This window comes from Cervus canadensis, chromosome 10 (assembly GCF_019320065.1).
Source record: "Cervus canadensis isolate Bull #8, Minnesota chromosome 10, ASM1932006v1, whole genome shotgun sequence".
Lineage (NCBI taxonomy): Eukaryota > Metazoa > Chordata > Mammalia > Artiodactyla > Cervidae > Cervus > Cervus canadensis.
The window spans coordinates 73031729-73165536 of record NC_057395.1 but is presented as its reverse complement, the minus strand read 5'-3'; the positions used below and the strand labels follow the sequence as shown (position 1 = coordinate 73165536).

Here is a 133808-nt window from a genome sequence, read left to right as displayed (position 1 = left end):
CCGCCGGGAGTAAGGGGCGGGGGTTCCCCTACGATTTGGGTGGGCGGTGCAGCTGCAAGGTCTAACAGAGTATGCGCACCAGGGGGCGCGGGCCGTGTTTGAAACTTGCGGGCACTCGGCTCAGACGCCCACCAGGGGGCGGAGTCCTGGAGACGTAAGTTCTGGACGCACGGAGGACCTGGGTCCTAGCTCCGGGGCGGCTCTGCCACATTTCGGCAGTCGCTTGTTCTCTCTGGACATGAGTCCAGGATGTTTTCCAACCACTTCTCGTATGCAGGCTGCATGCACATCGAACTTTCTCCCCAAATGAGCCTGCACAAGTTCTAAGAACTTAGTAGAAGAAATTCAGAATATCCCTGAGAGACTTAGAATAAAGATGGCTTTTGCCAAAGTTGGAAAATTGTCAACTAAATCCATCAGAGGACTTTCCACTTGATATCAAGTGGTTGCTAGCTGCAGTGCAAAACCTCACAGAGAACTCAATCCTGCCACGAAAGTTAGACCAGCAGGAGGCTGGCAATCCCTAGGTGCCCAAGGCTGGCTGCCTGCAGGCTTCTTTGGTAGGGGCGGGCAGCAGACACTAGCTCCACCTCCCTCTGGCCTCCTCTAGAAGCTGATCTTCCAGTCATAGTTGAGGAAGATGGGCTTACCACCTACTGCGACTTGCAAGTCCCACGTGGAGCCTCAGCCTGAGCCGTGTCGGTGGTGCCTGGTCCCAGCAGCTTGGTGGGGTTGGGGCATGCCAAGTCGCTTCAGTCGCGTATGACTGCGACCGCATGGACTGTAGCCCGCCAGGGTCCCTCTGTCCCTGGGATTCTCTAGGCAAGAATACTGGAGTGGTTTCTGTCCCCTTTTCCAGGGGATCTTCCCAACCGAGGGGTCGAACGCCCATGTTTTACGTCTTCTGCACTGTCGGGCGGGTTGGTTGGTTTGTTTTTTCGTTTGACCACTAGCGTCACCTGGGAGTGCCCAGAAACCAGAGGCAGTACTGAAACGAGTAATTAAGAACTAGGCTTCCCATCAGTGTGGGTCCAAACTCCTCATCCGTTCTAGATGTATGGCCCTGAAGGAGTAGCGTAACCTCTCTAAGCTTTAGTTTTCTCTAATGACAGTAAGGCTGTCTACATCATCAAGATTTGGTGAAAATTAACTGGGATGGTGCCTGTGGAAGTACTCAGTACAGCATATGGCACAAACTCTGCTGTGCTTAGTCGCTCAGTCGTGTCCAACTCTTTGTGATCCCATGGACAGTATCCCATCACGCTCCTCTGTCCTTGGGGATTCTACAGGCAAGAATACTGGAGTGGGTTGCCATTCTCTCTTCCAGGGGCTTTTCCCAACCCAGGGATCTAACCCAGGCCTCCCGCATTGCAGGCGGATTCTTTACCAGCTGAGCTACAGGGAGGCACTAACAGATGTTAGCTATTATCACCTCAAGGGGTTTGAGGTTTCTCTAAGTAGATCTGCTGCTGCTAAGCCGTTTCAGTCGTGTCCGACTCCGTTCGACCCCATAGATGGCAGCCCACCAGGCTCCGCCTTCCCTGAGATTCTCCAGGCAAGAACATTGGAATGCGTTGCCATTTCCTTCTCCAATGCATGAAAGTGAAAAGCGAAAGTGAAGTTCAGTCGTGTCCGACTCTTTGCGACCCCATGGACTGCAGCCTACCAGGCTCCTCCGTCTATGGGATTTTCCAGGCAAGAGTACTGGAGTGAGTTGCCATTGCCTTCTCCGAAGTAGATCTGAGCCCTCTGGAAATAAACCGGCTCCTTGTAGACACAGTAGGTGCAGTGATCCTGCCCTCACAGTGCCTGCTGTTCACTTGGGAGGCTTGACAGGCAAGGGCCTCATGTCAGACAGACACAAGGGAACCACGTACCCTGCTTTGTCTGGGACAGTTGATTTATATCTGTTGTCCTGGTATAGTTATTAATATGGCTTTCCATCCTGAGAGTGGAAATGATTATATCAAATCTACACCTGAGGAAACTGAAGCTGGGGGTAGGGGTGGGGGCAGGGGGTGAAGTGATTGTCTAGGTTCAAAGCCATGAAGTGAGAGAACTGGGATTTTAAGCTCAGGGTTCTCAACACTAAAACTTTTTAAGGCTGATTCCTTAAAATCATACTGCTTCTCTCTCATAGAGAAGGAAATTTGGTCTTGGGACAAGTGGGTTATCTGAGCTCACACAGTGATCCTGGACATTCCCACTTCAATATCTTGGAGGGTTCTCTAACTCAAGAGTGTTAAACACTGCTTTTCCCCTCCCCAAACTTGTTCCTCATCCCTTCTCTCCATCCTTATTTCTACTACCTAAAGCAGTTTAAAACCTTTTTTCTAGTGTATTTGGCGTTTTCTAGGGGCTGCAACAAGCACTTTACATACATTCATGTTATTCGCAACTTGGACCTTCAAACCGGAACCCTCGTCTCTTTGGTCTCCTGCGTTGACAGGCACATTCTTTACCACTGCACCACCACCTGGGAAAATCTTGCAGAGGACTACATGGTAAAACAGAAAGAGAAATGATTTGTCACTGAGTGAACCTGGTAAATATCACTCAGGTCAAGATATTGTAAAGCACAGGATAATCACTGTTGCCACTACTTTTGCGATACGTTGTTGCTTTTATAGTTTTACCACCTAAGCACACATCCCTAAAGAGTATCCTTTATTTCACCTGTTCTTTGAACTTTGTATAAATGGAATTATATATGTGTTTCCTTGTTTTGTTCAGCATTGCACTTGTAAGACCCATCTAAATTGTTGTGTGTAGCTATGGTTAATTTTCATTGCTGTATCCTGTCTTCCACTGTATATTTTTCTCTTCCACTTGGGGTATGTTTGAAGCTCCCCCACCCTGTACCTCTTTTCTCAATTACTGTTGGTTTGGAGATCAGTTCCCAAACTAGTCTGATCATCCATCTGTCCTTCTGGTGGTACATAATCCACCAGACAGTCACAGGAATCTAAGCTTGGTCATATGGCAAATCTGACCAAGTCACCCTTGCCTTAAAACCCTGGAATGTCTCCCCATTGACTGCACAATTAATTCTCAAACTCCTACCCTGGCTTCCAAGATGATGAGCTACTATGGCAGGGCATTTGCTAGGGGCTGAGCCAAGCACTTCACATGTATTTGTGTTATTCACAGCCTGGACCTTCAAACCAGCTGTCCTGCATTTGGTCCCGGGGATCTCCGTGATTCACCTAATTGTGCCAAATTCTCTCTTGACCCTGGTCCTTTGCATACACTGTTTGCTCTCACTTTTCCTCCCTTCTTTGCCTAGTTTGGCCTTCATGTTAACTGAGATGTCACCCCCACCAGGCAGTCTCCCCTGAATTTGCTTGCACCTAGACTAGGCTAGGTGCCTAGGTCATAGGCACCTAGCATACAGAAGGTCACCTCTTCTGTATTCCCCTAATAGCCTGTGCTCAGGGTTTGTTCATTTTCTCCGACCACGAGGCTGTGGACTGCTGAAGGGCAGGGCAAGGGCTCATCACTCCTGCAGTTCCCCAGGCCCAGCACTGTGCCCAAGCCTGTGAATATTTGCTGACCGCAAACAGACCACACCGAGTTAAAGTCTTGGTGACTTTTTCAGGTGTCCCCATCTCTATTCCAGGCTCTGGTTTCTGTGGTGGGAACACCAAGGCAGCGCCCTCTGGGACACCAAGAAAAACATGAGCTGCCCGATGTGGCAGAGTCCCTGCCAGCAGCCTGGAATCCTTTACTCCCAAGATGGGGAGGGGCAGGGTGAGTAAAGATCCTAGGACTTTCAAGCACTCCAACAACTTCTCTGTAGAAGCCTCAGTAGACAGCAGGCCTGGGGTATGAGAGATGGTTGGGGTAAGCAGAGCTCCTCCAGATAATAGCCAGTCCTGGCTGGGAAACCAAGCAGAACCCTGGGTGTGGAAGCCCTTTTGAGCAGTTTCTAATCAGGGAAGGCAGGCAATGCAGGGACAAGGGAGGAGCAGTCAAGAAAAAATATTGCAGGGACTTCCCTGGTGGTCCAGTGGTTAAGAGTTCATCTTGCAATGAAGGCGACGTGGATTTGATCCCTGGTTGGGGCTTTGAGTGTGCTGATATAGAGACTTGAGGGCAGCTAAAATCAGTGAAGTCAGATTATTTTGCTGGCAAAGGTCTGTCTAGTCAAGGCTATGTTCTTCCCAGTAGTCATGTATGGATGTGAGAGTTGGACCGGAAAGAAGGTGAGCGCTGAAAAATTGATGCTTTTGAACTGTGGTGTTGGAGAAGACTCTTGAGAGTCCCTTGGATTGCAAGGAGATCCAGCCAGTCCATCCTAAAGGAGATCAGGCCTGGGTGTTCATTGGAAGGACTGATGCTGAAGCTGAAACTCCAATACTTTGGCCACCTGAAACAAAGAACTGACTCCTTAGAAAAGACTCTGATGCTGGGAAAGATTGAAGACAGGAGGAGAAGGGGATGACAGAAGATGAGATGGTTGGATGCCATCAACAATTTGATGGACATGAGTTTAAGCAAGCTCTGAGAGTTGGTGATGGGCAGGGAAGCCTGGTATGTTGCAACCCATGGGGTCGAAGAGAGCTGGACACGACTGAGAGACTGAACTGAACTGAATTTCATAGGCTAATGAGTGGGACGAGTAGTCCAGCTATTTTGGGGAAGGGGATGAGGATTTCCAGGAATTGGGCCACCACCCCTTGTTGACCTTTTATGGTCTGCCTTGAAACTGTCCTGGTGCCTGTGGGTGTGTCATTTAGTATGCAGATGTGTGACAATGAACAGATACTCAAAAGTCAGTGAGGCTCAAGGTCTAGTGGAAGTCTGGTCCGCCATCTTGGACTTGGTTGTAACCAGTTCACGTCACCCATTCTATGGCTACGTCATTTTTCTAAAGGCTGTACTTTCCCGCCTTCCCTCCTGTTCAGTTGGGGAAGGGAGGTTCCAACCCTATTCCAGGTTGCTTTTCTCCCCACCAAGGCCAAGCCACAGCGACCCCAAGACCTTATTCTGCAGTTGAAGTAACAATAAGGCAGTTTTGGACTTCCCTGGTAGTCCAGTAGCTAAGACTCCGAGCTCCCAATGCAGGGGGCCTGGTTTCGATCGCTGGCCAGGGCACTGGATCTCACATGCCACAGTGAAGATCAAAGATATCACATGCTGCCACTCAGACTCAGCACAGTGAAATTAATTAATTAATTAAAAAATAAAACCCCCCAAACACTAAGGCAGTTTCCAAGGCGAGTGGGCCTGGCAGTAAGAAAGCTGCAGAAGAGGCTGCCACCCTGAGCTGTGGTTTTCCAGGGAGTGGCTCTCCGGCCATTCTGGGCTAGATGAGAGAAGCCATTTAGGCCAAGAATAGATGAGGGCAGTGGGGCGTCTCCTCTGGTCTCCATGGCCCAGCGAGTGTCTGATGTGGTGTGAGGCGCCCTTCCATTTCTCCACTACCTGATACATGTTGAGGCCTGCCCCAGAAACTTGAGCACCAGTGATAAGTAAGACAGGCTCTTTGTCTTCAGGAGCCCATGGAGCAGTGGGGGAGGCAGACATATGAATAAACCCTCTACTGCAGGAAGATAAGGGTTCTGTTGGGATGATCAGGGGAATGGGCTGCAAAGGAGAAGCCTTCAGAAGAGAGAACAATGAGATGGGTTTGGTAGGAAGAACAGAATTTTTCAGGTAGGGGAGGGTACGGCCAGGCCTGGAAGTATAAAAAGATGTGTTATGTTTGGAGAATTAGTCCAGCTTGAGTGCTGCTGGGGAATGGGTACCAGGGCCTTGGAACCCAAATCCAATCCCAGTTCTGGTTTAGGGCCCAGCACCCCCAGGTGGTGTTAGAGTCATCTCGGGAGAGGGTGGGGGGCACCTGCGGTGGTCTCCTGCACCATCCAACCTATCCCCTCCGATGCCCATTTTTCTCCTTCAGGCAGCATAGCCAGGAGCCAGATGTTTACACCCTTGTGAGCTGAGTCTGCAGAATTAAACCCCAGACTTCTCCAAAAAAGAAGCCAGAGCGTCAGCTGGCAGTTTCCTGAAAGTCTGAGATCAGAGAAAACACTGACCTAGACAGAGGAGGGGAAGGACTCCGAGGGATCCTTGGCCTCAGCTGAGGGGTTTCTAGAACACTTGCCTTCTCATCCAGAGATCACAACCCTTTACTTGGGTATAATTTACATAACACGAGATTTACTGGTTTCAAATAGCAATTCGGTGATTTTTGGTAAATTTACACAATTGTGCAACCGTCACAGCTCAGTCTTTAGAACATTTCTCCCCCAAAAGATCTCTTGTTCCTATTTGCAGTCAACCCCTCTTCAAATGCCCCAGTTCCAGGTTACTGCTCATCTGTTTTCTGTCACTATGGTCTTGTCTTCTCTGGCCCTTTCATATGAAATCATACAGGGGCTTCCCTGATGGTCCAGTGGTTGGGACTCCGAGCCTTCACTGCCGGGGAGACGGGTTCCATCCCTGGTCTGGGAACTAAGATCTCCACGTGGCTGTGTGGCATGGCAGAAAAAAAAAAATTCATACAAAATGTAGTCTTTAAAAAGAAAAAAAAATTGTAGTCTTTATATCTTGGTTCTTTTGCTTTGCAGAATTTTTTTTTTTTTTGGGCTGCACTGGGTCTTTGGGCTTCCCAGGTGGCACTGGTGGTAAAGAACCTACCTGCTAATGCAGGTTAGGCGTAAGAGATGCTGGTTTGATCCCTGGGTCAGGAAGATCCCCTGGAGAAGGGAATGGCAATCCACTCCAGTATTCTTTCCCGGAGAATCCCATGGACAGGGGAGCCTGGTGAGCTACAGTTCATAGGGTTGCACAGAGCTGGAAACGACTGAAGTGACTTAACACATAACAACATGACTGGGTCTTTGTTGCTCCCTGTGGACTTTCTGAGGCTGAGGCAAGCCAGAGCTACTCTTTGTTGGGGTACATTGTGGTCCCTTCTCTTGTTGCAGAGCACAGGCTCTAGGCACGGAGGCTTCAGTAGTTGTGGTGCACAGGTTTAGTTGCTTCTCAGCATGGGGAATCTTCCCAGTCCAGGGATCGAACTCATGCCCCTTGCAGTGGCAGGTTGATTCTTAACCACTGGACCACCAGGGATGTCTTGCAGAATATTTCTGAGGTTCATCCAGGTTTTAGCATTGATCAGTAACTCATTCTTGTTTATCCCTGAGCAGTATTCTCTTCTATAGATAAACCACATTTTGTTTATCTGTTCACAGCTGATGGACGTTTGGATTGTTTCCACTTTTTGGCTATTACAAATTGGCGTCTTTGAACATTCATGTACAATGTTGTGTGAACATATGTTTTCTTCCTTGTTAAGTGGACAGCTAGAAGGGGGATTGTTGTATATAGAGTACATTTGTGTTTAACTGTCTAAGAAACTGCCAAAATGTTTTCCCAAGCAGCTGCACCATTTTACATTCGTAGCAGCAAAGTATGAGGGTTCTGGTTTCTCTGTGTCCTTGTGATTACTTATTATTGTCCGTCTTTTATGTTATATCCTGCTGAGGAACTTTTTAAAAACACCTAAAGTTGCCCGGGCTCCATCTCAAACCAGTTAAATCAGACTCTTGGGAGTGGGGGCCCAAGCATAGGTATTCAAAACATAACAAAGCAAAGCAGAAACCTCCCTGCTTAAAAAGCCATTATTAACATGCAGATGGGTTGAGAACCAGTGATCTAACTTTCAGCTTGAAGTGCTGTCCAACTTCACCAAGGGGGAGCTTAAGTTGGCCGGCAGCCTCTCCCAGAAGACACATGGGCTTGGGGACAAGAAACGAGAAACTTCCCAAAAAGGTGCATGCAGTCTCACAGCAGATGGGCTTGTTGGAAGGTGAGGTGAAGGGACCAGGGAGTGGGTTGGGTTCAGGGGTCCTGATTTCTGCACAACCTGTTGAGATCTCAAGGCAGGGGGCACCTCCCACAACTTTAGGGATTGTTCAGGCCTCTCAAAAGATTAGGAAAGTATGACATTCCTGGCTGCAGACCAGCTCCAGATAACTCTGGGGAAATGAAGGAGCTAGGTGGTGCCAGCAGGAAGAGTAAGGGAGCTTAGAGGCTTGGGAAGGAATTAGGCCAGGGCCACACAGTCCGTGATAAGATCTCCTCCTCTTGGAGGGTCTGCAGATGATAACCACCGCCCACTTTCCATGTCCCAGACCCTGGGCATGGCAGTTACAGCCATGACTAAGTGTCAGACTCTTTACTCCCATGGAGCTGACAGTTTACTGGAAGAAACAGACAATAAAGAATTAAACAGAATTACAGGTAATGATGGGGAGGGGGCCTCTCAGTGGGGGAGGCATGTGAGTAGAGATCTGAGTCAGTGAAGGAAGTCGATTATGCAAAGATCTGTGTGTAAAGATGTTTCAGGTAGAGAGAAGAGTTTGCGGAAAGCTTGAGACTGAGTGGGTTTGGTGTGTTCCTGAGAGTGGTGAATGGTGGAGATGGAGAGGAAGGTAGACAAGGGCTAGATCACCTAGCGTCTCCCAGGAGTCATGACCAGAGTCTAGGTTTTATGTTGGGAGCAATGGGGAGCAGTTGAAGGGATGGGGGCAGTGTAGTAGCATGATAGGATTTCTCCTTTTTAAAGATCATTTTGGTTGGTACAGGGAAACTAGACTGAAAGGGCCGAGAGTGATGAAGGGAGATAAATCAAGTTGTCCAGATAGACGAGGAAAATGGCTTGGACCGGTGTTGGTGCAAATGGAGAGATGTGTGTAGATATGGGTCGTATTCTGGAGTGAGAGACACCAGGATTTGCTGACATGGAGTAGGAGGGGAGAAGAGGGGGGCAAGGATGATGCCTTTTTTTTTTTTTTTTTTTATGCACTGCGCAGCTTGCAGGATCTTAGTTCCCAGTGTGTGTGCGTGCTAAGTTGTGTCTGACTCTTTGCCACACTATAGACTGGCTCGCCAGGCTCCTCTGTCCATGGGATTCTCCAGGAAAGAACAGTGGAGTGGGTTGCCATGCTTTCCTCCAGGGGATCTTCCCAACCCAGGGACTGAACCCGAGTCTCCTGAAGCTCCTTCATGGCAAGTGGATTCCTTTCCACTGAGCCACCAGGGGAAGCCCTCTTAAGTTCCCTGACCAGAGATTGAACCCTGGCTCCTGGCAGTGGAAGTACAGCATCCTCATCACTGTGCTGGCCGGGAAACCCTGAGGCCTGTGTTTCTCACTTGAGCATCTGGGTGCAGGATGGTGCTGTGAAATGAGATGGAGAACACTGGGAGAGAGCAGAATTGGAACCAGAGGTGGGGATACTAAAAGAGATCTAGCTCAGTGGAAGAGAGGAGGGAGGCCAGGGACTGTGATGTCCTTGTGATTCCCAGCTAAGGGGCTGGCTGTCCTCGTCAGATCGAAGCCTGTGTATGTTGGGTCCTTGTGGTGGTTTATTCACTAAGTCATGTCTGACTCTTTTGTGACCCCAGGGACTCTAACCCATCAGGCTCCTCTGTCCACTGGATTTCGCAGGCAAGAATACTGGAGTGGGTTGCCATTCCATTCTCCAGGGGATCTTCCTGACCCAGGGATTGAACCTGGGTCTCCTGTACCACAGGTGGATTCTTTACCACCTGAGCCGCCAGGAGTGGGCCCCTGAGACCGGAGTATTAGAGCATCTCGGAAAATTTTAAGATTCTGGAATATTCAGGATGTTTCTTGCAACCTTTAGGAGGTCCCTGAAGTATTAGAGACAAGTTTAGCCGAAGAGGTGGCCCATCTTTATTATCAAAATGAAAAGTCACTATCTTTTTTTGTCCCCTCTCTTCAGGTACGTCTACTTCTGTTTATTGACTACACCAAAGCCTTTGATTGTGTGGATCACAAGAGACTGTTGTGGAAAATTCTCAAAGAGATGGGAATACCAGACCACCTGACCTGCCTCTTGAGAAACCTGTATGCAGGTCAGGAAGCAACAGTTGGAACTGGACATGGAACAACAGACTGGTTCCAAATTGGGAAAGGAGTATGTCAAGGCTGTATATTGTCGCCCTGCTTATTTAACTTATATGCAGAGTACATCATGCAAAATGCTGGGCTGGAAGAAGCACAGCTGGAATCAAGATTGCTGGGAGAAATATCAATAACCTCAGATATGCAGATGACACCACCCTTATGGCAGAAAGTGAAGAAGAACTAAAGAGCCTCTTGATGAAAGTGAAAGAGGAGAGTGAAAAAGTAGGCTTACAACTCAACAATTCAGAAAACTAAGATCATGGCATCTGGTCCCATCACCTCATGGCAAATAGATGGGGAAACAGTGGAAACAGTGACAGACTTTATTTTTCGGGGGCTCCAAAATCACTGCAGATGGTGACTACAGCCATGAAATTAAAAGATGCTTGCTCCTTGGAAGGAAAGTTATGACCAACCTAGACAGCATATTGAAAAGCAGAGACATTACTTTGCCAACAAAGGTACATCTAGTCAAAGCTATGGTTTTTCCAGTAGTCATGTATGTATGTGAGAGTTGGACTATAAAGAAAGCTGAGCACTGAAGAATTGATGCTTTTGAACTGTGGTGTTGGAGAAGACTCTGAGAGTTCCTTGGACTGCAAGGAGATCAAACTAGTAAATCCTAGAGGAAATCAACAGTGAATATTCATTGGAAGGACTGATGCTGAAGCTGAAACTCCAGTACTTTGGCCACCTGATGTGAAGAGCTGACTCATTGGAAAAGACCCTGATGCTGGGAAAGATTGAAGGCAGGAGGAGAAGGGGATGACAGATGAGATGGTTGGATGCCATCAACAACTCGATGGACATGAGTTTGAGCAAGCTCCTGGAGTTGGTGATGGACAGGGAAGCCTGGCGTGCTGCAGTCCATGGGTTGCAAAGAGTCGGACACGACTAAGTGACTGAACTGAACTGAATTTCAGGTACTTTGAAATTTTATTACTGGCTTACAAACTCCAAGCATCTAAGTAGCACTGCTGCAAACCCTCCACCCTGTCCTCAAATCACCTAGAAGCTGGAAAGCCCATGCTAGATGACTAGCACAAGCAAGGGCAGGAGGCTTAGAGGACTGTCAGAGAGAGGCCCTGTGAGTCAGTCAGTTCACAGGCTGCAAGAGGCATAGAACCTGGAAAGGAGGGTAGAGCATGAAGAAAACAAAGAAGAAATCAGAGGGAATGAGTGAACTGCCCGAGGTCAACGTTGGAGTTGAGTTGGAGAGGTATCAGGAGAAACGTGAGGGCATGGATGATGCTTATATGTATTTTGGCTGCACCGCACAGCTTGCAGGATCTTAGTTCCCTGACCGAGATCAAACCCCGGTCCTCCTGCAGAGGACCCAGGAGCCAGGCTGCAGCACCCTGCGAGAAGCCTTAGAATCCTTGAGTTTCAAACCTGAAAGGGCCTTCGAGGACCACGTAGCCGGCTCCCTAACCCGAAAAAGGAGGAAATGGGACAGAAAAGGAGAAATCGAAAGACCAGGTCTTCCAACTTTAGAAGCCACAGAAGCAGTCAACAGCTCCACCCTGGCTGAACCCTGAAAGCCCGGGTCCATCCTGTCTCTCTCTCCATTTGGTAAATGTCTGGCCCCCATGGGGGCAGTTCCGTCCAGCTACATTCTGGAAACAGGTGGTTTGGAGAGATGTAATCAGGGTTTCCTGATTTGACATCTGTGACCCCCCCACCGCCCAGCACGCACCCCTCCCCTCATTCCAACTGGCCCCCATCACACGGTCCCAGGCACAGCCTCGTGGAGCAGCGGGGGCACAGAGCCTGCAGGGTTCATGAGAGAGAGGCGGATGATTGCCTGGGGGGTCACTTGGGTGAGCTTTGGGGAGTAGGGGAAAGGTCAGAAAGGGAGATGGGCTGACTGCAGCTTCTCCAAGCCACACAAGGATCCAAAGAAAACACAGCTGGAGACAGGGAGAGGGAGGGGGGAGCCCGGCTACCCTCCTGTTGACTTCTTGGGCAGAAATCCAACTTGGTATCCTGTGGTCAGTGGAGCCTGTGTTTATTGACTAAAACCAGTTACTTCCTCCTGCTGTACCTCAGTATCTCAGTCTGCTAAACAGGGACAGTGGCTAACTCGAGGGGTGGCTGTGAGGATTAAAGGGGATCATTCAAAAAGAAAGAGGACAGGGGCTTCCCTGGTGGTCCAGGAGCTAGGACGCTACTCTCCCAATGCCAGGGGCCCGGGGTCTGATCCCTGGTCAGGAAGTTAGACCCCACATGCCACAACTAGGAGTTTGCGTGCTGAAATTAAAGAGCCTGAGTGCCGCAACTAAGACCCAGAGCAGCCAAATAAATAAATATTTAAAAAAATAAAGAAAGATGACAGACTGAAGGGGTGAAGAGCGTGGGCTCTGGAGCCAAACTGACTTGAGCTAATTATTTCACCTCTCTAGACCTCCGTTTCCACTTCTTTTAAGGGGGTATGATGATAGCTCTTCTGTAGGATGTTTTAAGGTTCAACTGAGTTCCTATTTGCAAGGCACTTTTTGTTTGTTAAACAACTGCTTAATACTAATAACCAGAGACATTTATTCAGCCCTTTGGTAGGTCAAGTACTAGATTTAGCACTTGATATACTTTATGATATTAAAATTTCACTGCCACCTGGCAGGGTGGGGAGGCAGGTACTAAATCATCCCCATTTTACAGATGTGGAAACTGAGGCACGAGAAAAGCTTAATTTTTTTCTTTGAAGATTTTTTAAAATATGAACCATTTCTTAAAAGTCTATTAAATTTGTTGCAATATGGCTTCTGTTTCATGTTTTGGGTTTTTATGGCCATGAGGCATGTGAGATCTTAGTTCCCCAACCCGGGATCAAACCCATAACCCCAGTATTGGAAAACAAAGTCTCAACCACTGGATCACCAGGAAAGTCCCAAGAGATTTACTTTTAATTTTTACTCTAGAACAGGAGTAGGCAAACTACAGCCTGTGGGCCCAGTCCAACAAGCAGCCTCTTCCTTAAAGGACTGTGTAGGCTCCTCTCATGCTACAGTAGCAGAGTGGAGCTATGACAGAGATTAAAGGGCCTACAAAGTCTGAAATATGTACTGTCTGGCCCTTTACAGGAAAGGCTTGCTGACCTCTGCTTTAGAAAGTGGCAGAAGCAGGATTTGAACCAGATTGGCCTGGATCCAAAGCACTGGTTTTTTGCCCTATCAGTGTGCTGTTTGTAAAATAAAGTCTAGAAAAGCATTTCTTTCCTATCACTTTGAATGCTGGGAAGGCTTTTCTTATCATCTCAAAGACAGAAGTGAAAGAAGAAAGGGATTGGGCATTCTGATCGCTCCATCTCTCAAGCCAAGTGGTGAGGACTTGGGGAGGCTGCCAAAACTCTGCGTGGGGGACTTCCCTGGTGATCTAGTGGCTAAGACTCTGTGCTGGCAGGGCAGGGGGCCCCGGGTTTGATCCCTGGTCAGGGAACTAGATCCTGCATGCCACAACTAAGATACAGTGTAGCCAAATAAATTAATTAAGAAAACAAAAACAGAAACGTAAAAAGAACTCCATTTTGGCTGGATGTTTGTCAACTTCATTCTCCAGTGAGAAGGTTGGGGGCACAAATTGTGGGAGAAAGGGGGAACCCACGTGATGGAGAGGGTCAGGCTGAGTAGGCAAGTCCCTGGAATCAAGGTCAGAGGTGACCTTCATGTCCCCCAGCCCAGGTCAAGGCTGTGTTTAGAGTCAGTTAGACTGACAGCACAGGTATCGCCTGCTCCCCAGGGATACTCAAGCGCTCCCAAACCAGCCCAGTTACTCAGCAAGTACCCACGCAGTGCCTAACCTGTGGGCTTCCCAGGTGGCTCAGGTGCCTGCCAATTGGCAATGGTGCCTGCCAATGCCAGAGATGCAGACTGACTCATTGGGAAAGACCCTGATGCTGGGAAAGATTGAAGGCGGGAGGAGAAGGGGAAGACAGAGAATGAGATGGCTGGATGGCATCACCGACTCGATGGACTTGAGTTTGAATAAACTCCGGGAGTTGGTGATGGACAGGGAGGCCTGGCTGCTGCGATTCATGGGGTCGCAAAGAGTCGGACACGACCGAGCGACTGAACTGAACTGAACTGAATGACACTAATAATTGTAGCTAGTTTTTGAGCCCTTACTAAATGCCAGGTGCTTATTAAGTCCTTTTTATTCATTAACTCATTTAATCCTCACAAGCAACCCTAAGAAGGAGGTGCTTTGTCCTCATTTTATAGATGAGGAAACAAAGGCACAGAGAGATTAAACCACTGGCCCAGGGTCACACTGCTACATTTAAAGTTCACTGGGGCCCCAGCCAGGGACTTCCCTGGTGGTCCAGTGGTTAATAATCCACCTGCCAACACAGGGGACACGGATTTGATCCCTGATCTGGGAAGATTCCACACGCTGCAGGGCCACAATTACTGAACCCACAATCTGCAACTATTGAAACCCACGTACTCTAGAGCCCATACTCTACAAGAGAAGCCACCGCAATGAGACACTCGTGTGCAGCAATGAAGACCCACACAGCCCTAAATAATACATAAATAACTAATTTTAAAAATGTAAAGTTCACTGGGGTTCTCTGGGGACAGTGAATTATAGTGGCAAGACCCTGTAAGGGGCTTCCCAGGTGGTGCTAGTGGTAAAGAACCCACCTGCCAATGTAGGAGACATAAGAGACATGGGTTCAATCCCTGGGTTAGGAAGAACCCCTTGAGGACGGCATGGCAAACCCACTCCCATGTTCTTGCCTGGAGAATCCCCATGGACAGAGGAGCCTGGCAGGCTACAATCCCTGGGGTCGCAGAGGGTCAGACTTGACTGAAGTGACTTAGCAGGCATGCTCAACCCTGTAAAAGATAACAATGATACAAAAGACATTTGCATTCCAGTTAAGAAAGTGTGAGGAAAGAAAAATTAACATCCGTCAGGTTTTTCTCTCCAGCCAGACTCCGGGAAGAGCCAGGGTTACTAGAGTTTAAAGGCGTTCAGGCACTTCCTCCTCTGGATATCCTTAGCACTTTCTCTGTTCCCCTCCTACAGCCCTTCTGTCTTGTTTGTAATCTGTGACCCTAATCACAATAGTTAGCATTTATTTGGCATTAATGGTGTGTCATGTATCATGCCCAGCACATGCACTATGCCTATTTAATTTATTCTTGCAATAATCTAATTGTCTCCATTTTAGAAACTGAGGCTGAGAGTTGCTAAAGTAAGGGGTCCAAGGTCATACACCTAAGAATTGATAGCCTAGGAATTTTTTTAAATCTTTTATTTTGTTGGGGTATAGCTAATTAACAATGTGATGATAGTTTCAGGTGAACACAGAAGGGACTCAGCCATACATATTCATGTATCCTGTCTCCCCCAAACTCCCCTCCCATCCAGGCTGCCACATAACATTGAGCAGAGTCCCACTTGCTATGCAGTAGATCCTTGTTGTTTAATCCATTGAAATATAACAGTGTGTACATGTCCATCCCAAACTCCCTAATTCTCCCTTCCCCCGATCTTTCTTCCCCTGGCAACCATAATCTCATTTTTGAAGTCTGAGTCTGTTTCTATTTTGTATGTAAGTTTATTTGTATCATTTCTTTTTATTTTTAAAAATATGTATTTATCTGGCTGCATTGGCTCTTAGTTTTGGCATGTGGGTTCTTAGGTCTTGGCATGCAAACTCTTCTTTTTTTCCAAACTCTTAATTGCGGCATATGGGATCTAGTTCCCTGACCAGGGATCGAACCCAGAGGCCCTGCATTGGGATCGCAGAGTCGTACCACTGGACCACCAGGGAAGTCCCTGCGTATCATTTCTTTTTAGATTCCTCATATAAGGGCTGTCATACGATATTTCTCCTTCTCTGTCTGACTCACTTCACTCAGTATGACACTCTCTAGATTCATCCATGTTGCTGCAAGTCTAGAATTTTAACCCTGATCTGTTAGACACAGGATCTGGACACAATTACTGGGCTGTAGGCACCTACCTCCGACCTCCCACCTTGCCATGAACAGTTTATGGGCTCCCAGAGCAGCCAAGAATTGTCTTTACCTCTAGTTTCCTGCTAAAGAGGGTTCATAATAATGCCAACCTCACAGGTTGTCAGAAGATTAAACAAGTTAATCTAGATCCAGGGTGAAAGACCATTCTGGTTTCCCTGGGACTGTGGGGTGGGGGTGGGGGTGGGGTCCCAGGCAGGGAGACTTGGAGTTTCAAAATCTGGGAAAGTTCTGGGGAAATTAGGAGGAGTTGGTCATCATGTCTGGACTAGTGTTTTGTGCTTAAATATATGTTCAATGGACATGAACCATCATTATTTCTCTTTCCCACTTTCACACATTTGACAACAAAAAGGTTGCATGCCCTGAGCCTGTCCTGGGAGCTGGGGACATCTGTAGGCAGTACACGTGCAGAGCTTCAGAGGCTCACCAGAAACCCACAGCCCTTGGGGAAATGCCAGCCTCCCTGAGGGTGATTCCAGCAGCTTGTGTGTGTCCTCCTGGACTGGCAGTGTTTGCTTGAACCCCAGTCGGAGAGGTCTCTGGGCCCTGAAGATCCACAGGTTGGTGACACAGAGACAGTTGGGGTGGGGTGGCGGCGGGGGCTCCCCACAGTGAAGCCTGGCAAGGAGAGGTCTTGAGATGATGCTCGGTGGAAGGAAAGGGAAGTACGCGCCTTGGGCATTGACTTTGAGGCTTACCGGGGCCCAAGAGGTGGTTCCTATTATCACACACATTTTACTGGATGAGGACATTGAGGCTCAGGCAGCCAAGGGAAGGGACTTGCCTAGGATAGCACAAGAAGAGATGGGCAGGGGGACTGAACCAAGGTCCCAGCAAAGCAGGGGCTGCTGGCGCTGGGCGGACTGACTTCTGCACTTCCCTCCCTCTTGCCCCGTTTGGGTCCCCCACTTGTCTCGACAGGGCCAGGCTTGTCACGGGGCTCCGTACAGCCCTCTCCACCCTCCCGGTTGCCAGCGTCCCGCCCCATCCCCTCCCAATCCCCGAGGGAGGAGGGGAGAGTGGGAGAGAGGAGGGGGGCTCGGGAAGGCTCGTCTTTATAAAGGCGGCTGGACCAGCGCTGCCCGCCAGACCCCGCCGCCCGGATCCCCTGCGCTGCCCGCCGCCCCACGTGACCGCGCCGACCACCAGCTCCACCGCGAGTGAGTTGGGGGCGCGCCCCCATCCGCCCTCAGACCCACGCCTAGCCCCCTGATCTACTGAACCCGGGCTGGGGAAGAGGTCCTCCGAAGGAGAGCGCTGAGATTGGGGTGGGGGGCATTTGGCAGAAGCCGGACGACAGGGATTTAGGACCTGGAGGAGCCGGGAGCCCCGGGAGCCGGAGGTCGGGTCGGCCGCTTGCTCCCTCGGCTCCTCCGACTCGCGGCCTAGGAGACCGCAAGCCACCCCGCAGGAATGCGCGTGCAGCCGTTCCCACGGTAACGTGCAAGCCGCACTCCCCCTCCGCCGAGGAAAAGGGGAGGCTGCTGTGGGGGCTGGGGGCTTGATCCCCGGGAGATCCAGACCCGTCACGCGGCGGTTGCACGAGGGAACCGAGAAGGTGCCCTTGCTCTCACCCGCTGCCCCAAATCCTCCGAGCGTCGGAGAGCACGTCGCCTAAGCCTCAGTTTCCGCATCTGTCAAATGGAGGCAGTGTTACTGGTTGCAAGTTCCCCGAAGAGCAATCTCAAGCTTAACGGGCCGGGCCATCCCCCTCCTCTGGTTGGCCATCCGAGGAGTGGGTTTTAGCGGCCTGGATGACTCCTGCGATCCCCACCCCATCCCCAGGCCCGCTCGCCATGGCCCTCTTCGGGGCTCTGATCCTTGCGCTGCTGGCCGGCGCTCACGCCGAGCTCCCCGGCTGCAAGATCCGCATCACCTCCAAGGCGCTGGAGCTGGGTAAGGCGCGGGGGTGCGGGGTGGGGGGAGGAGGAGAGGGGTGTGTGTGTGTGCGCGTGTGCGTGTGCGTGTGCAGGAGCTAAGGACCTCACTGCGGCTTCAGTGAAGCAGGAGGGGCTGCGCTTTCTGGAACAAGAGCTGGAGACCGTGACCATCCCGGACCTGCGGGGCCGAGAGGGCCACTTCTTCTACAACATCTCTGAGTAAGTGGGGGTCAAGGGGGCGGGGCCTGGGCAGGGGCGGAGGCTTAGGAAATACCTACGGAGTCTCTGGAGACTCGAGGGCTGAGTTGATTGGGGGGGGGGGGTTGGGGGCGTGGCCCGATCTCCGAGGCAGGACTTAAGAAACAGGATGAGGCCGGAAAAGATAAAGGCCTAGCCCGCCTACGGAGGCGGGACCAAGCCGATGGGCGTGGCCTATAAGTAGGCGGGACCAAGAAAAGCGAAGCCAAACCTGTGGAATTGAGGCTGGCCCTAGAGGCGGAGTCAAGAAACTTGGCCTTGGATGTGAGTAGGGTATAGGGTACCCGGGTGGAGCTAATAGGAGAGGTCAGAAGAACAGGAGATAAAGGCCCATGGTCTGGGATAGTGGGGACAGGGTCTAGCGATCCCAGGGTGGGGGAGGGAAGTGCACCAGGACTTCTCTTAGATAGGGCGAAGTGCACTTATTGGGAGTAGCTAGTCTCTGAACCACTCAAGTCCAAGTTTTAGCCACCCAGGTCCAGGTTGGGCACGTGACGGGCAATGGGAGAACTCATTCCACTCACCCCAGCTTCCCCCGACCTGGAACAGAAGAGGAGCAAATGAATTCACTACGGTTGGATGGGATGCCCTTTTCTTGGTCCCGAATCTGACCCTGAGGCCTCCCACACAGGGTGAAGGTCACAGAGCTGCAGCTGACATTCTCTGAGCTCAATTTCCAGCCAGACCAGGAGCTGGCGCTACAAATCAACAATGCCTCCTGGGGGCTGCGCTTCCGGAGACAGCTCCTCTACTGGTTCTTGTGAGGACCTGGCGCCCCTGGGGGAGTGGAGAGTGGACTGGGAAGCCTGGGGGAACTGTGGAGCTGTGGGCACTCCCTTAGCCTTTCTGAGCCTCAGTTTCTCCATCTGTACAAAAGCGGCAATCATACCCATTTTACAGTCAGATGAACTGTGCAGAATAAGCCTTATTAAGAGCGGTCATGGTGGTGGTGGGGGTTGAGGAGGAGGGCAGTAAAGACTTGGTTAAGCTCCAAGCTGGAGTGACCATTAACGCTCCCACCCCCGCCACAGCTATGATGGGGGCTATATCAATGCCTCCGCCGAGGGCGTATCCATCCACACCGCTCTGCAACTCTCCCGGGATCCCACTGGCCGGATCAAAGTGTCCAATGTCTCCTGCCAGGCCTCTGTCTCCAGAATGCATGCAGCCTTTGGGGGAACCTTCAAGTAAGCCCTGTCCCCAATCCTAGTGCCCCCTGTTTCAGCCCCACAGCCCATTTGCCTAGTGCAATGCACTGGCTTGGGAATCAGATCAACTGGGTCCAGATCTCAGCCCCACCACTTCCTGGCTATGAACTTGAGCAAGTTGCTGAAGCTTTCTAAGATGGGGATGGTAATAGGACCTATTCTATGAGATGTGAGGACTATTCCATCTTAATCTACGTAAAAATATTTATAACAGTACCTCACGTATAATATGGGCTCACCACTTAGGTAAGAACCACTGTGAGGACCTAGTGTATACAGTGGGCATGTACTGGGTTCTCAACAATCAGTAGCTCTTACTACTAATAACAAAAATAATAACATAGTTCCACGGTTGGGGTTGAGAAGGGGAATTTGTGCTGGTTCTGAAAGAAGGTGGGGGAGAGAAAATGGTGGATTTATTATCTGGTGTTGGTACACAATTTTTTTATTCATTCAACAAATGAAGTGTAGGCCAGGCCCTGAGGATTCAGAAAGGACACAGAGCCTGGCTGGAGGGATGAAACATATGTCATCGGGGCCTTGAGAGAGGGACCAAGAAAGTATTCTGGGAGGAGGATTTCAGAGAAGAACAATCTAGGAGGACTGCCTGGAAGAGGAAGCATCTGTGCCCAGACGGGAAAATACAGGGTGGGAGCATTGAGGGTGTAAGGGAAGACAGGAGTAAGGATATGGAGCTGAGGATGCTCAGAGGTTTGAAGAACTCTGGGTCCATTCATTTGATTGGTGGGGGGATGGGGTGAGAGAAGAGGTCTTGAGAACAAGTCTGGAGAAGGAATTTGAGCCCATATCTTTAATGAAAACTCCACTAAAGAGGTGGTAAATTAAGTTGAAGTAGAGGTATTCTGCCCACCCCCCCCCCACACACACACACATTCTGTGATCACTGTGATTTCTCCCAGAACTGGGTTGGGGTGAGGGCAGAGTCTGGACTCACTTGGCCTCTCCTCTCCTCACAGGAAGGTGTATGAATTCCTCTCCACGTTCATCACCTCAGGGATGCGCTTCCTCCTCAACCAGCAGGTGTGGGCAGTGGCAGATGGAGGGGGCGTGTTGGGGGGACAACGGCGGGGTGGGGTGGGCGTGCCCTCTCTTGCCAAGATCTTGACTCTGGCCACCACCTCCCAGATCTGCCCCGTGCTCTACCACGCAGGGACTGTGCTTCTCAACTCGCTGCTGGACACCGTGCCTGGTGAGCTGGTGCAGATGGGTGGGGAGCTCTGGGCCCCGCCCTGGCGCTGGGGTGGGGAGCAGGCTGGGTGGGCAGCTGTCTGGTAGCACGCGAGGAGGCCCCTTCCCCACCCTGTGACAGAACAGCCCTGGGTTCAAAGGTGGCTTCTGCCACTGACTTCCTGTGGTCAGTACTCACTTCTCTCCCTCCTCGGTTCCCTTGCTTGGCTGACGACACTTCCTCAGGGCTTGCTGGGAGGGTTGACTGAGGGCATGGTTGTCATGATCTTTAATACGTGTCTCCTGTGGGGGCCTCATTTGTATTCAACACTGGCACTTAATAGGAGCTCAATTAACATAACTTCCCTTTCCCTAAGCAATGAGATCATCATGTCACATGCATGGGGCACAGGATGGGAAGGAGAGGGTAGGGGAACCAAACCAATGAGAGAAGGGAATCCTTTGCCATCTTAGAGTATTTCTTAAATTTCTTTTTATTTATTTATGTGGCTGTGCTGGGTCTTAATTGTGGGATGCGGGATCTTTAGTTGCAGCATGCAAACTCTTAATTGCGGCATGTGGGATCTTAGTTCCCTGACCAGGGATCGAACCCGGGCCCCTGCATTGGGAGCACAGAGTCTTAGCCACTGGACCACCAGGGAAGTCTCTCCCTTGCCATATTATTTAGTGACTTGATGAAACCTATGTAGTAGTAGCAACAAACAACAACGACAATAACAATAATCGGGGGAGGGGGGCAGGTCTCTGGTGGTCCAGTGGTTAGAACCCAGCGCTTTCACTGCCATGGCCCCAGGTTCAATTCCTGGTTGGGGAACTAAAATGCAGCAAGCTGAGCAGTGCGGCCAAAAACAAACCAATAGAACAACAAAGACCACAATAATAATAGCTAACACTGTTGACCACTGCACGCCAGGCACTAAATACTTCCCACTTATAGTCAAACTGATTTGAGCTTCATAAGCACCCTATGAGGGAAGTATTCTAATCCCCCTTCTATGAGGAAGCAGCTGAGGCCCAGGGAGCCTAAGCACCCAGCCCAGCACCACACAGCTTTGCATGACTCCAGCCCCTCCCCACAGTGCGCAGTGCTGTGGACGAGCTGGTTGGCATCGACTACTCCCTCCTGAAGGATCCCATGGCCTCCACCAGCAACCTGGACATGGAATTCCGGGTGAGTTGCCCAGCTGGTGTGTGTAACTGGACCCCCTCCTTCTCCCCTAAAGCACAGCTCTGATGTGGCCACTCCGCTGGTGGAGATGCTATGGCCTCAGGCTCAACTCCTGGGTCTGACACTGAGCCTTGTCAATCTTGTCTGGTCCCACCTTTCCAACGTCAACCTTTGCAGCTGTGCCTGTGCTAAGTCGCTTCAGTCATGTCTGACTCTTTGCGACCCTGTGGACTGTAGCCCTCCAGGCTTCTCTGTCCATGGGATTCTCCAGGCAAGAATAATGGAGTGGGTTGCCATGCCCTCCTCCAGGGGATCTTCCTGACCCAGGGATTGAACCCATGTCTCTTACATCTCTTGCATTGCAGGCGAGTTCTTTACCACAAGCGCCACCTGGGAAACTGCTACTCTTTCCCAAGGATGCCCTTCGCTTCCTATCTCAGGGCCTTTGCTCATGTACTGTCTTCCCCCATTTCTCCCAGAAGAAACTGAACATTCAGCTTTAACATTCACAATCTCATTCCCTCCTCTCACAACCCTGTAAATCAGGTCCTGATGTTTTATTCATTTTGGGGATGTGGAGACTTGCTCAGGGAGGCCATGTCCCTTGTCCAAGGCTACCCAACTAGGCTGTGGCCATGGCCATTGCTTTTCCTAATGGAGTGTTGCAGAGTTTCAGAGCAGAGAGTCCAGTTAGAATGCCTGAAGGTCGGCTCTCGGCTCTGCCACTTACTAGCTGTGTGATCTTAAGCCAGTGGCTTAACGTTTCTGTGCCCGTTTCCTCAAATGGAAATGGAAATAATACAGTAAGAAAAGATAATCTCATGGGATGTCACGTGGATTAAAGGAGTTGGTCCAGGTAAGCGGCACAGAAGTACTCCATACATGTAGGCAGTAGTTGCCATCATTATTACCGCCTAGTTTTCAAGGCCCACTCAGGGGCCACCTCCCCCTTGAACCCTTTCTTGGGTCCCTCCTTCAGTCAGATGGGACTGCGCCCTTGGAGCACTCCAGCTCTCCTCCCTTCCATGCTTTTTAAGAAAAGTACCTGTTGAGTCCCCTCAAGGTCAACAACAAGGTCCAATCCTCCACCATGCCCTCAGGGCTGGAGACATCTGGGTGCTGGACCAGCCTGCCTGGCCCTGACCCTGATCCTCCAACCCCAGGGGGCCTTCTATCCCCTGACTGAGGCCAACTGGAGTCTGCCCAACCGGGCGGTGGAGCCCCAGCTGGAGGAGGAAGAGCGGATGGTGTACGTGGCCTTCTCCGAGTTCTTCTTCGACTCTGCCTTGGAGAGCTACTTCCGGGCAGGAGCTCTGAAGCTCTCGCTGGTGGGGGACAAGGTAAGCCGGGATCTGTTTGTGGGGTGGGGGCCTGTGATGGGGCTTCTGCCTTACCCCGATTCCCCTGTGCAGGTGCCTCATGACCTGGATATGGTGTTGAGGGCTTCCTACTTCGGGAGCATCGTCCTGATGGTGAGTGTGGGTGGGAGGTGGGAGCCTGGCCAGGTAGGTGGGCACACCAAGTGTACACCCACGAGGCAACTGGCGAGGCGAGCAGGGCCCCCAGCGGCGGCCACCGAGTAGACAGAAGGCCCGGCCTCCTGCCGGTGGCCACAGCCACGTGGCCAGAGTCTATGAAGGGTCCCAGGTCTGCAAGGAAGGTCTACTCTTGCTTTGTCTCTTTCATGAAACCAGGATGAAGGTGGGCTGAGAACCCAAGGCAGGTCAGTGTAGGGGCTTTAACAGCAACTGAAATACTAATCTGGGCCTCCTTGCTGGCTCAGATGGTAATCTGCCTGCAATGTGGGAGACCCGGGTATTATCCTTTTCGCTTCTTTTCCCTTGTTTAATGGAGAGTTAAAATTTTTAAAGAAATGCTTCAGTTCAGTTCAGTCGCTCAGTCATGTCCCACTCTTTGCGACCCCATGGACTGCAGCATACCAGGCCTCCCTGTCCATCACTAACTCCCGGAGTCCACCCAAACCCATGTCCATTACTTCAGTGATCATTAAAGGACTTGTCCTTGGTTCTAGCTTATAAAATGACGGAGCTGGGATTTGAACCTGGGTATGAATCTCGGTGATTCAAGTTTACCCTACTTCTCTATACTACGCCACCTCCCAGAATTGTCATGAGGATTGAATGTGTTAATACTTAAAATTACAACACCAGCTGCTATGAATGCTATCCTTGTCGTCATCACTGGCATCATCACCGTGGCCAAGCACTGTTAAGAGCATGGACTCTGTTGCCATGATTGCCTGGGCCTCAGTCCCAATTCTTCAACTGAGTAACACAACCTGGACAGGCTACTTAATCTCCCTGTGCTTCAATTTTCCCATCTCAAAAGTGGGTATAAGTTAATACCTGCTTCACAGTTACTGTGAGGTTTAAATGAGTGAATACATGTGAAGTGTTTGGTGAAAAGTAAGCAGTTGGTCGCTACACTGCCTGCAGAAGAAATAGCTCCATAAGTTTCAAGAAAAGAGTTACGGCAGGGGGCTGAGTTTTGTTTATTTATTAATTTTGTCAAGTCATGTGGCTTGTGGGATCTTAGTTCCCTGAGCAGGGATTGTACCCAGGCCCACGGCAGTGAAAGCACGGAGTCCTAACCACTGCTGGTGGTGGTGGTTTAGTCGCTAAGTTGTGTCTGACTCTTTGCGACCCCATGGACTGCAGCCCGCCAGGCTCCTCTGTCCATGGGATTCTCCAGGCAAGAATACTGGAGTGGGCTGCTATTTCCTTACCCAGGGGATCTTCCCGACCCAGGGATCGAACCTGCGCCTCCTACTTGGAGGCAGATCCTAACCACTGGACCACTAGGGAATTCCCTGGGGTATTTAATGCAAAGAGACTGTTCTGGAGGAGTCTGGATCGGGTCCTGAATATTAAGAACATGGGAAAACAGAAGAGAAGGAAGGAGGCATTCCTGGAACGAGACATTCCCTTGTCTGAGCAGAGGCTGGACACAGTCCTGGAGGGTTCCGGAAGCCATCGCTGTCTTCCCATTTGTATCTGTGTGCTCCCAGAGGGTAGAAACTACCCACTCCTGCCCAGGGACTCATCAGGGAGGACTTCACCGGCCCTCCCTGCTGTGTCCCCAGAGCCCGGCGGTGATCGACTCTCCGCTGAAGCTGGAGCTGCGGGTCACGGAGCCCCCTCGCTGCACCATCAAGCCCTCGGGCACTACCGTCTCTGTCACCGCCAGTGTCACCATCGCCCTGGTGCCACCCAACCAGCCCGAGGTCCAGCTGTCCAGCATGATCATGGTGTGGACACCAGGGCAGGGGATGCAGAGGGCCAGGGAGGGGGGCCGCTGCCCCCTTTCGGGCAGTAACACCACCTTCCCCGCTTTCCCGCCCAGGATGCCCGACTCAGTGCCAAGATGGCCCTCTGGGGGAAGGCGCTACGCACCCAGCTGGACCTGCGCAGGTGGGCAGGTGTCTGAGGGTCTTGGGTGAGCCCGTAACCTCTCTGAGCATCAGTGCCTTCAGGATAGGCATACCTGCCCAGTGATGCTGGGGAGCTAAAGTTCAGTCGTAGCTATCAGCCACCTGAGAGCCAGGGTCTTGTTAACGCATCAAGTGTTTCATTTCAGTGTAATTTCTCTGCATCCTCAACCACCCAGAAGCAGGCAGAGCAGGTATGATGAGAGATGATCCAGCTGGCCCAGCCAGGTTAAATGACACACCCACTGTCACACAGCAAAGCGCGTAAGAACATAGACTCTGGCACAACTTAGCTTTGTGGTCTTGAAACAAGTCCTTTTATCTTTCTGAGCTTCATTTTCTTCATGTATTAAATCTAGAAAACAGTAGCATCTACTGTCTAAGGCTGTGCTGTTCAGTGTAGCAGGCGCTAGCCACTGGTGGCTGTATACATTTAATTATAATGAAATAGTTCCTCACTTGCTCATTTCTATAACCACGGTAGCTAGTAGCTACTGTGTGGCTGGTGTAGAACACTTTACAGAAAGTTCTATTGGACCAGCGTTGTTCTAGGGGCTCCAGTGAGATACCGCAGGGTAGTGCTTAAGAGCCTAGATTCTAGAGGCAGGTTCTGGAATTTGCCAGGTGTGTGACCTTATGCAAATCACTCAGTCTCTCTGGGCCTCATGTGCTGCCTCTATAAATGCAAAGTTTAGTAGTGCCTATTCCTTAGGGTTATTATGAGGATTAAGTCATGTGGCATTTAAAAATAGTTCAGTATTTAGCTTTTTAACATGCCTGGTATCTGGCAGGAAGCAAGCACTGACAGTTTTGCTAAATAAAAGTAAACAACACACGGAAGTGAAAGTGAAGTTGCTCAGTCGTGTCCGACTTTTCGAGACCCCATGGCTGTAGCCTACCAGGCTCCTCGGTCCATGGGATTTTCCAGGCATGAATACTGGAGTGGGTTGCCACTTCCTTCTCTAGGGGATCTTCCCAACCCAGGGATCGAACCTGGGTCTCCCGCATTGTAGGCAGACACTTTACCGTCTGAGCTACCAGGGAAACCCCAACACATGGAAAGCCATCAGCGAAAGTCTGGCTATAGGAGGTGCTCTACAAATAAAAAGTAGCAGACTTGAGATTCAAAACAAAACAAAAAGGTAGCAGACTTGGAGAAAGGAGACCCGAAGAGGGAGCAACGACTCACCCAAGGATGCACACCTGGAAAGTTCTAGAAGCCCCTGGAAAGGTGTGTGGGTGGAACATCCAAGACGGAAGCTCAAGGGCTTTGGGTAGGTAGGCCTGGATGGCCTGGGGAAGGGCCCCTGCCCACGGGACCCTTCTTTCTCTCCCATAGGTTCCGAATCTACTCAAACCAATCTGCACTGGAGTCACTGGCAGTGAGTTGGGAAGGGGGGGCGTGGGCACAAGGCTGGGGTCTGGGGAGAGCGGTGAAGGCCAGCCCATCCCTCCTCACTGCCCTGACTTCCTGTCTCCCCACTCCCAGCTGATACCACTGCAGACCCCTCTGAAGACCCTGCTGCAGATTGCAGTGATGCCAATGCTCAATGGTAGGGTCGGGGGGCTGTGAGGAGGGTGGGGGAGAGGTTAGGGGAGGAGCTGGGTGGGTTTGGACTGAGCTGACTGTTCCGGCCGCAGAGCGGACCTGGCGTGGAGTGCAGATCCCACTCCCCGAGGGAATTGACTTTGTGCGTGAGGTGGTGACAAACCATGCGGTGAGTAGGGGCACCGTGGGGAAGGAGGGCAGAGCCTTCCCCTCCCTCCACAGCTCTCCTCTGCCCTCCATGACCTCATCCCAGTTTCTCCCTTATCAACGGCATCTTTTTAAAAATCAATTATTTTTTTTCAATGGTCTCTTCTCATCTCAACCTTACATCAGATTCCTCCAGCCCTTTGCACAGGCTGCATCCTCACCTTGGAACACTGTTCCCTGATTCCATCCCCAATGCCTACTAATCTTTCAGGTCTTAACTAAGAGCTTGCCTCCTCCAGGAAGTCCTCCTGGACCTCCACAGGCTGTGCACCTGCAGCCTCTATTTCAGCACCCATCACAGAGAGTTGTAAGAACCACTTTGGTGCTCTGCCTCTCCCACTAGATTGAGGCCAGGGATTCTTGTCTGTGTCTCTAAACTCTATTCTCAGGAATGGAATAGAGACCCCTTTCTCTGCCCGCCCCCCACACAGGGCTTCCTCACCATCGGGGCTGACCTGCACTTTGCCAAAGGGCTGCGAGAGGTGATTGAGAAGAACCGGCCTGCTGACACCAGGGACCCCCGAACATCCAGTGCCCCGCCACCCTCCACGGCAGCTGTCTGAGCCCTCAGCCCCTACCCTGGCGGCTGCATTCAGGACTCCACCACCTCTCATCCCCTCCCTCACCCCATCACAGCCTCTAGTGTCCTCTATAACCCCCAGTGCCACAGAGAAGACGGGGTTTTAAGCTGTACCAAATTTAATTCCATAATCACAGTCAATCCATCAATTATAGTCCGTCCACTCTCCCCGTGGGGCTGTTCTGAGCTTTGATTGTGGGATGCGATCAGTGCAATGAGGGCAATTCTTTCAGCAGGGAGGGGGTTAGACCCCACCCCGGTGAGTTATAAAGTGCAAGCTCCTTCCAGACTGTCTAAGTGAGACGCTGGGGCCAGGTCTGGGATGCACAGGGCAATGGAGGGGGGTGAGAGCCATTCTGGAAGCAGGGATCTGCCCCACAGGGGCATTCTGCATAAAAAGGGCCCTCTCTTCTGGCAGGAGAGGCTGGGAAGGGCTAGATCAGGCAGCGGGGGCGGGTCCCCGTGGTTCTCAGTATGGCTGCTTATTCAGGAAGCGGGAGAACATGGTCAGGGCAGCCTGGGGCTTGTCGGTGGGGACCATGTGTCCGGCGCCCTGCAGGGCAAAGCTTTGTGAGATTTCCCTCCCTGGACGACCCCTGCCCCTGGGTGCTTCCTTCATCCTACGGGATCCCTCTAGCCCGTGACCTTCCTCCTCTGATCCCTCCCTTTATCCCATCCCTGCCCAGAACTTGCCCTTCCAGGGGCCACGTGGTAACCCAGCATAAAAGGTCGGGAGAAAAGGACAAGCACGTCCTGCTGCACCCTTTCCTCCCCCCTGGTCCTCATCAAGTTCCTACCTTGATGGTAAGGAAGGCGATGTGGGAGAACTCCTTCACGAAGCCAGCAATCTGCTCCCCGCTCTCCCCGTAGTCCACCAACCAGGGCCGGCGCTGGACTTCCATCTGCCCCGCCAGGAAAGACTTAGCGGCCTGCAGCTGCCCCCTTGCCTCTGCTCGAAGCCACTGGCCAGGCCTCAGGGGCCGGGAACGCCTCCAGGTTTGCTGTCTCTGTCTGTCCCAGCCAGTCTGCCCTCCCCCGCACCCACTCGACCCTGGGGCTGGGACCCCTGCCTCACCTTCTGGTTGAGGGAATCCACAAACCACTCATCTCCCATGAAATTGCAGGCCATGTCCACATCGCCGTTGTACAGCAGAATCCGGTATTTCTGAAGCAGCACAAGGGGGAAAATGAGGGGTTTGGAATAAGCCCAGACCCCAGCCCTCCCCTGGTTCAAGCCCTACCCACTGGGAAATTCAAAGAATCCAGCTAAATTGCATAAACCAGGAAACCCTTGTGTTTTCTGACCACTTCCTACATGGCAAGAGCCCTACTGAATGCTTTACCTATGAAGCATTTTACCACGATACCATTAGTAACCCCATTTTACAGATGGGAAAATCAAGCCTCAGATATGTGAGAAACTTGCCCAGGGTCACCTGGCTAGTGCTCCCAGAGCCCACACTCTACCCACTGTGCTCTGCAGAACTTGGTCCTGTCCTGGCTCAGCCAGTATCTCCTAGGTAACCTACTGTATCTTCTAGGTGACCTTGGACAAGTTCCTCTCCCAGATCAGACCTCTGTTTGCCCTTCTGTAACAAGATCTGACTAGCTCTTCTCACCTTAAAGGCTCCTTGACTGATGGAGACCCCTCAGACTCGTCCCACAGAGCAGCATCAGGTGGGGACAGAGCCAGGTTCAAATCCTGACCCTGCTGACCACAGGCTCTTGGGCAAGTGACATTACTTTTTTGGGGAGTTTCAGCTTCCCCTGCCCCGAGCGGCGCCCTAAGGAAGCCCCTGCCTTGCCACGCTGCTCCAGGGTCCTGAGGCTGCTGATGGACCCCGCTGTGGCTGCCGCCCACTCACCTGTGCAGTGAGCAGCTTCAGGTACTGGGAACACATGCTTTGGTAGAGACGTTGGTACTGGATATTCACCAGGAAGCTGCAGGGCCACATGGGCAAGAAGGCCAGGTCCAGGGTGGGGAAGAAAAAGAGACCACAGATCAGACCTCATCCCCTACCCGCTCCTGTTCCCAAGCTCCAGCCCAAGAGAGACAGACGGCTGAGATCCAGCCCCTCCTTGGGCATGTAACCTCTCTGGGACTCACCTAGATGAGGGGAGGTGGGGCTGGAATCCAGAGGACCCCAACTCACCCCCATTTAGAAACATACAGGGACACTTTGTTACTGTGGCTGGGGTGCCTCTGGCATTAAGGCGTAAGGGCTCGTGCCCACCAATCAGAACAGACCTGACTGGCCCCTGCTGTGGTCACCTTCTTACTTGTAGGTGTCACAGGAGACAGCTGCGGGCAGCTGGGGTGGTACTGAAGTCAGGGAGGGGCAGGAGGTGGGAGTGTCTACTGAAGATCAGTGTAAGCAACTGACATTTTAACAACCAGTGTGGCTGTTTAAGAGTTAAGTGGCTGAATATCAGTCAATCCGGGGGTCAGGGACCTTGAACCTCCCTCTTGGAACAATTCACGGTCACAACCCGAACACCCATGGTGTCCTCAATGAGAAACCCTAGGCACAGGATGCCTGGGGACCTCGCTGATGCCCACAAGCCCGCCACCTCTCGGGCCACGAGCGCCCACAGAAACCCACTTGCACAAGTCCCAGCGGGGCAGCTGCTCGGGGATGTGGAGCGCCTTCCGCACTTGAGGGTCGTTGAGGTAGTTGGAGGGGGCTGTGGCATTGGTGCAGGGGGGGTCCAGGCGCACCTTCTCCCCAGAACGCAGCAGCATCTGGGAGGGGGGCACAGAAGGTCAGGATCTTGGCTTCCCTGCCCTGCCGTCCCTCCCCGTCCCTGCTGGGAGGAAGCCCGGCCCTTGCACACCTGATGCCACACCCGCTTGAGTGGCAGGCGGGTGAAGATGTTGCCCAGATCCTGGACCATGACAGTGTCCTGCTCATACCTGCAAGTGCAGTGGGGGGAATGGGTGCCTGGGCCCCCAGATGGGGCTAGGGTTGGCACGCGGGACACCTGGCAGGGCCTACCTTACTTGGCTGGGCACCCCCCCAGCACATGGAGCGTAGAGGTTGTAGATGTTGAGGCCAGAGCTGGACACGATGTGGGATACTTCCTGAAGCTGCAATGACACCCCCAAGCCGCCATGCTTTACAGAATCCTGGCCTCCCACCACTTCCCCAACAGCGCCCCAAGACTTTTTTCTCTCTTTGGCCCTATCATGTGACACATGAGATCTTAAATTCCCTGGTGGACCAGGGATCAAACCTGCATGCCCTGTCTTGGGAGTAAGGAGTCTTAACCATTGGACCACCAGGGAAGTACCACATCCCAGGATTTACTGCTCTTCTACTTGGCCTGGTCATTATCCCTCCCCCATGCCAGGGAAACTGAGCCTCAGGGGAAGGAATCTGCTAGTCCTGGGTCCAAATCCTTGTGCCTCTACTTCCTAGCACTGTGACTTCCACATGCTTGGCCTCAGTTTCCTTATCTGGAAAATGTGGATAATACGATCTCCCTCGAGAGGGACTCTTGGAGGAGGAACAATCTGCGTCGCCATTGCTGAGCACAGCCATGGCACATCAGACGCTGATGAGGGAGACGCCCTTTCCCCTCATAGGGAGGTCACAGGCAGTGGTGTGGGACCGCACCCACACTCCAAAGCATCCGCCTGCCAATGCAGGAGAAACGGGTTAATCCCTTAGTTGGGAAGATCTCCTGGAGAAGGAAATGGCACCCCACCCCAGTATTCTTGCCTGGAGAATCCCATGGACAGAGGAGCCTGGTGGGCTACAGTCCATGGGGTCACAAAGAGTCGGACACAACTGACTAAACACCACCAAGCAGGATATAAAACAAAGGGGGCTGGGGGACGGGGGCTGTTGGGGGTGACGCAGGGCGGGGGCAGAACCGCACATTGGTCACGCATTCTGGCTGTTTGTTGTCATGGAAGTTACACTTGTTTTCAGAGCAGCAGTGCTTCTGCAGGGAAGACCAGAGCCTGTAAGAGATGAATGATAATTGCTTAGGCCCATGGTGGGCCAAAGAAGGCAAGTACCCTACCTTCTCAACCTCCCGTCAGGGCCTGGACCCAAGGGACCTGTTTCCTGGGGACAAAGACATTAGAAGACATGGTATGTAGCTCCCAAACCTGGCTGCCCTGGAGCCATCCTGCCAGCCCTCCTTCATTCCTTTACATTCTGATCTTTACATGAAAGATCCTTTCGTCTTTCCACACCAAAACCCTTCTAGCAACCCCAGCCCCATCCACCCCCACGCCCCCCAACTTCTGCTCATAAACCAGGGCAGGACCTGAGATAGCATGTGCCTGGAGGACAGACCTGAGACCCTGTGACCCGCCATGCCCCAGGGATTGCCCAGGGGTCCTCGCCCATACCTGTTCCCCAGAAGGCCATGGTAGTAGGCGAAATAGACCAGGGAGTTGTCATTCTGCTCATAGGAAGAGAGTCCATTGCCCACCGCCAGCCCCTGTGAAACACCCAGGGTGTTCAGCTCATCTGGACGTGAGGCAGAAGAGCCTCCTTTGACCTCCACCCAAAACTTCAGCAGTCTGGAAGCTGAAATCCAGGGTGGTTTGTGGGAGTGGTTGGGCGGGGGAGGCCACTCAGTGTAAAGAATGGAGCTGGTAGCTTGATGAGTGAGCTTCCGGTCAGGGGAGGCACACAGCCCAGAGGGGCCAGAGAGTGGCAAGGGGTTTCATGAAGAAAGAGTTGGATGGAGGAGTTGACCCTCTGCTCGTAGAGCAGGGGAGTTAGGACCTGGGATATCACATGCCTGGAGGACAGACCTGAGGTCCCAAGACCTGCCACAGGGGATTGCCCAAGAGGTGGATGGAGGAGTGGACCTGTTTGACCTTGCTAACCACAAGGCTAGGCCTCCCTCCCCTCCTGCAGCCTCCTTGCACCTGAAGGTTCATGCTGGGGTCCTGCATGACCAGCACTGCCAGGGTTGGGATGTAGATGCCGGCATAGCTCTCGCCAGTCAGGAAAAGCTCATTGCCCTTGTATTCCGGGAACAGGCAGAAGAAATCTTTAAGGGCTTCAAAATTGCTCTGGGCGACCTGGAGATGGCAGGATAGAATCAGAAAGTGGTGGTGCTTGAGCTACAAACAATCTCAGAGATAATAACACCCACCCACCCTGTTTGTGCAAGAGCCTGTGACTTGTCACAGACCACACCACAAAGCTGGCGACAGAGCCACAAATGGACTCCAAGACCATGCTCTTTTTCTCCTTGCATCATGCCAACCAGGGAGACTGGGACACGTGAGCAGACACTGGACTCACCTCCGTGTCATTGGTGGCATAAGACTTGTCATCGGAGTAGGAGAAGCCTACTCCAGCTGGGGACTCGAGGTATAACATGTTGGCAATCTAGAGGAGAAGTGGAAATGGGCTGAGGGAGGCTGTTCCCTTCCCCATCCAACTGCCCAGACACCCACCCAGGACCCAAAAGGGCGGCAATACCAGGTTCCAGGAGTAGGGGTTGTACTCCAGGGTGACACCATCTGGCTGGATCTGTGGAGGAGAGAGACGGCTACATTCCAAGAGTCAGCTGGGTGGGCGGGGGGGTGGGGGAAGGTCACCCTGCTGGGTATTGCACAACCAGGCAAAACCCCCAAGAGATATGAAACTGTCAAGTCAGAGGTATGGATGAAGACACCGAGGCTCAGGAAAGGGACACGTTTTTTGGAAAACCACAAAGTCCTTTTCTCCCTCTTCCTGGGCCTTTTCCTTTGGGAACTGTCCCCTCCCTGCCCCTGACCAGGGGGTGACCCCACTGCTCTCCACTCACCAGGAAAGGGCCATGCTCTGTCAGGAGGCCGTCAAGGGAGCTACAGCCTGGCCCTCCATTGAGCCACAGAACCACAGGTCTGCTCTTGGGATCCTTCTGGGACTCCACAAACCTGGGGGCGAGTCAGGCTAGGGTGGGTGCTGGTGCGGGGGACTGCGTGCGGCTCAGTCTGCCAGCCTTCCCTACTCCTGGATTTCCTCAGGGATCTTTTTTTTTTTTTTCCTTCTTCTTAATCTCAGTTTGACAGCAGAGCATGCGAGCTCTTAGTCCCCCAACCAGGGATGGAAACCTGGTCCCCTGCAGCTGGAAGCACTAAAGCCTTAACCACCAGACCCCCAGGGAAGTCCGATCCCTGAGGGGTCTTAAGGATACTCCCCCATCATCTCCCCCCACGGTGGGCATTGCAGTGCCCCCCTCCCAACCCCGTCCTGGGAGACAGGGCTGCAGACCAGTAGTGGAGGCGCTTGGAGCCGGAGCCTTTGAGGTAGCCGGAATACTGGCGGAAAGAAGGCTGCTTGGCCAGCCCGGGCAGGAAGCGGATCTCGTCCTGGGCGGGGGCCGCCTCGCCCCCGGGCGCGCAGGCGAGCAGCAGCAGCTGCAGCAGGAGGAGGACCGGCGGCCACAGCGCGGCTCGGAACATCTGCGGCAGGAAGCGGGTGCCGGCTGTTGCCTCGCCCGCTCGCTGCTCGGCCGCCCCTGGCGGGGAGCTGGCGGCGCACCCTCCAGGGAAGCCCCTGCCCTGCCCCAGCTCCCACCCGCCGTGCCTCCTCCGTCGCGTCCCGCCCGGGGCGCTCCCGGATCGCTTCCAGCTTCCGGGATCCCCTCCAGCTCCGGGATCCCTCTCACCTCCGCTCCCTCGCGTCCTTGCTCTTCTGGAGGTGCCGGCCCGGCGACGGGAAGTCATGTGTACTGCGAGTCACGTGTGCTCCGGCGTCATGTGACGGGCCGCCTCCTGCCCACTTCTGGCCTCTAGGGACCTGGGGAGGGTGGGCAGGACGAGGGCGGCGGAGGTTCTACCCGGGCGAAGGTCAGCGGGTTCGGCAGGTCGCATCCCGGGCGCCGGCGGTCAGATGACCCAAGCGTGGACGGCCGGGACCCCCGAGCATCCCGGGACCCGCTTCGAGGCGGGATGGCCGAGCCAGCGGCGCTAGGACCCCTGGGCAGAGCCTCGGGGAAGGGAGTCGGTGGGCGGGGGGCAATACCTTACATGGTGCACCCGCCCCCCTCCCGTGGTCACCATCTGAGTCCGCTGCCGAAAATAGCCCCCGGCGCCCGCAGGTCTGCTCCATGGCCCGGAGATGGCTGCTGTCTCCGACCCCGTGGGGCTGGGTGCGCCGTGGGGACCGGCGCTCCCCGAGCCCCCTCCCACCCGCTTCCACCCAGTGCACGGTGCCAACATCCGCGTGGACCTCTCCGGGACGCGGGCCACACGCGTGGAGAGCTTCGCCCACGGCGTGTGTTTCAGTCGCGAGCCGCTGGCCCCCGGCCAGGTGTTCCTGGTTGAGATCGAGGAGAAAGAGCTGGGCTGGTGCGGGCACCTGCGCCTCGGCCTGACCGCGCTGGACCCCGCCAGTCTGGCCGCCGTGCCCGAATTTTCGCTACCCGACCTGGTCAGCCTCGGGCACACCTGGGTCTTCGCCATCACGCGCCATCACAACCGCGTGCCCCGGGAGGGCCGCCCGGAGGCAGAGGCCCTGGCCCCCAGTCGTCCCCCAGCCCTCCTGGTGGAACCGTATCTCTGCATCGAGCAGTTTCGCATTCCCCGCGACCGCCTGGTCGGCCGCAGCCGGCCGGGTTTGTACAGCCACCTCTTGGATCAGCTCTATGAGCTGAATGTGCTGCCTCCGACCGCGCGCCGCAGCCGCCTGGGCGTTCTCTTCTGCCCGCGCCCGGACGGCACGGCTGACATGCACATCGTCATCAACGGCGAGGACATGGGCCCCAGCGCCCGGGGGCTGCCAGCCGCCCAGCCCCTCTACGCGGTGGTGGACGTCTTCGCCTCCACCAAGAGCGTGCGCTTGGTCCAGCTGGAGTATGGCTGTAGGTACCCCACCCCCTGGGCAGCGACCCCTCCTGGCCCCCAGGGGGGCAGGAACCTGCTAGGACTTCTGAACCAGCTGGCAAGGCCTTGGCCTGCCCAGCGTTGTTTTAGAAGTTGGGGAACCTGGGACTCCCTGGTGGACCGGTGGCTAGGACTCTGCGCCCAATGCAGGGACCTGGCGTTCCATCCCTGGTCAGGGAACTGGATCCCACATGCCACAGCTAGGAGTTTGCATGCTGCAACTAAGAGCTAGCACAGCCAAATAAATACATAGATATTTAAAAAAAAAAAAAAGGTGGAGGGGGGAATCTGACTTCAGATTCTGCCTCTGCCTGGGGCCTTGGACAAGTCAGTTCCCCTGGCATTGGGCCTCGATTTAGCCACCTTGGCTGTGATCGATTAGGATGTCCTCTAAATCCCCTTTCTGGCTTTGCCAATATTTTCTGTATTAACCTAGGGCATGAATTCGAAACCAATTTTAGATTTTGGTCCTCTGAGAATTATGTCTGTTAGACAAATACTCATCGATTTGAGTGTACAGAGTTTAAAGGCATCACCTCTAAACCCCAGGTGAGAGCTTCTGAATCCTGAGGTCTGGTTCATGATAGCACCATTAAGCCCTTTATTTATACATCTGAGCGTGCGTGTGGGCTCAGTCACTCACTCGCCTCTGACTCTTTGCGACCCTATGGACGACAGCCCACCAGGCTTCTCTGTCCATGGGATTTTCCAGGCAAGAATACTGGAGTGGGTTGCCATGACCTCCTCTAGGGGATCTTCCTGACCCAGAGATCGAACCCACAGATGCTGCAGCTCCTGCGTTGGCAAGTGGATTCTTTACCACTGAACCGCCTGGGAAGCCATATATCTGAATTCACATTTTATGAATTCAGTAGACGAGAACCCTCTCTGTGCCAGGTCTGTGCTGGAGGCTGGGTTGCACAGGTTTATCAGATACTACCCCTGCCCTCAGAAGCTGCTAAGGGAGGGGAAGGGAGCAGGGTGATGCTATCAAGGAGACAGAGCCGTTGGGAAAGTGCTGCGCAAGAGGTGCTTATCTCAATCATGTAAACGGCCCCAGCCAGCCTCGGCCTGAGAGAGAAGGGACCAAGACCTAGATCTGGGTCTCGGCACCCCCACCCCCCATCGTTGCTTTTGCCTTAGATAGCCTTCTCTCCACAGTGCCGTCCCTGCAGACCCTGTGCCGCCTGGTGATCCAGAGGAGCGTGGTGCACCGGTTGGCCATTGATGGGCTCCATCTGCCCAAAGGACTTAAGGATTTCTGCAAGTATGAGTGAAGGCCTGCACCGCCCTGGAGCAGGGCCACGCGAGTGCATCCTGGCCCCAGAGGCGTGCCTGCCCTGAAGCTGGCCATGCTGCCGCCAGCCAGGATGGAAATAAACACAGCTGATGTTGCCACCGATCCTTGGAGGGTCTCCTTGCCCCTGAAGTCTGTGAGGGGCATTTCTTTTAGAATCACTGGGGGTCAGCAGGGCAGGTGAGAGAAAGGGAGCATTTCGACATCACCCAGACCAGTGACTCCTAGCCTGACTACTCGTGATCTAAGACAGACTGCCAGCGCTCTGGGCCCTGATACCAGAGATTCTCATTTGATTTGTCAAAGGACATTGTTTTTGCAAAAGTTCCCCTCGAGATACTAAGGAATAGCCAGGGTTGAGAAGCATTTCCCTCAAGCAGAGGTCTCAACTTTGGCACATGGTGTAACCACTTGAGAAACTTTGAAAAATACTGCTAACTGGGTCTCACCCTGGTATTCTGATTTAGTTAACCCTGGGATAAGGCTGAGCATCAGGATTTCTAAAAGCTTCCAAGAGAATCTACCGTGCAGCCTGGGGTGAGAACCAATGCCCTAGACCAACTACATCATTTCACAGATGGGAAGTGGAAGCCCAGAGATGGGAATGTATTTGTCCAAGGACACACAGCAAATGAATGAATACAGGGTGTTTCCTCCGCACACACTGCAGGGCACAAAGCACCCGATTCCTTTATTTGTATCTCTGATCATTTCTTTCATACAAATGATCTCATTTGATCCTTCATAACTTCTGGTGAAGTAGTGGGCAGTCATTTCCCCATCTTACAGATAAAGATATCGAGGAATGGACTGTCCAGGTGACTTGTCCAAGGTAAAGGCAAGAACCTAGAATGCCCCATTCCTGGTCCAGCACTCTTTTAGCGCCATCCATTGTCATATGCAGGTTCTAGAATGAACAGGTCAATCCTGTGAGGTGGGTTCCAGGTGTAAAAGGGAAGGACTATGAGGTGACATTCTAGAAGGGTGGAGAAGGTAGGACAGGAGGCAGATGACTGTTTCCTCACAAATAGGGGCTTTGGGGCAGCCATGTCCTATTTCATGTCTCCACAGACTCAGCCAGGTCTTCCGTCTTCTGGCCAAGGTGAGGGGGCCCACAGAACTGGAGGGTGTACAACTTCCTGAGAACCTGAGTCCTGGCTCTGGGGAGGTGGCGGTTCTGCTGGGCATTGTTGGGCTTGCCCTGGAGTCAGTTCTCTTTGAAGAAAGCCATTCCCAAAGTCCTTGCCAAGAGCCACCCACTTGTTCATTCATTCATTCAACAAACATGGCTCCGTCACCTACCTGCATTAGGGATTGATTTGGGGTGTGGATATGAGCAAAACCCAGTTCCCAACCACCAGACCGCCCTCTTGGGCTGCTCTTAATTGCTCCCGATCCCAGGGCTCTGCTCCTGTGCCCTGCCCCTCAGGGCCTCCTCCTCCGAGACCAAGAATAACACTCCATCCCATTCCTGTCTCTGCAGGTGGGGCCGCTTCTCCGGGCTCATCTCTTGGCCTCTATAGTCCTATAGAGCCAGGGGTGGTGGCCTCTGGCGGACAAGGCCCACTGAGCCAGAAAGCTGAGCAGGTGACACCTGTTGCCCAGGCCTGGGGCCCGGCCCCTGGGGGCGCTGGCTGGGAGCCACCGAGGCAGGAGTACAACTGGTACTGCCACAAATTCCCTGCCGCGAGGCAGCCGGAGAGCCTGGGCCGGGAGGATGGCTACTCCAGAAGCAGAGCCCCCCAGCTGGGCGGCCCCAGCAGGCCCGCGCCCCTGCTGCTGTGTGGGCCGTCACCTGGGGCTCCGCCGATGCCCGTCGAAGCAGGGGGGAAGGAGGCCAGCTCCCAGCCCAACATCTGCATCCTGACCTTGGCCATGATGATCGCTGGCATCCCCACCGTGCCCGTCCCAGGCCTGCGGGAGGAGGACCTGATTCGGGCGGCTCAAGCTTTCATGATGGCCCATCCGGAGCCGGAGGGGGCTGTGGAGAGGGCCCAGTGGGCGCAGGCGCAGGCCCACAAAGCCTCTGGGCCAATGGCCTTAGCAAGATCCCGGAGGGGCCAGCCTCCTGGCTCCTACTTGTAGCTGGATGAAATAGCACCAGACTCATAGGGTGGCTTCTCCGTATGGTTTTTGGGCAGGCAGGGTTGGTGGTGCCTATGGCAGGGACTGGAATAAGGTAGTGGTCTGAGCCACTCTGACAAACACCGGCCCATTCAGGGCCCAGACCCCAGGAAGTTCCCAGAAACCATTAAGCTGGGAGATGGGTCTTTGGTCAGAGTAGTGACAATGAGAATTACCGAGGTAGGCGGCCCTGCCTGGAGAGTGGAGGCTTCTTTCGTGCCGTCCTGGCACTCCCATCAGAATTCTTGCACAAAGCCCTAGGCAACGTGCACTTTTCTCCTGCCTTTTGTCTCTCTCTGCTGAGGGCAGGTGATGAGACCACAGACAAGGAAGGAACACTAACGCTTATTAACACTAACTCTGAGCACCCACTGGGCGTTAGCCCATCACATGCCCAGTCTCCTCTCATCCTATCAGTGCTCCGGGAAAGCTCCATTTTTATAGGTGAATGAATTGAGGCTTGCCTCAAGTCCCAGAGCAAGTAAAAGGCAGCACCCGGCCTCAGAAAGCAGACAGGGAAGAAACCAGGGTTTGCAATGTAATGTCAGACTCTATAAAGTCTAGTCGTTCTATAGTATTGGGGTGGCCAAAAAGGTCGTTCGGGTTTTTCCTAACATCTTACAGAAAAACCCAAACATTTTGGCCAACCCAGTATTTCCTAAACTTCCTTCTATGAGACAAGAAACTAGACAAGTGCTAAAATAGACAACATTCACTTTAATAACCTCAGGATCGGGGAGCGTGGCGGGTGGTGAGGCTGACAGCCTGGCTCTCAGCCTCTGGGGGTGCCTTTTCCTCTGTGGGTAGGGTGTCATCTCATGACTGTGGAAGCTCTTACCAAGTCCCAGTCTCGATCTTCACTGTCTTATCTCTTATCCTAGAGCAGGTATTACCTGTTAAGGCCCTTAGCTAAGAATGGGTTTTACTTTTTGTAAAGGTTGTTGGGGGAAAAAAACAACAAAAACAACCCACACAACAAAGACAAGCAACCAGGAATATACAACAGGCTGTAAGTGCCCAGCAAAGTCCTGGATACTGACTATCGGGCCCTTTAAGGGACAGCTTCGCTGCCTCCTGTTTTAGGAATCCAGACACATTGTGGGTAGCAGGCTGCAGAAGAGGAGACCCTCGTGCTTCTTCCCTGGAAGGAGGGTCCGAGGCAGGACAGCAGTGTGAGTGTTGGGGGGAGGGTGTGGGAGGGGGATGTGAGTGATACAGAGGATGAGCACCACAGGTAATCAGAGTTGGACCTGCTCATAAGGGCCGATCCAGCTGTCGGCCAGCTCCCGCAGGGTGCTGTACCGCCGTTCAAACTCCTCCTGGCTGCAACGCTGCAGGAGCTGACTCACCTCCTCCGTGAGGAGAGCTATGGCCAAGCGCTTCTCCAGGGTCTCGCTCCACGTGCTGCCCAGGATGTCACCGAGACTGGGGGCACAGCCCGCCGTCCACTCAGCAGGCAGCATGTCGGGCTGGAGCTCCTGGCGGTGGGCGCTGAGCATGGCCAGGATGTGGCGGCAGGGCAGGCGGAAGGCCTGGTTGAAGTAGCAGCTGCAGCTGGCCGGGGGCTGGGGCTGCACCCTGTGGGTGTCCTCCAGGATCTGTATGTTCACCTTTTCGGAACCCGAGCCAATGAGGTGCATGGATTTCTGGACCACAGCAAGCTCGCCCAGGCAGAGCTGGGCGGCCGGCCCCGTGCAGATGGCATTAAGTGAGTGCTGGATGCGGGCTTCCACCAACTGCTCCACTTTGGGGCTTTCGGGACTGCCCTCCAAGGGGGTGTAATGGTTCGGGGGACTCGGGCCCAGGTTGAAACTCACCTTGTCTCCCGAGTTCTGCCGAAGGTACCGGAGCAGGGCGCTCATGCCTTTTTCCACCACTGGGGTGCTTCCAAAGAGCTGGCTGAGGAGGCGAGTGGTGACCTCCAGGCCCTGAAAATAGCGGCTGCTCTCGGCTCGGCTCCTCCAGCGGTGGGCCAACCAGATGCGGTCATTGAGCAGCCAGTGTGAGTGGAGCGCGGGCCGCTGGGCCGGTGGGATGCAGGTGTTCAGCAGCGTGTACAGCTTCTGCAGGTTCCCGGCCGTGGCCGAGCACATGGCGCTCCGCAGGGCGGTCAGGAGCAGCCTCTCCACTGGCTGCTCGAGGGCCAGTCGACAGAACTTGCCCTGGAGGAACTTACAGATGTGGAAGGCCGAGAGCAGGACCTCAGCTGCGGGGAACTCCATAGCAAGGGTGGGCAGCAGGAGGAAGTAGGGATCCACCAGAATGGTACAGACTCTCTCCCATGCTGGGTTAAACTTCTTGAACACCTGGCACATCTGGGCCAAGGCTTCAGCATCCTCCTTGGCAAGAATGGCGAAGTAGACTGCCCGGGAAAGATGACCCTCCAGCGGCACCCGGGGTCCATCCACCAGGAAGGTGTATAACACCTCGCCCCTCGGGTTATAGGTCCGGTGGATAAATAAGATCTCGGGAAAATGGGTAAAGACCCTCTGCATAAAGCAGCTCTGATAGTTGAGGGTCTCTAACTGGGCAGTCTTGTTAAGCTGGTAGAACAGCAGAGGTGGGCTTGGGTCCTCAATCAGGAGCTCATTCAGCACTGTCAGCGCCATGGGGGAGATGGGAAATGTCTCGATGCCAAGGTCAAAATATTTGCTCTGTGTGGCTGCCAAACAGAAGGCTCCCACTCTCTAAAGCTCCAACTAAGTCAAGGCTTGAGGCTGGGCTGCAGACCCCAGATCTTAATCCAAAGATGGGCCTATGGAGAAGAAAAGAGATATAAGAAGCCAGTAGGGCTTGGCTCTTCAATTATTCATCCAGACAATATTTTATTCCTTAACTATGTATCAGCACTGTTCTGAGGGATATGCAATAAACATGTAAACAAACAAGGATGTATCAGATAATGAAATTTACAATAACCCTAAAACGGGGTAAGGGTAGGCTGGAGGAGGGAGGAATGCCTTAGCCAAGGCAGCCAAGGAAGCTGTCTCTGGGTGGTGGGAGGATGACTTGGAACTGAGACATAACTGATAAGAAGTCAGCATGGAAAGATTTGGTTCCAGAGATTTAAGTGAGTGTGAAGGGCGGAGCTGCCTTTTTTTTCCTTAAATATTTAAAATATTTGTACAGCACGTTGTATTTACTTCTTGGCCTCCATTCTTTCATTGGTCCTGGTATATACAAGAGAACTGCAATTGCCCCAGACTTACTGTGTGATCTTGGGCAAGCCAGTGATTCCCTCTTAGCCTCAATCCCTTCAACCGAAAACGGGGTTAACAAGTGTTCATAAGTCTTTCCTCCCTCTACGTAAATCCCTCTATTAACTGTAATACTTTGTTCAAATGTTTCCTTTATTTAGCCCCTCAAACCGGGTTACTGTCCCCATTTTACAGATGAGAAACTGAGGTTCAAAGAAGTTAAGTGACTTGCCTACCATCACTCAGTAAGTAGCTGGAAGCTGAGTCTTTGGCTCGGGATTCTGACTGCTTGCCACAGTAAAAAACCAGAGACAGAGAGGGGATGCGGCCTCTGACCTCTCACCTCTAACCCAGGTGGCAGGATGTGGATGTCTGATGTTCGCATTCGGAGTCTGGCCAGAGCCAGAAGAGACGTCAACCTCCCACCCTTTTGGGGGCTGTGTCATGGTGACTGCGGTCACCAGCTGCCTCACACCTCCACCCCTTAAAGAATTACTCACCCACAGCTTGGCTCGGTCGCCATTTCTCCCTATTTGACCCTGCCTCTGACTCTGACTGACCTCTAGGCTCACCAACCGCGGCGCCAGCTTCCCGTGACTCGGGCCAATGGCCTGAGAAATTCGCTTTCGGACTTTGTGGCAACGACCAATCATAGTCCGGCGATTTGTGGGCGGGCGCTGTTACCAGGGTTACGAGGGGCTCGGCTGGCGGCAACCAATGAAAGCCTGAAGACACCAGCATCCTTTGGAGTCTGAGCCCTGGAGCTGAAACTGCAGAAGCACACGTCTGGGAAGAGGGCTGGAGGGGCGGGTTGCTATGGAAACTCCCTCAGAGGCCAAAAAGCAAAAAGAAAATAAATAGCAGTGTTTCAAGATTTTTTTTTTTTTCTTTTCTGGTCAAATTCCAAAGCCCCAGGAGGGTAGGAAGTGGTGCCTGTGTGATTGTACTGTCTTCTGTCTTATGGGGAAGCTGAGGCCCGGGTCTCAAATTTTGCTTCTCCAACAAGGGTCGAGGGGCCCAACTCTCGGAGTTGAGGAGATCGAGATCTTCTTGAGAGAGCTGAACTTGGGTGTTGCTCAGCCCAACCCCTCCAGTATTTTACAGGCAAGATCCAGAATAGTGTTGTGACTGTTAAGGTCATGGTGAACTACTGCAAGAAGCAGGACTGACTACCATCTTTTGACCTCGGTTCAGTTGAAGACGGTTCTTGGAAAGCTGGGAAGCTACCAGGCTTTAGGTGACTAAGATTACAAACTAGCAACAACAAAAGTCTGTGTTGGTGCTTAAACCTCCCTTGAATCTAGAAGGGAAACTGGAATTAAAACAGGCCAACGGATTAGTTTTTGCAGATGCGGAAACTGGGGTCAAAGAGATTAAGGACTTGCCCACAGTCCCCCAGCAAGTTGAGGGCAGTCAAGTCTTGGACCCAGGTTTCTTCCCTCCCAATCTATTTGGCTTCTTTGGGCTAGAATATGAAGCAGCCTGAAGTTCATGTTGAAGACTTGGTTGCAGGAAGAGTATGAAGCAAGGGGTGGATCGCTCATTGAATTTGAGGCATCGAACTCTATTTGGCTGCACAACCCCCATCAGATTCCTTCCCTGTTCAGGCAGAACCCATTTCTCTTGCTTATTTGCTTTTATTTAAAGAACAGAAACAAAACAAAACTTTAATATGAATAAAAATAAGTACAAATAAATTCTTTGTAAAGAGCAGCAACAGCCAAGTAGCACCCTCCTTCCCTTTAGTCCCTGAAACCTGGTCGTTTTATCTCCCCCTATCCTGGGGCTGGGTTTCATCTCTGTAAAGTGAATAAGATCTGATCTCAGGGGTTCAGGGAGAAAGAGGAATGACCTTTCTGCATGGAGATAACTTTGGCCTTGAACAATGAATGAGGCTCCCTAGGAAAACCAAAGCCAGGGCAGAAATGGGGCAGATTCAAAGGACTGTCACCCAGTAGGGTTCCTCTTCTTTCTCTTGGAACCATTTTCCTAACCCTACCTAGAAAGACGCTGGTTAAAACGCTGATCCCGAGCATGTCCTGCCTGCTTTGAGCTCTCAGACTGCTAGGGAGAGGGGCTGGCGGCCTAGTGTGCCAGTGCAAGTGCTTCAACCGTGGATGGTGGTGCCGGCGGGATCCAGTCCCTCCTCTTCCTCCAGCTTTCCCCAGAGGAAAGGGAGGTGGCCCACATCCCTGAAGTCCCCCGGCTGGTGACTGGGCTCAGGAGGCTGGCGGGGGGCCGCCCAGATGTCCACGATCTTGCGCAGCGTGGAGCAGCGCTCCTCCAGCTCTGGTCCCTCACTCTGCATCAGCAGGTTTGCAAGTTCCCTGCTTAGGTCCTGAATCATGTCGTTCCGTCCCGGCTCCCCTGGCTGGCCTGCATCCGCCGGGACCAGAATGGGGTCCCGGAGCTCCCCGCTGGGCCCGAGGAGGTGCTGGTACCTCTTCTGCCACCGGCGGCACACCATGGCTTCACTCACCGGCCTCTGGCTGGTGTGTAGCAGCGCCAGGATGTGCCGGCACGGCAGGTGGTACCGCTGCTGGAAGGAGCAGCTGCAGCTGCGGCCGTCTTTGCTCACCTGGTGGGAGTCCTCGAGCAGCTGCACGTCCACGGCGTAGCCGGCCACGTCCACCAGGTGCGTGGAGCTCTGCACCACCGCCCACTCATTGTGGCACAGCTTGTAGGCCAGGTCAGAGCTGCTCTGGCGTAAGGAAGCCAGCATGCCGCCCTGCGAGGGCTGCCCCGGGGGAGGCTGCCGCGGTGGCCCCTGCACCTGCTCTGGCTTGGCCTCCTGCACGGGGGGCCTGCTGAGGCTCCCTCTGCAGAGGCCGGAAGGCTTCTTGGACTTGGGGGCCGTGCTTGCTGACCGGGCTCTCTTTAACTTGGGGTGAGCGGTGGGCAAGTTCTTCACGCCTTTGGTGTTAAAGAAGTCTATGTAATCCACGAAGCGGAGGATGCAGTCCAGCAGGGACTGCTGCTCCCGGAAGAGGCTCGACACCTTGCTGGTGACGATGTCCAGGCTGTCCATGTAGGTGCTGCAGGCATGCAGGCCCTTCCTGACGTGCATGTACCACAGCAGTTCACAGGAGAACCAGTGGGCCTGCAGGAAGCTGAAGAGCTGCTCATCGAGCAGGGCCCGAGACATCTGGCAGAGATTTTGCAGGCTGGTCTCGGAGGTGACAAACACGGCCTCCCGCAGGGCTTCCTTCATGAGCCGTTTAAAGGATGGATCTGCGGAACTACGATGCAGCTTCTTCTCCAAGAGCCGGGTCGTGTGATAGATGGAGAGGAGGGTGCGGGCACCAGGGAAGACCTCCTGTAGGACGGCTCGGTGAGGGAAGGACGGGTCCACGAAGACCACCTTGACCTTGGGCCAATCTGAGTTGAACTCTGTAAAGATGCTCAGCATCTTGGCCACGGAAGTGGCTGTCTCAGCCTTGAGCACCGCGAAGTGCACCACCCGTCCCTCTCGTTCCTTGCTCTCCACCAGGAAAGCGTAGAGGATGTGGCCCTGGACGTTCTCCACCCGGTGCAGCAAGAGATTCTCTGGGAAGCGGACAAACAGATCACTCATCTTGCTGCTCTGGAAGCTGAGCCGGTCCAGGTCTTGGCTGCTGCCCACGCTGAAGGAGGCCATGGAACCCACGTCCACCTTAAGAAAGTTCTTCATCACTTTGGCTATCTTGGCCAGGTCAGAAGGAGTGATGCCCTCCTGCTCTGGCTTGGTGGGTATTTGGACCTTGTCTGAGCAAAACAATGGTTCACTCGGGGACTTCGCAGCTGTGCCGAGGTCTTTGTTGATCGCGGGCTGTGCAGACTGGAGTTTCTTCTGAGATTTGCCAGTGGCGTCTCCTCTAGGACCCATGGCTTTGGAGTCAATGTGTATGTGCTGTGTGTTGAGTTCACTGACGAATAGTCTATCCAGTTTCTCATTATACCGCAGGAGCAAGTATGCCGGGCACATGTCTGCCTCTGTTGCTCTCTTCCTGTTTGACTGGGTCCGAATACAGACAAATTTCACCTGCACATATCTAGGGAAGGCAGAAGCAACAATGAAACAGGTGCTGACCACCCATTTTTCTCTTACAAGTCAAGGCCCTGTAGGGACTCACAGTGCCTGATACATTTCCTGGAGACCACAGTGTGGTATAGGATATGGGAGAGAAAGATTTACGTTTCACTCTCCAGTCCCAAAGTATTCAAGTCTTTCTTCAAGACCCCATCCAATTAAAACACCCTTCATTTGCATCTACAGAAGTTCTAAGCTCCAACTCCTTTTATTTACTCTCTTTTTCCCATCTGTAGTTGTCAATCTGAGGCAACCATACAAGGGGAAATAGATAAGCCGCAACAGCAGAACTGGTTACCTGCTGTCTAAAGTGTCCTTTCATTCCTGCCTTCAGGGAGCCATTGCTTTCTCTGCCTTCTCCTCCAGGCAGCAAAAATAAAAGAGGTCTCCGGTTAGGGTGAATCTGGGCTTCCTCTCTAAGAGGAAAGATCTGGGTTCGTCTTTGACTTAAAGAAAAACGTCTACATCCTGAGAGTGAGAACCCTGAGGCTAGATGATCCCTGGGATTCTGGAGCTTTGCCGTTCTAGGCTGAACGTGCCTACTCAAAGGAGAACAGTAGTTAAACTGAATATCTGTTCTCTCCCCCCTTTCTATCTTCGAGGCCCAAATCAGGTCCTACCTTCTCCAGGAAACCTTTATGGATGCCCTCAAGCCACAGTAATTGCTCCTTACTTAAGATTCATAGCATTTATTTGAAACAAAAGGCTTAGTAGATTTTCTGGGTAGCAGTAGTGGTTACACAGTGGGGAGGCTGGAGGCTGACTCTCTGGATTTGAATACAGGCTCTACCACTCAGAAGCTGTTTGACCTTGGGCAAGTTACTTCACCTCTCTGTATGCAGTTTCCTTAACAACATAAAATAAAACTAAATAGGGTTGTTACGAGATTTAAATAAGCCACAGATATAATATTTAGCCCAGGGCCTGGTTCAGCCTTTTATTTATTCTAAATAGGAGTCATCTACTGTTATTACAGCTCCTAAGCCTTGTGACCTATTCTTGGGCGTTTACGCAGTACTTTTCCAATTGGATGGGGCTGTTTTCAAGTGGCAAGAGTAAATCAGTCCTCAGCATATTCTAAGCACCTAGCACAAATGCTATTCTTTCAGCAGATGCTTGTCAAAGATGGGCTGGCTGAGTGACTCAGGAATCACAGGTGGGTGGGACAGGTCACACCCCTGCCTCTTCAGAGAGGTCCCAACCCAAAGATTAGTGGAGGGGAAAAAAAATCTCAGCCCCTGGCATGACATGACACAACCTTGGTATCTCAACAACCCTTCTCAAACACTCTAATCCAGCTGGACCTGTTTGCTCACCCTGTGGGGACAAGCTTAAAGAAATAGGATGTCTGGCCTGAAATAACAGGGCGGAGGGGCCTGAGGCTGAAAATGCCTGCACCTGCTGTGTGCACCGCAGGGGGCAGCCACGTCATCCCTGGCTCTGGGAGCGGCCCGGTGGTACGGCAAGGCCAGCAAGGTGTGACCACGGGACAGCCTCCTTCTGACTCTCCCACCTGTTTTCCACTGCCCCCACCATCTTGTTTTATTGTACCCTAGAAAGACAACTGCTCCCCGGGTTCCCTACACTGTGTCCCATCTCTGTGCCTTTGCTCATGTTGTCTCTCTGTCTGGAACGCCCTACCCACCTGTCCTCATCTCAGAGCTTACTCATCCTCAGGACTATGTGCAACTACCTTCTTTCCTAGGAGGCCTCCCCCAAGCCCTCAGGATGGGCCCTACCCTTCCGCTGGCTCAACATCTTGGCATAGATCTTAGCTCATCACACTGTATTGACTTTATGTGCTCATAATCCATGCTTGTTAACCTAGTCAAAAAAAAAAAAGAAAAAAAAAAAAGACACTGGTGAGTGCCAACCATAAAGATCATCCCCCTTTTCCTGGTTCATTAATGACTGCACCTCTCAGGGTGGAGACATCAGCATTCTTTTAATTCCTACTTCTCCATCCAATATGTTAAGTCTTTTAAATTCATTTCTCCCACTTTTGCATATATTAAGGATTACTATATACCAGGCTCCATGTAAACCCCTTACATGCATCATTTCATACTAATAAAAGGATTCTACCAACCACATTTTACAGACGGGACAACAGCCTTAAAAAGGTTCTCGGGGAAAAAAAAAAAAAGAGGTTCTTGAGCATGAGAATCTGGGATTTAATCCCCTGGCTAAAACTGGAGGATCTGGGATTTGAACTGAGCCTGCTTGGCTACCGTCTATGTAGTTAACCATTATGTTACCTGTCTTCTTCCAAAATATTTCTCCTTCTGAATTCTCATTTTTATCTTCCTCAACTTGACCCTCAATACTTTGTTCAGGTTCAATAGTGTCCTTAAAGATCTCCAAACATACTGTGTTTGTTGGCATCAAGCACTTCAAACTTCAGGGGCACTAGGTTAAAGCCTCTGTCATTTTCTCCTGCTTCCCTTAATCTTTGGTACTGAGCTGTAACTTACACACAGTGAAATACACAAGTCTTTTGGAAGAATTCTTGGAGCACCGTAGTCATTTTAATCTATATTTATTTCTATCTCCCAAGTGAAGGCACAGACTCTCTTCAAGACAGGGATAGGGTTTTATACTTCTGAATCCCCCTTAGTGCTTGTAGCCCAGCATGCTCAGCCAGGACCTGAAGGAAGGAAGTCAGCCAATCTACTCTGTAGGTCGTTAGATCTACTCTAACTGGAATGTGCCCCCAGTGTACTCCCAGTGCCCAGTACTGCCCCTGGCACAGAGTAGGTGCTCAGAATACACACGTTAAATGAGTGATTGCATGACAGAAAATTCATCTTATAGTATGATGATCCTTATAGCACGTTAGGAAGATCACCAGGAGAGTTCTGCCAGGGGACTTGGCTTCTATCCCAGCACTATTATTAACTGTAACTTTGGACAAGTCCTTTTTTTATTTTCAAACATTTACTAAGTCTATTATGTACCAAACACTATACTAGTTGCTCAGAAGGTAATGGAGACAAATTAGGCTTTACTGTCAAAGTCTGCTGAGCAGGGAGATTAGTACACAGATGATCAGTAAAGTCAGAACTAAGTGAAAGGTTAAACAGAGATACAAGCAATACACTTATAACTGAATAAAGAGTAATTCCCCTTGACTATGGGGATTGGAACAGATCTAAAGCTTTTGATTAATTTCACATGAAATTTGTGTCCTTGCTGCACGTAAACTGCACCTCAAGCAATGAACAGAATTTTTACAGGTGAAGTCAAGCCATTTTAGACAATATAATCTGAGTTAGGAACAAGACTCAAGATCTGAGTTTAATTTCCAGCTTTACCACTTAGCTGTGTGAAAGTGAACAAGTCACTTCATTTCCTCTCAGCCTCCAAATCTTACCTATAAATACAGAAATAACAGAGCACTGGTTTCTGAATAATCAGTACCTGATCCAAGAGTAGTCGCCACGACTAAAAGTGAATTCAGGCTTCCAAGTGGCGCTAGTGGTAAAGAACCCACCTGCCAATGCAGGAGATGTCAGAGACTCAAGTTTGATCCCTGGGTTGGGAAGATCCCCTGGAGGAGGGCATGGCAACCCACTCCAGTATTCTTGCCTGGAGAATCCCATGGACAGAGGAGCCTGGTGGGCTACATAATCCATAGGGTCACACAGAGTCGGACATGACTGAAGTGACTTAGCACGCAAAAAAGTGAATTTGTTTAAAAGGCTGTGGCAGAGAAAGATGATTTACAATATGATATCACCTATATGTGGGATCTAAAAAATATAACAAACTAGAGAATATAACAAAAAAGAAGTGGACTCACAGATACAGGGAACAAGCTAATGGTTAACAGTGGGAAGAGGCAAAGGGGGAGGGGACTAAGAGGTACAAACTATTAGGTATAAAATAAGCTATAAGGATATGCTGTACAACATGGGAAATATAGCCAATATTTTATAATAAAAATGGGGTGAAATCTTTGAAAATTGTGAATCACTATACTGTACGCCTGTAACTTAGATAATATTGTACAATGACTATTTTTTTCTTTCTTTCTTTTTTTTTTTTTTTTTTGGCCACGTCTCGAGGCTCGTGGGATCTTAGTTCTCTGACTAGGGATCAATCCCGGGTCCATGGTGATAAAAGCCCATGTCCTAACCATCTTAGCAACTGGACCACCAGGGAGTTCCTCAACTATTCTTCAATTTAAAAAAAAAAGGCAGGATCGGTTGGTAATTAATCCAACATTCCCCCATCCCCCTCCTTCCCTCCTTCAGGCCAGTTTCATTCAGGTTGTCATTCCTTCCCACACAGCTAAGTGCTTCAGGGATGGTCTAAGCCAGTTAAGGTAATCTCATTAAGAATGGCCATGGATACTGGCCCAATTCTGCAAAGAAACGTGATAGGAAGTCTGTAGGAAACCAAGGCAGGCTTTTTCTTCTGAATGTGACTCCTACATATGTGCCATGTGGCGAGACAACCTGAGGACAAAGCTGAGACCTGAAGATGGCAGAGTGGAAAGAAAGGAAAAGCCTGAGCCGCTGAAACAATCACCTTCTTTGGGCTAAGAAATAAGGCATTTTGAGTCAGGATTTTCAGTTAATTGCAGCCCAAAAGGCATTTTCAGAATCCATGTTTTATAGAAAATAGTAGAAAAAAAGATTTGAGCAGATCTTTAAAAAAATGAGATGAAAATTATGAAAATATTATATGTAATGAAATATAAGTCATGTAGAGATGTGAGAGCCGGACTATAAAGAAGGCTGAGCACTGAAGAACTGATGCATTCGAATTGTGGTGATGGAGAAGACTCTTGAGAGTCCCTTGGACTGCAAGGAGATCCAACCAGTCAATCCTAAAGGAAATCAACCCTGAATACTCACTGGAAGGACTGATGCTGAAGTTGAAGCTCTAATACTTTGGCCACCTGATGCGAAGAGCTGACTTATTGGAAAAGACCTGATGCTGGGAAATATTGAAGGCAAAAGGAGAAGAGGGTGGCAGAAGATGAGATGGTTTGATAGCATCACCAACTCAATGGACATGAATTTGAGCAAACTCTGGGAGATAGTGAAGGACAGGTAAGCCTGATGTGCTATAGTCCATAGGGTTGCAAAGAGTTGGACACAACGTGGCAACTGAACAACAAGCTATAATGGTGGCTGTCTGCCAATTCTTAAAATAATCAAAGAACCACTTGAAGAGTCAACTTTTTTTTTTCCTGACGTATTTCCCCCAAACATTCTTATACTTTATTTCCTGGCTCACTTTTGCAATATGTAAAGGTCAGTTTTACCAAAATATTCCTGTGTTTTATCATGTTTCCTAAGGGCCTAATTTAGTTTTTTTCTCTGCAAATCCTTTGCTTTTCAAGTCTGTATCACATCACTGTCCTTGATTTCCCTTCTCCATCTGTCAGCTGGCGTAAGGCTGTGGGGAATGTAAGGATATCTCTATCATGACTCTCAGGGACTTCACCAAGTACCACAGCTCTTGGAAGATGTGCTATTTCAGTCTGCAATCAATTTTATTTGCACTGTATTATCCTGAGGTTTACCCCGTCTACTCATTAGCCAGAAACTGACTACCAAAGATGTTGATGGAATTGGTGGAAACAAGCAAGAAGGAATGACTAAGTAGTAACTAATTTCAAAAGTGGCTAGTTTGTTAGTATCATTTTTGCTTTCCTACACAGCCTAGTGACTAGAAAAGAAAGAAAGTGAAGTCGCTCATTCGTGTCTGACTCTTTGCGATCCCATGGACTATAGCCTACCAGGCTCCTCTGCCCATGGAATTTTCCAGGCAACAGTACTGGAGTGGGTTGCCATTTCCTTCTCCAGGGGAACTTCCTGACCCAGGGATGGAACCTGGGTCTCCCGCATTATAGGCAGATGTTTTACTGTCTGAGCCATCAGGGATATGTGGAAAATGAAAACTCAGATAACAAAGGCTTAGTTCAAAGGGTGTGATGAGGATTAAATAAAAGATGTCTGTAAAATCCTTAGCAGAGGAGGGAGGTTCAAAACGGAGGGGATATATGTATATGTATACCTATGACAGATTCATGTTGAGGTCGACAGTCTTCAGTCTAATAGCTACCTTTTTTGAACACTTTTTTTGGGAACGTGTTCCAGACTGAACAGTAATGGAGAGAGACAACAGAATACTTCACGGACTGTTTGAAGACTATCAAATCCCCCAAAGACATAACAAAAAGAAAAACACACGTAACAGCCATACATAAAAATATGGGAAGGGAAACTGAGCATAAAAATCACAGAATCTCCCAGTTGATTGGGATTTTGGGTCATTTAGTAGTAACTCCCACGACACAATTCTCTGACTCTTTTAAAAATACTTACCATTTTCTGTCATGTACTACAGCTACGACTTTGGCAAATATTACTGTGCTTAAACCACTACATGTATTTTATGTAATCTTCACCACATCCTCCTCATTTTGCAGAGGATGAAACGGTGTCATGGAAATTAAGTCTTGCTCCTGGTCAGAGTTAAAGCCTGTCTTTCTGACTTCAGAGCTCTCACTTTTAACAGATATGCCAGTTTCTCCTGAACTTCAAGGAAGCACCAACCCTCTTTCCATCTGCCATAGCCATTCCTATAACCTTTGTATTAGTATTTTCAAATGGTTTTTCTTTGAGTCAGCTCACTTTATTTAATAAGGATCTTTATGTTTAGATATTAACATAAACACTGAAAATCATCTCGCCTGACCACCAGTAGTATGTCTGTCTGGTTGCAGGAAACACTGCTCTGCTAAATTACTCCCTGAAAACATTTCCCCCACCTGCCCTCCAGTCGCACAAGAGAAGTGCTCATCCCACACATCCATACATCACTCAAAAGCCCAACACAGTGCACTCTGGCACAGATCCAGTATCCAACACAAGCTCCAAGAACACCCTTTACAATACCCCAACAAGCAGACACTCCCTCTCTGCTGAAAGCCTGAGCTGCTCAGAATTCACTTCCTCCCAAACTAGCTCTGGCATATGATTATCCTCAAGGGTAGAGGCCACAATTCACTCAATCTTTTTAACCCTAGCTCAAGCCTGGAGGGGTAAACCTTTTTACCTCTCACTAGAAATTTGTTGAATGAATCAACACCAGGATGCTGTTACAACCCAGTGGTTGAGGAGGGACTGTCAAGCTGTGGCAATCAACAGGATGGGTCTGATCTTCAGCTAACATCTTGATGCTTTCTTACAGCTTCTGGAAATCTTGTGACTTCTCTGGCAATCCAGTAGTTAAGACTCTGCGCTTCGAATGCAGGGGAACTAAGATCCCACATGCTGTGTGGTGTGGCCAAAAAAGAAAAAAGAAAGAAATCTTACCCCACTCCCTGCTCCGACTTGCTCACTCCTTTCTGCACATTCTTATTTTCCTTGACTGTAACTGTACCCCAAATTCAGACTTCCCTGGCTCCCACCAGGTGATTTTGGGGCTGAGGATGGTTTTTGTTACAGGTTCTCTTATTTGCCTCTTCCAAGTCTTGACTACCTGGGCCTCTGCTCCTTGCCTGCCTTGATTCTCTCTACCTTCTCTCCTCCCTTTTGCCTAAGAACACAGGAGCTAGGGGGTAACCGCTTTCAAAGAGTTACATAATGAAACTAGGAGCCTTAATGTAAAGCAGAGAGGTAGAACTTTCAGTCCTCTTAACACTCAACTTCTCCTGGCCGTTTCCCCCACCTGCACAATAACATTATTATAAAGGCAATAATATTTATGGAATATTTTCTGTGTAGTGGGCCTTGTGGTAAACACTTTACATGTATTAACTCATTTAATGGGAGTGAAACCTACTTCTGACAAGGAGATTCAGAGGGCCAAGTCAGGTAAGGAGGTGAATGTGCTTTGTAAACTTATCTCCACAAAATATCAGGGATGGCTGTTTTTTCCTCCCCAAGAGCCTGCACTGGTATATCAAGTGTCAGCTAACACCCACACTATGTACAAGATTAAAGTTCCTTGTCATTCCCCACCTGGCACCTTAGACTTTCCTTTGGTTCTTACTACCTGTCTTTCCTAGACTCTTACTACTATTTTACTGATTGATTGACTGACTGGCTTTGAGGCTGATCAGAGATGGAACCTGGGCCCTTGGCAGTGAAATTGCAGAGTCCTAACCACTGGACTGCCAGGGAATTCCCTCTTATTACTATTTTAAGGAAATCATTATTTCTGCAATTAGAGTTTAATATTTGTCTCCCTGACTGAGGGCAAGCTCTATGAAGGCAGGGACTCAACTTATGTTTTTCAACACTGTTTCCAGACACTAGCATGGAGTAAGTTTTCAGTTAACAGTCTCCAAAATCAATGAATTAAATGGTTCATACAATGGAGTGATGTGGCGTAATCTCCAAAAATACATTGATAAGTGAGAAAAGCAAGGTGCAGAATGATATGTAATAGTAGTATGCAAGGGACTTCCCCAATGGTCCAGCGGTTAAGACTCCAATGCAGGGGGCCTGAGTTCGATCCCTGGTTAGGGAACTAAGATCCCACATGTGGTGCATTGCTGCCAAAAAAAAAAAAAGAGTCAGTCACCTGTGGTTTTTTTTTTAAAGGTGCATATGTACACACAAGATATATTTTTTCAAGCTCAGAGTATGTCAGGAAGATAAGAATGGTTGTCTCTAGATAACATACTGGAAGGGACACTGCCTTTTGCAAACTTTGATGTAATTCGAAATTTTTAAAAAATTAAATGACTATATTGACCACTCGAAAACAAATTCATTTTAAAAACTGTTCAACCTGCAAAAATAAATAAAACCAATCTGCACCTCTGTTAGCTAAGTCCCTGCCATTCTTTTTGGTACTGCTCCAGCATAAATCTTCCTTCTAGTCAAGTATGTCTCCTCACTGCCTTCCAAGGACAACATGTTAACATATGCACTAGCTCACACACCACTTCTCCCTCCAGGATGTTAACCCTCTTGTGATAGGCAGATGGGCCCCTGAAGATGCCAACTGCCTCATCTCTAAAATTTGTCAGTATGTTGGGTTACATGGCAAAGGGGAATTAAGATTGCAGATGGAATCACGGTTACTAATTACCTGATTTTTTTTTAAAGGAAAATTATCCTAGATTATCTGAGCAGGCCTAATATAATCACAGGATCCTAAAAAATGGAAGAGGGAGGCAGAAAGGGCGTCAGAGAAGGAGATGGAACAAAGCAGGGTTAGAGTGATATGATGCAAGGACTACATCAGCCATTACTGGTTTGAAGATGGAGGAAGGGGACCATGAGTCAAGGAATGTGGATAACTTCTAGAAGCTGGAAGAGTTGAAAATGGACTCTCTTACAGGGACTCCAGGGGCTCCCCCAGTGGCTCAGAGGTAAAGAAGCTAACTGCAGCACGGGAGCCTCAGGAGACTTGGGTTAGATCCCCGGGTCAGGAAGATCCCCTGTAGGACATGACAACCCACTCCAGTATTCTTGCCTGGAGGGCTACAGTCCATTGAGTTGTGAAGAGTCAGACACAACTGAAGTGACTTAGCACGCATGCACAGGGACTCCAGAAAGAAATACAACTCTGCTGATGCCTTGGTTTTAGCCCAGTCAGATCTGTGCCTGACTTCTAACCTACAGAATGGAAAGCTTCTAAATTTATGTTGCTTTCATCACTGTTTGTGGTAATTCGTTACAGCAGCAGACAGAAAATACACCTCCTGACACCTCCCTGTCTCTGAGGGCCCAGCTCAAGCCTCCTTCTCTCTTACTTCCCTAGCCCACTGTGACTTTTCTCTGAGCCCCTGCAGCACCAGTTTCGACGAGTTATACATTTAACACTCGATGACTCATTCATTTAATGGTTACTTAAGGCCTGCTGTGAGACAATCCCGGTGCTAGACCCTGGAGGTGATCCACCTGAAGGGTGTCTAGGTGCATTTATGAGGTGTTTGGACTTGATTCTAAGCAAGCAGCATGGTGTTAATCAGTGAGAATGCAAAAAATAGTAAACCAGAGTCCCTCCCTCAAAGAGCTCAGCAAACCAGGGAAACTTCTGTAAACTATAATCCAAAAGGATGTGCAAAGAGCTATAACAAGTGCTGTCAGAACACAGAGTAGGAGCACTGAACCTAACTTCAGGGAGTTAAGAAAGGGTTTTTGGAAATTATGCTAGTATCTGAAGGAAAAGTAACAACTAGCTAAGACAGAGTTTTCCACAAGTGGTCCAAAATGACTTCAGATAACACAAGAATGTTTAGTAGCTACTTATAAAAGATACACTATTTTTTGGCCACCATACTGTTACTTCTTATATACTATTACATTGGTTCTAAAGTTTCTTTGAATATTAGAACAATTTAAAGAAAAATGTTAGGTATCTTAGTTCAGGATATACAGTACAGAGAGGATAGTATACAACACAATTGACGTTTAAGGAAGAGAGCGCTAAGATAAGTGATGGACAAGGTTATTCTAACCAGTAGAAGTGGTTAAGTGCAAGGACTAGGAAGCTATGGGCTTGGGACAGGGGCTAATCATGGATGGAGTAAGAGTCGGTGAGGATGGAGCACGCAGTGCAAGATGGGGAGGTCAAAAGGGTTAGATGGTCTGGTGAGCCAGGTTAATAACAGTCCTGGACTTAATCAAGAGAGCAACGGGAAGGCTACTGCACTTTATCTGGCCTATACTGTTAAGCAGTTTGAAGCAGGGCCTTTTTTTTTTTTTTTTTTGCATTCTTTCACTGCTTAGAAAGATGCTACAGGCATAGATCAAAGTCCAAACACCTCACAGTCATACTTTATGGGATTCTCCATAAAGTACTGGATTGGGTAGCCATGGCCTTCTCCAGGGCATCTTCCCGATTCAGGGATCGAACCCCACTCTCCTGCACTGCAGGCAGATTCTTTACCATCTGAGCCACCAGGGAAGCTCGAAGACCTTTTATTGATGAAAGTCTCTCGGTTGTGTCCAACTCTTTGCAACCACAAGGACTATACAGTCCATGGAATTCTCCAGGCCAGAATACTGGAGTGGGTAGCCTTTCCCTTCTCCAGGGGATCTACCCAACCCAGGGATCGAACCCAGGTCTCCCACGTTGCAGGCGGATTCTTTACAGTGAAGCCACCAGGGAAGCTTTGATTGATGGGTGAATTGCAACTGACATGACCGCCTGCCAGGTACGGTATCCTATACTGTTTCTCAAACACGCCACATTCTTTCATATATTTGTGTCTTCACTCCACGGCTCCTTTTGGTCAAACCCCTCCGTGACACTTGATGTTAACCACTGTACTTCTGCACTAGCCTTCTGCTTTCATTCACAGCCCAGCAGAAACCATTACTTCCAGTGTGAAGCCCTTCCTGTCTTCCCAGACACTTGTCACTTCTGCCTCTGCACATATCTAATAAAGCATTTACCACACACTAGTCCGTGTACTATGCCATCTCAAGCTCTTTGAGGGCAAGTTTAGTTACTTATTCATATTTATCTGTACCCAGCACAGCACTGGACTTCAGAGCAGGGAAAAAAACACCGCCTGCCTGGCCAGAGTGAGCTTTGGCCAAATGTCTCAATCTGGAGGTCTCAAACTCAGATACAGTTTGACTCTCAGAGTTGGCCCATAGAGTGCATGTTCACATGTGAATTGATTTCCAATTTTTAATAAGTGGACACATTCACATAAAGCCTGGACTGCTAACTCCATTTGCCCCATATCTGGGAACACTGGATCTTCACTTTCACATGGAGGCCATCAGCTGGAGTTAATTGGCCTGCTCTCCATTTTTCCCAGTTCACACGACTATTCTCCACATCTATTCTCCCTAGCACAAAGACCTGGTGTTGATTATTTCATCATTCCTTTTCATATAGTTAAATTAAAAGTTCAGTTTTCTTACACGGGGCTGTTTCACCTGAGTCCGGAAGGCAGTTGAGTTTTTCAACCCTTAACTTAGCCTCCAAGCCTCTTTTCTCATCTGCCAAATGGGAAAAATAACATTTGCCTGTGGTTTTCAATAAACCCCTGTGGGTGAAAGCGTACCTAGAACAGAGGACGCTCCTGGGGCATGGGAAGTGTTTGAAAACCGGTTTGTTAATCTCCGGAGCTCGAGAACCATTTACAGAACTAAGGAAAGAACGAAAGAATGAATGACCAATCTACCAACCAATAACTGACCAGTGTTACTGCTTTGTAAAGAGAAGACATGATTAGAATTCTCGCCAAGGCATTTTTATCCATTGTGAAGGCCATACTTTGTGTCTGGGATATGGCAGGTGCTCAAAAAATGGGATAAACTGCAGTCGTCATGAATTCCAGAAAAGCTGGGAATGAAGGAGTGAATGAGTGGAGGTGACGTGGGTGGTCAAAAGGCGATGCCTGTGGAAGTTTTGCGCTTTTCCCAGGCACCTAGCAGGTGCTTAATGTGGACTTGTTCAGAGACGGGGCGGGGTGGGGGGGCGCCCAGGTGCACTCCCTCCTCCAGGCCGCCCTCCTTTCTGGGACTGTCCGGCCTCCTCCCCACCGTCCTGACCCGCCCCCGCCACGCCCTTACAGGATGTCCTCGCGGATACAGGTGCCATGGTTGAGGTTGTGGTACCGGACGGAGACGCAGTCCCTGAGAATGAAGGAACACTTATTCTCCTTTTTGTAGGCGCTGAAGCACTCCTTGAAGTCCTCGTAGGTCTTGAAGCAGCTCCCTAGCTCCATGGCCGCCCCCTCGGCCCACCCAGGGGCTGCACTAAGATCAACACCGGGGATCAGAGGTCACCTAGGAAGGTCTACAGGCTGGCGGTCTCCAGGATGCCTTAAGAGCGGGCCTCTATTGGGTGCCCTGTTACGGAGCTCAGGAGAATCCCTCGGCCTGAGGGGGTCACCATGGGTTAGGTGGGTTTGCTCTCTGACAAGAGGGGAAATGACGCTAAACCCTAATTATCGTCTCTAGGCTCCGCCCCCTCACCGTCATATCCAATCACGCATGGGTTCACCGGACTGGCACTCATTTCCCCCAATTGCTAGAGAGCAGATGGGGTCTCCATCCGAAGAATGACCGAAGCACCGACCAATCATAAACAGGATTCAGGCTTTCCTTCTTTCTTAGGGCCTGAGGGAGACTTCCGGTCACTTAAGAGTCCTCTCGAGGCTGCGCGTTCTGTTCAGGTGTCCGCGTGTGCCCCGCCAGCGCAAAGACCCGGGCCGGCAGCTGGTGAACTACATGTCGCCCCCTCGGGACCTGGAAGACGAACAGGGCGGCGGCGATCCACCCGGGGACCTCCGCAGCGTCCTGGTCACCAGCGTGCTCAACCTCGAGCCGCTGGATGAGGATCTCTACAGGTAGCCGGCCGCATCTGGCCCGCACCCCCGCATCGGGTCAGAGTCTCCTGATCTTGATTGCTGCAACCCCACTACCCCTGCTCGTACCCCTCGGGAGGAGGGAGGGCTCTGTGCGCGATGCGTCTGCCGTAATTGGGAGTGAACTTGTGCCTGAAGAAGCTGCCCCGGCTTCCTCCTCGGCGCGGGGCTCTGTGCAGCCTCATCCCCGGGAGGTCCTGGCAATCTGGTCAGATAAAGTGGTGATCCGAGGTATACTTCTCAGCAGCCTCCCCAGGAAGGGTCAGGTCCCTGGGAGAGCCAGCTCAGAAAGGGCAGTGATTTGTCCGAGGGGACAAACTTATCCGCAGCTCATTGCATAGTCACTATCTTTTCCTTTTACATACTCCATCCCCACCACCACTAGGTGGGGTCTAGTAGCTCCTTATTCCTTCTGAGTCCTGAGCCAGTTTCCTTCCTGATGTCACTTAAATTTCTTGACTGTAACTGGGGATGTAACAGTTCAAGCTTCCAAGGCTCCTCCTGGCTTATTGGAAGCTGTTTTAGGCACTAACTTAATCCCGCCCGCCCCCCCCCACCCCCGCCCCGCCCCGCACCCCCGTTTAACCAACTGCAAATAACTGCCTGGAATTTTGCAGTGCCTTATATGAGGAGAGTGAAAAAGTTGGCTTAAAGCTTAACATTCAGAAAACTAAGATCATGGCATCTGGTCCCATTACCTCATGGGAAATAGATGGGGAGACAGTGGAAACAGTGTCAGACTTTATTTTTTGGGCTCCAAAATCACTGCAGATGGTGACTGCAGCCATAAAATTAAAAGACGCTTACTCCTTGGAAGGAAAGTTATGACCAACCTAGACAGCATATTAAAAAGCAGAGACATTACTTTGCCAACAAAGGTCCGTCTAGTCAAGGCTATGGTTTTTCCTGTGATCATGTATGGATGTGAGAGTTGGACTATGAAGAAAGCTGAGTGCCAAAAAATTGATGCTTTTGAACTATGGTGTTGGAGAAGACTCTTGAGAGTCCCTTGGACTGCAAGGAGATTCAACCAGTCCATCCTAAAGGAGATCAGTCCTGGGTGTTCATTGGAAGGACTGATGGTGAAGCTGAAACTCCAATACTTTGGCCACCTCATGTGAAGAGTTGACTCGCTGGAAAAGACCCTGAGGGATTGGGGGCAGGAGGAGAATGGGACAACAGAGGATGAGGTGGCTGGATGGCATCACCAACTCGATGGGCATAAGTTTGAGTAAACTCCAGGAGTATGTGATGGACAGGGAGGCCTGGCGTGCTGCGATTCTTGGGGTCGCAAAGAGTCAGACACGACTGAGTGACTGAACTGAACTGAACTGAACTGATATGAAAAATGCTGGGCCGGGCAGTGGGAATCTTGAGACTTAATCTTAATTCTTAATCTTTCACTGGGGAGACTTTTCACCTCTAGGGGCTGCGTTTCCTCATCTGTGCACTGAATGGGTTAGACGTGAGGTCTGAGGGCCTCCAAGCTCTAAATTTATTTCTTTTAAGAACTGGTCTAGCAAAGTTGAGGAGTGTAAGTGGCAGACCTAATGCAGTCCACCTGCAGATTGTGGGGTTCATCTTGGTCTACTCAAGGCCTTGAGACAAGCTTATGTCTTACCCACGTATGGGCAATGGAAGACATATTGGACTTGGGATCAAAAGACCCAGATACTGCTCAGGATGGCAATTTTTGAACTTTGTGACCTTGCTCAAGTCAGTGTCCCTCTCTGATCCCTGTTCTCCTAGTGTAAAATATGAGGATTGGTTCATGACCCTTAACTGAAGTCCACAGATAAGGCCTTGGAGTTGTAGGTAGAGTGATGTTAGGATATTTGTCTAGGGAAAAGCTTTCGCCGGATTCTCAAAGCATCACAAACCCCAATCAGGTTAAGAAATCCTGCACTGGAGGCTCATTGAAGGTCGTAGGATTTGGCTCAGCCCCCAAGTCTTTCCTCTTGTCCCCCTCTCCCCACAGAGGAAGGCATTACTGGGTACCCTCAACCCAGCGTCTGTTTGGGGGTCAGATCGTGGGCCAGGCCCTGGTGGCTGCAGCCAAGTCTGTGAGTGAAGATGTCCATGTGCATTCCCTGCATTGCTACTTTGTACGGAAAGGTAAACCAACTCCTCCCTACCCCACCCCAGCCCAGGTGGCCCAGCAGAAGAATTCTGGCCTTGAGGGATGGGGGTGGTGACTGAGGAGAAAGGGGGAGAGAAGGGGAGGGGAGAGGAATGGTGAGGTTAGTTGATCACCCTCAGGGGAGCCTAGAGGAAGAAGGGCAGGGACGGGGAAGAACCTTAGACCCAGTAGCTGTTGACATACTAGGTACTTGTTGGTGCTTAATGGTTCCCAGTGGGTCTTTTGCCCTTTATCCTTTACACACCGTCTGGTGCCAGTCCTGGTGCTTTCCTCAGAGAAGTCCTGGAATCTCTGCTGGGAGTTTGGAAAAGAGACCAGCCTGGGAATCAAGAGACCTCTAGTCTAGGTGGAGCTTTGTCACTGATTTGCTGGGTGCCCTTGAGTGCTGGGTGCTGGGTGAGCACTCTTCCTCACCCCCTCCTTCTTCCCAGCTGAAAAATGCAGGAGGGCCTGGGCCAAGCAAGATTGTTCTAGCTAACAACTCTGGGATCAAATCAAAGAAAGAGCATAATCTTTTAAAACCCATGCTCTTTTGAGAAACATAAAAATCTCACTCCTAAGCAGATGCTCCCAATTTTAAGAGTCTCTGCCTACTGCGTGGTCCCATCAACTGAGAAGAATTTATGTAACTTTATGAAATGTGACCTGTTTTAAAAAAGACAGTGGGTTTCCCCCCTTCATTTTACAAACATAGAATTGTTGTTCACTCAGTAAGTCGTGTCCGCAAGGACTGCAGCCTGCCAGGCTTCCCTGTCCTTCACTATCTTCCAGAGTTTGCTCAAATTCATGTCCATTGAGTCAGTGATGCTATCTAACCATCTCATCCTCTGTCACCCACTTCTCCTTTTGCCTTCAGTCTTTCCCAGCATATATACAAATATAGAATAGTTTGATAGTAAATATACCTTTTCATACTATATTCCCCTGTCCGTCACTCCCCACCCCTTTATTTCCTGGCCTTTCCTGACAGTCATTGCTATAAAGTATTTGAATGCTTATTTTGGGATGAGCCCTGCCCTTAACCTTTATGCCAGTTGGAAGCAGACATGCCCGTGTGCCCTTCGTTCCCTCAGCTTGCTTGTAAACTCCAGAAATACTGGCCTTTTGATACTGTAATCCTCCTCGCTCAGTGAGACAGTTTTGTTTCACTTTGTGGAAGTGGGGGCATTACCTGATCCCTTTGAACCAGTTTCATTATCCAGTTTCTGAAAACAATTCTTAATCTTTGTAGGTGAAGTATATAGTGCAGGGCCTGGCAAATTGTGAGTCTTCCATAAATAGTACTTACCACTATTTTTTGATGATGAATTTATGGGAGTGGTTACAATTTGCATGTTACAGTGCACAACTATTTACATTATCTTGTTTGATCCTCTTCAGTAAAGCCGAGGGGTGTTTATTCTACGTGTAAGGAACCTTGGACCCAAAGAGGTTATGTAAGCAGCTTCCATAATGCTCAGAGAGGCAAGGCCAGGATTTGAACCTGAGGCTGGGTGACTCCAGGCTCTGTGCTTTGTTCTCCTTCCGTGCTCTTTCACTCTTGGGAAATAATTCCAGAACCATGGTAGAGCCCATCTCAGGTTCTGCGGGAGGCATCCACTTCCTTGGAAATTCTCCATCCAGAAGCAGCATGAAATGAATGGTGCCAACACCGCTATATCCTAATAATCACCAGTTATTTGTATCCCCTTTCTACTTCTTGAAAGAAGACAGCTGAAAATAATTGGCTGTTAAAAGTCAGAATTCCCTAATGGCCCAGTGGTTAAGACTCCATGGTTTCACTGTGGAGGGCCTAGGTTTGATCCCTGGTCAGGAAACTAAGATCCTGCAAACCGTGTGATGTGGCCAAAAATAAATTCTTTAATTTAAAAAATAAAATAAAAGTTGAGGCAGATTAGGAGTATGGGGTTAACAGATACAAACTATAATACGTAAAATAGATCTGCAACAAGGATTTACTGTGAGGCATAGAGAATTCAGTATCTTTTAATAACCTGTAATGGAATATAATCTGCAAGAAAATAAAGTGTGGGGAAAAAAATAAAACATTTGGGGCAAAAGTTTTAAAAGTAATAAAGGGCCAGGAGACTGGGATTTGGGGGGGAATGATTGTGTCAGAATACTAGGCTAAGGCATATCATCACAGTTTTATACAAAAGTTAGCTCCAAGCTTCCTGGCAGCAAGGCAGAAAGGGAAGCTGTTAGTTTCTGATGTGACCCACTACCAGGGTGTTGTTTAGTGACTAAGTCGTGTCCAACTCTTTAGAGCTTGAAGATTCTACAGCAGGAGTCAAAAAACATTCTATAAAGTCAGATCATAAATATTTTCGATTTTATGGGCAGAACAATAGTCGAAATACATAAACAAATGGTCTTGGCTGTATTCTCCAAAACTGTTATTTTTGGCATCAATTTCCCCATCTATACAATCGGGGTAAAACCTACTTGGCATGGTTAATGTGAAACCAACATGAGAAGATACCCTAGTTTAACTGTAAAAAATTAAACGGAAACCTCCATTCAGGAGAGTTGGAAGAGAAGAGGGTGCTCTCGTGCCCTGTGACAACGGAGCCAAAGAGGAAGAAAGACTCCTTTCTGGCAAGGCATCAGCCAATGGAAAACCACAGGCTCCTTGTTTACTAGGACCCTCCTAATTACACTGTACTGTAGCCCCTCCTATCCCCCTCTATAAAAGCGGTCTCCTTCCCTTGCTGAGCGGGAAACTTGTACCTGGCTCACCATGGTTGCAGACCTCGAATTGCAATTCTCTGCTGATTCTGAAGAAACATATCTTCTCTGGCGAAATATCTGGCTATCTGTTTCAGGTTAATGTAACAAATGCACTCAACTCCATAACTCATTATCTCTCTTCCTTCAATATACAGCAGAGCCTACCTGCTCTGTTCCAATACAAATTTTAAAGAACAGGTCTAGAACTCATTCATACTGAAAGGTAAATCACTAGTAATGGAAAATACTGCATTTTAGCTGCAGCCCAAGGACTGGATGAAAAACGTTTTTTGGTAGGGAAGGGAGGCCTCTTTCCCATCCCCTGAAATCAGGCTGCTCATGTAGCTATCTACAGTTTCTGGACTCTTGGGAAACCCTTCTCAAAGGCCTTTGGCCTTGTGTGTGTGCTCTGTTGCTCAACTGTGTCTGACTCTTTGTGACCCATGTACTGTAGCTCATCAGGCTCCTCTGTCCATGGGATTCTCTAGGCAAGAATACCAGAGTGGGTTGCCACTTCTCACTCCACTAAGGCCTTGAGGAGCCCCCATTCTGATAAAAATGCCCTTTAGCATTGCCGGCTAGCAGACCTGAGCAAACCTGCTGGGCTTCAAGGTGTTAGAGGCATGTTTATGGCTGTTGAATGAGCCCTGGTGCTTGGCGGAGGCTTCCCACCGGACAAGGTGGAGGAAACAACACTTCTCTAGATCTGCTTCTTTCATCTCAAAGTTGAAAATCATCCCCAAGGCGTTTTTCCACCTAGAAGTTAGGGTTCTCCAAGGTCATCTGACTCAGACCAAAGGACTTCAGGGACACCAGGAAGACTCTCTCCTTCTAAAAACCCTTCCCAGCCTGTTTGTTGAGGGTTAGTAGTCCTTACCCTGGGGCCAGTGTTTCCCCTCCTGCACTGAGAGAGCGGATAGCGAAGGAGAAGGACCAAGTGACTTCCATTTGCATTAAGAATGAAGGAACTGACTTAACAGCAGCCCTTTCCTGGGAGAATGACTATCAGACAATGGCCAAACCGTATATAAAAAAATTACTCTGAGCCACAACTGGTAGCAACTAGCACAGGAAGCCAGCCTACTATCTACAAGTCAGGCTTGGAGGAAGTCAGACCACCATGTCTAGCAGTCAGTCTAGAAAGCCAAACCATAGTCCCTGTAAGGATCAGCCCCTAATGGCCAGGAGTTGGTGAATAACCGAGAGCTTCCCTACTTTTTACCCCTGTTTCCAACTTAGGACTAACCAGGGAAAGCCAAACATGTGCCCTGCATCAGTTACATGGGCTATCCCACCTCTGGTTAGCCTACCTGTAGCTTCCCCTTGCCAGCGGTGTCCAAGCAGGGCACACCGGAAGCCTTTTTCTCCCCCCCACTATAAAGCTTTCCCACTCTGTCTGCCTTTGAGTCTCTGCCAAACAGAAGTAACTGTGGCTGATTCCCTTGATATACTAAATTCTGAATAAATAACCTTTGCTTGTTCTCAAAAAAAAAACAGAAGGTAGAAAAGAAAAACAAAAAGAAAACAGGCAGCAGGGACTTCCCTGGTGGTGCAATGGATAATAATCCACCTGCCATTGCGTGGGGGCATGGGTTCAGTTCCTGCTCTGGGAAGATCCCACGTTCCGAGGAGCAACTGAGACCACACGCTGCAACCACTGAGCCTGAGTGCTGCAACTAAGGAAGCCCAGTGCCTAGATCCCGTGCTTGGTAACGAGAAAGGTCACCGCAGTGAGAAGCCCGAGCACCATAACTAGAGGGTAGCCCCTGCTCGTGGCAGTTAGAGAAAGCCCTCACAAAGCAACGAAGACCCAGTGCAGCCAAAAATAAATAAATAAAATTGTTTTAAAGAAAGAAAACAGGCAGCAGACCAGATTTGCTGACCCCTGATCTAGAAGAATGGTACTGTGCTCATGACAAGATCCCAGTCACAGGTGGAACAAGACAAAGGCTGAGAGTATTTTATGTAAACACAGAGAACTTACTGTGTGCCAGATATTATTCTGAATACCTTACAACTCTGAACTAATTCACCCTCATTGAAACCCTGAGAGGTATGAACACTATGATGTTCCTATTTCACAGATGGGTTAACTGCTCAGAGAGGTTAAGTGATTTCCCCAAGGTCACACAGCTGCAGCTGGTGAGTGGCGGAGCCAGGCTTTGAATGCACGGAATCTGTCAGCATCCCTTCTGTCCCGTGCTATTGGTGGACAGGAGCTCTGCCTGCACCAGGAGCATCCTGATGACAGGGTCTAGGGTTCCTCTCTGCATCCCCAGTAGCTGGGACCCAGCAGGCCGCAGCCGGTGGCTCTCTAGCAGAAAAGAAATGGAGAGCCATCAGGTGGGTGGGCCTGCGGGGCCCGCTGGGGCTCATGTGAGCCTCATGCCCGCTGCAGGGGACCCGAAGGTGCCGGTGCTCTACCAGGTGGAGCGGACGCGGACAGGGGAGAGCTTCTCTGTGCGCTTCGTGAAGGCTGTGCAACATGGCAAGCCCATCTTCATCTGCCAGGCTTCCTTCCAGAAGGCCCAGCCCAGCCCCATGCAGCACCAGTTCTCCATGCCTGCTGTGCCCCCGCCGGAGGAGCTGCTCAGCCACGAGGCCCTCATTGACCAGTATTTGAGGTGAGAGACCTGGAGGCCCCAGGACAGTGTTCAAACCGCAGTTGCCACCCATTGGCGGGTCACAGGGTTCTTCAGTGGATCCCAACTAGCATTTTAAAAAGCAGGACTGGGACTTGGGGGAGTGGAAGGGAGGGAATATAGGTATACTTGCAGCTGATTTGAAACCGTTTGGTGTCATTTCAGGGGCTCTGAAGAGCTTCGGTACCATAGTCCTTTATGACTCAGCACAGAAAATAATGCAGCAAGAGGCAAAGTGATTAATAAGTGATTTATTAGAAGAGGACACTTGTGAGGCTTATAAGTGGGCGGGAGAGATGCCGCACCCTGAGAACTTACTGGGATACAGTTTTATAATCGAAGGAAAAGTGGGAAGGAAGAAAAGAACGTCTTTGTCTTTCTTGAGTAGATGTCATGCTTCCAACATCAGCTCCTCCTCCAGCTTGAGCAGGGAAGTTTTCTTGTCCCTGCGTGGTCAAGCTCGATCCACAAATGATTGTTTTTCGTGTGTGCACAGTGTGTCCCAGGGCTCATTAACTTACTGAACTCACTGGGCAGGGTATGGGTCTCACTGTTTTGGGGGCAGGTCTCCTGCTTCTGTTGCATGGCTTTGTTGCTAAGCAAACCTGCTTTCTTGAGTAATCATTAACTTATCAGGGTTTCCCATACTTATTCTACTTAACAGTCCCTTAGTGCTTAGTTGCAGGGGCTCAGTCATGTCTGACTCTTTGCAGCCTCATGGACTGTAGCCTGCCAGGCTCCTCTGTCCATGGGAATTCTCCAGGCAAGAATACTGGAGTGGGTTGCCATGCCCTCCTACAGGGGATCTTCCCAACTCAGGTATTGACCCGTAGTCTTCTGCATTGCAGGTGGATTCTTTACTAGCTAAGCCACCAGGGAAGCCCATGAATACTGGAGTGGGTGGCCTATCCCTTCTCCAGGGGATCTTCCCAACCCAGGAATCGAACCAGGGTCTCCTGCCTTGCAGGCGGATGCTTTACCAGCTGAGCTCCCAGGGAAGCCCACAGTCCCCTAGTGGGATTCACTATGGAATCACCTGTTTTGTCCCTTAACTCTGTCCCTATCAGACACACATTGTTGTATGGCAGAAACTAACATGACTGTAGAGCAGTTATCCTCCAATTAAAAAAAAAAAAAGCTCGGGGCTTCCCTGGTGGTTCAGTGGCTAAGACTTCGTGCTGCCAGTGCAGGGAGCCTGGGTTCAATCCCCGCTTGGGGGACTAGATCCCCCATACTACAACAAAAAGATCCCGAGTACCGCAAAGAAGATGGAAGAACCCCCCCATCACAACTAAGACACAGCACAGCCAAATAAAAATAAATAGGTATATATTAAAAGAAGAAAAAAGCTAGACTGGTGTGGTGGGGGCAGGCTGCAGGGCACATGATCAGCTCATGCGCAGTTCTCTGATTGGCTGATGGTGATGTAACAGGGCAGTGTCTCAGGGGTGAACCTCATCAGTCCCTAGGTTCCTGGGGCTGTGTGCTCACAATCACTAGTAGTTAACATCTTCCATTTTGTGAGGGCTTTTCACAGCTGTAAAAACAACTCAGGAAATGTGAATCAAATGCTGGTTACCTGGGTACCTCAGAGAGGAGTGAAAGCCAAGGAAGTGGAAGACCTGTCCCCGGAAGGCCCCACAGGGTCCTGCTCAATTACAGTTCCCACCTTTCTTTCGACACTCTTCAGTCTTGAGGAGAACACGTTTTGAACAAGAAAAGGAATAAAGGTTCACATATGGAGGTTAATCATAAACTTGACAGAGGTGCCCACAGGTTCCTGCCAGGGCTCCACCTCTCTTGGTGTCCCCCTGCTGTGTAGCTTTGCCCAAGTCTCCAGCCTCTCAGAGCCCGCTTCTTCATATGAAAAATGGGGGTCGTCGTTTCTGCCCCGCCTGCTTCACAGCTGAGTAGTAAGGAGAGCTCCACCGCCTAGTGCCCCGTGCAGGGGAGTCAGCCCAGTGTGACGGAGCAGGTGTGCGTCCGAACCTGGGAAAGGCCTGGGCTCAGATCTGGACTCTGTCACTGCCTGCTGTGTGAGTCTGGCAAGTTGCTTTCCCACTCTGAGCTTGTGATCAGTTATAAAATCCATCGAAATCCCTATAAAATCCCTCGTAAGGCTGCTGTGAGGATGACAGAGATAATTGATAACAAGGCGCTCAGTGAGTGCTCAGTAAATTGTAGTTACGCCACTCTTGACAGAGAGGAATAAACATGGAGCCTGGTGTGTGGTCAGAGCTCCAAAATATTTGAGAAGGAGACCTGGGTTCAATCCCTGGGTCAGGAAGATCCCCTGGAGAAGGGAACGGCTACCCACTCCAGTATTCTGGCCTGGAGAATTCCATGGACTGTGTAGTCCATGGGGTCGCAAAGAGTTAGACATGACTGAGCGACTTTCACTTTCTCTTCTTTTCTCCCTGGAGGCTCAGGGGTTAACTTTCACGACAGGGCACTTGGGTTCAGTCCCTGTTAGGGGAATTAAGATCCCACATGCCACGGACAAAAATAAATTAAATAAAAAACTTTGAGAATGAAAGGAGGACATTGTTCTTAAAGGTCCCTGAATCTAGAACCATGTCTCCCATAAGGAAACCACTAACCACAGGGGGCTGTTTTGAGTTTATTAACATTAAACAGAATTAATTCAGATCTGTACCTTGGTCGCACTGGCCACATGTCAAGCCCTCAGCAGCCCCATGTGGCTAGTGGCCACCACAGTGGACCAGAATGTTCCATCATCACAGAAGGTACCATCAGACAGGACTCCAGGGGAAAGGGAAGGAAATGAAATACTGGGGAAGAGCGCTAGGGGCACGAGGGGTGGTGGTCCCTGCGGCAAAGGGGCTTCCCTGGAATTGGGCTCCTTGCCCCGAAGACAATGTCCCCAGTGGCTCAGGTTAGGTAAGTCAGTCCAAGTAGGGCAGCCTGTTTCCTGAGGGTTAGAATAGAGAAGCGGTTAAGAACGGGAACCGAGGAGGAGCCAGAACTGCCTGGGTCTAACTCCCGCCCCCATGAACTTCCTGAGCTGGCTATCTGCCCCCTCTGTGTTTACTCCACTTCTCAGACGGCAGGGATGATAGCATCTGAGTTCCTGGGTGTGAATTGCCTGGAGCTGGGCCCATTACAGGGTAGCCCCATGGCTCGATGTGTTGGCTTTACATGCATTATCTTGTCTCCTCCCGTGTTAACTGTGAGGTAGGTGACTGTCATCATCCACATTTTGCAGATGGGAAAAAAAGGCTGATGATGACTAACTTGCAGCAGGCCACGGGCTCTTCAGTGGCAAAGAAGGGATGCAGATACTGTCTATCCTGTCTGCTGGAGGGGAGGGGAGGGGAGGTCTGGGGATGTCAGGAGTTCCTGTGGAGGAATGAGTGGGGTCAGAAGAGGCAGCTCAGACAGGCTCCCTATCTTCTGGGGTCTCCGCACCCCTCTCCCCTTTACTTTCAGGGACCCGAAGCTCCAGGAGAAGTACAGAGTGGGGCTGAACCAAATTGCTGCCCAGGAGGTGCCCATTGAGATCAAGGTGGTAAACCCACCCACTCCAGGCCAGCTGAAGAAAATGGAACCCAGACAGATGTTCTGGGTGCGAGCCCAGGGCTATATTGGTAAGCGGGACCCCATGGCCTGAAAGGAAACTCTCTTCGGGGGTCTAGACCTGCACCTCCTCTGCCCTGGGTGGCCTTGGGCATGGTCCTCCCACACTGTGGGCCTGTTTCCTTATCTGAGTGACAGAGAAGTGAGCTCAGCCTTTTGCAGGGGGAGAATGGGGAGGTGACGGGAATCCTCACGTGGGCCCTTCTTGGGCAAGGCAAGGCACCTGGCCAAGATTCTTCTTCAGGTCCCCTGCTAAGCATAAGGTGCCTTTGTGCAAAGCTGGAAGAAGACACTTTGAAGGTTCAGGGTGGGAGACGGGGGGAGGATTTCAGTCCTCACCCATCCCCTGCCCTCCTCCAGTCTCTGTCTCCCTTGGCCTCCATCACATACACACACCCTTGGGCCAGGTGCCCTTGTGAAGAGTCTGCACATCTGTGCACGGCAGCCCCTTTCTCCCTACCTCCCTGCAGGTCCTGAGCTGTAAAGCCCAGGAGCCCAGGGCTGATGGGACCGGAACCTGTTGCAGGCGAAGGCGACATGAAGATGCACTGCTGCGTGGCGGCCTATATCTCGGACTATGCCTTCCTGGGCACAGCAATGCTGCCCCACCACTGGCAGTACAACGTCGACTTCATGGTCTCCCTGGACCACTCCATGTGGTTCCACGCCCCTTTCCGAGCTGACCACTGGATGCTCTATGAGTGTGAGAGCCCCTGGGCCGGTGAGTACTGGGGTCAAGCGGAACGAGGGTGCTGACCTTGGCGCCTTTGGTGGGGAGGGCAGGGAGCCTGCTTTCTTGGGTGATGCTGCCCCACCCTCTTTCTATGGAGTGCCGCAGAGATCACTTCCTCGCCTGCTTCCGCAGGCTGCATCATCCTTGTCTTCAAAATGACAGGGTGCGGCCTGAGGGTAGGACACCTGCTCAGCTCTTCATTTCTGTGACATGCGGGGGACATGAGTCACTTTATCTGAGGCTCAGTGCTCGTCCCACTAGCTAGTCCCACCACCTCAGATGCTCTGTGTGATGCTGGGCACGTCCCACCTCCGCTCTGAGGCTCAGTTTTCTCGTCTACACACATAGAGTTGCACCAGAGCAGACGGATCCAAAGCTGGGGGCCTATTCTTCCACCTCTCGGGAGAGCTTTTTCAAAACATTCCCAGATTTGATCCCCAAGATTCTGACTGCAAGGCTTGGATGAGGTCCAAGAAAGTATTTTTACGAAGATTCCCTGATTCTGATAGTTAGCCTGGCTGGGGGTTGGGGCCCTCGGCCATGTAGGGGCCCCACTGCTTGGACCCTCCTTATATTGTGAAGCAAGTAACCCAGACTTGTTCATCAGTGCCTGGTCTCAGAGCCCTGGGTTCCTTTCCAAGGAAGTGCATTTCAAATGAAGAGAAGCCTTGTTTTGTGAAACAGGGACAAAACTTAAGGGACTCTTTATACTCAGGGAAGAGGGACTCTCAAGAATCAACAGCATCACAGCACAGAACAGACACCTTGATGGTAGGTCTCTTGGGTTCGGCTTTGACCTGATCCTTAAGGCCAAGTTCCCAAGCCTCTCTGGGTTTGAGTGTCATCATCTGGAACACAGGACAAGGCCTGCTTTACTTGGCTACCGTGAGAACTAAGTGGGCGGTACTGTGTTTAAAAGAAACCAGCAGTTCCCTTCCTAAACATTAGACGTCGGCCCTAGGTAGCAAGGGAGAATCTCCACGTGCGGAGGGGATTGCCTAGGCTCCTCATGGCTTCATATCCTCTCCCCTGAGCACCTTTGTCCCCGTGATTGTGGAAGATTTTTTTTTTTTTTTCTAACATGAATGACTGGCCGGGAGGGCCAGGTTTATTAGAAAGGGAACTGATGGGTTTCCTTACACAAGTGGCCAGAGGTTGGACAGATCCGCTTAGCTGAACTACTGAACCAGACTGTTCGCAGAACTTCTACCCTTGGGATTTTTTTTCTTGAGGAAGTCAGCAGATACATGAAAGTGCTTTTAAACCATCAAGTGGGGCTTCCTTGGGAGGAGTTACACCCTTGAGCAACCATAACAGGCTTCAAAAGGGGTGCTTGGAGATTGGGAGTGACCACATCATCAAGCGTGGCTCTGGCATGGGGTGGCCCAACCCGAGTTGCACCTCTTGCAAGGAGCGCATTTGGCTGGGCAGCAGGAGACAGAAGGCCACTGAGACTCTTCTCTTCATCTGCAGGTGGCTCCCGGGGCCTGGTTCACGGGCGGCTGTGGCGTCAGGATGGGGTCCTGGCTGTGTCCTGTGCCCAGGAGGGCGTGATCCGAGTTAAGCCCCAGGACCCAAAGAGCAATCTGTAGCCAGAGGTGCCAGCTGGGCCTGGGGCTTCAAGGATCTCTGTTCTCCCCCTACTCCTGAGACAGGATTACCATCCAGGGCTGGGCCTTCTGTCCGGGACATCCAAATAAAGAGACTCGAACCACTGGAGCTGCTGCCCTTTAATCCCCCTGGGCCAGGATCGCAGCCCTCCCTCCAGCCATCAACCCCAGGACTCCAGGGCCAGAATTCCTAGCCCTTCAGCCAGGCTGGCCTGCGGGAAGACAGACCATCAACCCTGACCTGGGTCACGGCCCCCAGGTATTCATAAGCTGGAGAGGCAGCGTCAGACTTTCTCCCTGCACCATCCCAGCTTGTCCTGAGCGCAGCTCAACAGAAGCAGCGCATTTCCTTGGTCTGCTGCAAATTCTCTGTGGACCTTCTCGGGGTTCCCAGCACCCCAGGGAGCCTTCTCAGCAGCTGTGTTCTCATCCACCCCGCAATGCACCCCCCATCCAGGGGCAGCGCCTCTCCCACAGTGGCCTTAAGTCTAGGTGATGCTAGTCCAGCACCTCCTTGATGAGTAACTCTTTAAGACTGGGGGGTGGTGTGGGGGTCAGGCCTGCCTCCTGCAGGGCCTGGAGCCGGGCCTCAGAATGGCGTTTGTCCAAGCCCAGGCGCCAGGAGAGCCGCACGTGGGCCTCCAGAAAGGGGGCCAGCAGAGGGTGCGGGTTCTTGGCCCCCAGCAGCTGCAGGGCCTTCTCACAGCATGCCCGGGCCTCCCCAGCGTCCTCCAGCTCCTGGTGGCACACGGCCAGCCCCGCCAAGGTCAGCAGACGTCGGTCTGGGCCACAGGGGATGCCCAGCTGGGCCTGTAGCTGCCAGGCGTTGGCCCAGAGAGCCAGGGCCTCGCGGTAGAGGCCGGTGCAGGTGAGGCTCTGCGCCCGCCGCAGCTCGGGCAGCACGAAGAAGTCCTGCAGGTCCGCAGCCTGCCGCAGCTCGGGCACAGCCTGGAGGTGGCCCAGAAACTGCTCAAAGGCCCGGCTGCGGCGGGCGATGGTCTCGGCGGTAAAGTTCCGGCGCAGGCGCTTGCGGGGGAAGGAGACGCCAGCCATGGGACCGCGGAACTGCCGCTGCAGGTTTCGGTGCAACCGCTCAAAGTCCGAGTAGCGGCGGGAGATCTGGGCCGGCGGGTTATCCAGTGGCCCCGGGCCCATCACGGCGAGGGTGTAGAGCTGCAGGGAGGGCAGGGGTCAGGGCAGAGGCACGGTGTCCCCGGGCCCCTTCTCTTCCTACCCCCCACCCCCACTTTCAACTCTCTTCCCCCACCCCTTCCCTTCACCCTGGAGATCGAGCCAGCCCGGAGGGTGGGAGCTGCCGGGGCTGCAGCCGGGGTGCCCAGTCTCATCTTACCTGAGGCTCGTCTGAAATGACCCAGGCCCAAGGCAGCACAGAGAGAAAAAGACAGAGATGAGCTTCAGTGCCTGGACGTCTGCCCCCCTCACCCCCTTTCAGGGAGTGCATGCTGAGTTGCTTCAGTCCTGTCGGACTCTGTGTGACCCTATGGACTGTAGCCCACCAGGCTCCACTGTCCATGGGATTCTCCAGGCAAGAATACTGGAGTGGGTTGCCATGCCCTCCTCCAAGGGATCTTTCCCACCCAGGGTTCGAACCCAGGTCTCTTATGTCTCCTACCTGGGCAGGAGGGTTCTTTACCACTAGTGCCACCTGGGAAGCCCCTCCCATTGGAAAGCGAGCTCTTCTGACAGCCCCTCTGGAAAACCAGCGGTGTGTTGAAACCCAGACCCAACTCCAGGCCAACCTTTGGGACCAGCTTGTAGCTTTGTTCCATTCTGGACACATGGCTCCACATGGCCGGGTTATTCCAATCCAGACCCTCAACACAGGTCTTCAGACAGCCCCAGTAGGGACCAGTGTGAAAAGCACACTGGACTGGGACCCAAGTTCTACCCTTGGGTCAGATGCTCCCTCACTATGGGAGTCAGGCAGGGTGGTCCCCTTCTTGGGTCTACTTCCACTCTAGTGAATGGAGCGCTGGCCCAGCTCACTGTTTACTCAGGTGTGGGACGGGCATAAACGTCGGTCCCTGGGATGTTTAGGTGGTAAGCACTGGAGTGGATAACACTTGAATAGAGGCGGAAGGTGATACCCCCCCTCATTCTCTCTGAATCTTTCTGACTACAAATTGAGAAGCTCTCAGTTTGGTTCACAAAAGCCCTTCTCAGCTCCATTTTTAGAAAAGAGCCAGAAAGAATCTGTCAGTGCCACCTCCAGGCAGCAGCATCCAGCCAGACTTTAATGACACTTTCACTGCTTTCATTTTTACAGTTATCTTCTCTTTATGGTGAGTGAGTCAGGCTTCCCATATACAGTTGTGTTGTTAAGTTGTCTTTTAAAGTTATTTTTAAAAAATAGGTTTATTTGAAGAAAAATGATAAGCACCAAATGGTCAAAGTAGCATTTAGATAGGACAAAAATTGTGAGGGTGATGGAGGTTTGCGAAACGCTGAACAAGATGACCATTAAGCTTCCCACCAGGTCTGAGAACCCAAATATGGCTTAATCTATAACAGTGCTGAGCTAACAGGTCTAAAAAGGGGATTAGCAAGCATTGGATGTTAAAAAGAATCAGTCGCAACTGAGCACGCGCACGCGCGCGTGCGCACACACACACACACACACACACACACACACACATGGTAAAAGTGTACTAACACCAAACCCAGATTTTACTCTCAAATTTGTTCTGTGAAATTGCCAATATCGTAGCCACCCCTGCTCAGTCAGGTTTGCCTGCTCACTCTGGAAGATTCAGTCTACATTAGTATTCAGGATTAGAAAGTTTAACAATAAAGAAACTTATTTTACTCTAGTTCAACTGCATTCCCAAAACATTACATATTGACTGTAAAGCTTTTGTTTTTTCTTTAAAGGGACAGTTATTAATATTCCAGGGAACCAATTTTCTGCAGAACACATTTCAGGAAGCTCTCATCTACAGTGACCCCTTATGCTCATCTAGCTTTTATTTTCATTTGTAGTTTTTGGACAAAAACCCATTTTGGATCCATTATCTGATCCTTCTGTTGTCCTATTGACAGGTAATAATGAGGATCATTAACTGAGCACTACCCTGCCAAGTTCTTCACAGCCACTATTTCACCATCACAACCTCACTGTGACGAAGGTGTCCGTATCTCTGTCAGCTCAGGAAGCAGGCTCCCAGAGAAGGCCAAGGGCTTAAAGACCTCCTCCAAGTCACGCAGCTGGTAAATGACCCAGCTGGGACTCAAACCCAGGCCGACCCAATTCCAAAGCCTGTGCTCTTAACCTCCAGGAGATGTTGAAGCAGGATTTGTTGCCTAGTCACTCAGTCGTGTCTGACTCTGCGACCCCATGGACTGTAGCCCAAGAGGCTCCTGATTCCTGTGGGATTCTCCCAGGCCCGGCCCAGGCCAGGCTTAGCTCTATCTTGTCATTCTCTTCCCAGAGCTGCCCCAACTTCCCTGTCTCTCAGCTGCTCCTTGCGCCCCCTTCCTGCGCATGACCCCCAGCCAGGACTTCTGCCACTCAAGACTCCATCATCAGAGTCAATCCCCACTGAAACTGGAGCAGCTGCCCCGTGGGCGTGGCCCGTTTTTCACTGAGAGCCTCAGAGAAGGGTGGAGAAGTCCAGATGTGGGACAGGGCTCCAGGCCCCCTTCCTGCTGAGTCAGAAATGGAGGAGGGTGGGGAAGAGGAGGGAAGTGAGAGGCAGGGAGCTGCTGCTGCCATGACCAGCCACGTTAGGCTGGGTTTCAGGACCAGGCCAACCGCATCCTCCATGTGTTTCTCCTTTCCACAGTCAGGAAATCAGCCCGCACCCCCCCAGCCCCCACCACTGATTGATCTTTACCCCAATCCACCAATCCCCTGGTGAAGGAAATGGCAACCCACTCCAGTATCCTTGCCTGGAAAATCCTATGGACAGAGGAGCCTGGTGGGCTATGGTCCATGGGGCTGCAAAGAGTCGGACACGACTGAACATACACACACATACCAATCCCCTAAATCCAGTCCTTCGGACAAGCTTATTCTGTACAGGCGTGGGTGCTGGAGAACTGACTCTTCTTGGTTGCAAAGAGGCCACAACAGGCCCTAGATGCCTGACATTTTCAACCCAAAGTAAAATAGTAATAACAGAACTATCATTTATCGAGCACTTCAAGATGCCAGGCACAATGCTAAGGGCTTTCTGTGTACTGTCTCATTTAACTCCTGCATTATTCCCATTGTTCAGGTGAGAAAACGGGTTAGTCAAGGTTTCACAACTCACCTGAAGTCAAACAACTGGTAATAACTGGGATCTGAATCAAGATCTGGATCCCAAACCCATTTTTCCAACCAATGCCAACTTGGTCTCAAGTCTGACTCAGATAATATTCTTCCCCATGTATCTTGCATCTTCTGACAGTTTGCAAAAGTCCAGGGGCCAGAGGACATGCCAGTAGTTCTTAGTCTCAAAACCAGGAAAGGATAAGTTCATTTGCCTGAGGATCTGTTTAAGTTACAGCCCTTTTCTGGCCTCAGTTTCCCCATTTGTCAAATGGGGCAGCCATTTATAACTACTCAGCCAGATCACCCAGGATGCTGAAGTTTCCCTTCCTTTCTCTAAGCCAGGGTCCTCTAAGATTCATAGCTCAGGGTCCTGGACCCTCACTCACCACGTACTTGGAGGGCGGATCCTTAACCACGGTGGCGTTGGTCACCTCAAAGAGCAGCCGCTGGGGTACCAGGGTGTTTCTGGACTTCTTCCAGAAATCTTGCAACTGCCGGGTCAGGAGCTGACTGCCCCGCTGCCCATCAGGTGGGGGGCTCCGTTCTGCTTGAGCACAGGATGGGCCTGGGGCCACGTATGATGTAAATTAGGTGCCCTGACCTCATTCATACTCCTCCCAATGAATGACAAAGGCTTTATCCCTAACTGACATAAATGGAAACGGAGGGCCAGAGAGGGACCCGGAGCCAAACACCTGCCGGGCAGACAGGAGGCGTTAAATAAACATTTCCACCCCCAAAACATCCCTAGCACAGTACTACCATTTGTATCCCAGACTGTATATTTCATGCCCCAAACAACCCTGAGATGGGAGTGATTTGACACAAGGGAACGTGGCCCAGAGAGGTGTGTGACTCTCTCAAGGTCACACAGCCAAGAGGCAACTGGACACACTTAAAAGAAGTGTCTTGAGTTTCGGCTGGATCAACTCGGGAACGCGGCCGGGGTGGAGGCCTAACCGAGCCCAGGGTTCCCGCCTCCATCCTCCCGCACTCGCCTGCGTCTTCTCCCGCCACCCGGTCGCCAGCGGACAGCGGGTCGGGGTCAGCGTCGTCGTCGTCCTCGCCGTCCTCCTCGTCGTCGTCCTCGGCGCTGGTGAAGCTCAGGGTGCCGCTGAGGCGGGACGACAGGCCCTCGGCATCGTCGTCCTCCAGTTCCGAGCTCTCCGGGAACTGCTCAGCCTCGGGGCCGGCCGCCGCCTCCCCGGGGCCGTCGCCGGTCAGGGCGTGCCGCAGCCGGTGCAGGAGCCGCGAGGCCATGGCACCCCGGGGGGAGCGCGCGACGCCGGGTCGCGGGCCGGGGCGGGAGGCGGACCCCGGCCCCGCGCCGGGAGGGGGCGGGGCCCGGGGCCGGGGAGGGCGGGGCGCTGTGGAGGTCCCGCCCCTGCCCGTTGCGGGGACCGGGGGCTCTCCCCGCGGCTCTGCCTCCTGCCCCCTTGCGGCGCACTACCGGCGCCCCGCTCCCAGGTGCAGCTCCCGGAGGCTGGCCGGGGCCGACCGGGTTCCACCGACCCGGCCCAGTCCGCTCCGAGCGCCGCTCCGGCCCCTTCCTGCCGCTGGCCCGCCTCCCGCCCCGCCCGCTCCCGGAGCCGCCCGGGAATCCCGGGCCCTTTGCTCCAGGAGTGCTGTGGGAATCCTGGGTAGGCCAGGCCTCCTCCGGGATTGTCCCCAATCCGGAGGGGCCTACGCCCTCCTTGAATCCGCCCACCCCTCCCGGAGACCCAGGCTGGCCGCAGACTGTCCCCTCATTTCCACCCAGCACTCTAACTTTCCAAAGTCACTGCGCGGCAGTCAGAAACCCATCTCTCCTGGGAGGAAGCCGAGGCCAAGAGAAGCCATGTGATCTGAGATGGAATCTAACCTCGAGTGGCCTAGGTTTTCTCATACGTAAAACAAGAACAATAAGACCTGAAGCACGAATTTTGCAGCTCTCGGAAAGGACCCTAGTCCAGGGCTTAGCTCAGAGCAGGGGCTAAGAGGATCATCAGTTTCATCAGTTACACAATGATTATTGTTTCTCCAGTGTTCACACGCTCTTACAATCTCATTTGAGCTTGCCTCACACATAGCACATAGACAAATGAGGAAACACCCAGAGAGACTGAGTTACTTGCCTGAAGTCACACAGCTTGCCAGAGGTTTCTGAGAGTGGGGCCTTGCAGCCCAGGTCTCCTGAGTTCCACATCCTGTTTTTTATCTCACGATGTCAGTTGCAATCTCAGCAGTTCCTCTAACGAGCTGTGTTTTTATCTTTTATCCAGAAGGCAGCTGTAGGTCAAGAATTTATTGTCCCTTCCTGTCAGAAGGCCTAGCTATCAGTCCCTAGCAGGGCAGATAGTGCTAGTTATATCATATGATCAAGTAAAATCTCGGATGGTAGCTCCTCCTTTAAATTTTTTTTTTAATTTATGGAAAAAATTTTTTTAAGTTTAACTTTTGGCTGCGCCTGGCCTTCTCTAGTTGTGGCGGGTAGGGGCTACTCTTCGTTTCATTGCAGTGGCTTCTCTTGTTGCAGAGCACAGGCTCCAGGCACCTGGGCTTCAGTAGCTGCAGCACTTGGGCTTGGAAGTTGCAGCTCGCCGGCTCTGGAGCGAGGGCTCAGTAGTTGTGGAGCATGGGCTTAGTTGCTCTGCAGCATGTGGAATCTTCCCAGACCAGGTTTTGAACCCACATTCCCTGCACTGGCAGGCAGACTCTTATCCTCCACATCACCAGGGAAGTCCACTCCTGCCCTTTTTAAATGGTGCAGGAGAGAGGGGTGGGGGGATGGCTTTGAATGGAACACACACTCCCTGCCATCCCTTGGTGCAGAAGAGGCAGGGCTCTCATTTCCTGACGTTCCACGGTATCCTCCACCCGGTTCTAGGTACTTGAAAAGGGGTCATATCTAACCCTTACAACCTCCTGGGGAACAGGCTGTTAGTAGACAAGAATGGTCCATTTTTAAGATGAAGAAAACGAGGGACTTCACTCCTGGTCCAGGGGCTAAGACTCTGCGCTCCCAGTGCGGGGGCCCCAAGTTCAATCCCTGGTCAGGGAACTGGATCCCACATGCTGCAACCAAGAGTTCACAGGCCACAACTAAAGATCCTGCATGCCTCAATGAAGATCGAACATACCACATGCCTCAACTAAGACCTGGCACAGCCAAATAAGTAAATACTAAAAAAAAAAAAACCAAACCAACAAACCTACATGTGCAAGGGCTTGGAGGGCTATAAAGGGTGGTGTTTGGAGCTGCATTTAAGCTTGAACCAGAGCAGAACCACATGCAAGGTGGGGAATGAGAATGGAAGGGTCAGTGGGACCTTGCTTGGCCACACTGAGTTTGGACCTTATCTATTTCCATGAATAAATTAAAGAACAAACTAATGAACAAAGGACTCCTGGGAGTTCTGTACTCTCTATACTCTGTTCCTAAAGGATCAAGTGATTCCAATGTTTGTGTCCAAATAGGCACCCCCTGGAGAGTATTGCCCCTTGGCCCTGGGCCTGGCTGGGGGAGGCCTTATTTAGCCTGGCCTGGCTCCACTGAGCTTTCCTTGGGAATATCTATGTAGGGCAAGAAGAGAGCCCAGCTGCCACTGTCCGTCTACCTTCCTTGGTGTCCAGCCCCCTTTCCCTGGCCCCAGACCCTGTGTTTAGTCATCATTGTGCTCTTTCTGTTACTTGATGAGAGTCCATGAATGTTGCCCATCCCAACACCCTGGTGGACCCGTGGATTCTCAGGGTGGTCTCCCTTTGTATTTGACTTGATCCACCCACCCCTTCACTCTCCAGAAGGCCAGCTGAGCTCCTCCAAACTTCTTCCCTGAGCTCCAGCAAAGGGCCAGCTATACCTGCATTTACTTAGGGAAACCTCCCCTGGTTCCCCTTCCCCCTTAAAAAAGTGAGTCCCCAAACCTCCTTTCCTGGACAAGGTAAGCTTGACATAAGAATCTACTTTCAATGCTCTTTCTCTTCCAAGTGCATACCCCATTTCCTGGACCCCTCTATTCATTTTTCCTTCCAGACAGGTCCCTGGAGGACCGTCTGCCCCAACTTCCCCTCAGTCAGGATGAATAAGAATCCCCAACGTGACTATAGAGCTTTATGATTTACAAAGCTCCCCGGTAAAAAGGGGAATAACCATAGTTGCTACCTCACAGGATGAGTATTGGGTGAGATCAGATGATTAAAACGCTTAGCACATGTGCAGCAAGTCGCAGAGGCTGTCAATTTCCCCTCCTCCTGTCCCGTCCCCCTCTGGTCTCTGATTCAAAGACAAAACACTCCACTTGCAAAGCACTGACTTTAAGTAGTTGGCACAAGCCCAATGACTTAAACCCAGGCTCCTGTTTACCACGGTTTCTCTGGGAGGGAGGTTATGACTGTCCCTACCTCACACACAAGGACACTGAAGCTGAGTGGCATTGCCACCTGCCCACGTATGCACAGCTTGTAGGGACAGGACTTGGATCTTGGGTTTTGAACGTCAAGGCCTGTGCTCTTCCATGCTACTATGCTGCCTCACTTCCCTCTACCCTGATCTTCCTCACCCATCTTGGAGCCAGTGTGCTTCTTGGGGGCAGGGTGGGGGGGCTCACTAGGAGCGGCAGAGCAGGGCGGGTTCTCCTCACAAGAATCTAGGACGTCAAGGCCTGCCACCTGCTCGGAGGCTTAAATTTCTCTGCAAGGGCCCTTGGCTAAATTAGGTAATGGGCTAGGACTCTGGGAGGGGGTGGCTCGCTGACCCCAGGATCTGATTGGCCAGGGCATCGGTCCTGGGGAGCAGGGAGGTTGGGAGGAGAGGATGCCCCTACAAATCCGAGGGGCTAGAGAGGGCCAGGGCATCTTTGGGTGTTGGTGTACGGAGGTAACCTGCAGTGGTGGAGTCCAGGTTGGCACGCAAAATGGTAAGGACCAGAAGGGACTTCCTTTCTGCCCTCACTGGAGCTCTTCTGGGCATCTTTCAGATCTGGGTGCTTGGTGGGGCAGTCACTTGGATGTGTGAAGATGGAACCTGAAGGCTCCTGGAACCCCGGTGTCTGGGAGGAAGGCTGGAAGACGGCCTTGGACTTGTCTTAGAAGGGGAGGGCTAGGGAGGACATTCCAGGGGTCCATCCTCCAGGCATCCTGGTTCCCTGAGATCTTTTGAGGCTTCTAGCAGTGTGGATCAGAGGATTGTGAGGGGCCTCAGCTTGTCTCGCTAATGGTGGAGAGGGGGTAATCCAGCAAGGCAGTGAGTGGTGGTAGAGGGATGGGCTGGAAGCCTTGCTAAAGCCCCCCTCTGGAAGACAGGAGGCCTGCTCAGGAGGAGAACCCCAGAGCTCCAAGGGGCCAAAGATGATACAGCAGGATTAGAGAGATGTCAGCCTCCCTGAGAGGGGCTGGGATTTGAGGCTGTGCTTCTCCTCCCAGAGCCCTCCCCGCTTCTCTTCAAGGAGTAACTAGACCCGGAGGGCAGCTGCTGTTGCCCATGCCTGACTAAAAATAGTCTGCCCTTCTGGCTCAGGACTGGGGAGGGGGAGGGGAGGAGAGAGACAGGAGGACAGGCCCTGCCAGCCAGCTAAAGGACTCCTAGGTTGCTTCAGCCTTCCCTCACGGCCAGCCTCAGTCCAGAGCCCTGGCTGGGTGGCTGGACTTGGATGTGACCGGAACTCTCCAGAGCCATCTGTCACCCCCGCAAGGCCAACATCCCACTCTGCCCAGCACCGAGTGGTATTTACTCCGATGACTGAGGCTTCAGAAGGAAGCTTACACCCTCTGTCTCTGCAAGTTCTCAGAGGCAGGGAATGTGTCTGACTCCTTGGTGGTACCAGGTCTATGGCCTGACCCTTGGTCAGTACTCAGTAACTTTCCGTCACATTATTATTTGTGTGACCACAAACATTTATTGAGCACCTATTAAAGTACCAGGCGTGATGAGCAGGTAGGGGAAACTGGAAAACCATGCTGGAATCGTGCTGGCACTTTACAAAGCCTTCTCACTCGGCTGATTCCAGCTGATCCCCGAAAAGCTGCTGAGAAGAGATGAGGCCACATTTAATGATTCGAGGAAGGGGGGGCGGGGCGGTCCTAACTTGATCTCTGATTGACAATGGAGACATAATCCCCAGTTCTTCAAAAGTGGGGCTGGGTGCTGTGGGGGCATGCCCAGAGTGGGGCAACTGGGAGCTGTTGCTCTGCAGGGACTTAGGGGGCATGTACAGAAATTGGGGTGCAGGAGAACGGGGTGAAGGCAGGAATGTACTCCGGGCTGCCCCTTCGGCTCTTTGATGGCCCGTGTCTTCTGCAGACGGACCAGCAGGCTGAGGCCCGGTCCTACCTCAGCGAGGAGATGATCGCTGGTGAGTGGGGGTGGGCGGGCTGGCTGCTGGGAAGCGGGGTGCCGGCGAACCTGGGGTGTCTGGGCAGGCAGGGAGAGAGTGTGTGGATGTGAGGCTGACAGTCTCGCCAGGCTCACCGCGGCCCTCTGCCCTCCTCGCCCTGGCAGAGTTCAAGGCCGCCTTCGACATGTTCGATGCGGACGGCGGCGGGGACATCAGCGTCAAGGAGCTGGGCACCGTGATGAGGATGCTGGGCCAGACACCCACCAAAGAGGAGCTGGACGCCATCATCGAGGAGGTGGATGAGGATGGTGAGCGGGTGGCCCTTGGGGGGGTGGGGGGGTGGGCGGCGGGGAGAGGGTGGCAGCGAGGGCTTGGCCCGCTCACCACCCGCTCCCCTCAGGCAGCGGTACCATCGACTTCGAGGAGTTCTTGGTCATGATGGTGCGCCAGATGAAAGAGGACGCCAAGGGCAAGAGCGAGGAGGAGTTGGCTGAGTGTTTCCGCATCTTCGACAGGTGCGTCGGGAACCCTGGGAGCAGCCAAGGGCCGAGCAGTCTGAATCTGGCCCGCAGGGCCCAAAGGTTCTGGGGGGGCGGGGGAGGGGTGCAGGAGGGGGCGGGGGGTGTGGCGCGAGCGGCTCGCCCCTGCGGGCCCTGAGCGCCCCCCGCCCCGGCCCTACACGCCCGCAGGAACGCGGACGGCTACATCGACGCCGAGGAGCTGGCGGAGATTTTCCGGGCCTCCGGGGAGCACGTGACAGACGAGGAGCTCGAATCCCTGATGAAGGACGGGGACAAGAACAACGACGGCCGCATTGACTTCGACGGTGAGGGTTGGGGCGCGCGGGGACCGGAGCCCCCGGAGCTTCGCGCCCAGGCGGGCGTCTTCCGCCTTGAGGGCGGGGCCGGGCGGGGCGGGGCGGGGCGGGGCGGGGCCAGGTTCCTCCCCGCCTCCCGCGGGCCAGTTTGTGCAATGCATCCGCTAATAGCCGGGCGCCGCGTCTAAGAGGCCGGAGCGGCCCGGCCTCGTCCGTCGCGGGGAGACTCGTGAGCGCTCCTCTGTCTCCTTTCCCGCAGAGTTCCTGAAGATGATGGAGGGCGTGCAGTAAGAAGTCGGCCCTTGCAGCCACCGACACCGCGCGGCCCTCGGGCGTGGGCGGCACTGCCCCCCGGGCCGCTCGCGTTCCCCCTCCCCGGGAGGGAGGCGCGGCCCCGTCTGGGGATGTGTCTGGAAGGAATAAAAGGAAACGTTGCAAAGCGCGTGGCCTGAGTAGAGGGGAGGACGGGGACGGATCGAGTGTCCCGGGCCGCCTGGTTGGGCCACCGTCCAGGGCGCCCGCAAGGCTGGAGCCGCCTGAGCGTCCTCGGGTCCGAGCGCAGCGGGACTCGGGAACCCGAGGTGGCGTTCCGTGCCCTCAGAAGTTTCGCGACTGAGCGTGCGTGACAGCTTAGCCGAGGGGCTGTGCGGCGCCTGGCGCTTCCAGGGTCCCCACTGCTTCTAGAATCAAGTCCAGATTCAATCCCCTCCTCTCACTGTTGGCCCTCCCCTCGAGAGGCTCCGGCCTCTCTCTTTTGCTCGGGAGGTGGGGTGCACTTTTAAGCCCTCGGGCCTATGCACACGTTGTTCTCTCTCCTTGGACTGCCCTTCTTCCTCTGCCTTGGCAAATCCTCAACCCAGCTCAGATGCCATCTCCAAGATACCAAGACCCAGCTCAGATACCATCACGTCCTTCCTTGATCCGTGCGGTGACTGGCTGCACTCTGGCGTCCAGAGCTCTTTTGGAAACAACTCAAGGATAGTGAGAGTCTGGTCGAAGCTAACTAAGTGCAGTGGTAGTTTGGCTTTGGTCAGGCTGAGTCTGAATCCTCATTGCTGGTGACAAACCACTCTCTGCTCCCTATCCTGATCTGTAAAATGGGGACAATGACAGTACTTATCTTTGGGCTTACCTGGTGGCTCAGCTGGTAAAGAATCCGCCTGCAATGTTGCAGATCTGGGTTTGATCCCTGGGTTGGGAAGATGCCCTGGAGGAGAAGGCTACCCACTCCAATATTCTGGCCTGGAGAATTCTATGGATTGTACAGTCCATGGGGTCCGAAAGAGTCAGACAGGACTGAGTGACTTGCACAGGTTTGGAAGGACTAGTTAATGTGTACCAAGTGCTTAGAATAGAGCCTGGCACAGAGTCAGCATACAGTAAATCCTTTTAGTAATGTTGTTATCATCTTGAAACATTGAACTCTTATTCATCACTCTAGCCCTCTTTCTCCAGCTCCGTGTTTTCTTTTCCCCTTTCTGACTCATTCATGTTTCCTGGATGGTATTTCCAGCCAGGAGCTGTGCTGGAGTTTAGTAATCATCCCTATGAGTCCCTACTGTGTGCTGCTCACTGTCTCATTTATCCACACAATCCCAGGGACAGATGCCCTTATTTCCGTTTTCCAGCTGAGGAATGACGTACCCAGACATATCAGTTCAGTTCAGTTGCTCAGTCGTGTCCGACTCTTTGTGACCCCATGGACTGCAGCATGCCAGGCTTCCATGTCCGTCACCAACTCCCAGAGCTTGCTCAGATTCATGTCCATCGAGTCGGTGATGCCATCCAACCATCTCACCCAGACATATAGATGATAACTTCGATCAGAGGTCCCCAATCCCCAGTACCAGGTACGGTACCAGTCTGTGGCCTGTTAGGAACTGGGCCACACAGTAGGAGGTGAGAGGTGAGTTAGCGAGTGAGGATTGAAGCTTCATCTGTATTCATAGCCATTCCCCGTTGCTCACATTACTGCCTGAGCTTCATCTCTGGTAAGATCAGTGGCAGTATTAGATTCTCAAAGGAACGCAAACCCTTCTGTGAACTGCGCATGAGAGGGATCTAGGTTGCACAAGAATCTAATGCCTGATGATCTGATTCTGCCTTATGGTGAGTTATATAATTATATATCACAGTGTAGTAATAATAGAACTGTAGTGTGCTTGAATCATCCTGAAACCATCCCCCCGCCCACCACCACTCCAGTCGGTGGATAATTGTCTGCCATGAAATTGGTCCCTGGTGCCCAAAGGCTGGGCACCGCTGACCTAGACGATGTGGTTGTGGGGTGGAAACAGGAGCAAGACTACCTGCTGACAGTTCTTCCCGGGCGTCCTGAGTGCTTCAGACTGGCTCTGCCGTAAACTGATAAATCTCCCTCCCCTATCTTGCCCTGTGGTGCCTATCTCAGGGATGAGACCCAAGTCAGAAATTCTGGAGCTCGTTTCCCACCTCTAATTTACTTACTGGACCCTGCCACTTTGTCTCCTTACCACTTTGTCCCTCCTCTCCAAGCCCACTGGGCATCATAACTCAGGGCATCATAACCACTATTGCTTACCAGGCTAATGATAACGGTAGCGAACTTCCTTCTAGCCATTCACTCCCTAGATAGGTGGTGGCCAGAAGGATCTTTCCAAAACCAAATCAGATCATGTCACTGCCCTGCTCAAGGCTTCATGAACTGCGTATTACCTCCCGCACGGCCCAGTTTCCTTCTCCAGAGAGCCTTCTTTGACCCTCCTCGTCTTCGTTAGGTGCCTCACTCACCTCTGAGTTCTCATAGCGACATGTGAGCCTAGCACTCAGTTTTTGTTTTTTGCTACACCACGTGGCTTATCTCAGTTCCCTAACTGGGGACTGAACCCAAGCCATGTCAGTGGAAGCCTGGAATCCTAACCACTAGACTGCCAGGGATCTCCCACATCCAGGTTTTATTTAGAGCTTTTTGTGTGTCAGGCACTATTCTGAGGCACTGTTCTATCCTATGAGGTAGCTACTAATATTTCCATTTTACAGAGAGGTTTGCTCTAAGTTCCCAAGTGTGTACGAGTAATATGGGAGTGGATCAGGAATTCTAACACAGTTCTACTTTAACCACCACTTATTCCTGCTACTGACATGCCTTTGCTTGTGTACGGGCTCAGTCACTCAGTTGTGTTTGCCTTTTTGTGACCTCATGGACTGTAGCCTGCCAGGCTCCTCTGTCCATGTGATTTCCCAGCAAGAATACCGGAGTGGGTTGCTGTTTCCTTCTCCAGGGGATCTTCCCAATCCAGGGATTGGCAGGTGGAGGCTTTACCACTGAGCCACCTGGGAAGCCCCATTGATATGTCTGTCTGTTCCCTAAATTTCATTCTCCTTGAGGACAGCACTGTGCCCTCTTCCCTGCCTTATCCCCAGCCCCCAACCTGGGGCCTTTACCTTGTAGGCACTCAACCGCTGTACTGAATGAATGTGAATGACGATCATCACAGGAGCCTAGCAGGCCACAGTCCATGGGTTCACAAGAGTCAGGCGTGACTTAGCGACTTAGCAACCATGACCACCTTCTCATACTTCCTGCACTAGTGTCAGAAGCCGAAGTCAAACTGACTTACACCAAAAAGAGATTTGTTGACTTGTGACACTGGGATGCCAAGGTGTGAAGTGGAGGCCAGAGTTTCAGTGTCATCGCTCAGCTATTTGTCTCCGCTTGGCATTCTTCCATCTGCAGCTGTCTCCACCAGCAGCCCAGACTGACTCCCTCCTCTTTTAGCAGCCCTAGTAGTGTTCAAGAAAGCAATTTTACTTTCTTGGAGGGATTAGTTCTGAATGACAATGTAGAGTTGGGTCTCTGTGACTGACACTTGTAGGCCACGTGACCATCTGGGGTGGGGGGTGGATCAGACACCATGATCTACGAAAGCACATAAAGAGGCTTCCTGAGGCAGGCAAAGATGCATCCACCTTGGCCAGCACTTAAGAACCAGTGTCAGATTCTGAGCTCTGCTCTTCTCGGATGTCTCCCGGCCTGGTGATTTTTTTTTTTTTTTTTAATTTATTTCTGGCTGCACTGGGTCTTTGTTGCTGCACACGGGCTTTCTCTAGTTGCAGCAACGGGGGCTACTCTTGGTTGCAGTGCGTGGAGTTCTTATTGCAGTGACTTCTCTTGTTGCAGATCATGGCCTCTAGGGCATGCGTGGGCTCAGGGGTTGTGACTGGCGGACTCTATAGAATGTAGGCTCAGTAGTTGTGGCATACGAGCTCAGTTGCCTTGTAGCATATGGGGTCTTTCTGGACCAGGGGTCGAACCTGTGTCCCCTGCATTGGCAGACAGATTCTGAACCACTGGACCACCAGGGAAGCCTGGTCTGGCGATTTTATTTTTTTGGTGATTTTCAATTTGAGAGTGTCAGAATCATCTGGACAGATTACTGGGGCCAAGAACTTGCATTTCTAGCCAGATCCAGGTGACAAGTGGAAGGACCACACCGTGAGAAGACTGCTCTGTACCTTTAACTAAACGGCAATGATACCCCCTGGGAGCTGATTGGAACTGCAGAGCCTCAGGCCCCACCCAGACCGACTGAATCAAAATTTGTATTTGAATAAAATCCTGGGCAAGTTTGCAAGCACGGTAGATTGAGCAACAGGAGTTTAAGCTCCAAGGAGAGAGCCAACAGCACAATCTGAGATGAAGAAATTGATCAGAGGACATCTAAGTTCCAACCACATTTCTTTCCACATGTGACAGCTTGGTCAGGGCACAGGGATGTGGGCTAGCTGGATTAAGAGGAAAAGGTGGTCTGATTGTCTCCTGCTGTCTCCTCCTCCTACCCTACCCCAGGCCTGCACAAGCAGCTGCAGACACAGTTGACCAGGCTGGGTGAGCAGGGCAACACTAGGGCCTTGTTGGAGCGCACCTGAGCTTCTCAGGCAGATCTTCCTGCAGGACCTGGGCGGGGCCCAGCACCTCAGCCTGCTGCGACCCAGCTGGTCAACACAGGGGTTTCCTCCTAGGGGCCCAAAGGCCTGTGGTGGGTCAGTGGAAAGATGGCCTAAGGGCCTGGGGGTCTGGACCAGTGGTACAGCAAACAGAGGAAATGCTGGGAGATGGAGCAGGTGAATGTGCCCCAGTGGAGATGGAGCCATCAATGGAGGACCTGGGGCAGGGGGTGACTTGCAATCTCGATCCAGAAAACTTCCCCTGTCTGCCTCCTCAGAGCCTGGGCCAGCTGTAGGGTCGCCTGAATGTCCTCTTGCTCCTTCTTCAGGGTCAAAAAAATCTACTGTCATAAAGTGGGTGTCTGGTCCTCTTTCCAACCCCCTCCAACACACACATACACACTGTAATCACTCTGTTTCAGTCTTAAGATCTGGCTCAGCTTCATCTGCAACACAACTGGGACAACACCTATATTCCTGGTCTGTGTCACCACTCCATAGGATCAGCATTTTGCTTTTCTTTTTTAAATTAGTATTTATTTATTGCCACGCTGTGTGGCTTCTGGGATCTGTTCCCAGGCATTGGACCCGGGCTGCTGCAGTGAAAGTGTTGACTCCTCACCACTAGACCGCCAGGGAACTCCCAGAAACTAGCATTTTGTGACACCTGTTTTATAGATGAGGAAACAGATGCAGAATCATAAAATAACTCAGGTTGCAAGGGAGGGAATCCTGTCACTCCCTTGCTCAGCCCTACAGCCTATCAGCTGTTTCTACTCCCTGGGCTGTGGAGCAGAGAACCCAAACCCTAAACCTGATCTCTGCTAACCCTGGGCACTTCCAACCCTTGGGTAATGACAAAACAGCAACTTGCTATAAAAACCCCAAAATGTATTTATTTAATATATTCATCACAAGGGTTTAACCACACTTAATTTAAAAAACAGAAACAAAACAAAAATGACACCACAGATAAGACAGAGTCCTGTACAGAAATCGAGGCATGGACAGACCACCTAAGGAAAAAAAAGAAAAAAAAAGACAACACAAGGAGAGCTGGACATCCTAGGTCAGGGGTCTTGGCTGGAGACTTGCTTTGAGTAGGTTTCTTGCAGGTACTTCTTAAAGGCTGGAAGAGAACAGGCAGGTCTCATGAGTGATGGGTGCAGGGGTAAGGTGGGCAAGCCAGCAGCAAGAATAAACACGTGGGAGGAGTTTGGGGAGCTGGGAGGGGTTTCCCAGCACAACAGTTTGACCCTCTGCTGGTCACCCAGACAGGTCTCCTGGATGGGCTCTGCTTCTAGGGGGTAGCTCTGCTCCCAGGGACAGGGGAGGCGACTAGGGGCCCCGAGAGACATTTGCACAAAGCTTTGCCTTCTACTTAAAATCTCCCCAAGCTCCATTTATGTGGAACGGATTGGTTTTTCTGAGTTTATAGCAAACAGGAGAACCAGACACGTCAAGGAAGAGGTGGAAGTGGGTTACCCCCTCCCTGGCCCCCTTAACCCCGCCCCCCACCCTGCCACTCCCTGCCCGGCCCCCTTAAGCCATCAGGACACATTCTCAAGTCACTGGAATCCTGTTGTTTGAAGGAGCTTCTGAAGGTTGGGGAGGGATGGTCTGGTGCCCTCAGGATGAAGGACCCACCTGTGGGGTTTTTCCAGAGCTCGGCGGCATGTGTGTTCAAAGGGCTATCAATGTTGGGCTCTGTGGGTGGAGGAAAAGAAGGGTCAGGTGTGGCTAGGAGAGGCAGCCCGGGGGGAGTCCTGACAGGTCCCCAGGTTCTGGGGGAGGGGCCGGGCCGGGCAGTCACCTCCGAGCAGACTCTGGATGGAGAGCAGGATGGTCCTGACGTCATACAGGGCGGACCACTTGTCTTTCAGGATGTCCAGGCAGATGTTACCCTGGGTGTCCACATTGGGGTGGTAGCAGGGTGTGAGGAACTTCACCGTGGGCGCGTTGTAAGGGTAGCCACTGGGGAACTCCAGGGACAGTTTATACCTCAGGTCTTCATATACCTGGAGAAAGAGATTCGCGGGGTAACCCTCCCGCCCCAAGCCTCAGTTCCCAGCCCAAGCCCCACATAAGGGACTTGCCGGGACCCCTGAGTTCATCTGAGACTCGACAGAAGACGAAGCATGAAACTGGTCTGGTGCTTTCTCTCGTATCTGGCGGGGTCCTCAGTGATCCTTTGGTCTAAGGCCCACCAGCCTAAGTGCTCAATTGTCTTTGCTGTCTGGTCCTCTGTAAGCATCTCAGATGGAGAGTGCTGCCTTACACCCAGCCTCTCACTGTAGTCCTGGAGACCAGGGCCACAGGCTTAGGGCACCCCAGCAGACACAGGGGAGTGTCCTGCCGGGCAAAAGGTGAAGCAGACCTGGCACTTGGATTTCACCTCCCACCTCTCCCCAGACTCAGCTGAGTCACACTCACCTCCCCCAACCCTGCACTTACTGTGCCAGCGGCTCCATGGATGGTCCCCACCCATTTGAAGAGGTTGTCCGACTCAGGGAAGGCAGAAATTCCTTTATCGCCAGACATCTGGGGAGCAAACACAACACATGCTGGGCTGGAAGAGTTCGCTCCTGGGGGGGGCCAGTCAGTGAACCCCTTTCTCTTAACCTCACATTTTGATCCAAAATAAAAGCAACATGGCCAAACTGATATGCTTTCCTGAGGGGAGTACTGGGATTGTGGAGTTTCATTGCCAGGCTAAGAAAGGAGATGTTATGTAGGGAAGCAGAAGGCAGCTCTGTACCTTTCAATGCTGTGGGAATTCAGTTCAACATGCTCTTTTATTTGGCTGTTCTTTGGCTTGTGGGATCTTCGTTCCCTGACCAGGGATGGAACCTGGCCCAAGGCAGTGAAAGTGTTGAGTCATAACCACTGGACCACCAGGGAATTCCCTCAGCATGCTATTGAGTGCTGGTTATATATGAAGCCCAGAAGCTATTCACAGACTGGGAAGAGGAACAATATGGTCATTGAAGGATGTGAGTTGAGTATCTAGGGTTAATGTGGCTCAGGGGATAAAGAATCTGCCCACAATGCGGGAAGATCCCCTGGAGAAGGGAATGGCTCCACTCCAGTATTCTTGCCTGGAGAATTCCCTGGACAGAGGAGACTACCAGGCTACAGTTCATGGGGTTGCAAAGAGCGGGACACCACTGAGCTACTGACACTTTCACTTTTTTCAAACCTTAGGGCAGGGAAGTAGGGCCAGGCAGGACAGGGTGAGGGCCTTGTACAAGAGCTGTATTTTAGGTACAACTTCACTGTGGGGGGGATGGTACTGGGGAGTAGAGATTGCGGGAGAAAAGGTGTGTAGGTGGGGTGGATTAATTTCTTTCCAGAAGAAAGGTGGACTCATCTTTTTACCCCCACGACTACCAAAGAGCCTGATGTAGGAAAGGAAGCCACTGATAAGTGACCAGGAGGTGGGAGGGTAGACCAGTTGGTTGGGGATCTGGGCACCGGTCACTCACCATGAGAGTCATCAGCTCCTGTTGTAGCCTGCAAAAAGAATACTTGGAGTCACCTGGGAGTCTGGATGGGCCAGGACTCCAGGGATCTCCTCCCATCCCAGTCTTTCTGGGGCAGCTGTCACGGAGGCTTTCCTCTACCCTGAGGTCGGACTCACCTGGGGGAACAGTCACCTCCATTTCCATAGGAGGGTACTAGTGAGCCCTCACCCTCTCTAATTCGAGGATCTGGCTTACTCTTAACCCCATCTGCTTCTCTGGCGTCTCTCTCTGGATCTCAATTTCTCCCCTTCTTCCTCCCCGACCCCGCTCCCCCGCCGCCCTCCGGCCTAGCCACCGAGGATCGCCGGAGTATCTTCATCTCGGCTCACTGACAGAGGATCCTGGCAGCGATCCTACCCCTTCCGTCCTCTTTCGGGAGTGTCTCTTAAGAGCAGGAGAGCTTCTGGCGTGTCTCTCTAACTCCCGTATCTTACCCGTTCCAGGAGGAGGGGGGCGTCCCAGAAGTCTTCCCTCTCGGCCCCAAATGCCCGGGGGGTGCCAGGCCCGGCGGGTGTTACCTCCACACCACTCACCTCTTGCCCACGGGGCCCCGGGCGGCACCCCCGCTGGGCTCGGCTCCTTTACGGGCGGCGGCGACGCTGGCTGCGGCTGGGTCGCGATTCTGGGAAGCCATCCGGGCGGCGATGAGACGGAGATAAGCGGTACGCGGAGCTCACAGTTGCAACTGCAGGGCTGAGGGCCCGCCCGCCCGCGTTTGAATTGTAACCCTCCGGCAGCGCTAACCAATCAGTGACTCGCTTGGGTTTGATCCAGCCAATGGGGCACTCCAGAGTGCCATGTCACCGCGCAACTGCTAGACCCACCTACCAGCGTATTACTATTGGGCGACAGAATCGGGCTTCTCACCGGCGATTGGCAGAAGACGCTGTCATTGATTAACGAACCTGTAACGGATTGGCCGCCTTTGGAAAACGCCGACCATTAAAGGGCCTAGAAGACGTCCACGTGGGATGAATCCTTTTAGGTCAAATACTTGGCTACAGTCGGCAACACCCTGCACTCCCTTACCGAGGGTCTCCAATCTTGTGATGTGTGTGTGTGCACTCAGTCCTAACTCTGCGACCCCACGGACTGTAGCCTGCCAGGCTCCTCTGTCCATGGAAGTTTCCAGGCAATACTGGAGTATGTTTCCATTTCCTACTCCTGGGGATTTTCCCATTTCAGGGGTCAAACCAGTGTCTCTTGCTGTCTACTGCATTGGCAGGCGGATTCTTTACCTGAATGCCACCTGGGAAGCCACACTCGTCCCTAAAACCGGAAACCCCAGCTCCTCCACCTGTTATTAATGTCCTAGGTACTTTGGTTGGGGCCTTAGGTGTCTGAACACACAGGTGAGGGAAAAAACTAGAAGCTGATGGTTAGAGAGAGTCCTTATTGGAAAACAGCTTCATTGGCTGCCTCTCCAACAGTTTGCTGCGTTACCCTGGGCACAAAATTTAGAGTTTTAACCTATAAAATGGGGGTAATAAAAGCCACCTTATATTTTTCTTCTGATTTGTCATCAACTCCCATGGTGCCAGCCATCACATTGTGCTATTCCACGCTTTAGTTGGGTGAGGAAACAGAAACAGGGACAGGAAAGACTGGCAAAATCCTTGGTGTCCCCAGCTTCATCTCACAAAGCAGATATTCGAGGCGGGCACTGGGCTTGCTGTGGTGAGGGTGCCTGGTCCTTTTTTCCTACACCCACTTCTTCTAGAGCCCTTGATATTTTGTCAGCCCCCACTGGCAGACCTCACAGCAGGCTCACCATCTGTGTTTATTACAAACTGTTTAATTGCTTCTTATCCCAATAACTTTACAAATATAGAACCACATGCCAGTCTGGGGGCTCTGCAGTGAGTCACTACAAACTAGCCCAGGCATAGCTTAATGCCGCTGAGATCCATCTAGGAGCAGTCCCAGCAGTGGCCTCAGCCATGTGGGTACAAGGGCCTTGGAGGAGGGCTGCCAAGTGTAACCAGGGGACCCGGTTTCAGGTCTGTGGAGGCGCTTCGGCAGCACGATGCTCATTCTCTGTCCGGAGTGTCTCCATGTACTTCCGCATCTTCTCAACCATCCAGGAGGGCAGGACAAAGGATTTCAGCTCCTCTAACTTCAGGTCCAGGCATCCTCTAGAACAGACATTGAGGAGGAGGGTTGAAGCAAGGGAGGATGTAGGTCCAAGCTCATCCCAGTGGGGATGGGAGAGCAGAGACTAATGGTTTTACCTGTAGTCATCGCTGGCAGCGAGGTCCCGGATGTCCTCCTCAATGAGGAGGTAGGCCTAGGGTAGGAGCAAAGGAGAGTCATCATTGCCTCTGGTTCATTTCAGTCCAACGATTAACACTTTATTAAATGTCTGCTTAAAGTAAGGACTGGAAGGGAGGGGCCAGTAGTCACAGTTTATAATTTAGCAATGGAGAGAGTAGGGAGAGACTGTCTGTCTGGGGAACAGTTCCTTGAGACATCTTTCACTTAAGTTGAAACTTTCTGGGTGGGAGAGTGGGCAGTGGTGACTAATTTATCTATAGCTGCCATCTCTTGTAAAAAGGGACCCTGAGGTGTTTTAAAATGAAAGGGCCAATAAAAAGGAACACACCTGAGTCAGTGCTAATGAGGTGGATGAACCTAGAGCCTATCATACAGAGTGAAGTAAGTTGGAAAGAGATAAATAAACAATGTGTATTAACCCATATATATGGAATCTAGAAAGATGGTACTAATGATCCTATTTGCTGGGCAGTAATGGAGGTGCAGACATAGAGAACAGACTTATTGACATGGAGGGGGCGGGGTAAGGAGGAGATGGTGGGACAAATGAAGACAGAGGCACGGAAACATATACATTAACATGTAAAACAGATATGGGAATTTACTGTATGACTCACAGAACTCAAACTGGGGCTCTGGGACAACCTAGCGGGATAGGACGGGGTAGGAAGTGGGAAGGAGGCTCAAGAGGGAGGGGACACATGTACCCATGGGTGATCCATGCTGATGTACGGCAGAAACCAACACAATATTGTAATTATCCTTCAATCAAAAATAAATATAAAAAAATGAAAGAGCCAGAGAGCCAGCAAAGTACACATGGAGACAGGAAATCAGAAGGAAGCCATGTGTGAACCCCAGAACTAAGATAAGCTGGTTTTGAGCTCTGAGGCAAAAGGGCAAACACGATAAACTGCACTGCTGTCCAGGAGCTGGGCTGTGTGGTCCCGGGCCTGTAGAACTGCTTTGGCACAATGCCACGATCTGCCTTGGGAGAGCCCTCTTGTGAACTTACCACATGGGTGATGATGTTCATCACATGAGAGTCTTCTGTGGGAGGCATTTCTTTCCAGTCTTAGGGTCAGAAATAACTGTGTGTCCCTTGAGTCATTTGACTGTCTTCATCTTAGGGGCACAGGAACTGAATTTGTGAAAACCTATAGACATGCACTGGTCTCCCAGGCTGGTAACTTAAAATTCCCCTGCCTTTTTTTAAAAAAAACACACACACACAAAAAAACACACAACAATCCTTTTTTATAACTAGTCTTGCTCCTGCCTTAATTTTCGATTCTGCCTTTCCTTTTTTCCTATTTCTTATTTATGTTATGTGTTCACAGTAAGCTTCCCAAAATCCTTTTTGAAAGCGAGTGTAGCATAAATATAGTAGAAAACAAAAGGTAGCCAGGTAGGGGATGGTGTAGTGGCTTGCAAGGCCACTAAATCCTAACGGGAGCAGTCCCAGCAGTGGGACTAAGTGCATCTTTTTTTTTTTTTTTTTTTAAATTTTTTTATTAGTTGGAGGCTAATTACTTCACAACATTTCAGTGGGTTTTGTCATACATTGATATGAATCAGCCATAGATTTAGACTAAGTGCATCTTCAGGTGAGAGACAGTGCATGTGATGGACACATCCCTCCATGACAGTTTTAGAATACACGTGACGATGATTTTCCTAAGGATGTTGGTTGATTTGTGCTGAGAACTCTTCAAGTAGAAGAGATTCTGGGAGGGGCTGCCAGGTGTGGCAAGCAAGTTTCACTGCATGTGCTAATTTTCTCTGACAAGGGGTGCTGCCTGGGGCAGTGCTGAGAAGAGATCCCGTAGCTGTGTCTGGTGGCAGAGTTGTGACGGAGGGTGAGATCTATCAATAGGCAGTCCTGATGGCAGAGTGTTAGGTGTGTCTTGTACTTGCCACTCTTACATCGGCTACTATGAACTACATATGAGGGGGCCATGGAGCGGGGGGCAGTGTGTGGGAGACCCGGGCACAGGAGAGCAAAGGCAGCGCTTACAGGCAGGTCTTCAGCATGAAGGAATGGGCCCTCTCTACTCCTACAAGTCTCCTTTCTCATTTGTTGGGCGTGGAGTCTCTTAGGTTTGGAGGTAAGCTGTCACCAACAGCCCTGGTCTCTGGGCTGGGTGGGTCCCTGGCAGTGGCACGTGTGAACAGTGCTTACCATCTTTCCCCCTGTTGCCCGCATATGATGCTGCTCGGCCAGCCAGTGCTTGTCCTGGGGGTCAGCTGCATACTGTGAGGGATGAAGCCACAGGGGGAGACATTAGCCTGGTGTGATGGGCATTTTTCATTTGGTTCAGAACATACACTTAGCCTTTGAGGCCTTCTTACCAACAAGACCTCTGGTGGCTGGAGAGGGCTCACTGACCTCTTCAGAGCAAACAGGGCTGAGCCCAGGAGGCCAGGGAAGGGGGCCCAATTCCCATAGATTTAATATACTTCTAATTCCTTTCCCTTAAAAAAATTTTTTTTTCCTTTTTTTTTTTTTGGCCAAGACTCGAGGCTTGTGGGATCTCAGTTCCCCAGCTAGGGACGGAACCTGGGGCATGGCAGTGAAAGAATGGCGTCCTAACCACTAGACCACCAAGGAACTCCCCCCTTTGCTTTCTTTTACTTTTTTATCTTTTATTATAACATCAAGGGGCTTCCCTGGTAAAGAATCCGCCTGCAATGCAGGAGACCCAGGTTTAATCCTTGAGTGGGGAAGATCCCCTGGAGAAGGAAACGGCAACCTACTCCCATATTCTTGCCTGGGAAATCCCATGGACAGAGGAGCCTGGCAGGCTACAGTGGGGGTTTGCCAAGAGTTGGACATGATTTAGCGACTAAACCACCACCATAACATTAAAGATGAGCCCTGCCCAGGGCACAGAGTTTAACACTCAGAGTTGTTTCTCTCTACGGAAATCTTTAGTAAATGGCAAAAGATTTATTCGATTTCAAGAGAAACCAGAGTATCCTCCCTTTCCTTCCTTAAAACACAGCACCAAAAAAAAAAAAAAAAACACAGCACCTCTGGCAACTGGTCAGACTGGTGACTATGTCTGAGAGCTGTACTCCTCTTTGAAGAAGTGATTGGAGATGGCTTACAACATATGTGGCTATTAAAGTGACCAAATTTTCTAAAACAAAAGTCAGGACACTTCATGCCCTGGAGGCAGAAGAGCATCATGGGTAAGAAGTTAACTGTGGGGTTCAGAGCTCAGCCCACAGGGAGCGCATGTGGCGGGGAGAGCTGGAGATGAGCATATGAGGTGGCTAGTTTGGCCTGGTGGGCTTCCAGGGGGCGGCAGGTTAAAACAACAAGAAAGAAAAGAAAAAAACTTGGTTCATAAATCTTGGTTTCTTCTACTTATTAGGTGGTGTAAATCGAGGCAATGATTTCTTTGAGACTCAGTTTCTTCATTTGTAAAACAGAGAGCATTAACACTTATAGGATTGTTGTTAAAATTAAAGGAGTCAGCACATCCCTCGTGGTCCAGTGGATCAGAATCTGCCTGCCAGTGCAGAGGATGTGGCTTCAGTCCTGGTCGGTGAAGATCCTACATGCCGGGGAGAAACTAAACCTGTGTGCCACAACTACTGAGCCCACATTTAGCAACTACTGAAGACCGGGCACCTAGAGCCTGTGCCCCGCAACAAGGGGGCCACTGTGATGAGCAGCCCGTGCACCACAGCTAGAGAAGACCCTGCTTGCCACAACTAGAGAAGGGTGGACACAGACCCAGCGGAGCCAAAAATAAACAAATAAAATAAAAAAAAAAGAAGGGCTTCCCTGGTGGCTCTGTGGTGAACAGTCCGCCTGTCAATGCAAGGGATGCAGGTTCCGTCCCTGATCTGGGAAGACCTCACATGCCGAGGAGCGACTAAGCCCATGCACCACAACTATTGAGCTTGTGTTCTAAAGCCTGGGAGCCTCAACTACTGAAGCCGTGTGTCCTAGAGCCTGAGCTCTGCAACAAGAGAAGCCAATGGAATGAGAAGTTAGTGCATCGCAACTAGAGAGTAGACCCTGCTCTCCAAAAAAAGAGAAAAGCCTGTGCAGCAACAAAGACCCAGCACAGTCAAAAATAAATCTTAAAAAAAAAAAAAAAAGTAAAATGAGGGGGACTTAATAACATGGACAAATCTCTTAAGGTATTATTCCCTAGATTTATAGTGGTCAGCATACTTTTTCTGTAAATACTTTAGGCTTTGCTGGTCACATAATCTTTATTTTTTCTTTCTTTTTAAATTACCCTTTAAAATGTCATCACTCTGCATTGGACAAAAACAGGCTACAGGTTGGATTTAGCTCCAGGCTATACAGCTTGCTCTACATTAGACTGTAAGCTCTGTGAGGGCAAGGAGTTGTGTGTGTCTCTTTTGCCCACTGCTGTGTACTCAATAGATATTTGAATGAATGAATGAATTTTGGGGTGAAAAAAAATCAGAGCAACATATATAGTATAAGACCAATAACATAAACAAAACATCATTAAAGGACAAGGACACACACACACACACAGAGGACTGAAAAATGCTACCATGTTGCTGGGGGTAACCTCTAGCAGAGAAGAGTCAGAGTCGAGGGTGAAGCGGAGTTTGGTGCCTTGCTCCCTGTTAGCTTCAGTGTATTGTTTTAATCTTTTTACAAGAATGGGTTTATATATTATTTCTATAATTTAAAAAGGTTAAAAACAAAAAGGAAATTTGCAAAATGCCTTTAGAAGGACAGAAGAATGGGCAAAAGGTATAATGGGCAGTTTACACAAAAACTCTAAATGGATGGAAAGATGCTTATCATCACTAGTAAAGAATTAAAAGTAAAAAAAACAAAAACTTTTTCCCCCTTCATTTATTATTCTGAAAAGATTAAAGTAAGAGAGAGTATCCAGTGGCCACGAGTTTGTTACCAATGATGGGTCTAAGAACTGAGGAAGTATGCTGGTAACACTGACGACTTACCGAGCCCTTGCTATGCTGGTATCGTCTGGGGTTTTACTGTGCTTTCTCTCTCTCTCTCTCTCTGTCTTTTAATAGAGGAGGTCTGTTTTTTTTGAAGTATAGCTGATTCATGATATTATATTAAGTTCAGGTGTACAACACAATGATTCAGTGTTTTTATAGACTATACTCCTTTTAAAGTTATTACTACTGACCTCCCTGGTGGTCCAATGGTTAAGAATCTGCCTTCCAATGCAGGGGATGCAGGTTTGATCCCTGGTCAGGGAACTAAGCCTGAGTCGCAACTAAGACCCAATGCAGCCAAATAAGTACTAAAAAGAAAAGTTACTACAAAAAAAGGCTATATTTTACTGCATTCTGTCTTAATTCTACCAACCACAAAAGGCTAGTTTGCATCCTTCTCATTTTACAGAGGACAAAACAGGCTCAGAAATGTGGAGCCACTTGCCCAAGGTCACATGCTAGCGGAATCAGGACTGAGATGATACTCTTAACCGTTGCACAAAAGGAACTGGAAGTAGGTCCAAGACCATATCCATTTGGCAATGATGCCAGCAAGGGTCTTGGATAAGGTGGATCCCACAGAACAGTCAGGCAGACAAAAGGGTCGGGGGGTGGGGCGGGGGAAGGTCATCAAAGGGAACAGCAGGATTGAAGACACTAAGGGAAGAAAATGAAGTAGTAGCACGTGGGCCAAAACATAGGTTGAAAATCCCAAAACATAAGACTGATAAGATACAAGTAGGTTTGCCCTTTAAAGAACTTGAACTTGCACCGAATGTAGAGGCCAGAGCCCATGATTCTGAGACCCCAAGGAGCTGTTCTGACAAGGGGCACCGAGTCTTGCACATAGGTGCAAAAACTATTAACCTGAACCACGTGCGTGTTACCTTTTTTCTAATATATTTGGATGCTTCTGTGACTGATAAAATACAAACTTATTTAAGAGCGTGAATTCATGCCCTCCCCGCTTCATTATTTTCTTGAATAGTGGAGACCAAAGCATAGCTCAGGTGAGGAGTCCCCTCTTTGGAAAACGTCAGAACTGCTGCTCCGCTGCAATCTCTTTATTTCGCAGACAACTGAATACAGCAGTGGTTAAGAGCTCAGGATTTGCAGAAGACAGAATCCTGACTCATGTCCAAGAGGTAGTGTAAGTGTAGCACTTAAAACCACGTTTGACACACAGCAAATAGACGAGGACTGGAGCCAGGTTATGAGACACAGCGGTTAAGGGCAGAGGGGCCACTAGAACCCCGCTGCCCCGGCTCCTGGGTCAGGGTTTACTCCAGGTTCCTCTGGGCCATGGAGAGTTCCCAGTGCTGCCTACTCCACAGCTAGGTTTGGCCCGACTCCTGGCACTCACCTACCTTAAAGAGGTGTGGGTGCTTGATGTAGATTCTCCCTCGGGTGCCCCCCATGCCCAGGGCCCTGCAAGGCAACAGACGAGTGGTGAGGATCCCAGCAGGCGTGGTGCTCAGGGGGACCCCTCAGGGCCCCCTCCCTCAGCACCAACTCCTTACAGACTTACTTGTTGGCTCGAGATCCCAGCACGAAGGTGGTAGATTCGTTCAGCCGAGCTGGGTCCCACTGTGCAAAAGACAGAGAGGCTGGTGAGGTGGAGGTTTAGCTGGTGGGCAGGACAGAAACTCTCTCCCACCCTCTCCTACCCTCATCCTTGGCCATTACTGAACAACAGCTGATTTAAGAAACTGAATACTTTTAATATACTGGGCACTGTGCTATAAACTGCAGTGGGGGGCATGGGGGGCTGGGGGGTGAGCGGATGAATCAGGGACAGTCTCTGCTCTCCACAGGGTCACAGACACGTGTGGATAATGATACCATTACAAGGTGGGCGGTGACACCGGCGAGAGGCGAGGCAGGAGGGGTGGCGCAAACAGGCAGGTGGCGGGTGGGGGGCTCGTTGCAGAAACCACAGCAGCCCTGCGCGGCTCAAAGAGTGAGCATTCGGAGAGTGGCAGCGGGCGGGGCTGGGGGGCGCCCGTTCACTATGTGGACGGCTTTTTATGTTTATCCTGGGGGTGATGGAGAGCCACTGAAGGCCTCTAGCCAGGGAGAGCTGGATCTGCGCTCACGATCGCTTGCTCTTCTGTAACTCGGCTAACGGGCGTGAAGTGGCTCGACTACAGGAGGGGTGGACAGTTTAGAGGTAGTTGTAACAGAGCAGTTTGGAAAATGAAGGGGAATTTCCTGGTGGTCCAGTGGTTAGGACTCTGTGCTTCCACTGCAGGGGGGATGGGTTCGATCCCGGTTGGGGAACTTAAGATCCTGCATGCCAGTTTGGCCAAAAAAAGGGAAGATGAGGGCCGCAGTAATAGGATGAAGGAAGAAGAGGGAATAGGGACCTCTTTAGGGAATGTATTTGGGAGGCAGAATCAGCCGGGACTGGATGTAGGGAGGGAAAGGGAAGGAAGAGGCAAAGATGACTCAAGTAGAGAAGGTCGAAGTAGGTGGGAGAAAGATTCTGATTTCAACTCTGGATACGCTGAGTTTGAAATTCTACGGAGATTCCAGGCTGAGAGCTCCAGCAGACAGTAGGATATACAGGTTTTAAACTAGAGGGAAAGGTGGGGTACAAACAAAGAGGTAAGGCAACTTCGGCAAGTACTAGTCCCCGAGATCTAATAAGCGTAGATGCTTTAGGTCATCCGGAGAGAAAGCTGAGGTGGAGAAGTGGGCAATGGAGAGAATTCTGGGGAATGCCCACTTATACAAGCCACTGCGGAGGAAGGACTCACTGGAGAGAGAGAAGGGGTGTTTGGAAAAGAAGACAGAGCTCTAGGAGGCTGTGGGATCACCCGCTCGTGAGGAGCAGAGGTGAAGAAGGTAGGCGTGGGCCCTGGTGGAGGCAGCGGGCCAGTACAACAACGGGGGGACCATTTCCACTGGACACAGCCTCAATCTGGATGGTGGAGCTTTCACCTATCATGTATGACTGGATGGTGAGCTTGCATGTAAGATTTCAGTTGAAGAAAAGATTCTATTCTTACATCCGTCAGAATGGCCATCATCAAAAAATCCATAAACAACAAATGCTGGAGAGGGTGTGGAGAGAAAGGAACCTTCCTGAATTGTTGGTGACAATATAAACTGCAACAGCCACTACGGAGAACAGTATGGAGGCTCCTTTAAAAACAGAGCTACCGTATGATCCTGCAATCCCACTCCTGGGCATATATCCAGAGAAAAAAATTGATCCCAAAAGATACACGCATCTCAGTGTTCACTGCAGCACTGCTTACAACGGCCAAGACATAGAAACAACCTAAGTGTCCATCAACAGAGGCATGGATAAAGAATCTGTGGTGCATATACACAATGGAATATTATTCAGCCATTAACAAGAATGACATAAGGTCATCTGCAGCAACATGGATAGACCTAGAGTGTCACACTGAGAAGTCAGTCAGAGAGAAGGAGAAATATCATATGACATCGCTTTTATGTGGAATCTAAAAAAAAAAGATACAAATGAACTTACAAAACAGAGACTCCCAGACTTAGAAAATGAACTCATGGTTGCCAGTGGAGTGGTGGGGGGTGGAGGTGGGAAGAGAAGGGAAGGGACAGTTAAGGACTTTGGGAATATCATGCACACTCTGCTGTATTTAAAATGGAGAACAAACAAACACCTAATGTACAGCATATGGAAGTCTGCTCAGTGTTATGTGGCAGCCTGGATGGGAGGGGGGTTTGGGGGAGAATGGATACATGCATGTGCGTGGCTGCGTTCCTTCACTGTTCACCTAAAACTATCACAACATTGTTAATTGGCATACCCCAAAACAAAATGTTTTTGGTGTTAAAAATATTAAAGTTAAAAAAAAAAAAAGTCTGCAAACAACTGTTCTGGAGGCAACAGAACCTAACAGTTTTAAGAACCCGGACTGATGTCCCTGGACCTTGGGTTAGACACAGCTCTGCCACTTACTCGGTATGTGACTTTGGGCAACTCTGTAGTCCTTAGTATCCTCAAGCGTATCAAATGTGTAGGATAACAGATAAAATAATTTCTGCCATGAGGTAGGAAAGGAAGCTCATGAACCATAGAAAGGTAACAGAATCTCTCTCAACAGGTTGTGATAAAGATTAAATGAGGCAATCCACACCTATGACATATAAGTACTGGATAAGTCTTGGTGACATCAAGCTTTTACAGGGAGAAGGGTGCGGCAAAGACCAAGTCCACTCTTTGTTTTGCCCCCAATTTCAATCCTTATTTGGGATCCTTCTGGAAGCCAGAGTTGGGAGGTAGGTGGGCGCGTAAAATGGCTCTGGTGCACACATCCTTCACCAACCCCATCCCCTTTCCCTCAAGGGGGAGCCCAGAGCTTGGACGGGGGTCTCCCTGGGACAGCGGTCACTGCCATGCTCACAGCATCATACCTTAGGGCCTTCCCGGCGAATTGGTTCACAGGATTTTGGTTTCCATCTGCTTGGAGGGAAAGAGGAAAGGTGAATTCTCCGAGACAGGGCCTAGGACTGCAAGAAAGCTTTCTGCTACTGGTGGGAGCTCCTCAAACACGCTCACTCCACCCTCAAGGGGACTGCTGCCTGGTGCCCATGAGAGGGGGTGCAAAGGGAAAAAGAATGGGTCCTAGTCCACTCTAGGACTCGATCTGACACTATCTAGCCACGTGGGCAAATCCGGGAACCTCTCTGGGCTGCAGTTTCTCATCTGTCAGAAGAGGTAACAGTAGCAACTTCCAGTCTTGTGTAAGTGAGGAATGAATTTGCTTAAGGCAGGAGACAAGTCTAAGGTGTGAGGATTACACTAATCCATCTCCTAAGCTGGTGGTTTCAAACTATCTCATCTCTCTTAACCAGATCAGTGTGGCTCCTTCTCACCCTACCCCCAAACCTCAGCCATGCCCTGCAGCTTGCAGGATCTCAGTTCCCTGACCAGGGAGGCTTTATCTTTTTTACATATCAGTATTAGGCTTCCACGTAAAGCTGTTTGAAAAAGATTCTGTTCCTTCAATAGTCTTTGAAAATGACCATCCTGGAGGCAATGTGGTACAGTTTTGCCTTTTATTAGCTGTCTGACTTTGGGCAAGTAATTGTGAGTCTGTTTCCTTATTTGTAGAATTAATTATACCTTTGTCAGAGGGTGGTTGGAAGGATTAAAAGGAAAAGTATGTATTAGGTGTTTAGACCAGTGATGGCACATTACAAGCATTCATGTGTGTGTGCTAAGTCACTTCAGTCGTGCCTGACTCTGTGTAGCCCATGCCAGGCTCCTCTGTCCATGGAATTCTCCAGGCAAGAAGACTGGAGTGGGTTGCCACGCCCTCCTCCAGGGGATCTTCTCAACCCATGCATCAAACCTGCATCTCCTGTGCCTCTTGCATTGCAGGAGGTTTCTTTGCCGCTGAGCCACTGGGGAAGCCCCAGAAACATTCAGTACATACTAATAAAACACAATTCTGGTGTTTAAAGAAAAACTCTGGTGTTCAATGAAGCTGGGCTGAACTGTTCTGGGGTAAAAGCAGGATACGACACCCTCCTCCTCGCTGCCTTCTTCCCCCAGCCCTCAGACTAGAGAACTCTCCTCCCTGGGTTCTTGCACAGATGAGTCTGCGTCTGCCAGGCTGCTGGCAGCGAACTCCAGCTTCCTGTCCTCCAGGCCCGCCCCCCGCCCGCTCCTCCCCGCGGCTCTGCGGGCCTCTACTCACACCATGCCCGCGGTGGCCCGGTCGTTTGACAGGATGTGTCCCGGAGGCCGCCCCTTCCGCTGCCACAGAGAACAGAACGGCTGTCAGAGGCCTGGCCCTGGGGGGCCCCCAGCCCACTGCAGGACCAGGGTCGCTCCAAGGAGGTGGTTTCCCTGCGAGGCCAGATGACGCTCGGGGGCGAACGGGGAGGGTGACTGTGCCTAGACGCCTGCCTCTCATGCTAGAAAGACCCAAAGGGGCGCTGAGGAAGCCCACCCTCTTCTGGAGCTGCAGGGCCTTTACCCAGCCAGAAAATGAGGAGATAGTTCACCTTTTTGGGAATGGGGCTTCCTCGGAGGGCACACTCCTCTTCTGCCTGCCGGCCACGCTGGGGGTGGGGAAGGGAAGGGAGTCAGATGGAGGCCGCTGCCCGGGAGCTGCAGGTCCCCGGGGCAGCAGAAGACAGAAGCCCTGGACCACACCCTCTGGCACCTCCCTGAGCCAGGACTCAGCAGCCCTCCTGGCACGATGCCATTCAGACCTGGTCCCACAAGCAGGGGGTGGTCCGTGCAGCCTCCTCAGGGCCACAGAGCTCTCCAGCCTCCCAGTCTGATCAGTCCTGCCTGCAAAACACCAGCACACAGGGACTCTGACCTTTATCCCTGGAAGCTCATGAGTCAATCTGGGTATGACTTTTTCTCCATCTGAAAACAGTAGTTTAGCCTGAAGGGAAAAGACAAAAAAAGTTTATCAGTCACTCTTTTGGTGGGTAAACCTATCTACCTCCATTAGATACAGCTTCAAACTCTGTTAAAACTTTTTCACGGTCAGTACAAAGGGATCCTGAAATAGTCATACAAATAAACACCTTTTTTGAAAACCCTGAATAATGAAGGATCATTACTAAAAAATTACAAAAATGTTAATAAGCAAAATAAAAAAAAAATCTGAAACCTCAATTCCCACAGAATACTATTAGCATTTCAATGTAAGACTCTTCCTCACTTTTTCCATGTAAACATATGCTAAATATTTTTCTCTAAGTAAATGCACTGATGTTAAACATGTTCCTCAGTAAGCTGCTGTTTTTTTTTTTTTAAATAAATATTGAGTGCCTAGTATGTAAGTGCTGGATCTGGATGGCAAGCAAATAAACAAACACATAGAAAAGAGGATTTGGGACCATGATCAGACACAATCCGATTCATCTTTAAAAACCTGGGGCTGGCTGCTGTGAGGACAGAGTGGAGGAAGGCAAATGGGGAAGTAGCTCAGGGCTGAGCTGTATGTTTAGAATCATCAACAGCTACACTGGCTTCAAAGCCATAGGAGTAGATAAAATCACCTGGAAGGACAGGGAGCCACAGATGAGATGGGATTTGTGAACAAAACAAAACAAAGAGCATTGCTCAGCTCTACGAGGGTTAAGCTGTAACCCACTGCAAGCAGACTGCACCCCGAGAGGAACTCGAGACAAAAAAGAGGCACTCTGTGCTCTGGATAAACAGGTCCTCAGACAGATGAGATGTGTATCTCAGGGGGAATGGCAACAACCTCAGATTCGAGGCCCTGGTCTTGCTCTTTTCTGAGGCTGGGCCTGAGCAGCTTGCCAGCCAACCTCCCAGAAGACATTATTCTCTCAACTCATGATGGTGAGGGACAGGGGAAGCCTGGCGTGCTGTAGTCCGTGGAGTCACCAAGTCAGACACGACTTAGCGACTGAACAACATGATAATCAACCCCAAAGGACTGAACTCCAGCCTGCCCTTGTGGCTATCATCATGAAGCAAATTCCATCTCTGACAGCTAATGGTTTCACAGTCAAGCACAGAATCTGGGTGATGTTGACAGTTCCTATTAATAACAGCAGCTGACACATGCAAACAGGTTCACGACTATCTTGAGCACACAGCCATTTCTAGGCATGACGTCATGCCTCCTGACCACACCTTGGGAGGCAAGGAGGCAGAAAGGGTGGGAGTGCTCATGACACCAAAAGGGGCTGTGACTACACGAAGGGTCAAGTCACCACGCACTTACAGAGGTGAGCCAGATCTTAGCTCTTCCACCTCCTGCTTGTTCTAAGCCACAATTTCTTCATCTGTAAACTAGGAATTGAAATGTGCCTTCTGTACAGGTTTCTTCTGAGATGGAAATGAACTCATGCAGATGAAAGCGTCTACCTTAGTACTTGGATCTAGTAGCTACCTCCCTTCCCTCTGTCTGCAAAGCTCCAAGCCCTGTCTAAGCTCACCGGGTTTCCTTCCATATACCACTGATGATGAGACCGTATGTCTTTGCCGAGCCCAGAGGGCTAACCCCTGTGCCTACATCTCTCTTCCCCTTTGATCTCACCTGCTCCAGGCAGCTCCGACAGGCCTCCTGGATCAGCTGCTCAGCATCCACTTCTTCCCCAACGTTGTCTCGTACGTTCAGTGCTGCCTTCTGGAAGAACTAGGGAGAAGTACAGTAGAAGACAGGGCAAATCAGCAGGATTTGCCTGCTGATTTGCATCAACGTGAAGGGAATGGTACATAAAATCCACCCTTATAAAGAAGAGAAGGGGCTTCCCGGGTGGCGCAGTGGTAAAGAATATGCCTGCCAACGCAGGAGCCACACAAGACACAGGTTCAAGGAAGACCCTCTGCAGTAGGAAATGGCAATCCATTCAAGTATTCTTGCCTGGAAAATTCCATGGACAGAGGAGCCTGGTGTCCATGGAGTTGCAAAGAGTCAGACGTAACTGAGTGACTAAGTACACACGCATGCATAAAGAAGGGAAATGCAATCATGACCATGCCTTGGGATCAGCCAGACTTAGATTCAGGTCCCTGCCTCTACTTCCCCTCTTTATCCTCTTACAGAGGAGAACCATCATGGAGGTACTCAAAGGAGGGTCTTCACAGCAGTAACGTGTAGACAGTACAAAATCAAAGGATAACCTAAATGTCCAAGTACAACTGAAGTAAACTATGGACTATCTATACCATGAAGAAATAGACAAGTATCAAAAATCACAGTAAGGAAGGTACAGGAGAATATATTTTTGACACAAAAAGGTATTCATGATATATAGTCAAGTGAAGAGTGAAGAAAGGAAGTTATTAAACAGTTTGGGATAGCGTGAGCCTAAAATAGCAAAAAGCAAACACAGACAAAAGAACTGTGAGAATACACTATATTAAAGTGGTGATATCATGATTGTTTTCTCTTTTTTTTTTTTGTTTAACTATAAATCTTCTCTATTTCTATAATGTACATGTTTTACTTCCATAGAAGAAAAAAAAAAAACAGGCCAGTGCCTGAGATGAACAGGTCAGGGAAGCCAGAAAAGACCCAGTGGGCAGAAAAGCCTACTTGAATCCTGACTTTACCCAATCTGAAAGAAACATCTGTAGGCTGGGAGGTGTAAGACTTGGCCAGGTCCCCGGGTATCAGCAGCCCCAGCTGGCTGGGGAAAGGAAAGGCAGAAGGTTCCTCCACCAGGTACGAGGGAGAGCTTAAGCTTGAAAACATCAAGGGACAAGGTGATGTGAGGTCCAAACTGAGACACTGGGAATACATCAAAAAGAGAGTCCATGTCTCTAGAATCAAGTATCGCTTCTCTTCAGTAAATAGAACAATTCTGAAACTTAAAACCCATGCACCTCCCGAGGGAGACAACCATGAGGAAGTACAATCATTTTATATTGAGCATTAAAAAAAAAAAAAAATTTATTTGGCTGTGCCGGGTTTTAGTTGTGGCATGTGGGATCTAGTTCCCTGTCCAGGGATCGAACCCTGGCCCCCTGCATTGGGAGCTCAGAGTTTTAGCCACTAGACTACCAGGGAGGTCTCCTATATTTAGCATTTTATATATATATGTCTTTGTTGTTCACATCAAACCAAGGAGAAGAGTGTGAAAGCACTGGATTAGAGAGCTCAAGAGCTCAGGAGGAAAATTCTGCGGGCAAAGTTAAGTAAAATGATCAGATGAGTTTGACTTCACAACAAAAAACTAAAACCTGGAGATGAATACTGGGGTTCAATGCGGACTAATGACTAAGTGAAAAGCTAAAGGAAATGACGTGGGTACTTTACAACTACCCTGCGAGGCGGGCAGTAGAAGGAATAAGTAGGCTAAATGTAAGCCATCTCTGGATGAGAATAAATAAGGAATTCTCAAGCACTGTTGGTAGAAATGCAAAATGGCACAACATTTCTGGAGAGAAATCTTCTTGAGGGAAAAATGTTTCCTCCTTTACCCACCAATTCCATCGTTACAACTTTATCCTTCAGAAATACTCTCACAGGTGAACAAAGATACACATTCAAAGTGTTCAATGTAGAACTGTTTGTAATAGAGAAAAATGTAAATAATCCAAGTGTTCTAGGAACTAGCTAGCTAAACTGCAGTACATCCACACACTAGATTACTCTGCAACTATTACAAAACAATCAGTGTGAGCTATTACGTACTGACCTAGAAACATGACCAAAATATATTGTTAAATGAAAAAAACAAATCGCAGAACTGTGTAAAATGATCCTGTATTTTTTAAACATACATACACACGCACACACACAAATAAATACAGGAGACTACATGGTCATTATTAACAGTCTGGTATTCTATAAGGTAAGTTTTAGTGACTTTTGGTTGTTAATTTTATTCAATCAGTGAATACTAATACCTTCCACCTAGTCTACAACTAACCTTTTGCTATATTTGCTATCACAAAGCCATCTACCCATCCCATTTATCCATCCATCTCTTCATTTTCTAAGCTATATTGTTAGAATTTTTTTTTATTAGAATATTTTTTCAAGGGGTGTGCATTTAGTAATAACAAGAATAAACTGATAAAATTAAACATTTCTTGGACAAGATCAGCCATTTATAGAAGTTATTATTCTGAACATTCTTAAGAAAATGGGTAGCTGAGATTTGGGAACACCATTAAACAAAGTGATCTGATGAGGCTGATCAAGAGCCTGGACTTAATCCGAAGCTGTGATGTAATCAAGTCATTTGTACCTTGTTCTAAAAACAAGCGTGGCAAGGAGGTATCTTTGCAGACAATGTGAAGCCACAAATTGTGTTTATTCAGCATTTGTCCAGGAAAGAAAGTTCCTGAATCATGGTATCCACCATTAGAACAAGCAACCGTAAAGTGCTTTAGAGGTAGACAACCCTGGTCTAGCCTTTTCCTAGTGGCTTAACCTCTTTATTTCTACATATGTAAAGGTGCAGAGGTATAAGAATACTTGGGGCATCCTGGGAAGTGCACAAGTCAGGGGCAGGAATAACTAGGTATACAACACGGGGTGGCTGTGGTCTGATCTCAGGGGGCCATATATGCCACGTGAAGGAATTCAGATTTCACCCAGAAAAAATGGAAAGTTGTGGAGGGATTTTAAGGGATTTACATTTTAGAGATCACCGGACTTATGGAGGGTGGGCTGAAAGAGGGAAAGAACAGAGGCAGTTAAGGATTACAGTGGGAGAAACAATGAAGGCCTGAACCAAGGCAGAGGCAAGGCAGAAGGGCAGGCCGGTCAGAGTGTGGGGTGGAAAGCACAGGACCCCAGGACTGAATATGGAAGGTGGAAGAAGGCAGGGCCCACTGGACTTTGGTTTTTAAGTGAATGATGATCTCATTTAAACTTGTTCATAACTGAGCTCCTGATTCCTCTGCTTGTTTCCATCTTCTTCATACTAAGTCAGTGGTGATTCTACCTTTACAGCTGCCTCTGGCAAATAACTTGGGAGTTATTTACTTCTCTTTTTCTTTTACCCAGCACTTCTGAATTACTGGCAAATCCTGTTTGCTACCTTGAAGACATATAGAATCCGACTCTTTCCTGGCACCCTTACTGCTAATACCCAAGCCACTATCATCTCAGGTCTCCTAACTGCTCCTCCTGAAGTCGACTCTATGACCACCAGAGACTCTTTAAAAATGTTCAGATCATGAACTCTGCTCAGAACTCTCCAAGAGCCTCTATTTTACTTGTAATAAAACCCAAAGTTCTGTCAACTGGAAAAAAAAAAAAAGCACAACCTAAAAGTTGAGAGTTATGTTTTATTTGGTGGACAAAACTGAGGACTTAAGTGTGGAACACAGCATCTAGGACAGCTTTGAGAGACTGCTCCAAGAAGGCAAGGTGAGGAGCCAGGATATCGACACAAGAGTTTTTGTAACAAAGAGCAGGTAGTTGGAACATCAAAAGATTACTGTTAAATAAAGAAAACCAGGTATCTCCAGTTGAGGAATTTAGTGCTTTCCTATGTATGGAAAGATGCAGGAGTCTGGGCTCACTGAAACCATTCTTTTGATGTGCGCCTTAGCTTCCTGGGGCCAGAATCCTGTGTTATTCTCAGTCCTGAGTCCCCTCAGGGTGCACTGTCGGTGGTGGTTGCAGCAGCTGACCGCTAGATGGCGGGCATCCTGTTTCTATCCTGAGTTCCCTCGGGGCTCCAGGCAGGGTGGCTCTAAAGAGATGGCTTGATGGCTGCAGCATCCTTTGTTTTCTGATGTGGCAGGTAATGTTTTTCATTCACAGTTCTCACCCCGGCTTCACAGTTCTGCCTGAGCTGAGTCTGTTACCTGTCTGGTCATCTCTCCTACTTCTTTCCTGGTTTGGTTGGGTCCTACCACACTGGCCACTCTGGTGCTTTGAACGTGCCAAGCATGCTCCTGGCTCAGGGCCTTTGCTCTTGTTCCCTGTGCCTGGATTGCTTTCCCTCCAGGTATATGCATGACTTGTTCCTTCCTCACTCTTTTGGATCTCTGCTCAAATGTCTTGTCTAGACACAATCTATGAAACAGCACCTCTGTTCCCTACAGGCCACTGTCTTTCCCCTTCTCTCTGGCACTCCCTGACAAAGGACACATTTAAAGAGGGCAAGGACGCTGCCCATTCTGTTCCCTGTTACATCCTTAAGTGCCTAGAACAGTGCCTGAATTATAGTAAGTGCTTAGTAAATATTTCTCGAGTGAAAGAATAAATACAAGAGGAGATTTAGGAAGAAAAACAAAAGAGGTCAGTCCTTAATATGCTGGGACTGAGGCATCTGTGGGGAATTTAGGTAGAGCCGTGTAGAAGATTATTAATAGATATTGAAATGAATTTTAAACAGTAACAATGGTTATCTATTAAACAAGTAATAAGAACACTTGCATTCCAAGCACAGACTGAGTACATTACACTTAAGTCATTTCATCCTCACAACAGCTTGGCAAAACTAATGGAGCTGACCCTACGGAGCCTTGGAGGACAGGGAGCAGACTCCTCTCCCATATCCTCTGCTTTAAAGCTCCTCAATAACAGCATCCGATGCACATTTCCTGAGTTGTCTAAGAGACGTTAAAACCACCACCAAGTGGAAGAAATGAACTACTTGATGAACATGAGCAGAGCCTAAGGGTTAATAATGTTAATCCCTGTGATACTACATGGCCACCTCACCACCAACCAATCAGAGAATTGTGCACGAGCTGAGCACATACCCTGGGATGCCCCTCCCTCACTTTGTCTTTAAAAATGCTTTGCTGAAACTCATTAGGGAGTTTGGGTGTTTCAAGCACTAGTCTAGTCCCCAGAGGGCTTCCCTGGTGGCTCAGTGGTAAAGAACCCACCTGCCAATACAGGAGATGAGGGTTTGAAGATCCCGTAGAGAAGGAAATAGCAACCCACTCCAGTAGTCTTGCTTGGGAAATTCCATGGACACAGGAGCCTGGTGGGCTACAGTCCATGGGGTTGCAAAGAGTTGGACATGACTCAGTGACTAAATAACAATAACAGAAACAAACTAGCCCCCAGCCTTCTTGCTTGGTGCTGCCCAGCAGTAAATGCACACTTTCCTTCACCACTATCTGTGTCAGTAGATTGGTTTTACTGCATGTGGGCGAGCAGACCCAAACTTGCTTGGGCTTCCCAGGTGGCGCTAGAGGTAAAGAACCCACTTGCCAACGCAGGAGACTTAAGAGATGCAGGTTTGATCCTTGGGTTAGGAAGATCCTTTGGAGAAGGACATGGCAACCCACTCCAGTCTTCTTGCCTGGAGAATCCCATGGACAGAGGAGCCTGGCGGGCTACAGTCCATAGGGTCACAAAGAGTTGGACACGACTGAAGCGACTTAGCACACACATGTGTGAGCAGACCCAAACTTGCTTTGGTAACAGTAAGAGGTATTCAAATTACCCCCAAAGAGAAAAAACATTCTTGGAGTGGGGATTCCAAATTGGAAAACTTTAGGCATGTGTAGGTACTAGAAAGAGCTAGGGAGACTGTGATGCAGGGAAGGATCACCCATGAGTCTTAATTGCTATTTTTTTTTGTCTTTGCATCCTTCTCACCTTCATGTACTTGTTGAAGACTGTCTGGATCTCCTCGTTGATGCTGGGCTGCAGGACAGCTCGGAGGAGGTCCATGGAGATGGCAGGATCTGTGAAACTGCAGAGGGAGGGAGGGGAAGAAGCCACAGTCAGGAGGCATGTCCCAAACATTTTCTTTCCCAGTCTGCCCAGCCAATTACTGACATAAGATCCTTTAACAACAATAACAGATGGCTTTGGGACTTCCCTGGCAGTCCAGTGGTTAAAACTCTATGCTTCCACTATAGGAAGCACGGGTTTGATCCCCGGTCAGGGAACTAAGATCCTGCATGCCATGTAGTGTGGCTAGAAAAAGAAAAAAACAAACCACCCCTGAACAATCAATCAGATGACTTTTACTGAAAACTAGCTATGTGTCCAAGTTCTGTGCAAACCACACAGACGTAGGACTTTATTTCACACTCATAACTCTATGAAGTGGGCATTATTTTTTAAAGTGTTTTAGAAGTATAATACTTAATACAGTAAAAGTCTATATACACTGTAACAGTTTTAGTGAACATCCATTTAATCACTACTCAGGTCAAGACTTCCCAGGTAGTGCTAGATGTAAAGAATGCGCCTGAGACGCAGGAGATGAGGGTTTGATCCCTGGGTCTGAAGATCCCCCTGGAGGAGGGCATGGCTACCCGCTCCAGTATTCTTGGCTGGAGAATCCCATGGTGGGCTACAGTCCATAGGGTTGCAAAGACCTGGACACCACTGAGGTGAATTAGCATACATACACACATACAGGTCAAGAAACATATACAACCAGCAGCATCCCAAGACCCATCTTGTGCTCCCTCCCTCCCCTGAGATGGAGACTATCAGGCCCATGTTTCTCATAACCTCCATGTGGTTCTGCCTCTTCGGCAGCTTCAAACACAAGAGCCAATGAATGTTAGGGACCTTGGGCATTGTCTAATCAACACGCCTCCCCCTCGTTTTGAGTTCAGAGGGGAAATGACTTGCTCAAGATCACACAGAGAGTTACAGAATCTGAATCTCCTCTTTCTACTAGTTGATGAACTCTTTCTTAGCCCTGTGCAGTGGGGGCCACAAGGCTGCCTTCCACGCCGGTGCCTGGGAGAGACGTCCCATCCAGGGCTAGCCTTACCTTGTGGTCATCTGTGAGCGGCGGCCCCTCCGCTGCACCTGCCGGTGCTTGATCATTATGTTCCAAGGGTTCTGTGGGGACCAAGGGAGCAGATGTCACCGAGGTCCGTGACACTGGCGTGGAGGTGGAGCGTGGGTATTAAGTTACACCTCAGACATCCCTGCTTCTCGGGTGCTTTCACCGATTCTGCCACCCTGGGGTAGGGTGGGGCGGGGGAAGAGGAACCGAGGCAAAGTTTCCTGCCTCCAAAGTCCCAACCCTACTTTTCAGGACAGGGTGGAGGAAGGGGACCAGTGTTTACCGAGGGTCTACTCTGCCAGATGATGCGCTGGGCGCTTTACCCGCATTTATTATCCCTCCCCCCGACAACTTTACGAGGCAGGGGCTAAGCATCTTCATCTTCCCGAAGATAAAACTGGGGCTCAGGGGCTTGACACGGCCGGCCCACGTCACCTAGCGAGGAGGGCGGCACAGAATTTGAAGCCAGATCGTCGGACTGCGACAACGCCAACCCCCTCGGTAGATCAGCCGCCGCGTTCTCTCCCCCGCGGGCCAGGGTCCCGGGAGCCCGAGGCCCTATCCGGCCCGAGCCCAGGCCCGGCCGGGGCCTCCCCGGGGGCGCCCTCACCGTAAGAACCAGCTGCCCCGCTGCGCCCGCGTCTCCTAGCTCGGGGCCACCCCGCTCTGCCCCGCCGGGTCCCCGCGGCTGCTCAACGTCGCCAGTGGCCCCCATGGCGCCCCGGGCCCCCACAACTTCAGCCCGACTCTGCCACCGGCCGGAAAGTGGCCCCGTGACGTCATTGGAGCGCGCCGCCCGCAGGCTCCGGAAGCGCGACGAGGCGAGCGGCGGGGTTGCCAGGGAAACCGAACCGCTGGTTCCCGTCCGGTTGCTGCTGCTTAGAGGCGTTGCGTGTCGGGTGGCCAGGCTCCCTTTCGGGGGCGGTCTCGCTTCGGGTGTGACTGGGGGTGTTCAGTCAGGGTCGTTCTCTGGCCGGGCCAGGGCCCGTGGAGAAGTGTGGGGCGGGAGGAAGGGAGCAGATTTCCCGGGGCTGGAGCTGGGGAGCGGAGGGGAGCGTTTGGTACAGGGGGGTCTGCGGTTCTTTGAAAATTAGATTTTAATATGCTCGGCACTCAGCTCCCAAAATTGGATGGGCCTCATGCGAGGACCCCAAAACCCAACAAGAGGGGGAGGGGGTCTGGCCCTTGGCATTGTAAACACTCACTCAGCGGTCCCTCCAGGCCTTTACCCCAGGGGTTGCCTCTTGGCGTCGGAAGGCATCTAATGAAGATCCTGGGCTTCTCTCCCCAGATGGTTGATTCTGGGATAGGTTGAGGATGCAGGGGTTTCACAGCTGTAGCGTTCCCCAGATCCCCTTTTGCTCTGCATTAGAGGTAAGACATCCCTGAATATAATTGGACCTACTTATATGTAGTAGCAAAAGTTACTTTTACGAGGTCATAATACGGGGTAGTAGAAGGTGCATGAGTTTTGCAATTAGAAAGATCTGAGGTCAGATTCATTATGATATGATGATAAAAGAACACTGACTATGGAATTGGACTGCTTACCTTTGTTCTGGGCTTCCCAAGTGGCTCAGTGGTTAAAGAATCCTCCTGCAACACAGGAGATGCAGGAGACATCCGTTCGATCCCTGTGTTGAAAAATTCCCTGGAGAAGGGAATGGCAACCTACTCCTGGTATTCTTGCCTGGCGAATCCCATGGAAAGAGGAGCCTGGTGGGCTACAGTCCATAGAGTTGCAAGGACTCGGACACTGCAAAAAGTCAGACTTGACTGAAGCAACTGAGCATGCACACGTGCACCTTTATTCTACCACTTATTAGCTGTGACCCACATTTCTTTCTGTGATTCAGTTTCCCCATCTGTAGAATGGGGATAATAGTACTTAACTCATAGGGTTGCAGTGAGAATTAAGTGAGTTAACTTATGTAAAGTACTTAGACCCTTGGCAGCAGTAAACCTTCAAACAATGCTATCTGTCATTACTGTTGTTAAATTCCAGCAGCCACCACTTACTAGCTTAATGACCTTGGGCAGTTTTCTCTTTAAAAAAAGAATTAGTTTTCTTACTTTTGCAAGTCAGTTGTGAGAAATAAAATATGTAAAGCACATGTTAGATCAACAAATGTTCATTTATCAGCCTTAAAATAATAAGGTGACTTTCTGGCAACAAACTCCTAGGCCCTATTGAGGTTTTTTACCTTGCACCGTGAATGTCCCCTGCCCTTTAACCTTATTAGACTAAGCAATGCCAGTGGACACTATTAGGTATCATGGTTGATCAAAGGGACAGATAAAGAAAAATAAAAAGAAATATAGGAAGAAGAGATAAAGGGAATCTATATGACCTATGTTATTACTTGAGTCAGCAACTGTTCTTTTGGGTTTTGTCAACCAGCCTTCATATAGTCCAAAAATGTCCTATATAGGCCAGACGGACCAAGATGTAGGTTTTTGGTGCATTTATGTTAGTTCTGAAGAAATTCAAACACTGCTTTTCTATAGTTTTTTAATAGTTTGTATGCAGTTGGTTCTAGTCTCTGCTTTCTAGGTTGCAATGATGGACAGGAGCCACAGTGCATTTTATTAGCTTTGGTTCTTTTCTTTAGTAGTGTCTTTAGTCCTTTCCTCTCTCATTTCAGCTGTAGCCATGTCCCTGAAAAACCCTCTAGGGCTCTCTTTGATCCAGTGACTATCCCTCTGTTTTCCCAGATTCCTAGATTCCTCATCATTGTCCATTGTACAGAGTTTGATCATTCTGATCACATGTGTCTTTTGGTAGCACCAGGAATGTTCCCACACACAAGCAACCAATCACTTTTCTTCTTGTCAGGAGAAGACATCCTTGGGAATTATTGCGAAAAGGAAGGATCTGGGGCTGGGCTTAGGCCAGTCCCCTTGCCTTGCCCTTCCCTCGGTTGATGTTCTGGGCAAGATGTACATGTCTGGCCGGATTGGAGTTTTCATCTCAGCTCTCAGCATCATTGTCGTGTTGGGCTGCCTCTTCCTCCTGAAGACAGTAGTGGCTCTTGGGTCCGAGGCATCCAGGGTGACTGTAGGAGAGCGCGGTGAGTTACCCTTTGGGACCCCTGACTAAGAGTAACTGAAACTGACTAGAGGAGAAATCACCCCTGGCCTCCCCCAAGAGTGAGGGTCCTCATTTGGGGAGATGATGGTCTCCTCTGTACAACGGACCTGGATGGATTGATTCTGGCAGCAGCCAGGATAGGTCTTCCTGGCTTTCTCTGTCCTCTCTGGACAAGGAGATAATACTTCCAGTCTGGCTTACTAGAGGTTCTGGGTTTGCCCAACCTGTCTCTCTCTCTGCAGAATGGCTAGTCCTTGAGTGGTGCTGGGTGCATGTTAGTGGATGGTGGGGGTGTGGGAGGAGGGGAAAGTGGCTGTAGAAATATTTTAGATAAGAATTTGGGAAAGGCTAAAAGTCCCCGAAGTGCATTTGGCTTCCATTCCCCATTTATTGAGGCCTTATCAGTTACCCCCAACTCAGGTGATACCTTTTGCAGTGAAAGAAGGAAAATATCCTTCCGATAAGAACCTGTGCCAAGAGCCGTGCCAGGGGAATGAATTCTGTCTGGCTGGGCAGATGCGCCGCGGTGCATGCTGTGGTTGGCTCTGCTGAGGAGGCATCCCTAAGGATGTCTCGAGAGGCAAAATCCATGTCTCCTTTCCGATCTTGCCTCTGGGCTACATAGACCCAACCAGCTTCCTGTCTTCAAGGTTGGCTCTTGGAGTCTAGCTTACCTAGAGCACCTCTTCCCTGCCGCCACCCCTTTTTTTTTGGTGGGGGAGCTGTCTCTTCTCCTTTAATCACTAGAGGCCCCAGTTCTTTGCTTTCTTTCAGGAAAGAATAGACCGTTGATTATTTGTGCTTCTTTTACTTTGAACTTAGGGTTCTTGTGAAGGCTGACCTGCCAGCCAAATCTCCCCAAGTAGCAGGCCCCTTCCCTGTACCCCGTGGGATTGTCTGCACCTGGGTTTGGCAGCTCCCTTGGGCAGCGTGCCCATAAAAGAGAATAGAGGGTTGTACTCCTTGCCAGGACTCTTGAGGCCCCTGTCTGGAACCAGGGCTGGGCGTCTGTCTCCCACGGGTCACTCCCTGGCAGCTTGTCGGGCCTGGTACAGTCTTGCCCATGTTTGAAGGTGATGACTGAATTGTAGGAGCTGAGGGTGAGGCTGGCAGTCCAGCCGGGCACCTCTGTGAGCTGCTCTGGGCCCTGGCCAGCCCAGTTGGGGCTGCTTTTCTCCTGGGAGCTCAGGAGAACAGTGATCTCTCTGCGGATCTCCCGGAGCCCACTGGCTGTGTGGGGTTCCTCGTCTGGTGGGAAGTGATATTGGCCATGGGGTTATTAGTTAACTGCTTTTCTACAGTTCCAGTCCTGGAGCAGGGCTGGCCCACTCACCCAGTGGGACTCGTTGGTACACCCAATGACCGGCACTGGGAGCTCTTTCTGGGCTGTGAACAACTTCTGCTTTCATTAAGTCCTGATTCGCCAGAGGCTTCCTGGGCTGTCTGTTTGGTAAGGTAGGGGCACATCAGGGTGCCTGAGGGTCCAGGCTGAACCCTGGACCTGCTCTCCTGAGGCAGTTAGGGTTTGAACATGGGTAAGAAGCCTGGCTCCTCTGTGGCCTCTTTTTATCATCCTTAAAATGGAGGTAAGCATATTTATCTCTTATCAGGACTTCCCTGATGGCTCAGCAGGTAAGAATCTGTCTGCAATGCAGGAGACACAGGAGATCCCTGGGTTTGATCCTTGGGTCAGGAAGATCCCCTGGAGGAGGAAATGGCAACCTGCTGCAGTATTCTTCTCTGGAGAAACCCATAGAAAGAGGGGCCTGGGGGGCTCCAAAGAGTTGCAATGACTCGGAAATGAACGATCGACTAAACAAACATGCATGCAAGGACATTTCTTTCATAGAGTGATAAGGCAGTGTCCTTTCTCACGGCTGTAACAGAATACCGCAGACTGGGTGGCTTATAAACTACAGACGTTTATTTCCCACAATTCTGGAAATGGGGACATCCGAGATCAAGGTGCCAGAAGATTGAGTGTCTGGTGAGGGCTTGCTTCCTGGTTTGTAGACGGCTCTCTTTTTGCTGTGACCTCATGTGACAGAAGGCCAACAAGGGCTACTTGCCCTTATGAGGGCTCCAGTCTCTTGACCTAATCACTTCCCAAAGACCCCACTTCCAAATACTCTCACTTTGGGTATTTGGTTTCAACATAAGAATTTTCGGAGAGTACAAGTATTCAGTCTATCCCATGTAGTTGATGCTGATGCCAAGTTGCTTCAGTCATGTCCGACTCTGTGCGACCCCGTAGACGGCAGCCCACCAGGCTCCCCCGTCCCTGGGATTCTTCAGGCAAGAACAGTGGAGGAGGTTGCCATTTTCTTCTCTAATGCATGAAAGTGAAAAGTGAAAGTGAAGTTGCTCAGTTGTGTCTGACTCTTCGTGACCCCATGGACTGCAGCCTACCAGGCTCCTCCTCCATGGGATTTTCCAGGCAAGAGTACTGGAGTGGGTTGCCATTGCCTTCTCCAATCATGTAGTTGAGAAGAAATGTATATAAAAAGCTTGTACAAAACCTGCCAAATAATGCCCAGCAGCTTATAGTGTTATGCCCAGCACCTTGCTGATCAGATTCCCTCCCACCTCTCTGATGTCTGGCAGATGTCACTTGTTCGCTTATAAATAGATTCAGTACACATTGAGTCGGTCTATACTATCTGGCATTTGGGCATCCAGGGGTGAGCAGGGCAGTCACGGCCCTTGGTCTCGTGGAGCTCAGCCCCTGATGTGAGACACAGGAAATAATCATAAGTGGACAATAATAAGCACCAGTCACAGTGAGTGCTACGAAAGGAAAGAAAAGCGAGGGGAAGAGGAGGTATCATTTTAAGTTGGAGAACGAGAAGCAGCAGCTGGCTTTTGGGTGCAATGCTAGGAAGAGGGAACTGCCGGGGCAAGGCCTGTGGGGTGGGGCTGGGCTTGCTTTTTGCAGGAGGTGAAAGGTCAGTGTGGTTGGAGAGGAGGGATGGGGAAGGGGGGTGGCTCCAGTTCAGGTCTAGGCTTTCCGGGAACCTCCAGGGCCTCTGTCTAAGGCTTTATTGTAAGTGCGACAGGAGGCCTTTAAAGCAGGAGAGACCTGGTTGGGTTTTCATTTTAAAAAGACCTTTCTGCTGGTGTGTGAAGAATGGCTGAGGAAAATGTAGAAGGTGGTAGGCCAGTTGAGAGGCCACTGTGGCAGGCTGGGCAGGGGGTGACCATGGCTCAGACCGTGGAAAAGTGGCAGACTCGAAGTACTTTTTTGGGGAAAAAAAATTTATTTACTCTTTTTGGCTGTGCTGGGTCTTCGTTGCTGCGTATGGGCTTTCTGTAGCTGCGGCAAGGGGGAGCCACTCTCTAGTTTTGGCGCTCGGGCTTCTTTTGTTGTGGAGCACCAGCTCACGGCAAGCAGGCTTCAGTAGTTGCAGCAGAGGGGCCCAGCAGTTGCAGCTCATGGGCTTAGTTGCCCCAGGGCATGTGAGATCTTCCTGGACCAGGGATTGAACCCGGGTCCACTGTATTGGCAGGCAGATTCCCCTGGACCACCAGGGAGGTCCTTGAAATACTCCTGAAGATGGAGCTGGCAGGCCTGGTTAGCAGATGTGGGTGATGAGGAAGAGGAAGTGTCAAGAAGGATGCTGAGTGTCTGGCTGGTGCCTTGGGGTGATGGCCGTACTCTTTACTGAGAAGGGGACAACTTTGGGAGGAGAAGGTTTTAGAGTGAAGATCCAGATAATGGCCTTAATGTTGTTCTTTTTGGCTCCCTTAATGTTGTCCCAGAGGCTTCCCTGGTAGCTCAGAGGGTAAAGAATCTGCCTGCAATGTGGGAGACCCAGGTTCAATGCCTGGGTTGGGAAGACCCCCTGGAAAAGAGAATGGCAGACCTTTCCAATATTCTTGCCTGGAGAATTCCATGGACAGAGGAGCCTGGTGGACTACAGTATGTGGGGTCGCCAAGATTTGGACACGACTGAGCCAGTCTCTGTCTGTCTGTCTTGGGTCCCTTATTGCCCCCCCTCCCACTGCGTGAAGGTTGTCCCCCTCCCGATCCCCCCGAGCCTGTTTTGCTTATTAGGACATATGCATCACGTCCTTTTGTGTGGATCGGGGGCGTGGGCTCCATGGGTGTTTGGGCCCCCCTTTCCTGAAACCTCCACGCTGTTTGTACAGCTGACAGAGAGAACACAGCAGGTCCAAGGTTAACATTCCCAGAAAGGCCTGTTCACAAGATTGGCCTTGGCTGACTTCTGGGAATTTAGATTTTCGAGAGAGTTCGTGCCACCCTAACTGTTAAGAGAGGTATGGGCTCGGCAGAGAGTGCCGTGTGACCAGCCCCCAGGAAAACTCTTGAGTCTGCAGTGGGTTCCCTGGGAGAACGCCACTTCACAGGCGTTGTCACAGCTTCATGCCAGAGGAATGAAGCCCATCCTGTGCGACTCTCCTGGAGAGGCTCCTGGAAGCTTGCCCCGGCTTCCTCTGGACTTCGCGTCGTGCGCCTCTTCCCGTTGGTGGTTTTGCTTTGTATTTTTGTGCTGTTGTAAATCATGGCCGTGTGTACACCTGTATGCTGAGTCCCGGTGAATCACCAAAACTAGGACTGGTCTCGGGGGCTCGAGGCACACACTAGTTTATTTGTAAGTTTTCCTAACCCCTAAAGCTGTCTACTGCTCAGTCTTTTGGCAGAACTGAGCTGAGTCCTAGTGCTCGTTGATTTGTTCTTAGGTGATCCTTGCAGAGTGTAGGGGATTGTAATGATGTGGGTTAAAGGGAACTGGACCGAGTGTCAAAGCTGGGGGTTTGGGGCCCAGTTCTGGGACCATTGACTTCAGGCCCAGTTCTGGGACCATTGACTTCAGGCCGGTCTCTCCCCCTTCTGGATGTCTGTCTGTCTATTTACATGAGAAGAAAGGAGTAGGTTTGAGGACTCAGGGCCCTTCTTGGCTTAAGAAGTTTTGACATGTCACTTTCCTGCCAGCAGCTGGCGTCTTTCCCTAGTGGAAGGTTGGAGCTGGGGCAGCAGTGGAGATTCAGTGAGTGAGTGTTTCTGGGCTTCAGCTTTCTATTCTGCCTTTCTGGTGATAGCTTGGGATCTTGGGATTGGGCGTATCCAGAGGCTAGATTGACCATCCCTGTTCTGGCTGTCATTTGTATTTCTCACCCTGATTCCTGCTAAGATAACTGAGGTGACTGGAAACCGTGTGATAGGAGGAACTGAGCTCAGCTAGCCTGGCAAAGCTGAGACAGTGAAAGGCAGAGGATGTCTACAGAGGGGACACAAGCTGTGATCTTACCAGGTGTCTGGGGATAGGTAAAGGGCCAGTGGAGAGAAACAGACTTCAGTTGAGTATAAAGAAAGACTTTCTTATCCGTAAGGCTGTCTAGCTTAAATATAAGGATGGCTGGCTGTAGTCGGGCTTGGAGGTAGTAAGGCTCCCTTAATTCCAGCTCTCCAAGCTGAGGATGGGGGATTGTTTGGCAGGGATTCAGGCATCAGATAGGGTGTTGGACTGGATGGCCCTACTGGGCACTGGTCCGAAGGGACATATTCTGAGCCTCAGGGCTTCAGCCTATTCTCCAAGGGTCCTTTTGTTGCTTCTGATAGTTGATAAATCCCCAGGGAACTCAAGGAAGTCTGGCCTGGGAGACAGTAGAGCTTTGGTGTCTATGCCTGGTCCTGCGGACGAAAGCAGTGGTAGCCCGGTGCTCCTGGCGTTGGTTACTTCAGAGTCATGAGTGTGCGCTCAGTCGCTAAGTCATGTCCAACTGTTTGTGACCCCATGGACTGTAGCCTCCCAGGCTCCTCTGTCCGTGGGATTCTTCAGGCAAGAATACTGGAGTGGGTTGCCATTTCCTCCTCCAGGGATCTTCCTGGCCCAGGGATCAAACCCGCATCTCCTCTGTCTCCTGCATTGGCAGGCAGGTTCTTTACCCCTGGGCCACCTGGGAAGCTACTTCAGAGTCAGGCCCAGCAAAATGGTGAAATCTGGGAAGTTTGAGACTCTAGGTCTCCACTCTCTAGGGTACAAGGTATAATTTGGTGAGACGTTTATGTTGCTGGTTTTTTTCTCTTTTGGGGAGATTGTTTTTATGCTCAGTCTTCTCAGCCTTGGGGATAAAAGGCTTTGTTCCTTGTCAGAGGGATTTTGGTGTTTGTCAAACAGGTGGGGAGATGTGGGGAGAGATGTGGTGATGAACAGTGATCATATTTTCTGAATAAAACAATCAAGACACATAGTTGTAATATGGACTGAAATGGCATGAAGTAGGGGCTATTTAGAAAATCTAAGGATACTAGGGTATTATACCTTGGATTGTTCAGCTGTACGAGGTTTCTCAGGTGGCTCAGTGGCAAAGAATCTGCCTGCTAATGCAGGAGACGCAGGAGACTGGAGTTTGATCTCTGGCTGGGGAAGATCCCCTGGAGGAGGAAATGGCAACCTGCTCCAGTATTCTTGCCTGGAAAATATCATGGACAGAGAAGCCTGGAGGGCTGCGGTCCATAGGGTTGCAAAGAGTCAGACACAACTGAACGACTCAGCATGTGCACATGTTTAGCTGCATGCATTCTCTCGGAGTCCAGCACGTGCTTTTTCCATCATGTCAGGCTTCCCGGAGCCAGCTGTGTCCAATCGTATGTATATGTTCTTTCTCAGAGGCACTGGGCCAGTCCTGTCTTGGTTTTCTACAAAGCCTTGAATGGCCTGTATTTCCCCTCCATTTAAAAAACTTGAACACCGAGAGGAGTGAGTCACGGTAAGTGGGTGTGGTTTGGATGTGACTTCTTGGGTGTGCCTGCCCTGTGGACCTGGCCCGTTGCCCACCTGTCTTAGGGATGGTGTAGTAGAAAGAGTGCTTCACTACAGACTGAGAGGCTGAGTTTCGTCCTGCTTTGCTGCTGACTCACTCTGCGGTTCTGGGCCAACAGCTTCTCTTCTTGGAGTTTCATTGTCTGTCTAGGGGCTGTGAACATGTCCCCTGAAGGGCATGGCAACCACTCCAGTATTCTTGCCTAGAGAATCCCATGGACAGAGGAGCCCGGCGGGCTGCAGTCCATGGGGTCCCAAAGAGTCAGACATGACTGAAGCAGCTGAGCATGCACGCACACGCGCTGCTTGCGTCCTACTTGCTGGTGTCTTGTCAGTCAAAGCGTCACCCAGCCAAGCCCAGAGACAATGGGAAGGGGGCTACCCGTGGGCATGAGTTCAGCAGCCAGCAGTGCTGGTGTCAACCACAGTAAGCACGGAGGGAAGACGAATATGGGGGTGGCAACTGGTGAGTTTGTCACAATGTGTTAGACCTCAGCCGTGCTTTTCAAGCTGAATCTGGATATCAGCTTCGTATTTTGTGGCCAGCATTAAAAAAAAGAAGACATAGAATAAGAAGTATCAGCATTGAATCTACATGAATGCACATAAATATACACACTTTAAGCATGAATATTTATGAGATACACACAGGACACAATGGAAAATATGTCACTTTCCATTACATTTTTGTTTGTACATTTTGTGCTGGAGTCCCGATGAAAATAACTGGCAACACTGGGCTGGGGTACCTCTGAGCCCCAGTGTTCTGTTTCTGTGGCAGAGTCTGGCGGTGAATGTCCGGCTGACCCCCTTCCGTGTGAAGAGCTGTGTGACGGGGACACATCCTGTCCCCGGGGACATAAGTGCTGCAGCACCGGCTGTGGCCATGCCTGCTTCGGAGACATTAAGGGAGGTATGTCAGCTCTTTGGGGAAGAAATCCTTGAGTGCTCCTGGGCTCCCAGAGCTGGTTAGGGAGGGGGCCATCTGTGGTCTTCTCTTTCTGTTTGTGGGAGGAAGTCAGAATCCTTATCCTTCCAGTCCTCATACCCCGCCCCCCTTCAAGCCAAGGCAACCCTTCTCCTGGATCAAGGGGCCCATGTTGGCATTGAAGGAACTAGAGGAAGGCCATGGCAGGGGGTGGAGAGTAGGAAGCCTAAGCACCGGGGGAGAGGGTAGTGGTGTGGGAGCCCTGCTTCTGCACCCCACCCAGGCCCACCCCAAACCCAAAGTGATACCAAGTCCTGAAGTGAAAAAAGAAAAAAGTGAGTGTTCGTTGCTCAGTTGTATTTGACTCTGCGACCCCAGACTGTATCCCGTCAGGCTCCTCCATCCATGAAAATCTCTAGACAAGAGTGCTGGAGTGGGTATCCATTCCCTTCTCCAGGGGAGCTTTCCCAACCCAACAAATAGGGACACTATTTGGAAATCATTAATCCAGATGCTCTCTTAGGGCCCTGCGGGGGCTCAGATCCTCTAGCTTCAAGGTGTCCCAGCCAGATGTTTGATTAAGATCTAGTCAGAATCAGGGATGGATTCATCTGAGCCTCTGTGTCTAAGTCCCAGATGGGATCCCACCTGGAGTCACTGGAACTTAACCGTCCTGGCTCTATACCTTTGCCTGTTTATCCCCCAGGGTGGGGCGGTGACTGTCCAAAAGTCTTAGTGGGCCTGTGCATTGTCAACTGCATGGTCGATGAGAACTGCCAACCTGGGGAAAAGTGCTGCAAGTCAGGCTGTGGCCGCTTCTGTGTCCCACCCAGTCCCATCACCCCAGCGGGCCCCGAACCCCGCCTGGACCATTAGGTCTGACTCTGAATTAGGTGAGTACAGTCCCTCGTTGTCAATAATAACGGTCTTCCCTGCTATGTACAAAACACCGACTTAGATGCTGGGTGGGAACTCCAGAAGGGCAAGGCAGTATTCACCCTGGAGAGTCTAGTTAGATTCTGTTTCACAGGTCAGGACCCTGTATGGGCCATATGGGCATACAGGTGATCAGAGTAAGTGTGGTTCCTTGGGAGGGTCCTTCTAGAAGTAGGATTTGATCTGGGCCCTGAAGGCTAGGCTAGATGTGACGCAGCGAAGAGAGCACAGAGAACCAGCTGGGTGGGTGGCCTGGTGACCACAGACACAGAGGGTGGATTGCATGTGACACGTTTGGGAAACTGGGATGGGGGTGATATGAGAGTGGGTAAGGGACCAGACAGGCTGTCTTTACAACAGGAGATATAAGGTTGGTCACTGCGTGATAAAGACTCTTCCATGCCAGCTTAGCCCAGATTGCCTGAAAAGCATGTAGCCATTTAAGGCCTGTGAGAGCAATCTTTGCCTAACTTCTCCAGTGTAGAAGGGGAAACAAACATGCTGGGGAGCTGGAGCCAGGAGGGTGCAATTATGACCTGATGTTTCTTCTTGCAGAGGCCCGGTGCCCTCGTCGATCTGATGTGTCCTGAGCATCAAGGGGGCTTGTCCTGGCAGCCAGGAGACACTCTTGTCCTGGGGCTTGTGACACCCCCGGGCACTGTTACTGCCCTCGCCACTGTTTCTGTTCCGACGGCTGCCTTGACTGTGGGAAACCCGACCGTGGGCCTGGGCAGTGGGTGTGTGGCGCTTCTTTTCCCCAGTAAAGGCTGGTGCTGACCCTCTTGTCTGTGCTTTTTGAGGGCTAAGTTGAGGAAAGAGAGCAAAGGGGTCTGAGTGTGCCTGTGGGATTCTGGGATTGACTTATTTAGGAGGGATAAGCGATCTATTCTGAGAACACCAAAAAATGGATGCTGGTTGCGTGCGGCCAAAGGGGAGATGGGTGGATGCCAAACCCAGGGTGACTTGCCATAGACATGTGTCTCAGCTCCAGGAGAGGGACAGTCAGGCCTCTTTTTGGACTTGCTGACTTTTCTTTGGCTGGAGAATGAGGGTTGGGGTGGAACTGGGGTGAGTGGCTAGTTTTTTGAGTCGCTTGGATGATGCCACCATGGTCCACCTTACTTGGGTGCCAGCCCTTGGCTTCAAGACAAGTGTTTTGTCCCCTCCAGGAAACTTTGCTATAGGACGGGATGTCTTTAGGCTCTTTGGACCAAGATAATTTAAAAAAAAAAAAAATATATATATATATATATATATTATGGATCAGATTCTATATCTTGGAGATCTTTTATGCCATCACATGCATTCTTCTAATAGAGCTCCATAAAAATAACTGGGGTTCCCTGGTGGCTCAGATGGTAAAGAATCTGCCTGCAGTGCCTGGAGACCCAGGTTCAATCCCTGGGTCAGAAAGATCCCCAGGAGAAAGGAATGGCCACCCACTTTAGTATTCTTGCCTGGAGAATTCCATGGGCAGAGAAGCCTGGCTAGCTACAGTTCATGGGGTCACAAAGAGTTGGACACGACTGAGCGACTCACACACACACATTAAAATAACTAACCAATTATCTCTTGTTGGACATTCTTTAGGTTCTTCGGACCAAGATAATTTTTAAAAAATTCTATTTTTTATGGATCAGATTCTATATCTTGGAGATTTTTTTATGCCATCAAATACATTCTTTTAATAGAGCTCCATAAAAATAACTAACCAGTTATCCCTTGTTGGACGTTAATATATTTGCAGAGAATTCCTTGGTAGTTCAGTGGTTAGGGCTCCATGCTTTCACTTAAAGGGGCACAGGTTAGATCCCTGGTTGGGAAGCAAAGATCCTGCATGCTGCTCAGTGTGGTCAAAAAAAAAGAGGATCTTAAAATACTGTAGGATGGTTTTCTGCCAGGTGGGGAGCAGGACTGGAGAGGGAGGTGTGAGCTCCAGGTGCAGCTCAGGCTGAGCACTGGGAGAGACGTCCTTCCAGACCTCCCATCCTCTTCATCTGGGCCAGCCCATCCTGTCTGCCTGGAATGGCGGGGAGGGGATGGGGGAAGGGGGAAGCAGAGGCAGACAGGAAGGGGAGAGAAGAGGGGGAAAGGGCTGAAGGGCTGAATTTGAACTGGGGTTGTGTTGGGGCTCAACCATTGGCAGTCAACAACTGAGACCAAATTTCATTTTTGAAATTGAGGCCAAATTTCACATCTTGCACCCTACCTGCCTGCCCCTGCCCCCAAGACCTTTCTATGCAGCTTTTCCTATTGTTGGAAGAAATAAAAACTAAAACTGGTCCATTTTCAAGGACAACTAGCCTAGTGACAGCCTGTTAATGTGTAATAGCCCTTAGGATGCTTATGGGAAAATCCAGGCAAAGGGAGAGTAATAAACCCAGGTGACTTCCTCGGGAAGATTGTTAACCTCGTAGTACTCAGCCAAGGAGGAACTAGGGGAGGGACTTGGGAGCAGAGAGAATAAAAACCCCATTATGATGAACCTGGGTGTGCCTGCCCACCAGACGCCAGATATTGCACTTCTCACTGCTCCTCGTGTCTCCAAGTTCATTCCTTGGGTTTGGGCCGGTGGGCTTTATTTCCCATGTTATAAAACCAAAGAAGTCAACAGAACTATTCCTTTCTGAGGGTTGAAGGCCTCTGTGGACCCTGGTCCCATTCTGTAACCTTGTATCCTGAAATTAGCTTCTGACCAGGTAGAAAAGACACACACCTCCCACTCCCTAACCCTCAAACTTCCACCTGGTTCACCTTGAAAGCTTGCTAGGTGAAATCTGAAACCAACCCCTCGTGGAGGGCACTCAGAGGGAGGGAGAGAAAAGAAAGAGGCGACCACTTGGATTGGTAGGTGGGAGTTCTAACATGTAAGGCAACTTACATGTTTGTCTGGGGTGGCCCCAAGGCCAGCAGATCTCTGCACCAGCCTTCAGAAACCGAAAAGGTTTATCAGGAGGTCATAGCTGGGTTCAGCCGCACATACAGTGCAGATGCACCTAACAGCATCCCTCTCTTAAGGCCGTATCTTTAGAACTCCCGCTGTGGGGACAGTGGGCACCTGGTCCATTCCAAAGACAGGGGAGGGCTGGAGGAGCCTCCGATTGCCTGGGTTCAACGCACGTGTCAATCAGCAGTCACATCCTTTCGATGACCTCCCCTAAAAACTCGTGCTGAGCAGGATTTCCTGAGGCTTCGGCACTTGCCAGTCCTCCAGTGTGGGTCAAAGCCCGTTCTTTGACCAGACCCAGTGCGTCTTGTGAGTCTTCCTTCTCCATCCGTTTCCTGACCATCAGGTGTTAGAAATCTGTGGCTCCGCAGGTGACCTGAGAGCACGTGGACCTCTGCATCCTCTCCTGGTCATCCTTCTGGATTTCACTGCTGTCCCGTAAGGCGCAATGTCTTCAGTGAGTGGGGTACATGGGATGAGAGGGGCAGGAGGCTGAACCCATGCCCGTGGCCAAGGGGCCCTTCTGACAAGTGGATCAGTGCAGAGGACAGCCTCATCTAGATTCACCAGCATCAACGAAGAAAGAAGAAGCCCCCCCACCCACCTGCCTCCACCATAGGAGTTAACAGGTAACACTTTGAGTGCTGACTTCATCCCATTCAGGCGCTGAGCTAAGAACTTCCCATGCACCATCTCACTGAATCCTCACAGTGGCCTGAGAAGTTCTGTGATTTTCAGATGAGGAAACAGAGTCAGAAAGTTAATTTTTTAAATTTTTAAAAAATTTGTTTTATTGATTTACAGTGTGTTAGTTTCTATTGTACAGCAAAGTGACTCAGGTACACATATGTATACTTTCTTTTTTGAACTCTTTTTCATTATGTTTTATCACAGGATATTGAATATAGTTCCCTGGGTTCTACAGTAGGACCTTGCTGTTTATCCATTCTCTACGTAATAGTTTGCATCTGCTAACCCCAAACTCCCAATCCATCCCGCCTCCATCCTTTTCCCCGCTGGCAACCACACGTTTGTTCCCTCTGTCTGTGAATCTGTTTGTGTTTCATAGATGTGTTCATTTGTGTCAGTTTTTAGATTCCAAATACATGATATCATCTGGTATATGTTTTTCTCTTCCTGGAGGGTCAGAAAGTTTAGACAACTTGCCCAGAGGTCCCAGAGTAAGTCGGAGGGCTAGTTCAAACCTTGGTCTGTTTGACCTCAAAATTCTTCTAATTTTGGTATTCTGATTTCTCTCATTATAAACTAGAGAAAGGCTAGTGGCTTGGGATCCAGTGTGATAGTCTGGGAAGTAAGAAAAAGAGGGACAGGCAAGGGTAACTGCGTCATACTCTCCCTCTCATACATCCTCATTTGTGCTCCATCATCACATTCTTATGCACTGACCGTCAGACTCTCAGGTAACAGCTCTTGAATTGTTTTTTCCAACAACTGAAGAGCTGCTTGATGAAGGTGAAAGAGGAGAGTGAAAAAGCTGGCTTGAAATTCAGCATTAAAAAAACTAAGATCATGGCATCTGGTCCCATCACTTCATGGCAAATAGAAGGGGAAAAAGTGGAAGCAGTGACAGTTTTATTTTGGGGGGTTTTTAATAAAATTTTATTTTATTGGGCTCCAAAATCACTCTGGGTGGTGATGACTGCAGCCACAAAATTAAAAGATGTTTGCTTCTTGGAAGAAAAGCTATGACAAACCTAGACAGCATATTAAGAAGCAGAGACATGATTTTGCTGACAAAGGTCCGTCTAATCAAAGCTATGGTTTTTCCAGTGGTCATGTACAGTTGTAAGAGTTGGGCCATCAAGAAGACTGAGCGCTGAAAAATTGATGCTTTCAAATTATGGTGCTGGAGAAGACTCTTGAAAATCCCTTGGACTGCAAGGAGATCAAACCAGTCAATCCTAAAGGAAATCAATCCTGAGTATTCATTGGAAGCGCTGTTGCTGAAACTGAAGCTCCAATACTTTGGTCACCTGATGTGACCAGTCTGGCTCATTGGACAAGACCCTGATGCTGGGAAAGATTGAGGGCAAAAGGAGAACAGGGGCGGCAGAGGGTGAGATGGTTGGAAAGCATTACTGACTCAATGGACATGAACTCGAGTAAACTCTGGAAGATAGTGGAGGACAGAGGAGCTTGCTGTGCTTCAGTCCACGGGGTCTCAAAGAGTCAGACAAGACTTAGCGACTCAACAACAACAACAACAACAAAACAACCTGGACCCCTAGCTCCGGTCTGGACCAGTACATCAGCCCATCCAGGACAGGGAAATGAAGCACAGTTTGTGAGGGTGATTACCCAGACTGGAGATGAAGAGGGTGTGTTCAGTGAGGGGTCAAAACCTATTTAGAGTGGTGGTGAGGTTCAGACGCTCCTCCCCTGGGACCCCAGGCTTAGCTGTGCTTCAGGGTGTGGAAGTTTTGAGTGCTAAGAATTCTTTGCTGGTACTTTTATGCTCAAGGCCACCAGAGGGCAGCAGAGGTCTGCCATAGACCACTTCTGAAACCTTGTTCAATCTCCTGTAGTGTTTGACTCCTTGGGACTCCAAGGACTGCAGCACCTTAGGCCTCCCTGTCCTTCATCACCTCCCAGAGTTTGCCCAAGTTCATGTTCATTGTATCGGTGATGCCATCCAGCCATCTCATCCTCTGACAGCCTCTTCTCCTTCTGCCCTCAATCTTTCCCAGCATCAGGGACTTTTCCAATGAGTTGTCTGTCCACTTCAGATGACCAAAATATTGTAGCTTCAGCTTCAGCATCAGCTTCTGAAGCCTAGTTAAGACTAAAGTCAGAGTCAGTCCCACCTTTTTCAACTGACTTTGAGAAAAGTTACAAAGCTGGATCTGTACTCCAGATCCTTACTGAATTACACATAATAAAGTAAGACTTAATCTTATGAATTTCCTTTTCATATGATATGGAATGCTTCTACACTTCTGGTAACATTTATCTTGGGGACATTACCCGTAATGTTGTATTGATGTTTCCTCTTTCTTTCTGTTTTTTTTGGATGTGGACTATTTTCACAGTCTTGAACTTGTTACAACACTGTTTCTGTTCTGTGTTTTGTTTTTTGGCTGTGAGGCATGTGGGATCTCTGCTCTCTGACCAGCGGGTCAAACCTGCACCCCCTGCATTGGAAGATGGAGTCTTAACTACTAGACCGCCAGGGAAGTTTCCCTGGATTTTTTTCCGATACGAAATACTACATTGCTGGTTGGTTGAATCAAAGGATATTGTCCTATGGATTGAGAGGAAATGTGGATACAGAGGATCCAAGGATAGGGAAGGCCGACTATAAGTTATACGCGAATTTTCAACTGTGTGGAGGGTTGGTTCCCCTAACACTGGCCTGATTCTAGGGTCATCGGTACTCAGGTGAGCTTTCTAATGTGCAGATTTCCAAATCTCATCCCAGATATTTTATTCAGTAGGTCAAAGCCAGGGCAGACCTGAAGAAGCTGCTTGTTTGTTAGTTGTTGTTGTTGTTTGTGACCCTGTGGACTGTAGCCCACTAGGCTTCTCTGTCCTTCGGATTTTCCAGTCAAGAATACTGGAGTGGGTTGCCATTTCCTGTTCTAGAAGATCTTCTTGACCTGGGGATCCAACCTACGTCTCCTGTGTTGGCAGGTGGGTTCTTTACCACTGAACCACCAGAGAGGCCCGTGTTTATTAGGAGGTATTTTAAAAAAGCTCCCCAGGGGATTCTAATAGGTGATCTAGTTTGGGGATCTCTGAATTAGAATTTTGTGAAAATGAAACCAAGCAGGACCATGTGGGGCTTCGGGCACGGAAGTGTTTCTTGGGAGTAGGCTCCTGCCTCCAAGACCTTCCCTGAGTTCCAAAGGGCAGATTCAAACAGTTCCTAAGTGAAGAGGAACTAAAGAGCTTCTTGGCAAAAGTGAAAGAGGAGCATGAAAAAGTTGGCTTAAAACTCAACATTCAGAAAACTAAGATCATGGCATGTGGTCCCATCCCTTCATGGTAAATAGATGGGGAAACAGTGACAGAATTTATTTTCTTGGGCTCCAAAATCACTGCAGATGGTGACTGCAGCCATGAAATTAAAAGACACTTGCTCCTTGGACAAAAAGCTATG

General features: G+C 50.5%; 12 protein-coding genes, 2 long non-coding RNA genes, 1 other non-coding gene and 1 pseudogene across 25 annotated transcripts; 6 read left to right on the top strand and 10 right to left on the bottom strand.

Annotated features, from left to right (window-relative positions):
* The first annotated feature begins 16749 nt into the window (after positions 1-16749).
* Positions 16750-27608, top strand: LOC122448642 (phospholipid transfer protein). 3 transcript variants are annotated; one of them, XM_043480124.1, is made up of 16 exons: positions 16750-17093; positions 17719-17829; positions 17933-18032; positions 18703-18831; positions 19103-19258; positions 20257-20320; positions 20426-20489; positions 21568-21659; positions 22820-22996; positions 23069-23128; positions 24760-24924; positions 25020-25087; positions 26444-26486; positions 26594-26657; positions 26746-26822; positions 27292-27608. In XM_043480124.1, exons 2-16 carry the CDS (start codon positions 17730-17732, stop codon positions 27421-27423), a joined length of 1491 nt encoding a protein of 496 aa, XP_043336059.1. In that variant the 5' UTR covers positions 16750-17093; positions 17719-17729; the 3' UTR covers positions 27424-27608. The 3 variants fall into 3 exon arrangements, with proteins under 3 accessions (XP_043336059.1, XP_043336060.1, XP_043336058.1); XM_043480125.1 differs by lacking the exon at positions 18703-18831 and having other exon boundaries at positions 16894-17093; XM_043480123.1 differs by lacking the exon at positions 16750-17093 and having other exon boundaries at positions 17131-17829.
* On the bottom strand, positions 21058-21129 carry TRNAG-CCC. Its single transcript has one exon. It is a non-coding gene; the product is annotated as a tRNA-Gly (tRNA).
* Positions 27542-34182, bottom strand: CTSA (cathepsin A). The gene is made up of 15 exons (XM_043480126.1): positions 34068-34182; positions 33671-33861; positions 33222-33333; positions 32894-32944; positions 32714-32800; positions 32332-32487; positions 31804-31895; positions 31323-31407; positions 30437-30528; positions 30276-30354; positions 30044-30183; positions 29306-29381; positions 28516-28605; positions 28238-28342; positions 27542-27993 (listed from the first exon to the last, which is right to left on the bottom strand). The coding sequence occupies exons 2-15, from the start codon at positions 33859-33861 to the stop codon at positions 27910-27912; spliced, it is 1440 nt and encodes a 479-aa protein (XP_043336061.1). The 5' UTR covers positions 34068-34182; the 3' UTR covers positions 27542-27909.
* A 156-nt stretch (positions 34183-34338) lies between these two features.
* NEURL2 (neuralized E3 ubiquitin protein ligase 2) lies at positions 34339-36683 on the top strand. 2 transcript variants are annotated; one of them, XR_006271709.1, is made up of 3 exons: positions 34339-35261; positions 35996-36180; positions 36445-36583. XR_006271709.1 is itself a non-coding variant. In XM_043480134.1 (2 exons), exons 1-2 carry the CDS (start codon positions 34520-34522, stop codon positions 36558-36560), a joined length of 858 nt encoding a protein of 285 aa, XP_043336069.1. In that variant the 5' UTR covers positions 34339-34519; the 3' UTR covers positions 36561-36683. The 2 variants fall into 2 exon arrangements, 1 of the variants encoding a protein (XP_043336069.1); XM_043480134.1 differs by lacking the exon at positions 35996-36180 and having other exon boundaries at positions 36445-36683.
* A 474-nt stretch (positions 36684-37157) lies between these two features.
* On the top strand, positions 37158-39196 carry SPATA25 (spermatogenesis associated 25). Its single transcript, XM_043480136.1, has 2 exons — positions 37158-37682; positions 38064-39196. Exons 1-2 carry the CDS (start codon positions 37628-37630, stop codon positions 38663-38665), a joined length of 657 nt encoding a protein of 218 aa, XP_043336071.1. The 5' UTR covers positions 37158-37627; the 3' UTR covers positions 38666-39196.
* Positions 39197-39787: 591 nt separating this feature from the next.
* On the bottom strand, positions 39788-42712 carry ZSWIM1 (zinc finger SWIM-type containing 1). Of its 4 annotated transcripts, none has more exons than XM_043480128.1 (2): positions 42402-42712; positions 39788-41459 (listed from the first exon to the last, which is right to left on the bottom strand). In XM_043480128.1, exon 2 carries the CDS (start codon positions 41311-41313, stop codon positions 39943-39945), a length of 1371 nt encoding a protein of 456 aa, XP_043336063.1. In that variant the 5' UTR covers positions 41314-41459; positions 42402-42712; the 3' UTR covers positions 39788-39942. The 4 variants fall into 4 exon arrangements, with proteins under 4 accessions (XP_043336063.1, XP_043336064.1, XP_043336066.1 ...); XM_043480129.1 differs by lacking the exon at positions 42402-42712 and adding an exon at positions 42245-42393; XM_043480131.1 differs by lacking the exon at positions 42402-42712 and adding an exon at positions 42238-42387.
* Positions 42713-43460: 748 nt separating this feature from the next.
* ZSWIM3 (zinc finger SWIM-type containing 3) lies at positions 43461-58904 on the bottom strand. 4 transcript variants are annotated; one of them, XM_043480121.1, is made up of 4 exons: positions 58480-58604; positions 57969-58052; positions 47710-47794; positions 43462-45932 (listed from the first exon to the last, which is right to left on the bottom strand). In XM_043480121.1, exon 4 carries the CDS (start codon positions 45863-45865, stop codon positions 44009-44011), a length of 1857 nt encoding a protein of 618 aa, XP_043336056.1. In that variant the 5' UTR covers positions 45866-45932; positions 47710-47794; positions 57969-58052; positions 58480-58604; the 3' UTR covers positions 43462-44008. The 4 variants fall into 4 exon arrangements, with proteins under 4 accessions (XP_043336057.1, XP_043336056.1, XP_043336055.1 ...); XM_043480120.1 differs by lacking the exon at positions 57969-58052 and having other exon boundaries at positions 58480-58614; XM_043480122.1 differs by lacking the exons at positions 47710-47794; positions 57969-58052; positions 58480-58604 and adding an exon at positions 46269-47681 and having other exon boundaries at positions 43461-45932.
* Positions 51004-57955, bottom strand: LOC122448650. The gene is made up of 3 exons (XR_006271710.1): positions 56725-57955; positions 55510-55513; positions 51004-51729 (listed from the first exon to the last, which is right to left on the bottom strand). It is a non-coding gene; the product is annotated as an uncharacterized LOC122448650 (long non-coding RNA).
* Positions 58905-59022: 118 nt separating the features above from the next.
* On the top strand, positions 59023-72837 carry ACOT8 (acyl-CoA thioesterase 8). Its single transcript, XM_043480133.1, has 6 exons — positions 59023-59258; positions 61255-61391; positions 66545-66770; positions 70239-70396; positions 70912-71106; positions 72592-72837. The coding sequence occupies exons 1-6, from the start codon at positions 59140-59142 to the stop codon at positions 72708-72710; spliced, it is 954 nt and encodes a 317-aa protein (XP_043336068.1). The 5' UTR covers positions 59023-59139; the 3' UTR covers positions 72711-72837.
* A 148-nt stretch (positions 72838-72985) lies between these two features.
* SNX21 (sorting nexin family member 21) lies at positions 72986-78939 on the bottom strand. The gene is made up of 3 exons (XM_043480132.1): positions 78003-78939; positions 77391-77569; positions 72986-73901 (listed from the first exon to the last, which is right to left on the bottom strand). The coding sequence occupies exons 1-3, from the start codon at positions 78262-78264 to the stop codon at positions 73227-73229; spliced, it is 1116 nt and encodes a 371-aa protein (XP_043336067.1). The 5' UTR covers positions 78265-78939; the 3' UTR covers positions 72986-73226.
* A 2833-nt stretch (positions 78940-81772) lies between these two features.
* On the top strand, positions 81773-84571 carry TNNC2 (troponin C2, fast skeletal type). The gene is made up of 6 exons (XM_043480118.1): positions 81773-81899; positions 83282-83333; positions 83480-83623; positions 83716-83830; positions 84005-84141; positions 84392-84571. Exons 1-6 carry the CDS (start codon positions 81897-81899, stop codon positions 84421-84423), a joined length of 483 nt encoding a protein of 160 aa, XP_043336053.1. The 5' UTR covers positions 81773-81896; the 3' UTR covers positions 84424-84571.
* LOC122448639 lies at positions 82869-83559 on the bottom strand. Its single transcript, XR_006271708.1, has 2 exons — positions 83384-83559; positions 82869-83003 (listed from the first exon to the last, which is right to left on the bottom strand). It is a non-coding gene; the product is annotated as an uncharacterized LOC122448639 (long non-coding RNA).
* Positions 84572-89928: 5357 nt separating the features above from the next.
* UBE2C (ubiquitin conjugating enzyme E2 C) lies at positions 89929-93301 on the bottom strand. Its single transcript, XM_043479433.1, has 6 exons — positions 93116-93301; positions 92544-92571; positions 91513-91599; positions 90872-91076; positions 90706-90765; positions 89929-90187 (listed from the first exon to the last, which is right to left on the bottom strand). Exons 1-6 carry the CDS (start codon positions 93214-93216, stop codon positions 90129-90131), a joined length of 540 nt encoding a protein of 179 aa, XP_043335368.1. The 5' UTR covers positions 93217-93301; the 3' UTR covers positions 89929-90128.
* A 1056-nt stretch (positions 93302-94357) lies between these two features.
* DNTTIP1 (deoxynucleotidyltransferase terminal interacting protein 1) lies at positions 94358-115794 on the bottom strand. Of its 2 annotated transcripts, none has more exons than XM_043479430.1 (13): positions 115612-115794; positions 114984-115054; positions 113846-113942; positions 107858-107956; positions 106157-106225; positions 105834-105890; positions 105524-105582; positions 104235-104283; positions 101356-101414; positions 101195-101255; positions 97039-97110; positions 94814-94869; positions 94358-94717 (listed from the first exon to the last, which is right to left on the bottom strand). In XM_043479430.1, exons 1-13 carry the CDS (start codon positions 115714-115716, stop codon positions 94579-94581), a joined length of 993 nt encoding a protein of 330 aa, XP_043335365.1. In that variant the 5' UTR covers positions 115717-115794; the 3' UTR covers positions 94358-94578. The 2 variants fall into 2 exon arrangements, with proteins under 2 accessions (XP_043335365.1, XP_043335366.1); XM_043479431.1 differs by having other exon boundaries at positions 104235-104280; positions 115612-115793.
* LOC122449096 lies at positions 97731-97835 on the bottom strand (annotated as a pseudogene).
* A 14-nt stretch (positions 115795-115808) lies between the features above and the next one.
* Positions 115809-127519, top strand: WFDC3 (WAP four-disulfide core domain 3). The gene is made up of 6 exons (XM_043479432.1): positions 115809-115939; positions 116293-116375; positions 117838-118072; positions 125659-125790; positions 126512-126698; positions 127297-127519. The coding sequence occupies exons 2-5, from the start codon at positions 116319-116321 to the stop codon at positions 126679-126681; spliced, it is 594 nt and encodes a 197-aa protein (XP_043335367.1). The 5' UTR covers positions 115809-115939; positions 116293-116318; the 3' UTR covers positions 126682-126698; positions 127297-127519.
* Positions 127520-133808: the final 6289 nt, after the last annotated feature.

Coding starts and splice junctions, on each gene's coding strand:
- ZSWIM1 (XM_043480128.1), bottom strand. CDS start 41,313: ATGGCGCTGACAGTGCTGAATGAGCTCCTGATTGAGGACCCAAGCCCA.
- NEURL2 (XM_043480134.1), top strand. CDS start 34,520: ATGGCTGCTGTCTCCGACCCCGTGGGGCTGGGTGCGCCGTGGGGACCG. Junction 35,262..36,444: donor GGTCCAGCTGGAGTATGGCT/GTAGGTACCCCA, acceptor TTCTCTCCACAG/TGCCGTCCCTGCAGACCCTG.
- WFDC3 (XM_043479432.1), top strand. CDS start 116,319: ATGCAGGGGTTTCACAGCTGTAGCGTTCCCCAGATCCCCTTTTGCTCT. Junction 116,376..117,837: donor CCTTTTGCTCTGCATTAGAG/GTAAGACATCCC, acceptor TCTTCTTGTCAG/GAGAAGACATCCTTGGGAAT. Junction 118,073..125,658: donor GGTGACTGTAGGAGAGCGCG/GTGAGTTACCCT, acceptor TTTCTGTGGCAG/AGTCTGGCGGTGAATGTCCG.
- SPATA25 (XM_043480136.1), top strand. CDS start 37,628: ATGTCCTATTTCATGTCTCCACAGACTCAGCCAGGTCTTCCGTCTTCT. Junction 37,683..38,063: donor TCTTCCGTCTTCTGGCCAAG/GTGAGGGGGCCC, acceptor CTGTCTCTGCAG/GTGGGGCCGCTTCTCCGGGC.
- LOC122448642 (XM_043480123.1), top strand. CDS start 17,688: ATGACTCCTGCGATCCCCACCCCATCCCCAGGCCCGCTCGCCATGGCC. Junction 20,321..20,425: donor GCTTCCTCCTCAACCAGCAG/GTGTGGGCAGTG, acceptor ACCACCTCCCAG/ATCTGCCCCGTGCTCTACCA. Junction 26,658..26,745: donor AGTGATGCCAATGCTCAATG/GTAGGGTCGGGG, acceptor TTCCGGCCGCAG/AGCGGACCTGGCGTGGAGTG.
- DNTTIP1 (XM_043479430.1), bottom strand. CDS start 115,716: ATGGGGGCCACTGGCGACGTTGAGCAGCCGCGGGGACCCGGCGGGGCA. Junction 107,957..113,845: donor TCTTCAACAAGTACATGAAG/GTGAGAAGGATG, acceptor ACTTCTCCCTAG/TTCTTCCAGAAGGCAGCACT. Junction 94,870..97,038: donor GGGCAACAGGGGGAAAGATG/GTAAGCACTGTT, acceptor CTCCTACCCTAG/GCCTACCTCCTCATTGAGGA.
- TNNC2 (XM_043480118.1), top strand. Junction 83,334..83,479: donor CAGCGAGGAGATGATCGCTG/GTGAGTGGGGGT, acceptor TCGCCCTGGCAG/AGTTCAAGGCCGCCTTCGAC. Junction 83,831..84,004: donor TGTTTCCGCATCTTCGACAG/GTGCGTCGGGAA, acceptor ACACGCCCGCAG/GAACGCGGACGGCTACATCG.
- UBE2C (XM_043479433.1), bottom strand. CDS start 93,216: ATGGCTTCCCAGAATCGCGACCCAGCCGCAGCCAGCGTCGCCGCCGCC. Junction 92,572..93,115: donor CGGGGCCCCGTGGGCAAGAG/GTGAGTGGTGTG, acceptor TTCTTTTTGCAG/GCTACAACAGGAGCTGATGA. Junction 90,766..90,871: donor CATCCAGAGTCTGCTCGGAG/GTGACTGCCCGG, acceptor CTCCACCCACAG/AGCCCAACATTGATAGCCCT.
- ZSWIM3 (XM_043480119.1), bottom strand. CDS start 58,634: ATGGAGCTAGGGAGCTGCTTCAAGACCTACGAGGACTTCAAGGAGTGC. Junction 45,933..58,479: donor TGTATCCGCGAGGACATCCT/GTAAGGGCGTGG, acceptor TGCCTTCCCTAG/ATATGTGCAGGTGAAATTTG.
- CTSA (XM_043480126.1), bottom strand. CDS start 33,861: ATGTTCCGAGCCGCGCTGTGGCCGCCGGTCCTCCTCCTGCTGCAGCTG. Junction 30,529..31,322: donor AGCCAGAATGCGTGACCAAT/GTGCGGTTCTGC, acceptor GTGTCATTGCAG/CTTCAGGAAGTATCCCACAT. Junction 27,994..28,237: donor TCGCCTTCCTTACCATCAAG/GTAGGAACTTGA, acceptor TTTGCCCTGCAG/GGCGCCGGACACATGGTCCC.
- SNX21 (XM_043480132.1), bottom strand. CDS start 78,264: ATGGCCTCGCGGCTCCTGCACCGGCTGCGGCACGCCCTGACCGGCGAC. Junction 77,570..78,002: donor GGTGGCGGGAGAAGACGCAG/GCGAGTGCGGGA, acceptor ACGTGGCCCCAG/GCCCATCCTGTGCTCAAGCA. Junction 73,902..77,390: donor ATCCGCCCTCCAAGTACGTG/GTGAGTGAGGGT, acceptor CCCTCCCTGCAG/CTCTACACCCTCGCCGTGAT.
- ACOT8 (XM_043480133.1), top strand. CDS start 59,140: ATGTCGCCCCCTCGGGACCTGGAAGACGAACAGGGCGGCGGCGATCCA. Junction 59,259..61,254: donor CTGGATGAGGATCTCTACAG/GTAGCCGGCCGC, acceptor CTCTCCCCACAG/AGGAAGGCATTACTGGGTAC. Junction 66,771..70,238: donor CTCATTGACCAGTATTTGAG/GTGAGAGACCTG, acceptor CTTTACTTTCAG/GGACCCGAAGCTCCAGGAGA.